General features: G+C 44.8%; 7 protein-coding genes across 11 annotated transcripts; 3 read left to right on the top strand and 4 right to left on the bottom strand.

The window, feature by feature from the left end:
• Window positions 1-4,421: 4,421 nt before the first annotated feature.
• Window positions 4,422-21,841, bottom strand: CCDC47 (coiled-coil domain containing 47). The gene is made up of 13 exons (XM_045814599.2): window positions 21,651-21,841; window positions 15,576-15,844; window positions 15,024-15,131; window positions 14,363-14,537; window positions 12,707-12,828; window positions 12,411-12,476; window positions 10,106-10,207; window positions 9,788-9,898; window positions 8,963-9,048; window positions 7,577-7,635; window positions 7,113-7,222; window positions 6,728-6,895; window positions 4,422-4,968 (listed from the first exon to the last, which is right to left on the bottom strand). Exons 2-13 carry the CDS (start codon window positions 15,837-15,839, stop codon window positions 4,888-4,890), a joined length of 1,452 nt encoding a protein of 483 aa, XP_045670555.1. The 5' UTR covers window positions 15,840-15,844; window positions 21,651-21,841; the 3' UTR covers window positions 4,422-4,887.
• A 292-nt stretch (window positions 21,842-22,133) lies between these two features.
• Window positions 22,134-58,804, top strand: DDX42 (DEAD-box helicase 42). Of its 3 annotated transcripts, none has more exons than XM_045814595.2 (18): window positions 22,134-22,592; window positions 34,068-34,304; window positions 35,870-36,020; window positions 40,348-40,409; window positions 41,746-41,782; window positions 42,610-42,759; window positions 46,118-46,222; window positions 47,887-48,006; window positions 48,874-49,050; window positions 49,654-49,782; window positions 50,390-50,489; window positions 51,090-51,137; window positions 51,648-51,745; window positions 52,562-52,838; window positions 53,557-53,783; window positions 55,251-55,361; window positions 56,445-56,546; window positions 57,201-58,804. In XM_045814595.2, the coding sequence occupies exons 2-18, from the start codon at window positions 34,084-34,086 to the stop codon at window positions 57,891-57,893; spliced, it is 2,808 nt and encodes a 935-aa protein (XP_045670551.1). In that variant the 5' UTR covers window positions 22,134-22,592; window positions 34,068-34,083; the 3' UTR covers window positions 57,894-58,804. The 3 variants fall into 3 exon arrangements, with proteins under 3 accessions (XP_045670551.1, XP_045670550.1, XP_087710348.1); XM_045814594.2 differs by having other exon boundaries at window positions 22,134-22,603; XM_087854222.1 differs by lacking the exons at window positions 22,134-22,592; window positions 34,068-34,304; window positions 35,870-36,020; window positions 41,746-41,782.
• A 117-nt stretch (window positions 58,805-58,921) lies between these two features.
• On the bottom strand, window positions 58,922-66,139 carry FTSJ3 (FtsJ RNA 2'-O-methyltransferase 3). The gene is made up of 20 exons (XM_045814596.2): window positions 65,925-66,139; window positions 65,664-65,769; window positions 65,335-65,381; window positions 65,129-65,208; window positions 64,595-64,694; window positions 64,306-64,500; window positions 64,109-64,224; window positions 63,887-63,991; window positions 63,699-63,799; window positions 63,393-63,473; window positions 63,166-63,306; window positions 62,892-63,027; window positions 61,117-61,295; window positions 60,855-60,978; window positions 60,522-60,781; window positions 60,209-60,294; window positions 60,025-60,124; window positions 59,762-59,945; window positions 59,591-59,685; window positions 58,922-59,505 (listed from the first exon to the last, which is right to left on the bottom strand). Exons 1-20 carry the CDS (start codon window positions 65,989-65,991, stop codon window positions 59,313-59,315), a joined length of 2,496 nt encoding a protein of 831 aa, XP_045670552.1. The 5' UTR covers window positions 65,992-66,139; the 3' UTR covers window positions 58,922-59,312.
• Window positions 66,140-66,437: 298 nt separating this feature from the next.
• PSMC5 (proteasome 26S subunit, ATPase 5) lies at window positions 66,438-70,774 on the top strand. Of its 3 annotated transcripts, none has more exons than XM_045814150.2 (12): window positions 66,438-66,552; window positions 67,116-67,187; window positions 68,247-68,316; window positions 68,633-68,730; window positions 68,902-68,958; window positions 69,035-69,265; window positions 69,585-69,711; window positions 69,813-70,003; window positions 70,094-70,192; window positions 70,278-70,388; window positions 70,473-70,559; window positions 70,665-70,774. In XM_045814150.2, exons 1-12 carry the CDS (start codon window positions 66,529-66,531, stop codon window positions 70,716-70,718), a joined length of 1,221 nt encoding a protein of 406 aa, XP_045670106.1. In that variant the 5' UTR covers window positions 66,438-66,528; the 3' UTR covers window positions 70,719-70,774. The 3 variants fall into 3 exon arrangements, with proteins under 3 accessions (XP_045670106.1, XP_045670108.1, XP_045670107.1); XM_045814152.2 differs by lacking the exon at window positions 66,438-66,552 and adding an exon at window positions 66,681-66,827; XM_045814151.2 differs by lacking the exon at window positions 66,438-66,552 and adding an exon at window positions 66,850-66,950.
• A 50-nt stretch (window positions 70,775-70,824) lies between these two features.
• On the bottom strand, window positions 70,825-80,542 carry SMARCD2 (SWI/SNF related BAF chromatin remodeling complex subunit D2). Its single transcript, XM_045814149.2, has 13 exons — window positions 80,024-80,542; window positions 75,491-75,675; window positions 75,251-75,293; window positions 74,986-75,108; window positions 74,050-74,205; window positions 73,513-73,608; window positions 73,269-73,370; window positions 72,959-73,120; window positions 72,696-72,793; window positions 72,377-72,512; window positions 72,075-72,197; window positions 71,834-71,935; window positions 70,825-71,755 (listed from the first exon to the last, which is right to left on the bottom strand). The coding sequence occupies exons 1-13, from the start codon at window positions 80,237-80,239 to the stop codon at window positions 71,702-71,704; spliced, it is 1,596 nt and encodes a 531-aa protein (XP_045670105.1). The 5' UTR covers window positions 80,240-80,542; the 3' UTR covers window positions 70,825-71,701.
• A 13,494-nt stretch (window positions 80,543-94,036) lies between these two features.
• LOC123803030 (intercellular adhesion molecule 1) lies at window positions 94,037-100,210 on the top strand. Its single transcript, XM_045814174.2, has 7 exons — window positions 94,037-94,106; window positions 95,856-96,122; window positions 96,975-97,295; window positions 97,552-97,830; window positions 98,357-98,626; window positions 99,266-99,508; window positions 99,706-100,210. The coding sequence occupies exons 1-7, from the start codon at window positions 94,052-94,054 to the stop codon at window positions 99,912-99,914; spliced, it is 1,644 nt and encodes a 547-aa protein (XP_045670130.2). The 5' UTR covers window positions 94,037-94,051; the 3' UTR covers window positions 99,915-100,210.
• Window positions 100,211-111,989: 11,779 nt separating this feature from the next.
• LOC123803168 (somatotropin) lies at window positions 111,990-113,563 on the bottom strand. Its single transcript, XM_045814431.2, has 5 exons — window positions 113,554-113,563; window positions 113,159-113,319; window positions 112,839-112,955; window positions 112,476-112,637; window positions 111,990-112,190 (listed from the first exon to the last, which is right to left on the bottom strand). The coding sequence occupies exons 1-5, from the start codon at window positions 113,561-113,563 to the stop codon at window positions 111,990-111,992; spliced, it is 651 nt and encodes a 216-aa protein (XP_045670387.1).
• Window positions 113,564-116,443: the final 2,880 nt, after the last annotated feature.

Genomic DNA, 116,443 nt, shown 5'->3' with positions numbered 1-116,443 from the left:
CAAGGGCTCCCCGGAGCCTCCCCGCCCCTGCAGCAGGAAGGAAGTAGGATGATTTCAATAATGAAGAGTCAGGGGGCACTAGAGGAAGGCAAACAAACACTGGCTGATGACTTGGCTACTTCAAAAAAAATTTTTTTTTTCATTTCGTGTGGTAGGAAGCTGTCTCGCAGTTCCCAAACTACCCTCTAGCACCAGACTGACAAGCTGCGAAGGGAAAACCCACTCTCTCTGTGCCTCAGGTTCCTTATTTGTGAAAGGAGGAAAACAGCTAGTTAACGGGAACTTTTTTCCCCACTTCTGGATCTTTCCTTCCTCGTGCACAAGTCGGAGAGGCATGTTCTGCAGACACCCGTCAGGTGTGCCTTGAGCGGGAAGCAAGCCTAAGCTGAGCCGTGCTGGGCTCTCCCGAGAGGAGGACGCAATCAAAAGAGGCTCCCTTCTGGGGGGCTGCGTCTTCCAGCGACTTCTTACTCTCGAGGTGGGGCTTGTGTCCAAAGTTGGATAGATCCCATCAAGTATCAGACACTGGCTCTGACCCATGACACAGTTTTATACTGGCCCAACTTCCAAGATGGGAGAGAAGTTCAGCTACGTCCGAACTGACGGACGTATGTGATGTGAACGTAAACTTTGCCAGTGACTCAGGACCTCCTTCAGTTTCACGTACATCACTTTGGTCTTACCTAGTGCTTTAACTTTCCAAAGCAGGACCCACACTTTTCTCTCATTTTCAAAATAAGAGGTCTCTCTCCGCAGCAAACGGTAAACTGACAAAGCAAGATGGTAAAAATTGAAGTAAAATTCTTGGCGATGTTCTTTAGAAAAGACCTTCACATGTGGTCTTTGGAATTAAGGGTGCCAAAAAGGTCAGTGCCTGAAAAAATGCCAAATGATGGAGCCACCGCTATGGGGAATTTTTTTTTTTTTTTTAAGATTTTATTTATTTGACAGAGAGAGACAGCCAGCGAGAGAGGGAACACAAGCAGGGGGTGCGGGAGAGGAAGAAGCAGGCTCCCAGCGGAAGAACCTGACGTGGGGCTCGATCCCAGAACGCCGGGATCACGCCCTGAGCCGAAGGCAGACGCTCAACGACTGAGCCACCCAGGCGCCCCGCTATGCGGAATTTAAACATGGAGGTTCTTCCCAGCCCATCTGGCCCAGCAGCCATGTCATTCTTTAACTGGATGTTAATCTGCCAAGGTGGCTAAAAGGCCTCACCATCTTCATGACTGCCCACAAAAGCGAATTAGAGAAATTTTGGGCTTCTGTTATGACTGTTTCAAGGAGCAAATTTCTATTCACTTTAGTTTTCCTTGCAAATGGACCTCCTAAATCTAGGTAACTTAGAAAACCAGTGTAATGAAAGGTCAACTTTCAGAGTTTACAAAGACTTCCGTTTTGCTTTTGACTTGTGATGAGCAAGTTCTGCTTTGAACTCTAAGCATCCAGTTTAAACTAAATGCACTGGCCTCTTCAAGATACCATATAAATTGTCAGAAAGGTAAGGTAAAACTAATCACCTAGAATACTCAAGTGAAGGAAATGCTTATGCTGTTTGGTTTAATAAACTGAGCAGGATTATTTAATTTGTGGAACGTTTTATATGTCAAAGCACGTTACACATGTTCTGAACAGTCATTTCAGAAGGGAGAGGAGTAGAGACTGCCCACTCATAGAGGAGGAAACAGACTTGTTCAAGCACTAGGACAGCACCAGGGTCCCTGCTACAAACTTTCTAAGTGATAGATACCAAAAAAAAAAAAAAAAAAAAACAACCAAAAAACAAACAAACAAAAAAAACAGAAGACAGCGATTTAAGCATTTACGTTCAAAATGTGATAGGAACTAATTACTTAAAAAGGCCTGGGTGTCTTCAATAAATAAAAGTCACACTATTTTGATAAAACCGAAGAGGTGAAATTTTAAAAGGCAGTTAATTTTATTTATTTATTTGGCAGTTAATTTTAAAAGATGAAAATAAAAACAAAATATCCATTAAAAGTGGTACAGCAGGTGCACATTTCTGCCTTTCAGGGGGAAAAATGTCTGTTTTCTTCTGAAATTGGTATTACTTCTCAGTTAATGGAGCTGAGAAGATGGCATTCAACTTGTCTAAGGATTAAAACATTACACTTTCTTCTAAATACAAATCTTTTGCTGATCACCAAACTCCAGAAACTGAGAAAAGTAATACTTTTCACTATTGTTTTAGCAGTGTGTCGTAGAAGCTGCTCCTATTGGGTATAACTGCCTCCTCCCTTTTACAGCCTTTCAAATTATTTCATCTTTTCAAATCATTCAAAATGAGTAGAAACAGGAACAGTAAGGAAAGAAAATCTGGGATGATAAAGTTCAGTATTTCACCCACTCCACCAAAACTAACAGATCCTTTGTATAACACTGCTCTAAATAATTTTCATGTGCCTATTCCTATTGGACGGGGGAATGAGAATACCAATCAATGTTCTTCTTTGGTCTAAGTCTCATCTAAGAAAAGAGTTTCAAATTCTAGCACGTGACAGGAAACAGAAAGGTATTACTACCCCGCAGCCCCCATTCCAAAATGTCCTGTCCGATTTTGCAGATAGAGTTAGAGAACTCTGAAAGGATCTGCTTGGTTTCCATTGGGAGAAAGGAAAGAGAAAGGGAATAAAGCAAAAACGTACCACTTGGAGAACAGTCCTAAATGATACCTCACATTTTTAAAGTACCGTAGTTTATAAGAGAACTTCACACATATTATCTCTTGGTGTTTACCTACCTGTGAGGTAGGGAAGAATATAGTTACTATCCTTACTTTGTAGGAAGAACAGAACAGACACTCAAAGAGGTTAGTGACTTGCCCAAAGTCAAGGGCTTAGTATTGACTTTGCTGGCACTACAGCCAGGTCTTCTTCTTCCAGTCTGGTGCCTGTTTTGTCCTTGCTAAGTGCTAATGCAATGCAGAAAAAGGAGGGCTCAGTGGTTTTCCAGTGTGTGACAGTCAACAATATTCTCTCATTCATACGAGAGAGAATGGTGTGTCTTAACTAAAAAGGCAGACTTTGGGGAGAAGCCCATTAATAATATATACACCTCTAAAAATATAAAACATTCTAAAAATTACTAGTAACAAACTAAGGGATTATTATCAAGGCCAACTCCTTTGAAGGAAAAGCACTGCAGCACTGACTTCTGTTAACAGAGAGAACATTCCTATGGGCTTATACTCTTGTAGGGCAACCCCAGAAAAGTAAAGGCAGCACTCTGAGATTTTTGTCAATTAGTTTAATATATGTCCATAGGTACTTCATATGAATGCTTAAATTACAAAATTAGCTGCCGTGGTCCAAATGTGTGGGACTTTAAGAAAGCTTTTATTAATCAAAAGATAGCTAAGCATATCAACTTTGATTTCTAAAATGTATTTTAAACTTTGTAAAACAAGGCTAATTCTAGAATTATACAGCATTAAGATAATTAAATCTTATGTAATTTTTGTTATTTTAATAACTTAATTTCATGAACTGTTAAAAAAAATATTACATTTGCATCTCCCAGTTTACACATTTGTGCATTAACTTAAGAGAAAAAAAAATCCATGTGAAGAGTTTCCATGCAGTTACAAAGGCAGCAGCACATACTGCTTTCACAGCAACTTGTTATTGCCTCAGAACACACCTGCACATAAAGCATCAACAAAAAAATATCCACCCACCCCTCTCCCACCAAAAACCCAACCTTTTCCCATCCCCAGCAAAAATTACCTGGTACAAGCAGTGACTTAAAAAATGCTTTCTTAGTAGGAAGCATTTATAAAATGCAGAGATCTGAACAAGCTAAATGCTCGTGCAGATAGATGGGCCTCTCCCCCAAGAGTCTCTTCCTCAAGAGGCAGAAAGAACTCTCAATAGTTTAGGAAAGCTCATTTTTAAAAGTGTATTTATGCATATTCATGGCTATTTCTTTGAAAGAATATACCCAGCCTCAACTGTGGAAGAAATAAAAGCAGAAGGAAAAGCAAAGGGACAAAGCCATAACACAGAGGATAGAGCTTCTCTACGAACATCCAATAGTTTGCAACAACCAAGAAGGAAAACCATGTAACCTCACATAGACCACTGATGTGATCTAGGTGAAGCAGTTAATTTTTCATGCACTTGTTACTCAAGGAAAACATACAAACACTTAAATACAGCATTCACATTGTCATTAGCTCGTGGTATCAGCTCAGGAAAAAACTGTGCTCCTGTACTACCTATCCTTAGAATTTTCCATGTACATGTAAGTATCCTAAACCCTACAGATCGAACACTGTCATCAGCACCTCCCACCTACAAAACATACACTGAACTACATTATGCTTTGAGTCCCTGAAATTTCAATACCACATATAGTGTTCTAAATTTTACTTTTTTACAAGGTTAATGTACACACAGAAGAAAACACCAAGCAATGTTTATTGTGCAATTCCAATAGTTATTTGTGGAATCTTGGTTTAGAATCAGTCTTTAGAGCCTTTGCAACTACCCAGTTTAAACAAAAAGCAACATTATGTATCTATAAATTTCATGATATTTCTTTAAACATCAAAGCACTAAAAGCACTGATGATTCATGTTATAATTTTAAAAATATTTTAAAACTACACAGATCTCATATATTCCTTTTATAAAGTAATCAAAATAATTTGGTTATCTGGAAGAGAATTACTGAAACAGAGTCCTTCCATTGCATCTATAACCTCTGTAAAACTCCGAACCAAAAACAGAACAGATGATGAAATAAGGACTTCTTAGTCACTTGGAAGTGTTTGAACTTTAAGATGAGAAATAGACCAATATTTTTTATGTTTCTCGTGAATTCAGAGCTTACAGGTGGCATCAGGACTCCGGTCTCTGGGATGATTTTACATGGCTTTCACTTTGATTTGTTTCATTTTCATTTGCTTCTTCTCTAATTTCTTTTGCTCACGCCTCAAGGCAGCTTCCTAGAGAAAGGGAATCCAAACTAAGCTCTAAGCACAGACAAAAAGTCAAAACTAGAATACTGTCTATATTATTATAATTCAAAAACCTAGTCTGGTACCATAAATAACTTTCTAAAAGACAGTTATAAAAATTGCTAATATCTACATTGGTTAATGAAAATTAGCTTAAAATGAAGTAAAGGTAACAAACCTCAACTTAGAAACTCAATACTACATTTAAGCAACTTTATTATTCTGATTTTTCCTATACGCAGGAAACACTAACCCAACTTTCATCATAACATTTACATATATCTGCCAAGGATTTGTACTTCAGTTCAGAAAAGCTTAAGATCTTGTTTGTTTAGGCTATTAATTGTGCATCTCTTCTTATAAGCATAGATGTTAAACCTGAGCACAATACTTCAATGCATAATGTTAAAATTGGGAATTTTTATCATATTTTTATTTAGGAATTAGGAGGTTATGTTGAAAGAGAAAAAGAAGCTCCAAACACATTATTTTAGTGGCAAAAGTCACCGCTTATTATTACCTGTACCGAGGGAAGCCTTAGAGGCCAAGTCAAAGTATGACTTCGCTGTTGGTTATTAGTGGTCACATCTGATTAAAGATTATTTCAGCTGCAATCTCAAACTTAGTTTTTTTAGAGGTTTAGGGCAGAAACGTCCTGAGAAATATACTCCTCCACCAGAGGATGAAGAAGATACGGAATAGGAAAAACAGAAGCATGTAGTATATACAGTTATTGATAGCATAACAAATTATGTTTCAAAGGGTGATTTGTATATAGGTGGTTTGGGAACTATTGACTGTGTTAGGTTTCAACACTAGATAAGAAAAAAGTACGTATACAGCATGGAAGCCTGAATGTTTATCCATCCATAGCTGTGCTCTGTATAAGTACTCTGAAGAACTGAACCTTCATTAACACTGCTTTTATGGGAAAACAAACAAAGTCAGATGACAAATGGTGAGAAAGGATAAACAGGAGGAGGCCTGCAGTGTCCTGGGCACTTCCCTCAAGGGCATTAGTGACACTCCTGCACCTGTGGTGCCATGCAGCAGGCTCACTGCTTCTTGGCAGCAGGTCTCCTCCACTTCTAAGGATTTTCTTCAGTTCTCGAGATTATTCTCGTTAGAATTCACATCTCCCAGAACTTTGTTCTCTTCTATTTTTGACCAGCATTTACAAGGTTTAAAACTGTAGAGCTGGACTGTGGCATCTTACTTCACAAAAATGTGAGAACATGCTGGTGTTTCAAACATAACATACTATCGCCTAAAAAGCTCTTGAGTTTGAGATTCTGGTTATGTACAAAATAGAAAAATACAAACAAAAAATATTAGGATTCTCTAATTCTATAATCAAATTAAACATTTTATGAAACAAGATGCATTGGACCATGGGGCACATGTGCTGGCTTCTATTAAAATTCCTAATTTCTTTCTACTTCAGTTAAGTGTTTGGCTTGAAAGATGATAGTGGAACTTTCAAAATGGGATTGTGCTAGGGAAAGGATAATTTGTATCATTCTCCAGGATCACAGACTCAATCTAACCTGGTTTGAAAAGGATGGATTATTTATTCTTCTTAATGGTGCTATCAACTAAGTAATAATGTCCCAAGTGCAGAGAAAATGCTAAACTTTTAAGGCTGTACATTCCTACACCAAATTACCTTTACAGTCAATATGACATAATAGGCACCCTTCTAAATCCTAGTTTTACCATTAAGCAGGGTAAGAAAAGTCTGTCTTACCTCCAGCCTGCGCTGTTTCTCAGGATCTTCCTCGTTCATGATTCGCTCCTTCTCTGCTCTTTTCTTCTCCTCACGCCGAGACTGTGCAGCTTCCTGTCTTTGCACATGTGTCAGCTTCAAGAAGTTTTCTTCTACCCGAGCTCGGTTTTTATCTGCTTTCTGTTTGCCCTTTTCCCCAAGAAACAAGGCGTTTCAAAAGAAATCCATTTCAATCCAATAGAACCAAGTCCCTAGTATTCTCTTATAAAACTATTCCCATTTAGCACTTTCAGGTCAACTAGCAAACTAGCAAAGATAAAATCGCTGAAATCATTGCTCTCTGACTCCCCCGAGGGAAAAACAACAATAAAAAGTGCCAACTTATAATAAAGGCTGTGGGTCTTACTTCTCTGTTGAGTCGGAACTTTTTGGCTTTATCAATAGAATAAATCACCATGTTCATCAGGGGTAGCAAAGCCTCCATATCCTTTGGGTAAGTGTTACCTGAGCCAGGCACTGGAAAACAAAGCCATTTTCCTATTGAGTTAATGGCAGCATTAATACTTCTGGGTCACCCAATTCTTTTTATTTATTTGTTTATTTACTTATTTCTTCCTTTTTTTTTTTTTTTTTGTATTAATAGACTCCCTTCTCCAAGTGTCCTAGGCAGCTAAAATGCAGCAGAAAATGTAAATTAAAATAAATAAAAGGATCTCCAATTGAAAAAACCCCCAAAGCAATAAGCAGGCAGGCATGGGGTTGGTTTTAATGTAGTTTTTTTATGGCTATCATTTAGGAAGGAATAATATACTCTCCTTAAGATCCTCTCACAGAAAATGAAAAACCCAGGCAAGACCACAGAACACTTACCATTAAATGTAAACAGTAGTGTCCTCTTAGTGTCAGGTAGCTTTAAAGGCTGACCTTCCCTGTCATAAAAGAAAGGCTATTTAGAAAGAACACAAGAAAGATACTTTCCATTCACGTATGTCACCCAATTCACTTAGATGAACAGATTCCTGCAGATAATCAGCACAACATCAGTTTGGCATCCCCAAGTTAAATATAATCTCAGAGCCTAAAGGAGTTTTACAGGTCCCCTGGTCCACTTGTCTTATCTGACAGATGCATTCCCAAGTGATCTTTATCCTATACTTGAACACCTCTGGTATGTTCCCTAGGCAGGATATATTCCTCCCACTTGGGGAGCCAGAAATGAGCCTATATTTAAGTATGAGTCCCATATTTTAAGTAATATTTTGATGGATTTTTATGTTTTATTTTCAACTCCTTACTCTATCTTCCTATAATGAAGCATCTTTATTTTTGAGTCAGGCTCAGAATAAATTTAGAATGATCTACTATAGCATATATAATTTAGTTCTGACTCACCAAAGACTCCTTTGTAATCTTTAACTATCAACCCTCCCCTCCTCCCCTCACACATAAAAGGCTCCATGAATGTTATAACGTGATACTTTGCCTATAATGTTGTTATTGAGTTGAGCAAGGCAAGGATGATGCAACACTATCCACAGGTAGAGGGACCTGAATCCTGAATAATTTTGACATAAAACTAAAATCCAGATTGGTTTTTAACTGTTCTTAACTCCACAGATTATGAGAGAGAAGCCCTTAACCAAAAATTTAGGTCAGAACCAATTCTACACCAAGGGTAAACTTAAGTATGCGCTCCTGAGATAGGATGTGATTTCAAACAACAAATTTAAGCTCTGAATATGAACATTCAAATAATATTACTCTAAAGCCAGAAACTCTGCACACTGAGAGCATCTGATAATATACTAGATAAGAATATAATCACCCAACTATTCAAAGAAGGAAGCCAGAAAAGGCCACGAAATAAAATGCAGAGATCTGCAATCAAACATAAATCAAAATCAATTAGTATCATAAATTAAAAAGGGGGGAAAAAGCTTTGACTACAAAGGACAAAGAGATTAGCAACTGCATTTTCTTAGTATCTGCCATTCTGTAGAAGTCTCATCTACCTCACTGAGTGGCTGGTGCATACATGCGGCGATCCACTGCAAACTGGGGGGCTTATTTGTTTGTTTCCTGTAGGTTTTCAATATCTTCATGACACATGCAGTCAAAGCAAAGGAAAACTTAGAATGCCTGTCATCAACTTCCCTCACTCATTTGGTAAGAAAAATTGCAGAAGCACCTTGCAGGTGCTTCAACACAGAAAGCTAGTGGGGACAGTTAATTTCAATATTTTTATCTCATACGTACTCTTGCATAATTTTTGGACCAGAGAACTGGTCTGAAAAATGAACGGATTCAATCTTGTCAGCATAGTGTGTAAGAAAGTGAACCATCTGAAATAAAGAAAAAAAAATTTTTTTAAAGTAGGGTTTGATGCATTTCCCTTTTTTCCATAAAGATATTCACTCCTTAATCCTCCTTGATTTTTCACAACAGCATTAAAATTAAAGCTTTTAAAAAAAATGAAATTTAAATAAGACAAGGGATCTCTCTATGATGAAACTAGCACCTTTCTTTAGTCACACCAACAATCAAATTTCTTCTTATTGAGCAGATGAAAATATATCTCAAAATAATGTTCTGAACAAGAATGAATGAAAATCTAAAATTATTTCAGGGGATTCTTCATAAACACATCACCTTTAACTTACATTAGAACTGTCTTTGAGCTACTCTATATTTTTATGATGCTAAGATGTGCTTGCTGTTACCACTCCATAACCAACAGAAAAAAATGGTTCTCTCTACGTTTCTCTTCTTCTACACTAACTGAAGCTGGGAAAAAATGGACTAAATGACATGGTGATAAGGATTAATGCTGTGGTCCTTTCACAAAAACTTGAAAGCCATAAGCAATCCTAGGAATAATTTGCTCTTGATTCAGAGAGAATTACTTGACTAATCAAACTGTCTCTTTTGACAAGTTAATCTGCTTAAAGAAGATATTTTAATGTTTATGTGGGAAAGGAATAGAGCAGTGTCATAAAATGAAGAACTTGTGCAGTGTGACTTTTAGGGGAAGTGCCCTGTAAGCTCTACAGTCTGCAAATGTATGTCTTCTATTGCATTTACCTTTGTATCCATCATTCCCTCTGTGACTTCTCCCATCTCTGACAGGATGGCCAAGGAGTCTGGCAGTCCATACTTTGCTCCAGACTTAGGTTTGTCACTACAAAACTCACTCTAGAGGAAGAAGTAATTGAAGGTAAGACATGATATTTTATTAGCACGAACTTATTTTTTCCTCAAGAGAGTATGTTCTGACCTATTTCAAAGTGGTGCTTAACAATTCAAGTGATACAGTTAATTATCCTATGCTATAAAGTTGAATGCCTATGTAATAAAGAGGAACAGTTCTACATGTATTTGAGTTGGAACAGTGAGACATACCAGGTCCTGCATCTCTTTCTGGAGTCGCACCAAGGCTTTCCGAGTGCCAACAGCAAATACATAGGTATCCATGTCTTCATCATTCATGGTTACTTTTATTTGCTTCAAAAACAACAACAACAAAACTCACCTGTTAGGTTCTGTGATAGGCAGAGTTCTATGATCACCCCCAAGAGTCCCACCCTCTGGTGTCTACATCCTCCCCTTGAATGTGAGAGGAATCTTTGAGTATGATGACTATCACTCCATGATTATTTTGTGTCATGTGGCAGAAGGCTGCTGATCAGATGACACTGAGTTAGTCAAAAGGGACTTTATCATTGTATGACCTAATCAAGTGAGCCCTCAAAAGGGACTGGGCCCTAGCTGAAGGAAAGAGTTGAACGGGGAATGGACTTATTCCAGAACGGGGCGGGGGGGGGGGGAGGGAGGGACTATGTGGCTAAGACTTCAGAATGGCTCTTAGGAGCTGAATGGTTTCCAGTTGGCAACAATAAGAAAATGCGGACTTAAAACCATGGGGACCTGACTTCTGTCAATAACCTGAATGACCTTGAAAAGAGGAGCTCTCAAAATTCAAGTTGCTGAACACTTGGACTTGCTGGGAGGACAATGTACCCAGAGAGGGACTGGAAGCCCTCTGCATACCACCCCCACTCCCATACCTTGCCTCTCTTCCATTTGGCTATTTCTGAATTGTATCCTTTATAATAAGCCAGGAAATGTAAGTAAAATGTTTTCCTGAGTTCTAGAAGCCATTCTAGCAAATTACTGAACCCGAAAGAAGGGCCATGGGAACTCTTGATTTACAGCCAAGTAGTCTCAGAAGCACAAGACTTGCCTGGGACTTGCAAGTGGCATCTGAAGTGTGAGCAGTCTTATGGAACTGAGACCTTTAACTTGTGGAATCTGGCACTAACTACAAGTCAGATGTGAACTGAACTGAACTGTTGGGACACACAGCTGGTATCTCAACAACCAGAGAACTGGCTGTTCATGTTGGAAAACACCACAGATAAACAGTTTTTAATACACTGCATTGGACCAGGGAGATAAAGCTATAAAACTCAAGACTCTGGTAAGATAAAACATAGCACTATTTGTCATATTAACTATATCTTTAGATGTCTGGGTCAAAAATTATCGGTACGTAGAGGGAAGTGTTAAAGTAGGGAAATATAGCAAAGACCCAGCAAGATGGCAGCTCGAAAAGGAAGGTTTTCTGCTCTTCCATCATTGAGCAGAAATTATATAAAACACCCTAAATAAAACCAAGAAGGGCTAAAAAATACAGAGAATCGTGTTTGTTGAGGCTGTTTGTCTTTGTAGAAAAAATAAGAGATAAAACAATGGCTGACTCCAGAAAAGATACCAAATCTACCTCAAAAAGAATTGAAAATGATTAAAACAACACTCTAAAGAGTAATTTCCACCAAAGGATAGCTGAAGATGCATCAAAATTTCCTCCTTCCTACCTAATAAAATAGTATCTAGTAGGAGAAAGAATGACTTAACTGATGAGGCTTTAAAAATTAGTGGATTAAACCATCAGGGGCCATATTAAAAAAATTAAAATGAATAAAAGATATAGATTTACAACTAAAAATGAGACCTTTAAAATAATAACAATGAGTTTCAATCCAATGACATTTCAATGTATCTAATCATATTTAATACAGTACTTTTTAACCAAATACTACTTTGTATTTTGACATATATGCAAACATCTCTTGTTCTTCTAGTTTATATAGAAGAGACTGTATATTTTTGTATATTTTGGTTTCTTGTAGCAGTGGGAGCCAGCACAATTATTTGTTGATTTGGCATTTCTAACAAAGGATACAATCTGCAGATTAACATGTTGATTTAAATAAAGGGAAGAAGGTATACCAGACAATAAGGTCCCCAGATCATGATCTGAACTCATTCAGCCCAAGACGTATTATTTGAAGCAAAAAATATTGAAGAAACCACACTATTGTCAAAGATAAAAGCATTCACAAGGCAGAGAGTAAGATGTGAGAGCAAACTGTGAGGACTGTTTTTCCCTCCATCATCCAGGCTGATTGAGCGAATTTACCTAGTGATAGAGTATTATCTCCTTCCCTACAAAAAGCACATGTTCCCTACTCTCTATGGTTGGTACACTAAGTAGAAGATAATCCATCAAAATAGAAAAGGGTCCATTTTTGACAAGGGACACAGTTGCTTGAAATTCAAACAGAATCCAGGCAAGGAACAGAATAAGCTCTAAGAAGATAAAAATTTAATATGTACAGAGAAAACCAGCAGGAAGAATACATACCACTTGATCACTCACTGGTCTCATCATCCGGGCCAGGACATTCAGTAAGTCTTGTCTCTTGAGGAACTGAAAAAACAAGAGAATAGTTGCAACTTTTATTACTATAAAGAAAAGACCCTGAAGGGGGAATCGAATGTTTCAAGAAATACACTCTACATTTGCCAATTAGTAGAAAGATGATTTTTACATCTTATTTTTAGCCAAAAAAGAAAGGATGAGACAGTGAATTTGGATTTGGAATCATACTGGAAAACAATTAAGGAAGATATACATTGTACCGGAAATCCTGTACTTGCCCTCAGCTGGATAAGCATCCCTTCACAGCACACTCGACCAGAACACCACAGGTTGTAGATGTGCTCATTCTCCTGGTTCAACTTTCCTGTGCTTGTGGCTTCTTTGTTAGTTCCATCATCCCCTAGGGGTAAAACCACTTAATGTGATTTGCTGAAAATGTTGGCGCCTAATCACCACACTTCCTCCACTCTGACCCCCAAATGATCATAGCTTTAAGGAAGCAATACTTTACTATCTTACAGACCTCTCCTTTGGACATACATTACAATAGATGGTCATCATTCCTTTTAATACTCTTTATTGTTTCCATCAAAAAATTATGGACTCTAGGGGCGCCTGGCTAGTTTAGTTGGTAGAGCATGTAACTTGTGATCTCCGGGTTGTGAGTTCAAGCCCCACGTTGGGTGTAGTGATTACTTAAAAATGTAATCTTAAAAAAAAAAAAAAAAATCACAGACTCTTATATTGATGATTAGCTTGGAATACAAGTTTCTCAAGTAGATACAAAATGGAGCAAAGTCAGTTTAAATGTCTCTGTCAAAGGTTAAAAAAAAAAATCCTATGCAGTGAATTAAAAATACCATTAATACAAAGTGTTCACCACTCCCTCCTATGTCTCCTATGGATTAACTTTAACCAAGTTTGGTTTTCCAACAGCAACATGGTAATAGTGCTATTAAGAGTTGTATTTTAGATCTAGAAAGAGCTCAAATTCCAATAATTTCCTACCTTCATTTAATTCATTAAGTGTACAAAAGAAATTGTTCAACGTCACAAGGTAAAGGAGACCAATACACCAAATGAAAATACATAAGGAGAAGCAAAGGGCATTAAAGGCTGTTTATTTTTTTTCCTAATTTCCAAGTCAAAAAGTACTCTGAAATACTATGGTGCAGTGGAAAAAGCGAGCATGGACACTGAAAGCACGCCGACTAGGTTCTAATATCATGGTTGCAATTTAATAGCTTAGACAAATTTTAACATTTCTGGACTTTAGTTCCTCCTTAAGAAAACAGACACTATATCCAACTGACAGTGTTGTTACAAACATTAAATAACAATGTATGCAAAGTACCTAACATAACATATAAACAGTCTGCTAAAGAGCTGAGCAGATGGACACTTGCTTACTAAAAGGAAACAGTGTGAAAGGCCAAACTGAAGTGAAGGTGAGGTGAATTCACCTTACTCCCTACAATGCACAAGTACAGGGCTTCCTCTAAGGTACTTTAGTGTATACCTTTTCAACGGATCTGAAACTAAAGTTCCCAGAACGTGAGGAAATTCTAAGCGATTTCTAATTTCTTAAGATGAAATGAAAACATTTATCAAGCTACCTAAAATATTAAAATTCATTGTTTTCAGCCAGACTTCTATCAACTTGTTTTAACAGCACTGATTATCTCATTCCAATCAGAAGAGATTAATCAATAACTGCTAACTAGCAATTATTGACTAATGAAAAATTAGAAAATTATTTCATAAATGCAATTAATTCGGTACTTAAGATCTAATAAAAATGGGATCCTTGAAAGAAAAAAAGCATCCTCTTCAGCAATCCATGAAAGCAGTTAGATGCTTATACTCAGGGGAATAAACAGCTCTTACCAGGTGGTGTTCAAGCATGCAGCTGGACTTGTATTAGCTTAACTTACCTACTAAGGTAAAGTTGCTCTCCAGAAGCTCTCTATGAGTGTTAAACCAGGCTTGAGCAAGGCGGCTGTTTTTATTCTTCCCAATGATATAATTCATGATGTAGGCGAGCAGACCAGTCACCATCAAAATTTCTAGATAATAACTCTCCCAACTGTTCTGGAGGTGTGCAGGAACCTAAAGATGAACAATCATTCCCTTTAATGTTGGCTGAGGTTGAAAGATAGAGACTAACTCATAGGATAAAGGAGAGTAAGAGAAGTGGATAATTTAGATAACTGTCACTGAATATGGTTATACTTTGAAAAATATGCCCATTTTGGTTTTCTAGGTCAGCTTTTGAAAAGATTCTTTAAGGAAATGTGAGGACAATCAATGGAATGGAAAGTTGGAAAGCCCTTTGTATTAAACTTGATTCTGAGTCCTACCCTCAAATAAACCCAGTTTCTAGTCTCTGCATCATTCCTTGATAAATAAAACTAGGAGAGCTAGAATAAAAACATAGGGGTTGCTTCTCTAGGTGTGGAGTTTTATCAGAAGAATCGATGTCAAATTCTTGCTATTACTTCAACACCAGCTATATGTCATTAATTATATTTCTGGGATTAATAACAGCGAGATATTTTGTTGGTTAGTTTGGAATTCAGAATCCTGTATACCTACATCAACAATTGTTATTGGGTCTTTATTTTTGCTAGAAGAAGTATCTGGTTTGTCTTCATAACCTTCAAATTCTTCATCATCATATGGCTCACTCTCCGTATCTCCCTCCTACAAAAACAAGGAACAATCTGTTTTCCCCTACAAATGTGCCCAGCAATTTCATCTCATTTTTGTAGGCAATATTTGTAGAGGGAAACAGAACATATAAGCAGCAGCACAGAACACAGAAATATTCCACGTTTGTAACAAATGATAACTTTCCATGCATTTGAACTCTGATACAATTCCCACCCACACACAGTACCTATTCTCCAACCCTTCCAGCCAGGCTCTCCACAGAGAAGAAAAATACAATTCATTCTTCCATCAACATAAAAGATGGAACATACCACAAAACATCTAGTAGAGCTCCACCTACTGAACAAAAATGAAGACAGCAGAGAGTAAATATCTCCTTAGATCAGGGTGTTACTTTTAATGTCCAGGGAAAGTGCCAGTTACAGATCTTCCCATCCTTCCACTTTCCCAAGAAATCAAGAAAGAGAACCTCACCTGGGTATCTGCATCTTCAAAATCTCCTTCTTGGTTTTCATCCTGCCCTTCTAACTCCACAGTGGTCTCATCTTCATCATCTTCAGTTGTTATCACCCGTTGAGGAGATTCAGTAACAGAATCTTCTGTGACATCCTCAAATTCAGCAAAGTCATTATCATCATATTCTACTATGTCTTCCTCATCCTCAAAATCATCAAACTTGGCTTCAGAGACACTCCCAAACACCAAAAGGACAACACAGAAAGCAAGGAAAGCTTTCATTGCACCTAAAAATGAGTTAAAAAAAATAAACCAAAACCCTAAATGGACAGCCATTCTTCTATACATACCAATCAAATTTTATAGATAGTTAAAAAATAAATCTGTAACTCTCTCCTGCTTTTTAAAAATTTAATACAATTCATTTCAGATAGCGTTTATATATAAAGAGCAATAGGTGTGAGGGTGAAGAGGTCTGGGATCTAGTCTGGACTCTGTCATTAGTTATCTGTGAAATCCTGGACAAGTCATTTAATTTCTTTAGCTTGGTTTCTTTTTTTATTATTGTTATTATTTTTTGTGGATCCTTTTTTTTTTTTTTTTTAAGATTTTATTTATTTGTCAGAGAGTGCGTGCACAAGCAGGGGGAGCAGCAGGCAGAGGGAGAAGTAAGTTCCCCACTGAACACAGAGCCCCACGTGGGACTCAGTCCCAGGACCCTGGGATCATGACCCAAGCCGAAGGCAGACACTTAACCAACTGAGCCACCCAGGTGTCCCTTTAGGTTGGTTTCCATTAACACTGTTTATTCAATAAACATTTAGGAACTGGGAAGCAGTACAATGAAATAAGAACGAAATGCCAACTATTTATCTGTCAGCAGTGATACGTGAATAGAAAAGCTATTCGTCCTTAGATCATCTTTGTGTGTGGATAAGTGAACATCATCATCATCAAAGCAATGTTTAAGATACAAAAGTTCTAGGCCCTGTCCTAAAGGCTTTACAAAAAGCCACTAACTTAATCCTCATAACAACCCTTTGAGAAAAGTAGCATTCACATCTCTGTTTCGCAGATAAGTAAAACGAAGCACAGAGATGCCAAGTAATACAAATACCAAGTGGCACAGAGCTATGATTTGATCCCAGTTATGCCTCCAGAATTCCTACTGCGAACCACTTCTCAAGCTGCTTCTCAAATGTAGGCCAGGGGCTGTGATTTCACATCACTTACTTAAAGCGATATTAGATATCAAAAGAACAGAATTGTTCCTAGTGTACCTGATGGAATTAAACACATCAGCATTTCACAGCTTTCTGAAAAGAACACTAGGTATTCCACCATCTCAACAAGTTTCTGAACCAACAAATACAACGAAATCAGATCTGTGACAAAAATGTGCCAACTGATATGAAAACATAGAAGACAAGGAAATCATCTTACCAAACAGGAAAGGCTTTACCAAAAAAAGGAGACTATGTGATCTAGAGTTTGAAGAGTAGTTAGATTTAAACCATCAAATCTATTTAGGCTGTATTTCTAGTCTTCCCCTCTCATTTAAACGCCAGCCCTATAGAACCAATTGTGTAACAGACATGTCCATTTTCATGCCCTACACACTTTTTCTGTGTAAGGTCAAATAATAAATATTTTAGGCTTTGTGTACAACATATTGTTCTCCATTACACGTTCTTTTTTTTTTTTTTTAAAGATTTTATTTATTTATTTGACAGAAATAGAGACAGCCAGCGAGAGAGGGAACACAAGCAGGGGGAGTGGGAGAGGAAGAAGCAGGCTCATAGCAGAGGAGCCTGATGTGGGGCTCGATCCCATAACGCCAGGATCACGCCCTGAGCCGAAGGCAGACGCCCAACCGCTGTGCCACCCAGGCGCCCCACACGTTCTTCTTTTTTAAAACAACCCTTTAAAAATGTAAAAACCATTCTTAGTTCATAAGCTATACAAAGACAGTCTGTCTCTCAGGCTACAGTCCACTGACGACTGCCCTACAATCATCTCAAAATCAATAGGTACCTGAATTTCTCTATCTCTATGTTAATATCAATCCCATTTTACCAGTCTTACTTCTTGAGAAGAGCAAGATATCTAATTTCTCATTTTCTTTTACCTTTGATATCTAATCAGACATCAAATCCTGTTTCCTTCTTTGGTTCCCAAAGCCACCATGATAATCCAAGTTATCATGACCTGCTGAAGAATCACAGTGTTATCCTAAATGGTCTCCCCATCTCACCTCACTCCCTACTTCTCTTCCCAATAAACTATGTCGTCTTCCTAAAACATACCTTTTGTTACATAATTCAATAACCACGGAAGGCTAACCAATTCCTACAGAATATTACCAATTCTTCTGGCTTTTACTACTTTCCATAAGATGATCCTACCATCTCTAATCAAAGGTACCCTCACTGAACATATCACATCAAATACTATGCCAAGAGAAGGAAAATATATCATAAATTTGCATGATTCTTTAGCTTTAAGGATATGTGTTACTAATAGTATTACTTGTGATAGTAAAAATTTTGAAACAGTTGGGTTAAACTACGGGTACATAGAAAAAACAAATTTATTTTCTGTCCATTAAAAATTGTTACAAATGAAGTAAGAACCCCTGTTGTTTTAGAAGCAAATACACAAAAACGAAAAGGTTTAGAAGGATGTATATCTATATATAAGTAGTTATTTTGTATGGTAAGATAATGGCCATTTTGCCTTTACTTTTTAATTTTCCTATGATGTACTTTTGTAATAAGTTCTTTAAAAAAATAAAATAAGGGATGCTGGGGTGACTCAGTCGGTTAAGTATCTGCCTTCGGCTCAGGTCATGATCCCAGGGTCCTTGGATTGAGTCCCACATGGGGCTCCCTGCTCAGCGGGGAGCTTGCTTCCCCCTCTGCCTGGTGCTCCCCCTGCTTGTGCACGCGCATGCTCTCTGACAAATAAAATCTTTAAAAAATAATTTAAAAATTAAATAAAAGCATGGTTTCTGTCCTCAAGAAGAGGTGCTGCTGACTATGGGATAGCACAGAGCCCTGAAATAACATATTTTAGAAGTTTGGTATAATGGAGCATTGGGTTTATAGACCCAGGAAATTAGGCTAGGAAGGCCAGCAGGAGCCAGATCATGATGATCCTTATTTAAATACCACACTAAGAGGCTGGATCAACTAAAGGGTTTAGGTAGGAGAATGGCACTATCAGATTTGCAATTTAACCCTGATAGCTCATACATAAGGGTGAATTGGGCTTCAGGTGAAATAGGGCATCTGAGGCAGGAAAAATGAAAGTGGCTGAGATAGAAGAGATAAAACAAGATTGAACTGGCGTGCTATTGGGGATGAACTGGAAAACAACCTGACAGATATTAAGTATTATACTTGTCAGCATAAACTGACTAGATATAGGAATGTGGGAAAGGAAGATCTGGGTGATTCCAAGTTTTGGCTTGACTCATAGCTGAACAAAGTCATCCTTGAGATAAAGAATAAAGGAGGAAAAATGGGCGGGGAGAGGCAATAAATTAAATTTAGTACCTGTTGAAAAGTTTGGAGTGTTTTTAAGTAGTATGTTAGATGATTAACATTTATCTCTTGATTTTCAAAAAATCCCTATAAAAAGGAATTATCACCTATTTTACAGAGGGGGAAAAGGAAGTAGTTTGAAATATAAGTCTGGAGTTCAGGACAGAAGCCGAAGATGGAAACAGAGATGGTGCTGGAACAGATGAGATCCCCAGGGAGTATTAAGAAGTAGGTTAAAAAAAACAAACACCAAAACTCTTGAAACAAATCATAACAGCTAAGAGGTGGGCATAATAGAAAGAACTGGAATCAGAAACTAAGAAGGAATGATTAGAAAAAAAGAAGAGGGGTGCTTGGGTGGCTCAGTCAGTTAAGCGTCAGGTTCTCTGCTCAACGGGGAGCCTGCTTCTCCCTCTCCCTCTGCCTGCTTGTGCTGTCAAATAAATAAATAAAATCTTTTAAAAAATTTTTAAAAAGAGTAGATGTTAAAAAGTTCTCATCACAAGAAAAAAAATTAAAAAAAAAAGAAGAGACTCTGGTCGAAGTGGTATCATAGAAGTCAAAGGAGAAGCATATTTCTAAGAGGGGAACAGAACTCAGTTTCAATTGCTGCAGAAAGTTCAAGCAAGATATGGGCCAGAAATTTCCAAATGCTTGTAATCATTATTGGCAACTGCAAGGAAGTGGTCAGGACGGAAGCGAGAATGCAGGAAGTTGAGAATTAACAGAGGTGAGTGGGTGGCAGAGGGAGTATGCACTATTCTTTCAAGGTGCTCTGGGATAGTGAATATTCCGTATCTCGTATTTACAACACTGTAAATTCTTAAAGGAATCAGTTCAGTATCAAAGTTTATTGCCCAATACCGTGCAATCCATGGCTGCTCAAGAAATATACTTAAAATTAGGGGCACCTGGGTGGCTCAGTCAGTTAAGGGTCTGCCTTCTGCTCAGGTCATGGTCTCAGGGTCCTGGGCTCCCTGCTCAGCGGGGAGTCTGCTTCTCCCTCTGCCCCACCCCCTGCTTGTGCTCTCTCTCTAATAAATAAATAAATCTTAAAAAAAAAAAGAAATATACTTACAATTGAACAAAATTCATAAAATTTGAAAGGCACAAATCACTTGAGAAATGCCATAAAGGACAGGCCAATCGCATATCCTTTCCAATATCTGATATTTGAGGTTAGCACTAGGGGACATTTTATGGAAGAACAAAGCTGCCTTCTCAACACTAACCTTAAAGAGGTTTGTGATATGTCTTGAAACATCTCTAGTTCCTTTAATAATCTTTTATTATAGTTAAAAGTGGAAGAAATATGAAAAAGAGTAAGTACTTTGGTAGAGTTACATTTGGTTTAAAACATTAGCTCTACTATTTATGAGCTATATGATCTTGGACTAATTACTTAAAATTCCCTGTTCCCCACATGCAAAAAAGGGATACCTATTCCTATTTGCCTCATTAGGCTGTACTTGGTATTACAGGAGATATGTGCCTGGCATATAGAATTCAAGCCCTGTGCCTACGAACACCCTTTAAGATTTAAAAAAAAATAATAACTTTTAGTGCTTCCCTTTCCAGATCTCAGTTTTACACTTTTTCAAATAGAAGCAAATAAGAATTAACATTGGCACAGGCAACTTGATCAACTGCCAAAAAGTCTGATCATTTCAAATTGAACTTCCACTTAGAATGTTCACACCACAGAAACATTTCTAAGATAACTCAGCACTGTAACAGGGCTTCTTCAAGGTTATTTAGGTTAGAATTATCCAAGCCACTTATATCTTGGCCTTCCTTCTAAGAAGTTTCTCTGCTGCACCTGTTATCTCATTTTTCTAAGGCACAACTCCCTGCCAGGCCACCCAGTCCTGAGAGTCCTGGGGCAGGAAATACAAACACTACCAAGTCTGGCTTGATTATCTCCTGCTAGCTCACTCGGTAGTCTCTGAGTAACTGGGTCTGGACTTAAAAACCTGAAGAGGAGTAAGTGGGGAAATCATTCCTTGTTGTCATTTTAGATTAGGCCTTTCTGACAACTTCCAGACTACCAGACTTCTGGAAAACATGTAGACATTCCCCTGTCTCCTTACACCCGTTGGATAAAAAACCGTCTTATGTCAGAAAACTTCAGAGAAGACTGACCACAGAGGTTGCTGTTTCTGTTAAGCCACTGGAGGCTAGTCTTTCCCACCATGGAGAATCAATTCATCCTAACGGTTATACTCCATTCTTCCTGTTGCACACTGTAAGCTTCCTGTAACTTTGCCCTTCTAGTTGGCATTTGCCCATAGTTCTGCGGGCAAGTTCTCAAAAAGCGTTCAAATCACCCCAACCCCGAAGACCAAGAGAAAATGGGCCTTGGGGTGGACGAAGTTTGTTTTCTGTTTTTAAGAAGGTCAGGAGAGGTGAGAAGGCGCTATCCATGTCACCCCGGGCGTGATTTAGGGGGGCTGGGTGTTAAACAGGACCCGTCTAGGCCACGCAACTTAAAGTCACCGCTCGGCCTGGCCCGGCCCCACCGACTAACGCGTCATGGCCCGTTTCGTACCTGTACTGCGGCTAGAACCCAGCCCAGCGCTCCTGCAGCCGCCGCTTCTCGGCCTGGCTGCCACCTAAGCGGTCACCGCGATTTTACTGCTTCCGATCCCTCTAGAACACAGCCGGACCAGGTAGCTCAGTCACGCTGAGCTACTCTTCACGTAGTCTCCGCCATCCGTTACGTAGAATGCGTGCGGACTGTCCGCGCCTGCGCGCGGGGGGGGGGGGGGAGGGGGGGAGGAGGGGGCGGGATGCGGCCTCGGGAACCGCGCGAGACCTCCTCCTCCCCCGCCCAGCCGAGGCGAGGTGGGGCTGCTGGGAAAATTACATAATCCCGGCCCCTCGGCCGGAACTGTCCACGCCGATCCCAGCCCTCTCCACTAGGGTTCAGTCAAGTTGTCATCATTCTAAGCTGGTGCTCCGGAAGCTAAAGGTGGCCATGCTCTATGAGACCACGTGGCCAGAGGCATGCGGAGAAATGTTGCTTAGGTCTTATTTGCAAAGGACCAGAGTTTAGGGAGTATACAATTTTATGTATATGTGGTTTCCGCCCAATAACTTTTCTTGGAATTTCTAGGCGGCTGTCATTGCTACACTTTCTTCACCCCTAGGACCACCTCCTGGGCTTACGAGCACAATCCCCCAAGCAGCAGTGTCCGGTGAGCGAGAAGTCTGTGAGGCGTTCTGGAGCTTTAAGGTCCGGAGCCCGCGGCGCCTTCCGGGAGCCGTAGCCCCAGGCCCCGCCCTTCGGCCCGCGCTCTCTGCACTGCGCATGTCAGCTTTGCGTTCCCCTCCCCCCGGTCAGCAACCGGCCGAGAAGCGGCGGCGGCAGCGGCGAAGGGGGCGGAGAGGAAGGAGCGCGGCGGCCGCGGCCTGAACCGCGCGTACTCTGGCGGTGGGATTCTCTCCGCGTCGGCGGTAGTATCAGCTGCCGCTGCAGCCACAGCAGCAGGTCTGTGCGAGGTGGGTTTGGACTCGGGGTCGCTACCTCTTGGGGCCACTGGAAGCAACTGCGGGGCCTAGCGAGGGACCAGGGAACCGCGGCCTCGCTTAACAAAAGAGTCTGCGGAGCCTCGGGGCACCGGAGGCCCAGGGGGCCGGGAGGGGTGGGAGTGCGAGGCAGAGGCCTCCAGGGGTCCTTCCCAACCTCGTCGCTTTCCCACGACTCCCGCTTCTCCCATAACTCTCATTGTGGCCCAGTTGGCGGCTTTCCGGAGGCGGCGCCCGCCCGCCCTACTAAGAAAGGGATTTGCAGGGTGCCGGGCTCCGGGTAGGGATAGCCACAAGGAGCGTTCTGACCTAAGTCGAGAGCAGTTGGCAGATGCAGGCCTCCAATCGGGGGACCCGGTAGGTAAAAGTTGCCAAATCGGAAGACAGTAAAAACGTAGTCGGTGATCTTTGTGCATCCTTGAGTACATCACTATTGTCACACAAACTTTCTTGTGGCCTGTTTAAGAGCCCATCTCATGCGGGTAAATAATTTATATGTAGTTGTGAGCATACGCACCAATAATATAAGAAGGAACGATCTTGCTAGTTGAGAGCTTTGGGGAGTCACAGCTTTCCTCATCACCTTAATGAAGCATTCCCCCTTTGCTGCTCACTCTTTTAAGTGGTCATTCAATTTCCTTCGGTTGTATATTGTGTTTTATAAATGACGTTTCCATGTCGATTCTCCATTTGCCCACCCTACAGCTCCTAAAGGGCAGAGATGATGTCTTAATCCACTTTAACTTTCCAGAGTCAAGCGCAGTTCTGGCACATAGGAGGTGAACAATATGTATTTTATACAAAAATTAACTTTTAGATTTTCAACGGTGGAAAAAAAAATGTATGTTGTATTTTCTTTTACCTAGAAGGGGCATTATATGGGTGATCTGCAATTCATTCAAGGAATATTTTTTATTGACATCTGCTGTGCGCCTGTTCCCTAGCACTGTTCTTTGTCTGTGACGCCTGCCCTCCGGAAACTTACTTTCTAGTTGGGGAAAGAGAGAGAATAAATTATACTGTATGTTAAAAAATGATTACTGACTTGGATTAAAAAAAAAAACCTAGAAAGAGGGATGGGGAGGTATGGCATTTTGAAATAGGGCAGGCAGGGAGATATTTACAGACCAGCTGATATTTAAGCAGCCTAGAGAGAGGTTGAGGGAGTGAGCCCAGCCACTATCAGGGGAAAGGAACATTCCAGGCAGAGGGAACAGCAAGTGTAAAGACCTTGAAGAGGACAATGCTGGCCTGTTAGGAGGAATAGTTAGAAGACCAGTGTGCTTTAGAACATTGTGAGCAAAGGAGGAGTAGTAGGAGATAAGGTAGGGGAAGACCTGGGGGAGGGACCACCGGAACAACCAAGAACTTTTAGGCTATTGGGAGGATTTTACTTTATCTCTGCCTGAGATGGGAATCGTCTGAGGCTTTTGAGCAGAGAAATGGTAAGATCCGACTAGGTTGTAATGATTTAGTGTAATTCATGGAGGAGTGTATTTCTTTTTATTTTAGTATTATGAAATTCATATAATCATCTTAGTTTCTTTAAGCTAACAGAGAGGAGAGATGCTTCCAAAATAAGTGTAACCAGAATTTACTTGGTTTTAGGAGAAAATGAAGTAATTCTCAGGTTTTGTACGGATTCTCATTAAAGAACTGCCCAGTTTATAGTGTGTGAGATGTTCTCAAGGCAGATTATTAGATAGAGTAGATGCTAATCAACTGTCACCAGAACTTTCTCCTATTCCAGAAACACAAGTGATAAAGTAACATGATTTTATAATCAGTTGTTTTATAGTCCACTATTTTTAAAGGCATTTAGATTATATCTTACTTTCCACCATTGCCCAAAACATAAAGTCTAGACAAATTATCTTCCTTATGTTCCACGCTTATTCTGCCTTTGCTTATTCTTCCTAGACTTTGCTATTTCTGGCTTCTTCCTTAAAATATTTTCTTCCTTCATACTTCTCTAAACACCTTGCATCTTCTGTGCCTGGCCGGGGGGTCTAGCTCTCTTACAAAGCCATCCCCACTTGTCATTTCTTTGCGATCTCTGACATCTTCAGGGTCATGTGGCACGTATGTGTGGGACCCTGAGTTGAAAGAGATAAGTCTAGCTTGATATTCTCCATTTACCAGTGGAGAAATTGATTTCTAGAGAACTAATAATGCTAAATACGACAGCTAATATATATTGTGCATTTCTTTGTGCACAATATATATTGTGCATTTGTTCTAAGTGTAATTTTGTGTATGAACTCAGTTCTTCACACTGACCCTGTCAGGTAGGTGATATTCTCACCCTCTTACAGGCCCAGAGAAGCCAAATAACTTCCTTGAGGTTCGCATCAAGTTGGTGGCAAAGCTAGAGTTTGAACATAGCCTGGCTCCATAGTCTGTGATACTTTACTATGCTGTTATGATTTTCTACTAAATCACAGCATTTTAGTACCTAGAACCATACCAAGTGGGACTTTATGCTATCCCCTTGGCCAAGTTACAAATCTCCTTGGGACTCTTACATATTGAATAAACAATGAGTACATACTGTGGAAAAGAAAAGACATAAAAAATGAGTAAGTCTGCTTCTTCACCTGCAAAACCTATAACTTAGAGTTGGAGAGAGAAAATTAGAGCACAAATAGTTATGATTAAATGTTGGGTGTTTTAAGACTAGAAAGGGAGTTTGAGGAATGAGCTAACACTTCTCTGGAGGAGTCATTCACGTCATAGCTCTAGGAGTTGGGCTTTGAAGGATAGGACTTTGGTAGATAGGTATAGTGAGAGATTTGGTGGGGAAGAAATTCAGGTTAAGGGAAGAGCATTACCAGAGTGCTTGGTTTCCTTGGAACACCAATGCATGTGGGGAAACCCTGGGAGATATGAATGGTGAAGTGTGTAGTTTGTTGCCACAGTGGAGAGTCTCATTCCAGCTTGCCTGACTAACTGGAGAGCTATTGAATTGAAGGGAATGACAGAATGAGAAATGTGCTGCAGGAAGGTTTGGGGCCAGAATCTGAAAGAACCTGGAAGAAGGTTGTTGCTGAGAATATGAATGTTCACCGCCCTTGGGTGTGACTTTCCCTAGTTCCCCAGTAGTAACAAACCAAAGGAGGTGGAAATGCATTTTCTCTTTTGCTATTTATGTCTGGCTCACTATTACTTCATTTTTTATACTTTACCACATAGAGTCACTTCTCGTAGGTGATGGAATATTTGCTGGGTGTAGATGCAGCCTCTAGATGTACATCACCATGACTTTTCCGATAAAACAAACATTCTTGGGGGCAACTGGGTGGCTCAGTCAGTTAAGCACCTGCCTTCGGCTCAGATCATGATCTCAGGGTCCAGTGGGGAGTCTGCTTCTCCCTCTGCCCCTCTCCCCTGCTTGTGCACATGCACGCTCTCTCTCTCTCAAATAAATAAATAAAATCTTTAAAAAAAGAGAGACGCAGACTCCCCACTGAGCAGGGAGCCTGAAGCGGGGCTCAATCCGGGGCTCCAGGATCATGAGCTGAGCCGAAGGCAGACACTTAACCAACTGAGCCATCCAGGTGCCCTGATAAATAAATCTTTGAAAAAAACAAAAAAACGGGCATTCTTAAAACAGTAGAGTTGAGGGGGTGGAGAGTTACTTGTCAAATGTCAAATATCAAATATTAGTCACCTCAGAGAGCCCTTACCTGATTTCTTTCACTCTGTAATAGCTTACCTCTTCTTGCTTGCCTTTTTCCTTTTTTGTTTTTGTTTCTGTTTCTGTTCTGGTAGCACTTTAGTACCTGAAATTATGATTTGGTTTTTCCTTCTCCTGGACCAGACTGAACTCCCTGAGGGTTGGGGCTGTGTCTGATTGTGTTACTATATCCAAAGCACCTAGAACAGTGCCTGGCAGAATAGGCACTCAGTATATTTTTAATTATTGGTCACTCTGGTAATGGTATAGCAGCTGGATAACGGACTTGCTAGGAAATTATTGCTGTAGCGGAGGTGGAAGTGGGAAGGAGAGGTGTTGCTCATAGTAGTGACACATAACAAAGTAGTTCGTGGTCAGTATAAAACAATGTTAGTCATTACTGAGACCAAACTTGGTTGTTCTCTTTAAACTAGAGGCTCATAAAATTTTGTTTATGCTTCTGTTACACAGCTAATTCTTTTCAAATGAAAAATTTTTAAGTGCAATCTTTTAAAGAAAAAAGGTAGTTGAATTTTCACAAATATGTTTGCATCTCAGAGTAGAGACTGAGGTCTAGATAGCATCATTCCTCACTCATAAACTGGATAAAATAGCAATGTAAAAACACGTGCTAATGGAATTCTAATCATTTTAATTTTCATAATTTTTTGTTTTTAAAATACACATAAAAAGGGGCGCCTGGGTGGCACAGCAGTTAAGCGTCTGCCTTCGGCTCAGGGCTTGATCCCGGCGTTCTGGGATCGAGCCCCACATCAGGCTCCTCCACTATGAGCCTGCTTCTTCCTCTCCCACTCCCCCTGCTTGTGTTCCCTCTCTCGCTGGCTGTCTCTGTCTCTGTCAAATAAATAAATAAAATCTTTAAAAAATAAATAAAATAAAATACACATAAAAAATCTTAGCCATTTTAAGTGTATTTTAAGTTCAGTGACATTGATTTTTGTCCACATAGTTGTGCTGCCATAACCACCATAGTGTTCACAGAACTCTTTTTATCTTGTAAAACTGAAACTGTGTATGCATTAAACAATAACTCCCCATTCCTCTGTACGCCCAGGCCTTGGAACCCATTCTACTTTCTATCTCTGAGTTTGACTGTTACACCTCATGTAAGTGGAATCATAGGCTATTTGTCCTTTTTAACTGGCTTATTTCCTTCACATGACGCCCTCAAGTTTCATTCATGTTGTAGCATGTGTCAGAATTTCCTTTTTAAGGCTGAATAACATGTGTTTGTGTGTGTGTGTGTGTATCTCATAGTTTACTCATCCATCAAAGGACACTTAGGTTGCTTCCATCTTTTAGCTATTGTAAATAGTACTGCTGAGATCATGGGTCAGATATCCCTGCTTTCAGTTCTTGTGGGTATATACCCACATGTGGAATTGCTGGATCGTATGGTAGTTCTAAGATTAATTTTTTTTAAGATCTTTTTATTTATTTGACAGAGACAACCAGCAGCGGGGAATGGCAGGGAGAGGGAGAAGCAGGCTCCTGCTGAGCAAGGAGCCCGACGTGGGGCTCAGTCCCAGCACCCTAGGATCATGACCTAGGCTGAAGGCAGCCGATTAACTGAGCCACCCAGGCGTCCTATGATTAATTTTTTGAAGAACCACCGTACTATATTGTTTTCCATAGTGGCTGAACCATCTTACATTCCCACCAGCGTTATGCAGGGTTCCAGGTTCTACACATCCTTGACAACACTTGTTTTTTTCTGGTGTGTGTGTGTTTCAAGATTTTTATTTATTTGTCAGAGAGACACTGAGAGTGTACAAGCAGGGAGAGCGGCAGAGAAAGCAGGCCGAGGGAGAGCAAGGAGCCCGATGAGGGACTCAGTCCTAGGATCCCAGGATCACGACCCGAGCCGAAGGCAGATGCCTAACAGACCGAGCCACCCAGGTGTCCCTGTTTTTGTTTTTGTTATTAGTCATTCTAATGAGTGAGGAGGTATGGTTTTCATTCACATTTCCCTAATGATTAGTGATGTTTAGCATCTGTTATGTGCTTATTAGCCATTTATATATCTTTGGAGAAATGTCTGTTTGGGTACTTTGCCTGTTTTTAAATTGGATCATTTGGGATTTTTTGGTTGGTGGTGGTTTTTCCGGAAGTCTTGTGAACTTCACCTGGGTGTGGAAGCCATGCGGTGATTTTACATGGGCTGAAGCTAGTGGGTGTTTTCACCTTTTCTTGTCAATGTGAGAAGTGTTTATGGAGGCAGAGGTGAAGTTTCAGAGCTGTTTGATAGGAGTTTGCCAGCTTGGTAGGAAGGGTGTAGCAGGCATATTATTATTATCATCTGAGAGAAGGCTTAGAAGCACACACGTGTGTTAAGACCAAATAAAGAGAGCTTTGAGAAGACCCACAAATAGCAGGAATATAGTTAATTTTTTAATATTCTCACTATATTTATTTCTTGATAAACTGCTTACTAGACGTCTCTTCAAACAATGTTTGCTTAGGCAAATTAATTTTAATAGCCTAAACAGGAGGCAGGGTGGCATCTTTTTTTTTTTTTTTTTTTTAAACATACAACCATAGAGATTAGGTTGGTTCTCTTTTGCTTGTTATATCAGTTACAATCCCTCAAACCTCTGGTGGTCAAGGGTCTGTAGTCACACAACTATACTGTATAGCCTACATAGTCTAATAGGAAGGATCATTGTCAAGAGTAAGGAATTAGTGGTGCATTGAGGATGATTGGCTTAGATTCCATCAGGAAGGCTGGATGGCAAGGTTTGTAATAATGAAAGATGATGGTTTTCACAAATACTGGGGCAAATTTTGAAGAGCCTGAATGCATGATATTTATTCATCCAACAAAAAAGTTGAGTACTACCACACATTAGGCTCTAAGGACACAGTGCTGGACAGAACACACAACGTTCTTGCCCTCGTAGAGCTAACCTTCTAGTCAGCGCGGTATTATAGGAAGTGCAATTGTTTGGCCTTGCTAGAAGCAGTAAATTAGGGAAAATGGGCAGTGTATTCTAGAGCAACCAGTGAAAGGCTTGAGGGTTCTGAAGTGTTCAATCTTTTGGTTGACCCATTTCTCAGAAGAGCAAAGGAAAAGATACTGTGTATTTTGCATCTTGTTCCATCCGAAAGCCATTGACTCTTACCTGCCTGAAGGCACACTACCTGCCTATTTATAGCAGAAGTTGAATTTTTTTTTTAAAGATTTTATTTATTTATGTGACAGAGAGACAGCCAGGGAACACAGCAGGGGAGTGGGAGAGGAAGAAGCAGGCTCCCAGTGGAGGAGCCCGACGTGGGACTCGATCCTGGAGCGCCAGGATCACGCCCTGAGCCAAAGGCAGACGCTTAACGACTGCACTACCCAGGCGCCCCCAGAAGTTGAATTTTTAACACCAAGGATATGATTTGCTGCTTTTGTAATTTGAGCCCTTTAATAGGACTAATTTACGTCTGTACCCGTCCTTTTCTCCTATCCAGTATCTTGTTTCTTCAGTCTCTTTCTGAGGACCTCATTCTTAGGATTTTCCTTTCATCCTACATCTTCAGTTTTTAGATCTCTGTTGGTTTTTCCTCTTTAGCATATAAACATGCTTATGTTTCCTTCTTTTTTTTTTTTTTTAAGATTTTATTTACTTATTTGACAGAGGGAGAGAGAAAGAGTACAAGTAGGGGGAGCGGCAGAGGGAGAGGGAGAAGCAGACTTCCTGCTGAGCAGGGAGCCTGATATGGGGCTCGATCCCAGGACCCTGAGATCATGACCTGAACCGAAGGCAGACCCTTAACTGACTGAGCCGCCCAGGCGCCCGACTTATGTTTCTTTCTTAAACAGAATCCCTCTAGTTAGCACCTCACTCTTCCTATCGTTGGTATAAACTTAGGACGTAATCTTTACTCCGCTTGACCTAGTCTTACTGTCTACTACTTCCCAGTCACTCCTCAACCCTGCCCCTACTGTTCCGTTGAAACTCTTGACCTGATGACTCCTGCTTGCACATCCAACAGAGGCCTTTTAAGTTCTGTTCTTCTGGCTTCTCTTTAGTTTTTAACATTGGACATTTCTTTCTGCCTGTAAAACTTCTCTCACCATCTGTGCCACTATTCTCCACTGTCCTTCCTCCCTCCTCTCCTCAGGTCATCATGTGAACTTCTCTTCCCCTGCCCATTCCTAACTATTGATCTGCCCTAACATTTGTCTTGCTCCTTTTCTCACTCTCTGTGCCCTGTCTCTGCTAGCTTATCTACCCCAGTAACCTCAAATGCAGGTGTGTTCTGTCAGATCTGTAGCACCATCACAGACCCTCCTCTGCACTTACAGACCCGACGTGGCGTCTTTCCTTAGCTCTTCTATCTCTTGTTCTAACCTGCTCATCTGGGCCCTGCCTGCCTTTCTGAACGTGTGTTCTGCAACTTTCCTAGATGTCCTACTGAACTCTCGCTGCATGGCACTATTTCCAGTTGTCTCTGGTGGTGCTTAGAGTTTCTTCAATTGAAAATGCCCTCCTTTCACACTTCTGCCCTGGTCCAGTGCCTCTTCAGATTTTAGAACTGAACACTGTGTTGTCTCGGAAAAACTGCGTCTTCTCCCCTGCTCATCCTGCGCTGGGTACCCCTTTCCTCAGCCACCAGTGAGCATGCTTTGTGCAGTAGCTCTGCTGCAGCATATCATGGTGGCTTTTTAGCTGGTTAAAACCACACCGGGAACCCCTTGAGGATGGAGCTGTATTTTTCACATACAAATGCCCAGCTCTCACACACTCTCACATTCTTCAGCAAGCTTTCAGCAAACCATTGAAAGTTTTCCTGCTAGGAGATTGTTCATGTGATTCTTAAAATCTACCCAAACTTAAAGGGTGTTTTTCCATCGTTCCTCTGTCTACCTTCTGATTTCTATGGCTTATTTATTAGCCCCTTGTTATATTTTATATACACTAGGAAAAATTAGGTTAAAATCCACATTCATCATTTTTATTGTTTAGGGGTAGTTCTTGTAAAGCCAGGTTCATATATTGGTTAAGCAATATTATCATATGCTAAAATTTTCTTGCTTGTAAATATTCTTACTAAATCTTACCTCATTAGAGTCATGTTGATTCTTCTTAAGGTTGAAGAAAGCAGAAGATGGTCTTAGTTAAATTCAAGCAAACTAGTACTCATTAAGTACTTATTTTAGCCACGTGTAACTTTTATGGAAGGTCCAAAATGATTAAAGACGTCCCCGTCCGGCCCCCTAAAGACATTCCCTACCTGGAACTAAGGGTGGAGATTAACACAACATAAATCAGATTTAATACTAAGTAGACTAAACTAAATGCTGTATAATAACAGTTCAAACAAAAACCTGTAAGGTATGTATGGGGGGGGGCATAGAACCAGAAAAGTAGAACATGTTGCTCATGGTCTTTTCGACATTGTCGTAATATAAAAAGCAGCTTTGGGAACTCTTTTCCCCTTTGGCTTCAGAGTCCATTATAACATTTTAACTTTTCTTTTTAATGGTAAACCTTAATACAAAGAAGAAAGTAAAAATGAAATAACTGCTATTAACGTTTTGATAAACAGCCCTCCAGCTCTCTCTGTGTATGTAACTATGCTTTTATATTGAATTACATTGAATCATGCCACCCACCTTGTTTTATGCCCTTCTTTTATTCGATGTGTATCGGGCACTTTTCCATAAATATAAATAGTAGTTAAAATTTTAAAAACTTAGAATACATATTCCTTTGGTTAAGCAATCACATTTTGAAAATTGATCCTATCTAGCCCCACATCCAGCTCTCTGCAGGGAGCCTGCTTCTCCCTGTCTCTCTGCTTCTCCACCCTGCTCCTGTGCTGGCGCACGCGCTCGCTCTCTCTCTCTCTCTCTCAAATAAATAAAACCTTTAAAAGAAAGGAAAAGAAAATTGATCCTAAAGAAATAACTATAGGTATGCACAAAGATTCAGCTATGTGATATGTTTCACAACATTATAAAACAGTAGTGGAGAGGGGTGCCTGGGCAGCTCGGTCGGTTGAGCATCTGACTTTGGATTTCGGCTCAGTCGTGATCTCAGGGCCCTGAGATCAAGCCCCGTGTAGCGCTCCGCACTCAGCATGGAGTCTGCTTGAGACTCTCTCCCTCTCCCTTTGCCCCTTCTCCACGCTCGTGCTCTCTCTGGCTCTCTCAAATCTTTTTTTTTTTTTTTTTAACCCTTTAAAAAATAAAAATAAAACGGTAGTGGAGAAATGTATTTATTGACATTTAAAGATGTTCATAGTATATCATTAGGTGAAGAAGTTGGTAACTAAAACAATACATATAGTATAGTTTCAGTTTTGTTTTTAAATTTGTGTGTGCATATACACATAGTGTAGAAAAAATAGCAAAAGATATCACAATTATATACCTAGAAGAGGAAATTTCAGGTAGTTTTAAATTTTGTTCTTTTTGCTTTCTGGTCTTTTTGCTTTTCTATGAAACTTAGGTAGCTTGTGTCATTAAAAAAGGTTTTTTGGAGCCAAGACTAGTAAATTAGTACAGTTTTGTTTTTAAACTGATTTGATCAATGCTCAGGAAATTTCTTTGCGATTCTTAACCATAGTCTGACTGACTACTTCAGGCAACATATCAGTGAATCATTTTTTCTTACTGGCTAGTGTTCTAGTGGGCATTGCCCAATAAACACATGGTTCATGAGTACCCTTCAGAGACAATTACATAGATACTTTCTACAAATAACTGATCTTATCTTTCAAGTTTTGATTCTTTCATTCTTCCAGATATTACCAAAAGATTATCTTTCATTTTGGGACAGTTTTGCTGATAGCACCTCAGTCTCTGTGACAGCAAGCACTACATTATATTGTAATTGTAGGTTGTTTTTGTTTTTTGGGTGGTTTTTTTGGTCATCTATTTTCCTGGCAGACTATAATATAAACTCCTTGGTAATAAATATTAAGAGATTAAGTCTTTTCATCTTGGTATCTTTAGTTGCCTAACAAGCCTAGCACGTATCAGATCCTCAAAATATTTGTTGTATTTTTGGCAGCTTAAAGATGTTAAATTAGCAGTCAGATCCTTTTGAAGGGGATAATGTTAAATACCACACTCCTGTTTAGATTGTGATCTCCAAAAATGAATAACATTTTCTTTAATGTTTTTAGAAAATGTAACTGTTCTGTTGGGGTTGACATACCACATAGCTGAAGTACAAAGTTAAGTAGTTTTTTGTTCTTGGTTTTTGTGGGTTTTTTTAAGATTTATTATTTCAGAGAGAGCTGCATGCAAGCATGGGGAGGGCAGAGGAAGAGGGAGAGAGAATCATCAAGCACACCCTGCACTGAGCGCAGAGCCTGATGTGGGGCTCAGTCCCAGGACCCTGAGATCATCAAACTAAGAGATGGATGTTCAACCACGGGAGCCACCCAGGCGCCCCCAAACTTAAATAGTTTTAATTGAGAGGCAGAAATTTGAGATGAAGTGTAGGTAGAAGTTGGAAAAGACAGGGGCGCCTGGGTGGCTCAGTCGTTAAGCGTCTGCCTTCGGCTCAGGGCGTGATCCCAGCGTTCTGGGATCGAGCCCCACATCAGGCTCCTCTGCTAGGAGCCTGCTTCTTCCTCTCCCACTCCCCCTGCTTGTGTTCCCTCTCTCGCTGGCTGTCTCTATCTCTGTCAAATAAATAAATAAAATCTTAAAAAAAAAAAAAAAGTTGGAAGAGACGTAAAAATCGGTGGGCTATTTATAAAGTTAAATTTATTATCAGTGTATTTTTTTCCTTACAGATCAGTCATTGACACCATGAACTGGAATAAAGGTGGCCCTGGCACCAAGAGGGGATTTGGCTTTGGAGGTTTTGCTATTAGTGCTGGAAAGAAGGAGGAACCCAAACTCCCACAACAGTCCCACAGTGCCTTTGGGGCAACCAGCTCTTCTTCCGGATTTGGAAAATCAGCTCCACCACAGCTCCCTTCTTTCTACAAAATTGGATCCAAACGGGCCAACTTTGATGAAGAAAATGCGTAAGTGGTAATCCTCGTAGTTTAGCAAAGGTAATCCTGGTAGTTTAGCTTTTGAGATATTCATTCTATCAACAGAAATTGAGGTAGGGAAACCATTTGTTTCCTGAATAATAATATGACTTCTTTAATTGCCTATCTCACTAAATTGCATTGTTCCTAATAAGTTAAATTGTTGAGTTTACTCATTTGTAAGGAACATGCTTGTGTGCTCACTTCTATCTTTCCCTGTTCCAAAAAAGATTTGAGACTCTTAAAACCTAAATATGGCTGAAGAGTTTTAAATAATTCATGTGGTTTTGATGGCCTTTGCCGAAGTCTTTTATTGACCCCATGTAAGTTGTTTTGTGAAAAGACAGTAGTCGCAACTGGTAGAGACTCAGGTTTTTGCCCAAGTTCTCAGGAAACATACTTACCAATTACCTTTTTTAACTTAATTATCTGATAGGGTAGGGTGGTGGTTATAAAAAGCTAGGGTTTGAGGGTTTGAGCTCTTAATTCCTATCGATGATAATTTCTTTCTTAGCTGAATGTGTAGAAATCTCTTACTGCTGCTATTTCCAACCCAGTTGTAGGAAGTTGAGTTGTTTTGCTTGTTTGTTTCAATTAACTCAAGATGGAACACACAGCGGCATTTTTAAAGGCTTGTATACTGCAAGGATGAAATACAGAAGTAGATGTTTAAGGTTTAGCAAAGTCGAGGATCATTATTCTAGAGAGCAATTTACCAATACAGGGATACTTTTTTATTAGTTAAATGAAACCTATATAAATGAGTGTGTATGTGTGTGTAGCACATAACAGTTACTAGAGCTTTTAAAATAATTCCGGTGAAGACCTGAAGTACTTCAAAATTTTAAGCTGCAGTTGTTATTTATTTAGTATTTGGTTGTATTACTATTTTATTTAATTTTGAGATAAGGTCTAAACAGTGTTTTTGTTTTCAGTTTTTAAAGAGCTATGAAGTTGTCTTTTCTGAATATTTAAGAAGTATGGGGAATGATTTTGGATTGAGCATTTATTTTTAATCCTTGAAGTTTTCTGTCAGTCCTCAGAAATTAGTCCAGAAGTTCTGAGGAAAGTCCCTAGCCTTATGAATATATTTCCAAAATTCTTTTTAAGGATCATAAAGAAAAAACTAGGTTTTTAATATTTATACATATATACACAAGTAATTTTTTCCATAGCATACATTCTTTAATATTTCCTATATCTGTTCAACAGTGCTATACTAAATTTTTACTGAAAACTCATCCCTTCTAACAGAACTGGAAATGTGATTTGAATAGACACTTATTGAAATGAGAGAATCTGCTGTGACTGGGTTTTTTTTGCAATATTAGAATTTTGCATGTATTAAACAATAATAGGTCATTTGCCAAAGCCTGGAGGTCTCCAACATGTATAGTTCAGATCTTTTAATAGTAATATATATATATATATATATATATATATATATCCCATAATAAATATTGTGTTAAATGAAGGATTCATAAACCCCAAATTAAACATTCACTTTACCAATCATGCATCTTAATTTTCAGATATATATATTTTTAAATTTCCAGGTATTTTGAAGATGAAGAAGAAGACTCAAGCAATGTTGATTTACCTTACATTCCTGCTGAAAATTCACCTACCCGCCAGCAGTTCCATTCCAAGCTGGCAGATTCTGACAGCGATGATGATCCCTTGGAGGCATTCATGGCCGAAGTGGAGGCAAGTATCAAGGCTGTTTTGTTATGTTGCAGCAATTAGAAATAGACCAAATTAACCTAGTTCTTCAGTCTTCAGAATTTGTTTTCTGGCCCTTTCTTGGGAGAATTTTGCTCTTATACTGTATAGTTTCTTAAACATTCGTCCACATGCCCTGTAGCATTTTCAGAGATGATGGGTGCCTAGAAATTTGAACTGTGACCTTTGAACAACGGTAGCTCAAGATTCGTATGTATGTGTTTTAATATTTCTTTGTCTGTTCTTAAGTGGAATGAATATTACCTCCTTCAGTCTAGCATTAAAGGCAATTAAACTTTTAAGGAACTTGCTAAAATTATGAATTCTGTATTCTCTACTTTTAATGTTTGTTTCTTATTATCAGCATTATCAGTATCCTAACCTTCCTGTAGAAATTGAGACTTGTTCTTAAAACTCTTCTCACCAGGCTTTTGTGATTTTTGCATTTTGTCCTTTTTCTCCCATCTCTCTGATGTTCGTATCTATTTACCTTTTATTATGAAAAATTTCAGATACATAAAAAATTAGAATAATAAAATGGGCTCCCATGTAGCCTTCATCCTGCTTTATCAGTTAACAATTTTTGGCCAAACTTGTGTTCTCTAACCCCTCTTCTTTCTTTTAAATTATTTTAAAGTAAATCCCAGGCATATAATTTCATCCATTAGTATTTCTGTATTTCTATAAGATAACATTTAAAAGACATAACTACCATATCATTGTACCAAAAAAAAAAATTTCATTACATATTCGTCTTACTGTTGCTGTTACTTTTATGATCCCCTTCCAATTTCTCAGTATGTTGATTCCTACAGTTCACTATATTGATTTGCTGTTTTCACTCTTTACACATTTCTAATGACCTCATCCACTTCTAAAATGTAACTTCTATATTAATAATTCATGTCTTTAGTTTCACAGTCTCTCTTTGGTTTCAGCTCTGCTTTTCTAAATCACACTGGCCATTTTTACATGGATGGTGTTCCCCTGGCATCTTTTCTTCCTCGGCCAGGTCTTTCTTTTGTCTTACATATTCTTCTTAATAACAGGAGATCACACATGTTCATGACTTACTTCATTTAATCCTCAGAACAACAATGGGGGATTGGCAGAAAAAAATACGTAGAAATACAATTTTTTAACTAATAAGAAAACTGAACCCTATGGTAATTCATGTCTCTTGCCCCAATCCCATTGGTACCCTGTGGCAGAGCTGGGATCCTGATTTTTCTGGCTTAGTAGTCCTTGGAACCTAGCTCTTTCTAGTACGTCATGCTACCTTTCCTCTTATTTGGCAAGTTCTGTCGATCTTTATAGTATCTTTTGCATCTGTTCCATCCTTTCTGTTTCCACTATAGTCAGCCTGCTTTCCACTTTAACTCTTGCCTGGTGTAAATTTTCTCTCTGCCTTCGGTACTCTGCTCTCCCATTTATGTGGTATACAGAAACAGAGTAATTGGACTAAAGCATGTTGTTTATCATGTTATTCCTCTTGCTCAAAAACTGTCACTCCTTTACTTAACGAAATAAAGTGCTTCCAGATTCCTCAGGTACTTGTAACCTAAGGTCTTCAGCCACATCTCATCTCTAAGAAAGGAGGGAGGGGCGCCTGGGTGGCTCAGTCGTTAAGTGTCTACAGGAAGCCTGCTTATCCTTCTGCCACTCCCCCTGCTTGTGTTCCCTCTTTCGCTCTCTCTCTATCAAATAAATAAATAAAATCTTTAAAAAAAGGAGGGAAAGAAAGAATCCCGTATAGATGTTTTTGTTTGGCATAGATACTGCTTTTTAAACATGTGGGTCAAAATTTTTAAGATTAGAAGATTTTATCTAGAAGTTCAGACTCTCCAAAAGTGGACACTCCGGCAAGACTAAGCCTGTGTTCTTATTCTTGCAAAGACAAAACCAGTTTTGTGCTGAGCAAAAGGCTGTGTGCTTTAGATAGCTAGGGCTTTCTTTCTCTGGTTCACCTTAGTTCTGTCAGTCCCTTTTATCTTGTTGACATTGAGGCTACCATTTACAGCCATTTATCATGACACTTGTGTTTAGTTTTCTTACAGTGGAGAAATATTTTTCTGTGCTTAGGTGTCTTATCAAATACCAGAAAATAAAAGACTCAGGACCATGTGATACAGGAAAAATTGTAGCATGCTTTAGAATATTCCTACTAAATAAAGTGCAAGCAAAGCACATCTGTATCAAAAGAAAACAACTTTTTGTATCCTGGTTTACTTCTTTCATTGCCAGATTGGTACCCATTACTCTGTTTAACCCCATCTTGATATAGAATAACTCAGATTACCTGCCTCTTAGAGAGTATGCAGTTTATAGGTAGCAAAGCGAGAATTCAACTCCAAATCCCATATTCTTTCTGCTGTGTCATTCCATATCTTAAGTTCTTATAGCACTGTATTTTGGGGATAACACCAGAACTGTTCAGAACTTTCATGTGCTTTGCCACGTGGTAGTGATTTAGTTAAGTATGTTACATGATTCTCTCTGCAAGTAAAGGCAATAAATGTTTTGTCATGTTTGAGGTGTCTGACATATATCTTTTTTCCCCTCTTGAGATACATTTCCCAAAGGGCTGTTTTTCATATCTTGCAATCTCTAGTGATGAGTAAGAAAAATCATTTCTTGATTTTTCTCAGTTTAAATTCAGATTTAATTTTTGGTAATGCAACTTGGTGTAACCCTTTTTGAGTGGGAGTATCCAAGAATGGCCCAGATTCTCCTGCCTGGCATTTCAAGTAGTTGAAACTGTAGGAGGGTAAATCTTTTTGATACAGTGTCATTCTTCGGGGTGTTTTTTGGTATAATATCCAAAGGGGTTTTGCTGATTTTAGGACAGAGAAATTGGATATTGTCTGATCGTGGAGAGAGTGTTGTTGTTGCCACAGTATCGCATTAATCCTTGATCTCAAGTATATTCTTCACTAGAAAATGTAAACTTCTCTAGTGTTTGAACTCAAGATAAAGACTTATTTTTAGCCAGCGTTTCAAAAGATTTATGTAGTTTTAAAGAAAAGACGTTCTGTAAGTGTTTGTGACCCATTCCTTATGTTACATTGTTTATGTCCTCTTCATTTTAGTGTAGTCTTGAGTATATCATCTGTTTGGCTCCATTTCTTAAAAAGTAAATTGGTTTATATGCAGTGTTTCGTTTTAAAGTAACTCCACTTTATCAGGAACATTTAATTAGATAGAACACCTGACCATGCCAGGTTATAGGTGGTGACATTTTTTTAAATCAGAGAAATCAGAAAATCTCATTGCAGGATGTATTTTACCTTGGAAAAATTACTTAATTCTTCTGACCTTGATTTTCACATGTATAAAACAAAGAGATCAGTGATTATTAATTTGCTGTGTATAACAGTTACCTTTGGAAAATGGATGATACATGCATTTAACTCCACCCCCAAGAATTCTTTTTTTTTTTTTTTTTAAAGATTTTTTATTTATTTATGTGAAAGAGAGACAGCCAGCGAGAGAGGGAACAGAGCAGGCGAGTGAGAGAGGAAGAAGCAGGCTCCCAGCAGAGGAGCCCGATGTGGGACTCGATCCCGGAACGCCGGGATCACGCCCTGAGCCGAAGGCAGACGCTTTAACGACTGCGCTACCCAGGCGCCCCTACCCCCAAGAATTCTGATTTGGTAGACTTAGAGCAGTGTTTTTCAGCCTCAGGACTTTTGACATTTGGGGTTTGATAATTTGTTGTGGGGGCTGTCCTGTGCATATTGGGATGTTTAGCACCATCTATGGCTTTTACACACTAATTGGTAACAACTCCCCTCCCCCCCCCCCCCAGTCTCCTCAGAGGCAACCAGAAACATCTCCAGACATTGCCAAATGTCCACTGGGGACAAAATCACCCCAGGTTGAGCACAAACAGTCTTTCCAAAGTCAGATCCAGAAATCTGCCATTTTTTACTAGCCCCATTGGTAGTTTGATGTTAATGGTCTTAAGCTATGCTTTGAGAAAGGCTAGTTAGCCAGAATTTAAGGCCTTTTACAGCCATAATTTTTTTTTAAAGTGACTAGCTAAGCATTTTTTTCCAATTTTTCCATGTATGGTAAATATTGTAGCTAAAAATCATGGAGTCCACGTAGAGCCAAGTTTTTAGAACATTTAGGTATTTCTCTTTGAAAAAATAAGTGTCAAAATACAATTTGATTGCATCAAGATGTAAATGTCAAAATGCATAGCTAAAAGTGCTAAGGCACTTGTTTGAATCTAAAAATTCTTCACAAAGAAATTCCCCTTTTAATGTGTTTAGTGGATATGATTCCATATGGCCTTTTGTTTCATTAGGATCAGGCGGCTAGAGACATGAAGAGGCTTGAAGAAAAGGACAAGGAAAGAAAAAACGTAAAGTAAGTTGTTTTCTTCTCCCTCACAAAGGTTACATGAAAAATGCTAAAGTATTGCAAAGTTTATTCCCCCAAAGTTTATAGAGAAAAATTAAAATACACAAGTGTCTTGACTTGAAGTTACCCCGTATCTTAAAATAGAGATGACAAAAGTCTTTGCATTTGCAATAAAGAACATTTTTATTAGTAGAGTAGTATTTAGTGTTTCATTATAAATAGTTTTTTAGTAGACACAAAAGTGAGTTACAGTGGGAGTTAAAAGAGCATAATCACTGAAGTTTGGGCTCATTGTTCTGAGTTTTGTCCCATAATTAATACAAAATAAGTTAATGCCTATGTCATTGATTATGAGGAATAAGGGTATCATAAAGTACGTTGTTAATAAATAACGTAACCTGGTTTATTTAAGGAGCGATATGCTTTAGCAGCAAGTCAGAACCTGAAATACCTTATTTTCTGGGAAAGCAAATCTTCTCTTTCCCTTGCTGAATACACCCGTCTTCAGGCTTTTGCTTACCAGGCACAGGCGGGCATGGGTGGACTTCCCCTGTGCTTGTCAGTCGGTGCCTCAGGCTCTCCCCAAGGTTCCTGCGCCATTTGGAGGTTCAGCCCTCTCTTCGGTGCTTACTGTGTATTGTATCCTCTTCCAGCTGCCCCGCACCGATGCTTGCCTGGAGAACAGCAGGTGCTCTAGGTTAGGCAGCAAGTCTGTTTAGAAACAGGTGGTTGTGGGAACTACACAGCCATACTTCCTGTAGCTCCTGAGAGGTGCTGCACGTGGCGACGGCCCCCTTCTCCACGAGAACGGCTTAGGAGTTTTAGTACCAAACTTAAAAAAGAGTTGAGGTAGTTTTTCTCTGTTCCCAAGGATTTTGGCTGAATCCAGTTACTCCAGAACTAGAAACTCTGGGGGACATTAAGAAAATTGTGACATTCTTCTTAGTATATACCAAATAGAGGTGTTTTTTTTTTAATATAAAATGCAGTTTCTTTTTAAAATGCCTTTCACAACTGCATTGTGTTTGTCTTATGGGGTTGACAAGGCTAGGATCCTTGGGTATCTATCTTGAAAGGTTTTTACTCCTTATATCCTCATTAGTAATTGATGTTTCTAGGGGTACTATATCATCCCATTCAAAAGAATGCAAAGCGCAGCTTACAGAGTGAAGCCACACATGTATGATGGATGGATAGTGTACAGTGTGCTTATTGCTGCTTTGTTATTGTTAGTGTTGAGAGTTCCTGTGCTGTATGGAATTCAACACTAATCTGCTATAAGTATGGAGCTGGGTATGTGGAACATTTGCAGGGAAGTTTGTTTCTCCGCTTGTTTTTCCAGGGGTATTCGAGATGACATTGAAGAGGAAGATGACCAAGTGAGTTCCTATGCAGTATTTCTATCTTTTATTTTTACCCCACAAAGTCTGTACTGGGGACAAGCTAGAGCTTGCCTTCACTGAAATGGCCATTCCTGACAGTGAGCAGGGAATGTCATGTGACTTGCTCCTTTTCTACATGTATGACCAATTGGTAATACAGAAATTCACATAGCTTTCCCCCATGTTGAAGATGGAATTTTTGATCAACTATGACATCAAAAACAAATATGAGCTTTACTCAGCTTGATTTTTTTTTTCCAAAATTAATGTTTATGCTTCTAAGTCAAGAAGTAGTATGGGATCTACTGATGGCCTCTAGCAGCATCTAACCTCTACCTCTTTCTAAGGGTTCTATTTCAAGATGGAACATTAATTTGATGACTGTCCTTCAGTATTTTTTTTCCCATTGTTCAGTTGTGGGATGTTGAGAAGGGAACCAGAGTGAGCAGTAGCCCTTTCCATGTTTGTGACCCTTCTAATCAGTGTCAACTTCCAAACTTGGATTGGTCAATCCACAGCATGTGTTCCACAGCTCTGGGCAGGGTAGACACCCCACCCCAGGAAGGCCGTGTGATAGACAGCTTTGTAAGTCTTCTTGTTAAACAAGTTAAGTCATTGTGTAGTACTAACTGTCTCATTCATTTCTTTTGATTGTCCCTCTGAATACTGCTATTGCTAAAGGAGTCATTGCTAGTATAAGCCTTGCCTTACTTGGTAGGTATTTAAACTGTGCAGTCATCTGGTACACTGTGTGCACTAATTACAGGAGCAGAGATGTTCTTAGTTGTATTTGGGTATGATTATGTTCTTGTGCTTTCCTGCAGGAAGCTTATTTTCGGTACATGGCAGAGAACCCAACTGCTGGTGTGGTTCAAGAGGAAGAAGAAGATAATTTGGAATATGATAGTGATGGAAATCCAATTGCACCTTCCAAAAAAATCATTGATCCTCTTCCTCCCATTGATCATTCAGAGGTATGGTGTTTCTTGCTGAATTTGATTCTGATTTCAAAAGCTGATAGTTCTCTTCAGCTTTAATATTTAGGTTTTCTCAATATGTGAGTAATCCTGATTCATACTCCTTATGTCATGAAAATATTTGTTCTCTGGGATCTTCCCATCTCTGCTAAGTGGTTGAGTCAGTAAGTGAAGCTCTATAGCTTACGTGTTAAAGGCGCAGCTGAACCGCTCACTCCCGTTCGATCGTAGGCTAAGAATATTTTTTTAAGCAGTTGTACTTGTTTTCCAGACCATCATTTATCTTTCAAAGTGGGCCCTTGGGCCTGCATTTGTTTTTTAATCACCGTAAATCTTTATTGTTTCTCTCAGATGTGGGGCAGATGAGAGGCTGTTCCTTCAAAGTGGAGCCAGGAATTATAGTTCCCTTATTAAGTCAGGAAAAAGAGAATGAGGATATCAGTATACTCACTTGGAAAAAAAAAAAGTGTTTCATTCAGGTTAAGTATCAGACTAGATCTTGCATGTATAGATCTAGAATAGTGGTTCTCAAGGTGTGGTCCAAGGACTCCTACAGGGAAGGATCTTTTCAGGAAGTCTGCAAAGTCAAAAAAATTTTCATAATAATGCCAGCATAATTTGCCTTTTCTAACACATCGATAGCTGAAAGCACGGGTAGGTAGCACTCCTGAAACCTTAGCACTGATGAGTCAAGGCAGTGTTACCAGCTCTTCTGGTGGCGGTTGTAGTCTTCCCTGCCACGCCCTCACAGTTAAAAAAAAAAAAGCTAGCTTCACATAAGAATATCCTCGATGAAACAGTAAAAATTATGATTTGTTAAATCTTGACCCTTGTGTGAGTTTCTTTTTCTTCCGTGTGACAAAGTGAGAAGTATGAATAAAGCATTTCTGTTGCATGTCAGAATAGGATAGTTGTCTCTAGGAAAAGCACTCAGGTGTTTGAGTTGTAAGCCGAACTAGCTGCTTTTTTTCACGGAACAGCATTTTCATTTGGGAAAATGAATGACTTTTCAAGGGAAACAATTGAAAATGTTTATTGCCAATGATAGGAATTCAAGCTTTCAAGTGAAAATTAGAATTTGGGAAACTTCAATTCACCAGATGGAGCTGAACAGCTTTCCAGTACTTAAAGTCTGTTGTAATGAAATTGATGGTGATAAACAAGTATGTTTTTTAATTGTATCCTGAAATGTTTCACTGTGTGGATGATATGCATCCTACCTCAGCGAACCAGTGTTTTCAAGTAGCCAATGCATGATTTTACAAAATTGTGCGTGAATAAAGTCTTCATTCAAAGTGCGCAGTAGACTTATGGATTGTAATATAACAATGTGAGAAGATCATTTATATGGTGTCAGATTATACAGTAAAAATACCTTTTAAGAAGTGACCACTTGTCAATGCTCAGTGTACTATCAAAGGAGTAAAAATTCACAAGAATTAGAAGACTAAAGGAAGACTTCTTCCTTTTCTAATTACATACCTTTGTGAGACCAGATTTTCTTCATAGGCTTCAGTCAAAGCAAAATATCACAACAATTTGAATACAGTAGGGACCAATTTCTTTTAAGTCAGACATTATATAAGGGATTTGTAAAAATATAAAACAAGGTTATAACTTTTTTTAAATTAAAGCTTTTTTGGTAAAATATAATGGTTATTTTTAAATGAATAAATCTTAAAGAATTTTCTCAATTTTAATTTTAATATGGTACATATCAGTGGATAAAACCCACACAAGCAAAAGCTCATTGTGTTTTTGTTAAGTATAAAGGGCACCTGAGCCTAAAATGTTTGAGAACTATTGGTCTAGACTAGAGTATGGGTTATATTCAATGTTTTAAATGTTTCCTTTTGTACAGATGCTACCAAATAATGCCTTGGTATTTTACATGTGGCAAATGAAACTAAATATGTGAAACTGATGTGGGAGGAAGCATCCATGACAAAGGATGAAAATCTAATAAGGAAAAACATACAAGTACTTGAAATAATCATCTAATAAGATGTTTGAGATACTTGACGAAGCTCTCAAACCTCATCATCATGCTGGGGTAGCCCACAGTTGTCCTCATGTAGTGTGGGCAGTCTGCCAGGAAAGACCGGAAGTAAGGAAAGGATAGCCGTTCTGCCTCCAAGTAGCTTTCTTCACGTTCATTTCATGTATTTATTCATATACTTATTTTATTCATTTCATACCTATATATAACAAAATTACATATTTGTACATACAGTTTGTGGACAGAGACAGTTCTGCCCTCATGGACCTTCCATTCTGAAAACGAGAAGAGAACTGAGGAAGATCCTGTTACAGCTTAGTGCAGCATGGTGGGGAACATAACAAAAGGTTCTGCCTATTCGTAGTGCTAAAGAAGAACTTTTAAAACTTTATTTCTTACTTTTTTGTTGATAATACCATAGATATATAATTTTAGGCTATACCCAGAATTAATGTAATTTTACTGTAGACCACTTACATGGTTAAAGAGAATCATTTAGCCAAATTCATAAGTTGGTGATTTGCTTATTTTTATAGTCTCAGTACAGTAAGTTATGAAAAGAGTAGCAGGAATGACTTTTTCCCTCTTTGGAATTGGAAATGCTTAGCCATACATTTTTTTAAAGTTCTGTAAAGAGTTTCATGGTTTTAAAAGAATAGAACTCCCTCTAAAGGCAGAGCTCCCCTCAAAGGAAATATTAGAAATGTTTTTAAATGCTAGAGCTAGGTGAACAGCTTATTCCAAAGCATATTTAAATAAGGTGGAGGAATGTCTTTAAAACACTTGTCCTCTAAAATGAAACAAGACAAAATCAGAGAGGGAGGCAAATCATAAGAGACTCTCAATCATTGGAAACAAACTGAGGGTTGCTGGAGGGGAGGGGGGCGGGGATGGGGTAATTGGGTGATGGACGTTAAGGAGGGCACGTGATGTAATGAGCGATGGGTGTTATATAAGACTGATGACTCGCTGAATTCTACCTCTGAAACTAATAATACACTGTATGTTAATTAATTGAATTTGAATTTAAAAATGAATAAAACAAAAAAATACTTGTCTTCTGAGGCCTTTGGCTTTGTAGAGATTCCTTAGCCTGCATCAAGATGGTTCGAATCTGAGGTGTGCTTTAAGAGTCTCTTTAGGAAGTAGGTTGGTGTTTATAATGAAAATGGAAATAGGAAAAGATACTGGCTGTACATTTGGGATGTGTGACATGAATAAGTGAGTTCCTTTGTTCTCTCTTGCCCGTTAAGACTTTACTTATGTAATATGTGTAAAAGATTATTTTGTATTAAAATCAAACTTACAGGATTGACTCTTGAATTCTAGACTAACTTTGAATAATTGGACCTGCAGATTGACTATCCACCATTTGAAAAAAATTTTTACAACGAACATGAAGAGATAACCAACCTCACCCCTCAGCAGCTAATAGATCTCCGTCATAAGCTCAATCTTCGGGTAAGTCATCATTAAGCCAAATACTCTTTTTTTTTTTTTTTAAGATTTTTATTTATTTGAGAGAGAGAGAGAGCGCGCGCGCGCGCGAGCGCGTGCACAAGCAGGGGGCGCTGCAGAGGAAGAGGGAGATGCAAATTCCCCTGCTGAGCAGGGAGCCCGGTGCAGGCCTTGATCCCGGGACCCTAGGGTCATGACCTGAGCCAAAGGCAGACACTTAACCAACTGAGCCACGGAGGCGCCCCTAAGCCATATATTCTTATATTAATGTTATAATATTGTTAGTCCAGGGTTAGTATTATTGCTTATCCACACTAAAATAACCTTTCTAATGGTCCTTGGACTGTCTTCGATAGAGTAATAACTATATGCTTTTAGGTTCCTATGTCTTGATTTTACTGTTTTAGTCTTCCAGCTATTTTAGGATGGGATTGTTTTTTCTTTAATGCAACACATGTGAATGCTGTATGTGTTCAGTCAGTTTTGTGTCTTGTGTTGGAATAAGAAGTCATTGTGACCTTAAAATTTAACCAGTAGGTGTTTCTGCAGTGAGTACTGTGTGCTAGGAACCGTGTTGGGTGGGCTGGAAATGAAGGGTAGGAGTCCCCATCATCAGAAAGAGGAGATAGGATTGATAGATTTAAACAATGTGTGAAGTCTTAGAATGTTTTAAAATTAAGACATCTCAAATTATGTGTAGCACACTTTTTAAAAAAAAAATAGAAGAAGAAATTAACACCTTAAAATATGCGCTAATTTCAGAATAATAGTTTTTAATTATCTGCCAAAAAGTTTTGGACTATACATCAGCCACATTGTTTAGGGTACTGCTAGATGTTAGTTAAGTGAAACACAGATAATATAGTAATATCTACTCTAGTGTGGACAGCTTTCTGGCCTATGTCTGCCTTGGCAATTTCTGTGATGTTTGAACCTGTGTTCTGAGAGAGGATGTGTACATATGCATGCATTGTCTATTTTCCAAGGGTAACACCCCCCCCAAAAAAAAAACCTTTTAAGTGAAATCCTGATTGGACATAATCAGTATTTAGAAGCATTATAGGGTTAGTACTGTTGCAATCAACATGAAGGGTTATAAGCCCCATTCTTCACCTGGTTACAGTCTGAACAATGTTAGACGGTGGCTGGACCATCATTAAGTGGGATACTAACTCTTTAGGCCGAATTGAAAATGTAGACAGTAGATTATAACCAGTGGGTATAGACATGTCTGGTTTGGTGTTCATTTGCACTTTCCATTTTGTTTCAAAAGCTTTTTTTTTTTTTTTCCCTACCATCTGGTAAATAGTTATGCAAAATGGTAAAAAAAAAAAAATAGTATTCATGACTTTCCAATTCGTTGAGCAATATTTTAATTTCTTATAAGAAAATTCTGATTTAAGAGATTCCTAGGCATTTAATCATTTTAAATCATATGACAATTATCTCAGGAATATTTATCATGGAGTTTTTATGTAAGGCTTTAGATCCATCATTACTTGAGTTCTACCTTTTCAAACAGCGTGTGCTTTTGATCACAGACTTCTGTTTTCCCTTCTGTATACTCAAGCGAAGTACAAGATACAGGTAAACACTGTTGAACAACTTCGGATGCTGCTCATTTTGCTGAAGTACAAATCACTCCTGGGAGTTGTCTTTATTTCTAGGTCTCTGGTGCTGCACCTCCTAGACCGGGAAGTAGTTTTGCTCATTTTGGGTTTGATGAACAACTTATGCACCAGATTCGGAAGTCTGAGTACACACAGCCCACTCCAATACAGTGCCAGGTCAGTAAAACGTAATGAAAGAAAAACAAAGTAGGAGGATATTCAGTGACCATACTTATTTTACAAACAAGTAGAAGCAGTAAAACAGCATGTAGTCCAAAATTATGTCGGCATAGAGGGTATATAAGTGTTTCCTCTGTGGCTAAGCCTCCAACTTTTGCTTTAATGAAGGGGGAAAAGAACATAAATGAAATCCAAGAGTATTTTTGAAACCTTTAAAAATGAAAGAGCAAAAAAAAAGTTAAAGAACAAAAGTGAATTATTGACCATTTTAAGATTTTGCTAAAGGGGCTGGGAAATACTCTTTTGTATCTGCTAAATATCTTGAAAATATGACCTGAAGGAAGCAGTTTTTTAGGCCTACACTAACGAAAAAGATTTGCGTGTAGACCAAGCACTATCAGTGACTAGGATTCCTTTGTGACCTGAAAATTCTATTAACTGGAACTAATAACTTTTGTTTTCCATTTATATATGGGATTTATTCATTCCTACACAGAATATGAGAATTTTCTGTATGTGCATGGATGAGCTAGTCTGTACCTTCTCAAGGGGAAAATTTTTTTGATTTTAGCAACCCACTTACATTATAAATGGCAATTTTTCATTTCTGCATCTCAAAATGGAGTCATTCATATTTTATAAACAGTGGCTGACCCACATGTACAGAATGATAATATTATTTCCTATAAATCAAGAAGGTTATGGAAATGCCAGGTATTCCTTGTTATCTTATAGCCAGTATGCATAACCCATCAGGATATTTTTGTTTCATTGGAAATGAATGTCATTAATTTCCCCAGGATTTCCTTCAGTATATCTTTAAAATCAAAAGTTTAGAGTGGATGTACTTTATTTTTTCTCTAGGGTGTGCCTGTGGCATTAAGTGGTAGAGACATGATTGGTATTGCCAAAACAGGCAGTGGAAAAACTGCAGCCTTTATCTGGCCCATGTTGATTCATATAATGGACCAGAAGGAATTGGAACCAGGTGATGGACCAATTGCAGTGATCGTGTGTCCTACCAGGGAGCTTTGCCAGCAGGTATGTACTTTGTGTAGAATGTTCCCTTTTGTATGTGAACTAGCAAGGGACTAGCCAGTCAAGATGGTAGAATTAACTGGGAAACTTTTTAAAAATGTGGTGAAATGCACATAAAATTTACTATTTTAATCATTTTTTATTAAATGATTAATACGTTCCACAGCATGAAGAGCATTCACGTTGTTGTGCTACCAGGAAACTTTTGGAAAATATTATGTTACATGTTTTCTATGCAACCAAACATATATCTTTCCCTAAACATGTTTTAAGAGAAAAAATGTATGAGAATTACTTATATTTTAAGTTCCCAATGTTTTCTTCCTGGGTTAATTCATTTTGCTTGGGGTAGAAAGGCAATGACAAGGTCAGGAAGAAAAGTTAAAAACAACAACAACAAAAAAGAATAATCAAGACAAGGTTGCCTGTTGGGGTGTGACAGTGCTGCTCTGTTCATTTACTTTATGAATAAAAATGTGATTTTAAAGCATTTTCTAGCTTTTTGACTTTCTGTGACTTCACATTCTCTGGGTTTTTTTAGAACTCCCTTTTGGGTATCGGTCAGTGTCCTGGTTTGCTCATGTGGTTATGTCAACAACTTTGCAGATCCATGCAGAATGTAAGCGGTTTGGGAAAGCATATAATCTTCGATCAGTCGCCGTGTATGGAGGAGGAAGCATGTGGGAGCAGGCCAAGGCCCTTCAGGAGGGGGCAGAGATTGTTGTGTGTACCCCAGTAAGTATGTCTTGGGTTCAAATGGCTTCTTAGCCACTCGTGGTATGGAAAAAGGGTTAGTTGTTGAATGGAATGCCCCCTAAAATGTGGTAAAGCAGGGTCGAGCGTACTCTGGTAAATCACAGCCAGTGGCTTTGGTTTCATTTTGATTGGTTGACCAGAATAGCAGTCCATTAAGATTCTCTGACATGTATGTTAGTAGCTACAGATTTCCCTCTGTTTCAGATTTTTTTAATGCTTTTCTAGAAAATGGATCTATGGTTACTTGAGAGCATCAAGAATCAGAAGATGGTCTTTGGACTGTACAGTATGGAGTTTGGTCATAGTTCCTAAAAGAGTATAGTCTAAACATTGAAACCTATCAATAAGGTTTTAAATTAGGTCGTTTTAGAATGCCCCACAAAATCGTTCTGGTCATGTTCCCACGACTAAGTTTTCAAATTTTCTGTTCTTTCATGCTCTGTAGTGCATAAAGTCCAAGTCTGTCAGACCCAGCATCTGTTACAGTCTGCTGCTGGAGTATTAGGACTTCTGCCGGGAGTACAATTCTAGAAGTTCTTGTAAATGCCTTTAATTATACTTACTATTCACTTTTTGGATCTCATAGGGTCGACTAATTGATCATGTGAAGAAGAAAGCTACCAATCTTCAAAGAGTCTCTTACCTCGTATTTGATGAAGCAGATCGCATGTTTGACATGGGATTTGGTATGCCTTTAATACCAGTCTCTTCTGTCCCCATCCTCAGGATACTCGGTTTTTTCTTGTCTTTCTAGACTTAGCATTTTTTTTCTGTATGAGAGACGCTAAAAATACTCCTGTATAGGATTAGACCAGAGAGATATAGCTGAGCCATTAACTATTTTTAGGCATTCTCTCAGGGGGTATGTTAGGCTTGACTGGGTAGACATTTTGAAAGCGCCTTTGTATGTAGGGGGAATATTTTCTCTATGCTTTATTTTTATTCATATGCCTTTGATTGTGGAGGTCAAGGTCTGTGTTCTTAGGTAGTAGTTGTCATATCATTCATTCAAGGCCTTCCGCTTTCCTATCCTCCCAACTTAGCCAGCTGTGTAGAAATTCTGAATAACCCATCTTTATTGATTGAAACACCACTGGGCCCAGCTTAGCTGGGTGGAGGCGAAAGGATTTCTGGGTTTCATACTGAATGATAGGCCTAGGAGGTTCACATTTTCCTTAATAGTTATAACTTCTCATATGACGATTTTTAGTAAAATGACTTTTTCCCAGGCATCCCAAACCATACTGCGGAGTTATATGTTAATTTTACTGTTTTACTTCTTTCAGAGTACCAGGTGCGGTCCATAGCAAGTCATGTCCGTCCTGACAGACAGAGTATGTATGAAGCAGTTTTCTTACATCACATTTGTGTTCAGAATAAACACCCATGTATTTTATAAGCACTCACAGTATGGCAGCAAAAACGACCATGTGCGCTGCTGCGAATCACAGAGGAGGAGATAAAAAGTTGGAGGTGCATAGAACCTTAGAGATCATCAGACACAACTCACTCGTGTTTGTAGATGATAATCCAAGCCTGAGAATTAAACGACGTGTCCCAAGTTACACGGTTTTATCAGTATGTGGAGTTAAAGCACAGTGCAGGGCTTCTGATTGGAAGTTAGGAGCCTTTTTGAACTGTACTGACAGTCCCTGTCTTAACTGAAAATGTATAAAAATAGAAAAAGGAAAATGCTTTTCTCCTTAGTGAATCAAGTTTGAAACTAAAGTTCAAGTGGGTTTATTTTATAAAACTGAATAATTCTGAGTGTCAGTAGGAGGCTTAGTGGGTATTCGAAAACGAAGTCACACTGTTTCTTTAACAGAATATACTTTACCTTTTAGCTCTTTTATTCAGTGCAACTTTTCGGAAAAAGATTGAAAAACTGGCCAGAGACATCCTGATCGACCCGATCCGTGTGGTGCAGGGAGACATTGGAGAGGTAACCCTAATAGCAGGGCTAGGTGGGACTCCAGTGGGCTGTTTCTCATACTTTGGAGACATGGAATTAGTTTCTCATTATTGAGAGGAAAAACACGTTACTGTTACTATGTATTTACAGATAAGGCAGTGTAACTCAGATTTGTTTTTAAAAATACAAGGTTAGGATAGATGAGACAATCGGATTGTCAAAATACGGATAATTGTTGAAGCTGGGTGATGGGTACATAGGAGGTGATTACGTTCGTTTTTGTGGAATGTTTAAAATTTTACATAAAAAAAACTTTTGGCGGGGGGAAAGCAGGCTTTGCCTGGAAGACAAGATGGAACAGACATTTTAAATGATTGCAGGAAGAGTGGGATGACTTGAAAGGCCTGGTGAAATTATTTACTTTTGCATATGTCCTATGTGGAAAATTTGGCTACCTCGGGAATTCCTGAAGTTGCTCACCATGTTTATTGTTAAAGAAAGTTCTGTGCAGTTAGTTGGTGTCCTGACATTGCCTGCTTTTCAGTTTCGAGTGCCTTTTATGTGTGTATGAATTGTACTAGGAGCAGTGAGTGGGAAGGACAGAAAAGGAGTTTAATTTATTAGGAATAAACTGCAGAGTATTGGGGCTTATGAATAGTTAGGTAGAGCACGGTGATTTGAGAAAGGATGTAGGTTTCAAGCTGTGCTTGACTTGCTGAAAGAAGGCCCGAGGAGAAGAGGGACTGTTTAAGGTTCTTCTCTATGCGAGTAGAGAGTGTAATGTCTGGTCCTTGTTCAGGTGCCTTTTGGCACAGATGTCACAGTCATCTGTTTCTTCCTTTTCAGGCAAATGAGGATGTGACACAGATTGTGGAAATTCTCCATTCTGGGCCTAGTAAATGGAACTGGCTTACCCGGCGTCTGGTGGAATTTACCTCTTCAGGAAGTGTCCTCCTGTTCGTTACTAAAAAAGCCAATGCTGAAGAGCTAGCCAATAACCTTAAGCAGGAGGGTCATAATCTTGGGCTGCTTCATGGGGATATGGATCAGAGTGAAAGAAACAAGGTCATTTCAGACTTTAAGAAAAAGGACATCCCAGTCCTGGTGGCCACAGATGTTGCAGGTAGAGTATGATTTTCCCTGGTGACCTCACGGCCCTGCGCTGTAAGGGTGCTCTGGATTGCCCTGTAAGAGTAGAGCACTGAGCAGGCTGACCAGAGGTGCTCTGCTGGCCTGGCCGGCCACCCCGAATGGAGCAAGCAGCTCAGACCGTAGTGAACACAACCTGGAGCTCTGGGTACCACTTTCACTTAATGTTTCTCTTTGAAAAAAAGAATCCCTGCAGTTAGAAGGTGCTCAGGGGACAAAATTGAGCCAGTTCCATTATAGGCCATGTCGCGTGTGTCTTATATTGATTGGTCATACTTCACTCAAGATCGAAAAGTTTTTTGAAGTATGATTTTTGGCTTTATTCTCAGTTTTAATAGTGACCCTTAAAAACTGGTATTTTCTCCCCAAAAAGGAGATAATTTCTAAGCTTCAAGCCAATTTGATGCTGGCTTTCGTTATTTTACATATTCCTGGTACAAGAGAGAGGCTGTGGCGGGTTATTGATGGCAGAAGGCCTGTGTCCCTGACGCTAGACATCCTAGCAATCAGAATGACAATAGTGGCATTTGCTCTAGAGGGGTAACTTCAGTGCTTGTATCTCATTAGCTCACCAAACCATGCACTTTGCCTAGGTAAGAGGAATGCGGGTTCTTAGAGGGCTAGCATTTTGGGTTACTTTGGTTTTTTGACTCCTGCTGAAGGATAAAAGAATTTGGTTGTTTTTATTTCAGCTCGTGGTCTGGACATTCCTTCAATTAAGACCGTCATTAACTATGATGTGGCACGAGACATTGATACTCATACTCACAGGATTGGCCGCACAGGACGAGCGGGTGAGAAAGGCGTGGCCTATACCTTACTGACCCCCAAGGACAGCAATTTTGCTGGTGACCTTGTCCGGAACTTGGAAGGAGCCAATCAGCATGTTTCCAAGGAACTCCTAGATCTGGCGATGCAGGTGAGGGGCTGAGTACGCTTCAGATGGCTCCAGGTTCTAAAACTAAGTAATAAAAACCAGCATTCTGAGGAGCTGACATAGACACATGACAGAAAAGTTGCGGCCATGGGTGGGGGCAGTGCTGAGGAGGTACAGACCCGTACTGCAGGACGTTAAAATTGATCTGGTCTGTCTTCTTACCCTCTCCTTTCATCGACATCGCTTTGAAAACCTTATTCCTTTCTTTGTGCTAAAATCTGTCTCTCTGAAATTTCCGCGTGCTTGCCCCGTGGGACACATGCAAGTTTAATCTCAAAGATGGCTATTTTCCCCTTACGGCGCTTTCGCCCAGTCGTCTCCTTGAGGGGCTAAAACTGTGTGGTGTCTTAAGAAAACATGATGTGTTTAACTGTTTCTCATAGACCTAGGTCTCAGACCACTAACCACGTTGATTACCTATCTAAAACTGAGCTAGACGTTCTACTGAGGTAAATCCTGAGTCATCTTAATATACGTAGTCCCCAGGTGACACACGGGCTCGGTATACACATTCCGACAGTAGAGAGTTACGTCTGGTTTAGATTCGGAAGGCAGCGCACAGCATAGTCACCCCGTACCGTGCTTAGTGTCGTATTACTGCCCGTGCTCTGGGTTCTAGGAGTAGAAGACCTGTCTTGCAGGAAGGAGTAGAATGTTTCCTTCCGTTTCCTGGGTAAGAGAGCCCATCGTAAACTACATTTCGAACAGGATATGTCTTGTCTTTGGCTTTTTCCTACGTCTCTTTTTGTGACTTAGGCTTCCTGTGCTCTCAGACTGTGTGATCAGCTCCCCTGTTCAGTACCTTTCTGAAACCAGCCCTAGCTCTCAAGTACTCCACTTAGATTGTAACGTGTGATTGTTAAAGGGCTACCTCTCCCATTGATGTTTGCATTCTGAAAAGAACGTAAATAAATCTGATTCATAGTGGCAGTGATCAGGTTCAAGGAACACTTCAGGCTATGAGTAAATAAAACGTTCAGTTATGTGGCTCGTGGTCCTGGACCTCTGTCCCTAGAGCCAGTTCTGGTGAACCTCACTTCCCATGGTCTTTTTCCTTCACTTCTGAGCCCTCTTACAAGCTCCAAACTGTATGTCCAGTAGTAGGTCGAGATTAAGAAATGGAAAGTCAGTTCCTTTTCCTCTAGGAAGTTAGAAGTGGCCTGAGTAAGTGCTCTGCACCCGAGGCTTACCTGCTCCCCTTCCTGGAGCCCCTGAGAAACAGCAGTAACAGAAGCCTCGGGTAAGGAGCCGGGCCTTTGGACAAATTCGGTAGACCGAGCAGTAGACTCCACCGCAGCAGCTCATCTGTGGTTCCTGTGAGTAGTTGCCAGAAATACTTCGGCTAAGGATGAAGCACTACATTCTTCCTCCCACTTCGTTTGTGATGATGTCCTCCTTCTTGGGCTCCTCTTCCTTCCGTGGCCTAACTTTGAATTGTGTTCAATGCAGAATGCCTGGTTTCGGAAATCCCGCTTTAAAGGAGGAAAAGGCAAAAAGCTGAACATTGGCGGAGGCGGCCTAGGCTACAGGGAGCGGCCCGGCCTCGGCTCGGAGAACACGGTGGGTCCAGACTGCAGTAGGGCCCTCAGGGCTGCTCCCGAGTCCCGGAGGATGTTACAACTGTCCTCCTCTACCTGAGAAAGCCTCAGTGAGCTCAGAACCCCGTCTAGAAGGGAATGTTGTGACTTTCTCTTGAAAAAGCACCTGTGTACTTGGTGACTGGATATGCTCAGGAAGTCAGTCTAGATTAGCATTCGTTCACAAATTGTGGTCCCTGGACCAGCCGTAAATGCAAATTTGTGCCCCACCCCTGTCTGGTGACGCAGAAAGCAAAACCCTCCAGCACTGGCCTAGTGTCTGCTGCCAGGACAGCACTGGCGTAGGGTCCCTGCGTAAACGGAAGGAGGTACAAATCCCTTGTACCTAAACTCTGGACTGCTTCCTGCGCTCTGGGGGAAGTTGCATCAGAGAGGGGAGCTAGCTTTTCTCACAGAACAGGTAACACAAGCGCCCCCTTACTGGCTCGCTTAGCTGCCTGTCTCCTGTCACTTGGATTCCTAAACCGAAGCAGCAAGCTGCCAGGCTGTGTGTCTGCAGCGTTACCATTAACTTGGCGTCTTTGATCGAGAATCTGCGTCCGCGTGTCTCTCACGGTGGCGCACGGGACACAGATGGCAGCAGCGCTCGTGCTGAGCGCTTACTCTGTGCCGGGCGAGTCAGGCAGGCACTCGCGCGAGTGGCCGCCGTCTTCAGCTGCACCACCCCAGCGTGCGCTCCGGAGCCGGAGCCGGAGCTGGGCAGCGGCTACACACATGGGCTATGTAGATCCTGCCCCGTGGCCTCTTCACAGTGAGCAGAGCCTTCCAGAATTATGTAAACATTACGTCTGTGTGTGTAAATAAAACCCTGTGATCGGCTTTGGGCATCATCTGACTTTGGGGTTAGGGTTCATTCGTAAAAACAGAATTACTGGGTTAAAGTCATATTCATTTTTAAATAATTATTACTGTACCTTCTCCTACAAAATATAAATACCCTGCTCCCACTGCAGTGCCCACCTCTGTTTGCAGTATATGAGGCCAGTTCTGGCAGTGAGCTTTCCCGCTCATTCTGTCCTCATGGGTGTGTTTTTGTTTTTTAAAGGACCGAGGAAACAACAACAACGTGATGAGCAATTATGAGGCCTACAAGCCCTCCACGGGAGCCATGGGAGATCGGCTGACGGCAATGAAAGCAGCTTTCCAGGTCTGAAATTTAGCAGTTAGCTAAGAGAGCTTCGGGCAGTGATGAGGGGCCTAGTCTTTCAGGGAGGGTAGCTGAACCTGTAGGCTTGATGCTAGATTTAGGGCCTTCTCACTGCTTTCAGTTTTGGATGTCGGCTTCATGATGGCTTACCTAGAGTTGCAGGTGTAGAAGCTAGGGATCTGCTGGTCAGGGATGTCCCTCATCCCAGAGTCTGGGACTGTCCTACAGCAGCAGGCCTGGTGTGTGTGTCCTCCCCACCCTCCCTCCCCCCGCCTCAACACCCAACAGTGTTGCCCACCTCTAAGGCTCTTGTAATCTGATTGAGAGTAATTGCCACTTTTTTTAAGCTAAGACAAGTTTGATTCTGGAGCTCGTGTGAACTCTGAACCCATCTTTACTTACTCCTCCAGTTAGCTAGCAAACCAGCTAAGCCTTAATTTATGCATTTTATCTGCCTTCAGCTAGGTGTTTCAGCTAGGTCCCTAGATCTATTTTCTCATTAATAGAGGAGCATAGAAACCACAGGGTTGTGGGGCCGTCGGGATGCTCATAGTGCCAGGATAGCATCGAATTCCTACACATCTTCTCATTACCACGCTTCACATATCCAAATTTCTTGAACCTGTCTTAGGTCTTGTTGTCTCTCTCTCTTAGTCACAGTACAAGAGTCACTTTGTTGCTGCCAGCCTAAGCAACCAGAAGGCGGGAAGCTCTGCTGCTGGGGCAAGTGGATGGACTAGTGCAGGGAGCCTGAATTCCGTTCCAACCAGTTCAGCCCAACAGGGCCACAGCAGTCCAGACAGCCCCATTGCCAGTGCCACCAAGGGCATCCCAAGCTTTGGCAATACTGGGAACCTCAGCAGTGCTCCAGTGACCTACCCTTCTGCTGGAGCGCAGGGAGTCAACAATACAGCTTCAGGGAGTAACAGCCGAGAAGGGCCTGGGGGAGGCAATGGGAAGAGAGAGAGATACACAGAGAACCGGGGCGGCAGCCGTCATGGTCACGGAGAGAGTAGCAGTCGGCATGGTGACAGTCCACGTCATGGAGATGGTGGTCGCCATGGAGATGGATACCGCTACCCAGAAAGCAGCGGCAGCCGTCATGCTGATAGTCACCGTCATGGGGAGAATAGGCACGGAGGAAGTGGCAGCCGACATGGAGAGAGCCGAGGTGCAAATGATGGTCGGAATGGTGAAAGCAGGAAAGAAGGTTGTAATCGTGAGAGCAAAGTGGACCCCAAAGTGGACAGCAAGATGGACAAGGTGGACAGCAAGACAGATAAGACAGCTGATGGTTTCGCTGTCCCCGAGCCACCCAAGCGCAAGAAGAGTCGATGGGACAGTTAAGAGGGTATGTGCTACAGCGTGAAATCAGTTGTCTTTAATTTTATTTTTAGAAAGATTTTTGGTAACTAGGTGTCTCAGGGCTGGGTTGGGGCCCCAGGTGTAAGGACCCCCTGTCCGTAGTGGATAGCTGGAGCTTGGGAGACATTACCCCTTCATCTGGATCAATTTTCGGATGTCTTCTCGGGAAGCTGCTTTGGTCTTTGGAAGCAGTGAGAGAGCTGGGAACCTTCTGTTGGGCTCTGGGTGAGTTGTGAAGGTCAGCTGAGGATACCTTGAAAGTAAGGGGCCGTCTAGGGCACAAAACTCACTCTAAGTTTATATTCTATGTAGTGTTACGTTTTTTACTAAAATGTCACCTTATAAACACGTACAAGTAAAATTTCTTTTCATAGCTGTGTGGCCAGGCAATCCCCTTTTTAGGAGTTGGCTTTTTGCAGACCCACCCCACTGAAGCGTTTGTTAAGAGATTTGGGGAAGCGTTTTAAAGGTGCTTCTAGACTGCAGGGAAGGGGGATGTCTAATTCTAGGGGGGAGTCCATGCTCAGGTTCCCCAGCCAGGCTTGTACCCAGTCCTGAGACAGGAAGCAGCAGCCTGCCAGACCCAGCGAGCCTCTACCCTCGCAGAGGAAGATGGTCCTGGAAGAGAGACTGCTCCAGGTCTGAAGTGTTGCTAAATTGAAAAACATCAAAAACTCGACAGCTTTTAAAGTGTCTTCTATTTCATTGTATTTTTTTTTAACTTGCCACAATGGTAGAAAAATCTTTTGCTGAAATGATTTTGATGATTTTTGTTCTATCTTGTTTATAAAAGGAAAAGAAATACACATACTTCGAATTTTGTGACTTTGTGAAGGTTTCTTTAAGATGTGCATTCCTTTCTGCTTGCTCTAGTAAATGTTTTACTACTGGGACCTGTGGATTGTCTGTCATTTCTACTTCACAGTGAGTACACACTGTGGTTTTTAACATGCAGCACGTGGTGCGAACGAACACCCAGATGTTCGAGTTAGCGCTTAGTGGGAACTGAATGTCAGAAAAGCGATTACCCTGGTTTTATTCAGATAATAGAAGAGGGATGGGGAAAACTGAGAGGTGGGCTTGCCCAGAAATAGAGTGAACGCCATCTAACACTGACCTTCCCCTTAGGAGACTGTTCCTCTAGGGCTCCACCTTCCTAACGGAGGAGCTGGGGGTCCGCTACCGCATCACCAGGACAGGTCCAAGACCTTCGTTCAGGCAGGAGGATGTCTGTCTGCCCTCACACTCAGGACCACCGGAGAGTTCTAGGCATCCCACCTGTCTTTCCAGCAGACTACGATGCGAGCAGGCCTGTAGCTGGCACCGGGGGGGGGGGGGTGGTGGCTGGAATCACACCTCCGTGTCCTCACGCGGTCTTCTCGGAGGCCCTAGTGGCTCTGCTCACTTCCGTCTATGTTTTTTCTTCTGCTCTTTCCTTTGCTGTGCTCGTTGGTCCTTCTTCATCCTTGAGTCCACCACCTTGAAATGGCCTCTGACTCCAGCTGGCCGGCGCACTTTGCGGCCCACGCCTTTTTTGGCTACCACGTAGGTGACTTGGCGTTTCTCCTTGCCAAGTCCAGCCTTCTTGTAGAGACTGTAAAGGGAAGGCACAGATTAGAGGCTTCCAGCCAGTCTCTTCAACCCCGTGTACCTTTGTGGGTGACCCCTCTCGCCTTTACCTCCGAAGCTGAGCCACTTTCTCTCGTTCTGAGATGTCCACGGTGTTCACCACGGCCTCTGCCTTCTTCTTGGTTTGCTCCAGCTTCTTCAGCATCTGGGGGGGGGGGGGCTCAGTCAGGCGGACCTCGTCCCCACTCCCACCCCTGCACTCAGGCAGCCCCTCTCTTTACCCTCCGTTTCTTTCTGGCCTTCGCCTCAGCTACTTTCTTGATGGGCCGCGCATTGATCTCCCGCCAGCGTCTGCGGTAGTATTCCACCTCCTTTTTGTCAACAGGCAGCTGGCGCGCCCTGTGCTGCTTCTCCTCTTGCACAAACCACTCCGGAAGCTCCCCCTCCTCCTCATTAAATGTATACCTAGAGCGAGGACAGCAGCCGTCACGCCCTGACGCCCCCAGCTCCAGGGCCACTTCTCACGATCCCCTGGCCCCCTTACCGGCTGAAGGAGTCGTCTATGAGATCTCTCTTAGCCTTTTTGGAAGAGGCAATGATAGCACCCAGGGCAAGGCCTTCAGGGTCTAGTATCCGATGTTTCACTAGAGAGAAGAGGGAAAAGTCAAAGCTCCATTCCAGCCCAAACCTTCACTGCCGCCTCCCGTTTCACAAGGTGCTGAGCTCACCTGGGTCCTCGATAGGCACGACCTCAAACCCGTCATCCTCGGACTTAAGCCCACGACTTCGCTTCTTCCCACGCTTTGGTTCCCAACTGCAGAAGAGGGTGACCGTGTCACTGTTCCACCATTCCTGAGACCCACTCCTGCCTCACCTCAACCCCGCTTCCTATTGAAAACTGGAGAGACTTCCCGAAAGGCCCCCCAGGCTGTACTACGGACCACTTAATTCAGAATCACTTTCTTTTTAAACTCACACTTTACAGCCAAGGGTGGAAACCTCCGACCGCGGAGAAATGGGCACAACAGCCCAGCCACTCACCTCTCTTCGTCGCTGCTGCTGCTGTCGCTGTCCGAGCTGCCATCTCCTTTCTCGCCAGGCCCAGGGCCAGTCTCGGCTTCTGCTGGAGCCTCTGGACCCTTAGGGTCCTCCTGGCGCTGGGGAGGTTTCTTCTCACCCTTCAAGCTGGAAGGTGGTGGTGGCAGCTGCTGTCGCCCCTTCCGGCGGCTGGCATACAGCAGCTGGGCCTGACTGATCTCCAGGGCCGCATCGGCATCGTCCTCAATCCCGCGGAAGCCATCCTGTGCGAGGGGCGAGTCAGCCACCCGTCTCCCAGGGGCTCATTCCCTGTCTGGGCCCCCAACCTCTTCTTACCTTAGAGAACCACAGACTGGCCTGTTCTTCCTGAAGTACTGTCTTTTCCTCCAATGGTACCAGCAGTGGATTCTCTTCTTCTTCCTCTTTTTTTTTATCATCCTCTACTTCAGCAAATTGTACACTGTGGGCCCAAGGAAAATGGGTGGGGGCTCGGGGGACTTGCTCTCCGACTCCCTCTGGCGACCCCTGTGCCCAGCTCTGCTTCAGTTCACACTGAGGGTGTCAACACCCCCGCCTGCACGAGCCCCCTCCCACTTACCGCTTTTGGTCCTTTAGACGCTGAGATCCTCCAACTCCTGCCAGCTCCTCTGGGTCACTCTCCAGAGACACATCGTCGTCATCTTCCTCAGCATCGGACACGTAGATGTCATCTCTTGGCAGGTCAGACAGAAATGTGTCCGCAGCGCTCATATCCCCTTGTGTTACCTCCTCTAACAACTGGAGTTTGACACAGGAACAAAGAGGTCAGGGGTTCTTAAGAGGCACATAACACGGGGAAAAAGTATTTTAGCAACGTTTGAAAATACACTGTGGTAAATACAGACAGGGAAGTGATGGGGCTAAGCGTTTAAAAACATCCATTCAGGACACCTGGGTGGCTTAGTCGGTTTAAGTGTCTGCCTTCGGCTCAGGTCACGGATCCCAGGGCCCCGGGATTGAATCCCTCTACCTGCTGCTCCCCCTACTTGTTCTCTGACAATATCTTTAAAAAATAATAATAAAACACCCCATTCTAGGAGCACCTGGGTGGCTCAGTCGGCTGGGCATCTGACTCTTGTCTTTGGCTCAGGTCATGATCTCAGGGATCATGAGACCAGGCCCCACACTGGGCTCCATTGTCAGAGGGGAGTCTGCCTGAGATTCTCTCTCTGCCCTCCCCCCGGTCATGGGGTACACATGCACTCAAAAAAATTTTTGTTTTAATCTTATTTTTCTAAAGATTTCATTTATTTGAAAGTGAGCACACATGGGCACAAGCAGGGGGAGCGGCAGGCAGAGGGAGAAACGGGCTCCCCACAGAGCAGGGAGCCCAATACAGGGCTCAATCCCAGGAACCTGGGAGCATGATCTAAGCTGAAGGCAGACGCTTAACTGACTGAGCCATGCAGGTGCCCCTGAAATAAAAAATCCCATTCTAAGCCAGGTCACTGATCTATCCCACTTGGCTGTCTCTTCTTCAGTGGTAGTAGGATGCGTTTATAGAAAAACACCCCGAACACCCAATGTTAAGATACTCCAAAACCCTGGTTTTTCTTTAAAAATCGCTCTCAGAAAACATCACAAAAAAAAAAAAAAAAAATCAGCTGAGACTAGTACAACCTACAAGCTGTTTCCACTGAATATCAGCGGAGACCAGGCAACACACCTTTTATGTCACTTAAAAACTGTCCACCTCAAAATTTACTTTCCTCCTAACAAAGCTGTTAGTTCTTGAGAGTTCACCACAGCACCAGGGATTACACCTAAACCCTTAAAACTTCCTCCCCAAAACCCTAGCCGGTAGGTTCTGTCACTCTCTGACGCATGAGAAAACTAAAGCAAAGAACAACTAAGCGGCAGTCGCCGCAGACCCGCTATGCTCTCCTGTTCTCCTAACAGGACCCGGTTTTCCGTTCCCACAGCAGCCGCCAAAGCTCATTTTGCTTGGTGATGCTGCTGTCATCGGGAAAAGCGGACTACGGCAGCAAGGCGCCACCTGCGTCTCGGCGAACTGAAGAACGCTGCCCGGCAGCCCAGGGCCCCCGGGGCCCGCATGTAAGAGCGCCCCTCGTTCTCGCGGTCTAGCCCAGGCGGTAAACCCGCAGCGCGCCACAAATGTCCCTGAGCTCATCGTTTCACGCGTATGTTTCTTCCTGGCCTTTCAGGCACAAAACTCTGGGTTCCCCCCAGTCTCCTCTCACGGAGCGTCACCTCGCACAGGTGACCACAGCAACCGTGAAGCGCACTTAGCCACCTCCAGTGCGACACCCCCGTGTCCAGATACCCAAGCAGCAGGTGGACCTGTCTCTTCCACCCGCCCGAACCCCACCTCACCTGGTGGCCCCGGATGGTGCGCAGGGAGAACATGCCCGTCTCCCCCTCGTCGGCAATAGAAACCCCAGGAAGATCCATCTTCAGCTCCACACGCTCCCGCTGTTTTCTCTGCTCACGCAGCAGCTTCTTTTTCTTCCTGGGCGGACAATTTGAGTTCAACCTGCCCCAGCTCTGAAGACTCCCCAACCGTGCCCTCATCCTCTTCCCCCATCTTCGCACGCCGAGGGCCTCTGCGCGGGGTTCCGTTCCCCAAGCTCCTCCCCACTCCGCTCACCTCTTCAATTCTGCCACCTCCTGGGCCTTCATCTCCGCCAGGGTCTGGTTTAATCGTTCCTCCTCTTCCTCCTCCTCAGAGGGCTGCTGCCCGGTCCCAGCTTGAGACTCCTCCTCACCCTCCTCCTCTCCTGAACTGAGGCTGACGACAGTGCGAGCAGCGTGGTTATTTCCTCACACACCCCGCGACCCCCGCCAACGCCTGCCCTGGTTTGAGTCCCGCCTCACCTGATGTCCAGGGCCTTTGCCTGCTCTTTCAGCTTCTTGGCCACGTATCGCCGGAGCTTTGTTCTCCAGTTCAGGAGGGACCTGCCCAGAGAGGCCATGACTGACCCCGACGTTTCCCTCTTTGTCCCTGTCCCCTTTGTAGGCACCCCTCCCAAATCTCTAGCACAGCAGTATCCTGTTCCCCAAGATCCAATGCTGGGTGAATTCCTCAAATTGTCCCCTCAGGAAGGAAAGTGCTGCTGCGTCTTCAAAGGCCACTCCCCGCGTTGGGGGCTCCTGGCGCCTGAGCCCACCCCCGCTGCGTACCTCAGCTCCTTGCGCCCCAGCACTTTGATATCCTGACAGCACGCCCGGATGTCCTCAGTGGTCGCTGGATGCTGTGCCAACTCGTCGTCGTCCAGTGAGATCTGTTTGGAAGAAAGGAAAGGAGTCAGGGGAGATTTCGGGGACGTGTTTCTGGAGCTTCCTTGCACCCCTCAAATTGGACGACTCACTTCGCTGGCTTTGGAGAGGAAGTCAACAGGGTTGGCAGCTCGGAGGAAGTCAGTGACTGAAGTACGGTGATAGAGGGTGAGGTCGCCCTCAGCATAGCCTTCGGCCTTAGGGAGGGAAAGAAGGAAGGTTGAGAAGTCCTTTCTAAGGTGTGTGTAGGACCCACCAGGCCCAGGTTCCCCCAAGCTCTAGGACCTGAGAGTGGCCCCATTCCCCAAACACACCTTTGGCTTCTTCTTAGTCACCAATTCAGTAACAGTCTTGGCCTGAACTTCAATCTCCTTGAAGGCAAATTTGGGGTCAAAGAATTTACTGTCAACCTTGTCAGGAGCCAGGAATCCTAAGATGACAGGACATATGAGAAAGCATGCTTTAGTAGCTAAAAAACCAACGCATGAGGAAAAAAAAAAGTGATGCCCACCCTGGCAAACGACAAAGATCTCTGCGGATTCATGGCGAGAGGCTTGGGGCTTAGTGGCCTGGACACGGCGGAAGAGCTGCTGGAAGATCCACAGCAGGGGCTGATAGTCACGGGAACGAAAAACCTTCGTGATGAAGCAGCCTCCACGGGCCAGAAAATCACAAGCCAGACGCAGAGCCATCAGTGTCAAATGGGCTGTGGGAGAGAGACAGTTAGCTGAGGGTCCCTGCAGCCTGAGCGGGCAAGCCCACCCCCACCCTCATATCTCCATGCCCCCCACTCCCAGCACCTTGTGAGTAAGCATCATGGACCCAGCTAGCCCCAACGTTGGGGGCCCCATCATTGAGCACAACATCAACTTTCCAGGTCTTCAGTTCCTTTCTCAGGGCCTACATAGAAGAAAAGAAATCATAACACCAGAAACACAAAAAGGCTATGAATGCAGTCATTCGTTCAGTCATTTGTCCACCCGCTCATTTGCTGAACGCCCACAATGGGCCAAATCCCGTGCCAGGCACAGGAGATACGACGACTGAAAAACAACGAAAACACATCTATCTTCACGCAGCTCACAGTCTACTAGTGAGCCCATTGGAAAAGATTTCAGCAATCTCTCTGCACTTCTTCCAATTCCAAACACCTCGCTCCTGATTAAATAAAGCCTGGAGTGGAGACGAAGGCTGTCACGGGCCTTGTCATACAGACTACGCAGGCACTGTGCAAGGCGCGTTAAACTGAAAAAGCTTGCCTCGGGAGGATTCGGGTGGTGAGAGGGAGAGACACGGGTGTCTGCATATAAAACAGAAAAAAAAGTTCCTATTACCTGCCTACAGCGTTCTGTTGTGATGTCCTCCTGGAGGGTCACCACATTGGGAAGAGGCTTGATTGGAACCAGGTCCACTCCTGGAAGAAATCAGGTCAGAGAGCTCCAAAAGGTTGCCTCAAGCAAGGAGAAAAGAAATGTAGAACGCAGTTAGTACCTCACTCTCCCGTCCCTTTAACAGTCACGGAGGCCCACCTGTTACTCACCTACAATAAGGCTGGATACAGGCATAAACTTGGCAGCCACCTGCAGCCTATAGGAGAGTAACGCCGATTAAAATAACCCAGGACCGTTCCTTTCCCTCCGTTGGCAAGATACTCTCTCACCACGCGTGTTAAGAGCGGCTACCAAGCGCACTGGCCAGAGCATATAACGTACACGTCTCACACCTGTTTTCTGCGACCTTGGTCTAGGGAGAAGTTTGAGACTGGTTTTACGGTATCTCTCTCTCCCTCCCCCAGTGCAACTCTCAGTCATCCAAGGCCAGAACCCAGAAAGCAGCCCTGAAGAGCCACAGGTGCCGCGTGTTACCCACCATCCCCCTGGCGCAGCACACAGGTCCAGCAAGGCTCGCGCTTTCTGCAGGAACTGAAACCGGCGATTCAACTGAATCAGCTTGAAAGCAGAGCGGGAGCGGTAACCTGGGGGCACCGACAAAATGTTATACTCGGCGGGGCGCTTTCCCAGGGGGATTTCCGCGGCTTCACAACCCACCACCCCTTCTGGGGAACAGGAACTCATTCGAATATTCGAAAAGTCACTCGTTCGCTCGCAGACTGCGCGGACCCTGACTCACCAGTCTCCTTCGCCAGGTGATAGAACTTGTCCCGCCGGCTCTTCCCGACTTTGCCCTTCTTGCCCATGGTGAAACGGGGACAGTGTCAATCTGGGGACAGAGTAAAAGTTTGAACGTCTCTTCCCGGACCACTAAAATTCTCTTTCCGTGCCCCACCTGCCTCTGCAAACACCGGGATTCAGCGCCTTTTTCACCACTCTGGGAGAGGCACGTGTGGGCAGCGTACGTACTTCCGCTTCCGCTTGCGACGCTTGCGTCCTCGGCTCCAAATGTCCGCCATTTTGAGTGTGGCCGCAAAGGTTCTTCATGTTTTCAAGTATTATAAGCTGGAAGTTGGGACCAGGTGAGCAGATTACCTGAACTAAAATCGAGTTCCTAGAGAGCAACATTTAGGAGTTCTGTGGCCTCTTCATCCCTTTCCAAGCTCCGGACCTCGCGTAGCCACCTTCCCATCATGGCCTCTGTTTTTGTAATTGTCTCGACGCACACCCCGCCCACTGACCCGGAATTCTTTTCTGCTAGGGTCGCTGGACCCCAAGCCCCTGGTTTTGCGCCTGCGCGCCAAGGCGGCTCAGATGCCGGCGGTCTCTGAGAGAGAGGAAAAATGGCGCTTGACGGACCGGAGCAGGTATGGCGGCTGCAGCGGCCGGGCGGGGACGGGGGCTCGATGCGAAGCAGGCGTGATCGGAGGTGGGCCGCCGGCCGGGGCAAGAGGATCGGGTGGGTTGGGTGGGTCGAGGGTGGATGGACCAATCCGGACTGGGCCCTGCCTGGGACTGCATCTGCTGTGTCAGCGCCGCGCCCGGCGGGTCAGAGCAGGGCCGGGAGAGGAAGACACCGTGAAGTGGAGTGAATGAGAGGAACGACGGGAACGGGAAGCGCCCCGTCCGCGAGTCGCAGGAGGTAGGGCCCGGTCCTCCTGGTGGCTCCGCCTGTAGTAATGATACCTCGGGTTTTTATAACGCTTGACTCGCTGCATAGCGTTCTGTGTGTGTTGCCTGTTGATCCTCCTGGAGGTCTTATGAGGTAGGCAGCATTCTCATTCTGCTTTTCGTCTCGGGGAAGTAGAGGGTTCTAAAGAGATGGACTGAGGCATTCGAACCCAAATCTTATTCCTCCAAAGTCCAAGCTGGAAGTGGGTTTTTCCCTTGCATTTTTTTGGCCTGTTTAATAATTACAGTGTGTTTTCAGATGGAGCTGGAAGAGGGGAAGACTGGCAGTGGACTCCGCCAGTATTACCTGTCCAAGATTGAAGAACTCCAGGTGAGGACGGGCTCCAGAGGTCCAAAGGCAGCTAGAAGGGGGATGAAGGATTGATGGAATAAGCTTCTATAAACCCATATAATCCACTGGGGGCGCAGAAGTAGTAACTGGTCAACTTAGAAAGTATATGAACTTAAGTCTCTTGTTTCTCTCAACTCCCACCCTTTTGAAGGTAATCGGTATTCAGAGTTTATTGCACATCGTGAAGAGTCAAATTTTAATCTAAAAGGTACTCTTAGCCAAATGCCATTCTGTCTAGAAGTCGTCTGAATGTGAGGCTTTGTTTCATAAGGGCACACGAAGGTTCAGATGAGATTAGCACACAGGCTGGGGCAGGGTGAGAGTGGAAGGGCATACAGAATTCCCTGGTCTGTATAATGCCAATTTCATGGGACTGAATGAAAAGGAATTGGTCAACCCAAAAGGAATTGGGCAACCCAGTGCTCTAGCCCAAAGAGGGAGCAGGGACCCTAGCATTAAGGAAGATACAAATTTGGATGAAGGAAAGTCACAAGGGCGATCTCTATACTCCCACTATATTTGCAGCTGTCATATTAGATTTATCATTTTCGAAGTGCTCTTATATGTGATGTCATTTGTTCTTCCTAATAGTCCAGAAAAGAGGCAGGGTAGGTGATGCTGTATCTACTTACGATTTGGTAACAGATCTTGACCTTTTAAATTGTTTTCCTTAGTTTTACCTACCTGTTAATTGGCAGCAGTGGGGTTAGAACTTAGGCTTCTGACTCCGTGATCTTCCCACTCTACCATGTCGTTGTCTCGCAAGAAATTGACTACGTGGGGCAGCTGTAACTTTTCTCCATTAGGGCTTGTTATTCCTGGACCAGTGTGTTAGGACAATTAGCCTTTTTTGGTGGCTGCCCTAGGCCCCAGAGGGACTCTTGGAAGAAAGGACAGGGTCTTTAGGATCCTGTTGGACAATCTGGAACGTGCAGGTGCCCTGTGCTCTTCTGTCACTCAGCTCATACCAGCCTATGAGGATCTTGGCCAAGAGCTTAACCTCCTAGTGTTTTCTGCTCTGTTTCTTGTCCTCCATAGCTGATTGTAAATGATAAGAGCCAAAATCTCCGGAGGCTGCAGGCACAGAGGAATGAGCTTAATGCAAAAGGTGAGGAGGGAAGATGGGAAGGCTGCACTTGGACAGTCTGTGCGAGGTCTGACTGTTTGAATCTCCCTAAATTGAGACTTCACGTTTGGTGCTTATTTCTCATGGAGTCTGAGGTTACGCTTTGCACTGTTACATTGTTCTTCACATGCATGCCTCGCCTGAGCTGCATTGTAATCCCGTTAGAGGCCTAAATTTTGACTTTCTTTTTGTGGTCTTCTAAAACCAGAATGGTGCTTCATTCATGCCTATTGAATTGGGTCCTAGGAAGGGGGACATCAAAGAAGCCGGGTGACCATTATGTCTGTTTCCCATCCAGTTCGCCTGCTGCGGGAAGAACTACAGCTGCTGCAGGAACAGGGCTCCTACGTGGGGGAAGTAGTCCGGGCCATGGATAAGAAAAAAGTGTTGGTTAAGGTAAAGGCACCATGACCCCCAGGGAGCAGCCCAATGCCCAGTGCATTCCCATCCCTCTGTGTGTAGTCTTGCCAGGACACTGTTCCGTTATTTTGGGGCACATGGGTCTTCCTGGGAGAGGTGGGTGGTTCGGTGGTTGTCAGGAAAGGTCATGAACCCTCGTTTCTTTAGGTGCATCCTGAAGGCAAGTTTGTCGTAGATGTGGACAAGAACATCGATATCAACGACGTGAGTGCAGCAGGTGAGGTGGGAGGTTGGGCTCAGCTCTTACCATACCACTTCCTGAAACTCTCCCCTTGCCCAGGTGACACCCAATTGCCGGGTGGCTCTAAGAAACGACAGCTACACACTGCACAAGATCTTGCCCAACAAGGTAGACCCACTGGTGTCACTGATGATGGTGGAGAAGGTGCCAGATTCAACCTATGAGATGATCGGTGGACTGGACAAGCAGATTAAGGAGATCAAAGAAGTGATCGAGCTTCCTGTCAAGCATCCTGAGCTCTTTGAAGCGCTGGGCATTGCGCAGCCCAAGGTGAGAACCAAGGTTTCTGAGGAAGGGTCATGCTGTTATTGGCACATCCTGTTCCAGCCAAAGTGAGTACAGGGCTCAGGAGGTGTAAGGACATACTACACCCCACTTACACTGGCCTTCCCCACGGGAAAGGGGCCAGGGGGGGTGGTGCCAGGGTACTGAGGTGGCTCAGAGAAGAGCACTAGGAAGGACCCCGATGTTCATTATTTAAACCCCTAGCATCTAGGACGGGGCCTACTCCAGAGTGAGCACTTGGTAAATGTTCCGTAGTGTAATGTTGGGACTGGCTTCTGCCCTGAGTCCTGCTATTTCTCTCTAGGGGGTGCTGCTGTATGGACCCCCAGGCACTGGGAAGACATTGTTGGCTCGGGCTGTGGCTCATCATACAGACTGCACCTTTATTCGTGTCTCCGGCTCTGAATTGGTACAGAAATTCATTGGGGAAGGTAACTATGGCTAGAAACACGAAAACCAAGCAGAAGTGAGGGAGTGGAGGTGAGGGTAGGGAGCTCATTGCCTCCTTAATGCCAGCTTGGCCTCTGCACAGGGGCAAGAATGGTGAGGGAGCTGTTTGTCATGGCACGAGAACACGCTCCATCTATCATCTTCATGGACGAAATTGACTCCATTGGCTCCTCGCGGTTGGAGGGGGGTTCTGGAGGGGACAGTGAGGTGCAGCGGACAATGCTAGAGCTGCTCAACCAGCTGGATGGCTTTGAGGCCACCAAGAACATAAAGGTGAGGTGGTGTCCAAGGGAAGGCCCTGGGTGAGCTGCAGCCCGAGGAAGGGCTTGGCTGATGCTGCCGCCACTGCCTTTCTCCACTCAGGTTATCATGGCTACTAATAGGATTGACATCCTGGACTCCGCACTGCTTCGCCCCGGGCGCATCGACAGAAAAATTGAATTCCCACCCCCCAATGAGGAGGTTTGTGAGTGGCAGAGCTGGGAGTGGCTCTGGCTGTGGGGGGAGGCCACAGGGCTTAGACTTTCCCTCTCTCTCCCCTCTCTAGGCCCGCCTGGACATCTTAAAGATTCATTCTCGGAAAATGAACCTGACCCGGGGGATCAACCTGCGGAAAATTGCTGAGCTCATGCCTGGAGCATCAGGGGCTGAAGTGAAGGTAATTAGAGAGCCCAAGGAAAAGGAGGCAGAAAGCTGTGGGTTCCAGGGCACAGCAACAGTGCCTGGCTTCCTTTCTCTTCAGGGCGTGTGCACCGAAGCCGGCATGTACGCCCTGCGGGAGCGGCGAGTCCACGTCACCCAGGAGGACTTCGAGATGGCTGTAGCCAAGGTAGAGGCCTCTGTCTTTCTGACCTTGCTGATGGGGTCTCGAGCGGGGGTGGGGTAGAGCATGTGTTCGCTGTCCCGTTTATGACGTAATGCTTTCTCTCTCCAGGTCATGCAGAAGGATAGTGAGAAAAATATGTCTATCAAGAAGCTCTGGAAGTGAGGTGCTTGTCTTTCGTGTGGGTCCCTCAAATAAAGCTCTGCGGGACAAGCCCTTAAGGACTTCAGTCTGTTACTGAGTGGCCACCTGTGCAATGACCAGGTCCGGGTACCGCCAATAAACAAGGATTTATTTGGAAATTTCCAAACCTGCCAGAAGTGGCACTTGCCAAGCCCTGGGGTCCACCCTCCTACCAAGCTCCAAAGGGCAACAATGGTCCTCCCCACCACCCCCCTCACGTTCCCCTGCCCTCCACCAAGCACGCACACCCGTACCTCAGGCCATGCCAGAGAACTGGAGTCCCCTCTGAGGAGGCTCTACCACCCTGAGCTCAAGAGCTGGGGTGGCAGCCCTCTGGCATCTGAGGAGATGATGGCGGCCAAAGCCGCTTGCATAGATTGAGGAAAGAAAAAATGGAAGGAGGCACCAAACAGGGCTCCCTGAAAACCCCAACTTACCCCTGTACAAAAAAAGTGGCTCCCGCATAGAAAAACCTGCTTCCCACATAGTGCAAATACCCAAAGAAAAGGAAAAACCAGCAGCAAGGCTGGGCTGGTAGGAATGGCAAAGAACTTTGGTTTCAAAAGGCTAGGAAGAGCATGAGCTGTGCTCCTCTTCCTCACCCAGCTCCCCAGAGGGAGCTCAGACACTGGCCCCAAGGGGGTCTGTAAACAAGCAAAGCCAGCGGGCCTGGTTCTGAACTGTCTCCGTGACAATGTCAAAGCACAGCCTCCAGCGGACCTACTTGGGCCTGCCTGCCTGCAGGGAGCAAGGAGGCATCTCCTGTGAACCCATTTAAAGCCAAAGTAGAAAGTAAGTATAAGGCTTTGGGGACCAAGCAACAAGGAATCCTATCACTACATTTATGAAACTACAGCTGGGGAGCAGAGGGTGACAGGAGACACCCCTCACCCTGTCCTTAGCCTATGTGTCTGTGGCCCCAGAGGGTGGTCCCCTTCCAGGCAGAGGAGGGGGTCCCTGAGCAGTTAGGTCAAGCGGATTCCCAGCACCTGTTCCAGTTCTTGCCTTCGCTGCTGCACCTGGAGAGAGAGGAGAGAGGAGTGGCTCGGGCCTCTGCCGCTCACAAGCTCAACAGGGCACACAGCGCAGGGCCTCACCTTGGCAAAAATGTGCCTCCCCACTGCTTCCTGGGCCCAGGGCTGGTGGTAGAAAGCAGCTCGTCTCTCCTCCTCAGGATTCCCAATCACATCGGTGATGATCTGCAGAGAGCCAGGAGGAGAGCTGTATGCAGCGCAATTCCCACCCCTGTGCAAGTCTGCCCCAGGAAGTAGAAGTAGTGATGGCGGCAAAAATCCCCTAGGGCCTAGCATGGGATCAACCTCAGGATGAGGACCACACCTTGAGGTCTCGGCGCTGGGAACGGAGCCATTCCTGGATGAAGTCCTGAGGGTCGGTGCTAAAGCTGAGCATGAAATCCCTCTGAGTCTTCAGCTGATTGATGGACTCAATGGTCTCGTGGATCTGGAGAAGGGAGTCCATGTGTCAGACTGGACCCCACTCTTAGGGACTCCTGTTTCCAAGCCCAACCCCAAAGGACTCTCAGATCCCATCCCAAGGCACTATCCGTATAGAAGTGCCCAAGAGAGCCTGCCCACCCCCATCCTGGGTCTCAGAGAAGGCTGGAGAGGCAGAGGGCCCACCTTGACATCAAGGGAGGCAATCTCCTGCTGATTGGTCGTAGAGGCCAGAAAATTGCTCATCTGGGCCTTGAGTGGGTCGTCTACCTCCACATCAATGTCATAACATGCTGTCTTCTTCTGGTCGTTTGGGTCTACACTGTAGGCAGGTCACAGGAGGGGAAGGGTAAGCACACAGCTATGTTCACCCCATCCACCTGGGCCAAACCTGCACCTGCTCAGGGAGCAAGAAACCGAACTTGCTACCGCTCTTCGGCTTTTAGATCAAACCAATGGTAAATGGCTCTGAAGTGGAAAGAGGGGGATGGGAAGGCTCTTTTACCTAATGACATGGTTGATGACAATGGGGTCTGGATGCTGCAGCAACCCAGCCAGCTTCATGGGAATCTCGGAGAAACGAAGTCGGCCACAACTGAAGATCTAGAGAGTACCAAAGGCTCAGTGATGCCTTTGAGAGCACAGAGGGAAGTGGACCATCCCAGGGTCAGTGTGGAGAATGAGGCCAAGAACTAGCCCCACAGGGCTGTGGAGCAGTGGGCAGGGCAGGGGCAGCGAGACTAGTGCGGAGGACAGAGGCCAGCTCACCTGGCGGAAGTACCGGTTGCAGTTGATATACTCGCGCTCGTGCCCGTCCTGCAGTTGGTTGTGTTTGATATAAAGCCACAGGGCCTGCATGATGGCCGCCCTGGTCTGTGTGTGCACCCCCAGCAGCCTTGCCAGTCGGGGGTCCAATTTGTACTGGGGAGGCTGGAGATGAACAAGGGGGAGTCAGGGGGTGGGGTTGTGTTCTTGTGAGAAACCAAAGTGGAAGGACAGGGCAGGACAGGAAGGGTTTACAACAGGAAGCTGCCCACCTCCCCCCAGAGGACTCCCTATGGCTCCAGACACGTGTCACCTGATGATCCAGCATGAGCAGGAGGGTGCACTTGACGTTGAGGTCTCCAGGCCGTTTCACCTGGAAGCCATCAGTCTCCTGGGTGGTGGGCATCCGGTGCCACTGGCAGGGAGGGAAGCAGACCTCGTCACCAAGGGAGTAGGCATGAGCATACACGCCTGGCCCTCCAAGGCCGCTTCTCTGCCCCCCCGCCCCGCCTCCGCAGCATGTCAGCCTGCGCTCCCCGTGCCCCAGGGCCTCTCACCTCCACCAGGTGGTTGTCAGGCCCGTACAGTTCCTTGTCCAGCTCAATGACAAGGCTCTTGAAGAATGAAGAAAACTTCCTCTTCTGTTTGCTAGGCTGGGGAACGGTAATGGTTGTGAGCTAAATGTGCTGCTGGGCCCTCAAACCTAACCCAGGCTAAGCCCCCGACAAGAGGATTATTTCAACTCCGAAGCTCGGGGTACTGAAGACTCGGGGGCCCTGAGGGAAGCAATGAGACTGGGCAAAGAGAGACTGGAGGCCAGGAAAGGGCTCTGTGTGCAGCCCCGCTGGTAGCCAATAGGGACTGAATTAGAAAGGGGTACCCCCTCCTCAAGACGCTTCACTGCCACCTGCAGGATAACTACTGTAACAACCAAACAAATCTTCAACCTCCCACCTCTACCTGGCTTGGAGCTGTGACCCCAAGCAGAGCCCTCTCTCTCAGGCAGGACTTCTCTGGAAGCGCTCCAGTGTTTGGCCCCAGTCTCAACCCCACACAGGCCTCCTCCCCTCCAGACACCACCTTTCCCAACTCACATCATCCAGCAGTTTTCCCTCCACTCGGAGTTCCCAGGAAGCCACCTTGTCCCCTGCAGGGGCTCCCCCGGGAGGCCCTGCAGTCCCCGCAGTATCGCCTTCTGCCTTGCTGGGACTGAACGTATTGGAAATATAGATTCGCAGCTTTCGTTTTTGCTAAAGAGAGACAGACAGCCAGCTAGAGGTGGGCCAACATGTTGGAAAACAATGCTACCCAATCTTCCAGTCTGAACTCATTTCAACATCAATACTGAGTGTAGACAAGGGGCCAGGCACCTCGTTAGGCACCGGAAATCAGGAGTCAGACATCCTGGTCCCAGACTTCAAGGAACTCACAGGGGAGACAGATGGACTACTGACAATTCCAACACAGCGGGATTGGTGATGTGACAGGACAGACAGGGTGCTGTATGTGAAGCTGTGAAGCCTCTAGCTAACACTTAAATGCAACTTGGACACCCATCATGGCCCCAAAGTATCCTTGTCTCTGGAAGCTTTCATCGCTCAGGGGACTGTTCTAGATTATTATTTTTAAAAAGGAGTGGGGTGTGGGGGGAGACAGGAACTACCCGATCTACTCTCTAGTCTTGTCCTTACAAACCTCTGACCATGATCTAGAACGATCTATAATGTTTACATTTTAAATCACGACCCACAATCCACATATATATATAAACATCTGAAACAAAATGTCATTAAATGATACTTTTACTACTATGGTAAATACTACACTACTGTGAAGTATTATAACTTCTATTTTATATTTTGTTAAAAACATGCTGGCCCCACCACATTAAATTGAGTTCATGCTCCACTAATGGGCTACATCCTGCAGTGTGAGAAATCGCAGCCCCGTGCTTGGCCCCCGGAAAACAAGGCCAAGAAGAGGCAGAGAAGTTTGGGAAGGCCCAGGGCTGGCCAGGGCTGCACACACACCGTCAGAGGCTTTTTGATGGCCTCTTGGATCTCCATCCGCTTTCGGGCAATGGTCTGGTCCAGCTTCCGCTCAAAAGCCAAGAGATCCATGTACGCCTGAGACTCTGGGACAAGCTCCCGAATCTGGAGGAAGGGAGGAATTCGGATTGTTTCTGCTGCAGCTCTGGCTCCTTGCTCCCCCATCCCAGGACTGGGGGAGCCTGATTGCACCCACAGTCCACCAGCCACTGGGCAGGCCTCCTTCACCCCCACCCAACATACTCACTCGCTGAGGTAGAACCTTATCTGCCATCTTCCTCCTCTTTAACCTAGGGAGGACGAAAACTCATTCAAGACGTCAGTGGTCCAAACACACCTTCCCCCACCCACCCCTCCAGCCCCTAGAACCCTCTCCCAGAAGAACCAGGAGTCTCCCTCAGTCATCAGAGTTCTTAGGACAGAAGGAACTATTCTGTTACCATCAGAGCTTAGCTGGGTGGAGGGAGGAGAAACAGGATGGTCTTACCCCCGGCGCTGGGCAGGCATTGGGGGCTGGGCCTGGGGCACAAGCAGGCGTTTGCGGAATGGGTCCATCATGGTGGGTGGCATGCCAGGTCGAAGAGGAGCAGCTGCGCCAAATGGGGAGCCGGCAGGGGGTCCCACCTGCAAGCCAGCCATGGGCATCCGGCTCCCTGGTGACATACCAGGCCGCTGGGGGAAGCAAGCAAATGGGGGTACATAGGTCAGTGGCAGGGCCCCATGGGGCCCACAGCCCATTCTCTCCATCCTTCTCCTGGGCTGGGTTGGGCCCGAAGTAGCACACCGCCCAGCCCAGGTTGGAGGGCCAGGAACAAAGGGGAGCAGGTGCTGGAGAGGAGAAATGTAAACCACGCCTGCCCTGCCCCCTTCACCCGCCCTGGCATCGGTGCCAGCAAATGAGGCCTGCCAGAACCTGGGGGTGGGAGGAGGGCCTGTGGGAGTGTTCCAGGGCCTGTCACCACCTTCCAGCCCCCGCACGCGATGCCCAGCTCCCTGGGACCAGCCGGCTATGAGGCACTCCTGACAGTCTCACATGGCCCCACCAAGCCCTCCTACCCAACCTGAGAGAAAAGCATGGCATGGGGGCAGTGTCACAGCTGGGTGGAGGGGTGCAGTGTGATAGGAGTAGGCAAAACCCCAACATCCATCTCCTGGCACCCGCCCAGCGGTGTGACCAAGGGGAGGAAGTCAGTCCGAGAGGCTGGCATGCCCATCAGGCAGCAGCCCCCTAGGTGAGCAAGTTCCAACAGGATGGCTTGGAGCATGTCCCAACTGGTGGGGATGGCCTCAGGCAGAGTCCAGAGACCATCTGGTCACCATATGGCTCCTACTTACAACCCAGACCTGGACCCTTCTCTCCTCCTCCCTGCAGCCCTGTTCCCTACCCCGATGCCAGAAGACCCCAAGAGGAAAGCCGTGGCTCCCGGGTGGCCTCTGGGAGAGCAGCCGGCACCTGGCCTCTGTCTGTGGTCCATGCACCACCTGGCCTCTGGAGCCGACGGAGCCTTAACTCAGCCCGCACAGTCTCAAATTGGAGAAAAGAAATAAGATTATCCTGGGATACAAGATCAGTCATAGGATCACCAGGAATCTGGGTGACAGAAACGGCTTCTGTAGAAGCCTGCAGAAGGATTTCCCACAGAGGTCCAGCTCCCCAACATTTCTGGGAGTCACCCTGGTCCCATGCCCCCCTCCCCACAGCTGCTCCCTGCAAGGCCTGTTTGGCAGCTCTGCCTCGCACACACTGTCCCTGGCAGCTTCACAGGGCTGGCCCCAGGGCCCAGATTATGCAACCTGCACAACTACCCAACCAAGCCAGGCTGGGTGGGGACTTGCACCAAATCAGAGAACCCCAACCCCTGGCCCAGTATCATGGAGATGAATTGCTTCTCCTACTTTTTCATCTAGCACTGAACTCATGTTCTCAGCACAGAGGGTCAGACTCCTGACCAAAGGCAGAGATGGAGAAAAATGACCCAGAGATGTAGGGAAAGGCAAAGGAGGAGGTGGCGGGAGCATTTGGGAGAATGGTGTAGTTAACATAGGCGGCTCTGGGGCCTCAGGAGTCCTGCCACAATTTTTCCTCATCAGGAAAAGATTCAGCTGAGCTGTTGAAAGGTGAAAAACAGCCTGTTTCTTAGCATTAGTGAGCCATGGCCAGAGATTACAGGAAAAAACTCAAGTGTGGCCACAGCTGTAAGCCCAGGCTCCAGACATCCTAGATGTATTTTCCCCACCCTGAGCCTGAGCTGGAGGGAAGGAACAACCGAAGCAGCGGGGTCTGCAGAGAACGAGCCAGGGCCCTGTGGTCCCAGGGAAGCTACTCACTCAAGCGTTCACAAAACCTCCTGGGCACCACCCATCCCTCCTAGGCAGGTGCTCCTGTAGCAGGAAGTCCCAAGTCAAGGCAGCACAGGCAGGGCCTAGAATAGGCTCCTCCCAGACATCTGCTCCTCACTTCCCAGGCACAGAGCCCCCGGCTCGCCTAGGGCTCCAGGCTTCTCCCAAGAGAGAGAAGGGGCCCAGGGGAAGGTTGCTTACAGCTCAAGAAGTCCCAGCTTGGTCCTGCCAAGCTCCACATCTGCTCTTTGAAGCACCAGAAACTCCTCTTCAAAATAAAAAACCCAAGAGGAAAACACACACACACAAACCCCCAGGTCAGGTCTCTCGCCGCCTGCAGTAGAGGTAGGTAGGCCTGGCTCATTGCCCTGAATGAACCTCGGAAGTGTGTGACTACATCCTCTCCCCAGCCCACGTCCTAAATGGGCCTCTACCTCCACCACACAGGACAGCAGGGGCACGTGGCCAGGCCTGATGCTGCTGCCTCCAGAGAGCACGCAACACCCTGCCTCAGAGCCGTTGGCCGGGCCTGAGAGAAGAAAACATACCCCTCCGTAAGTAGAACGTATTTTGAACTCTGGAGTGAACCCAACAATCTGTGTTTCTTTGGGTTTTGTTTTTTTTCATTTCTCATTTTCCTTAAGCTCCTCTGTTAAGTATGATCCACAGCTAGAACCACGGTGTGGAGGGAGGTGGGTCATCACTTCCCTTCTTTCCATGGGCTCCTCTACTTGCCCAGCTTGGGCCCTGAAACCCTCGCTCTTCTAGCTCACCTCATGTGCCCTAACAGACAGGAACCCCTTTGCTCCTCAGATCTCAAGTCCCATCTCCTGGAAGTCCCACAACTGGACTTGCAAAGAGGCCAAGCAGGATCTTCCTCGAACTCGGCCAGAGTGAACTGGGTCCTCCCTCTCCCCTTCGACCTCCACTGCCCCCCCTCCCTGGAAGAGGGGGAGGAGGTGATGAAGAGCTGGTGGGATAGGAAGCCTGCGGAAGCAGAGGCTCAGTGCCTTCCCCTTGGTCCCCAACCCTAGCAGCCTGGGGCTACCAGCCAGTCAGCTGGACCTTGCCACTGGCCTAAGAGCACTCCCTACACACGTTCTCTCAGAGAGAACCCGTTCTCTCTGGGGGTTCTCCCCAGGCCACACAGCACACAGGTTTCAAGCAGAGGACACTGGACAGGCTCCTATCTCTTCCTTAGGGCCTTCTCAGTCCAAAGGCCCACAGGGAGACTCCAAGGCCAGTCCTCAGCTAGCCAGCCTAGGGGCTAGAACGACTCATGCACCCCTCAGCATCACCTTGGGCCCGTGAATCCCCAAGTGGGAAAGCAAGATGGGAGAGATGGAGTCGTTGGGGCCAGGTCTATCTCTGTCAATACCCAGATGCTTTGTTTTTGTTTTTTATAGGGAGGGAGAATGAGGAGTAAGAGGGAAAAATCACTGTCCCCAGTTAAGCATCTCTTTAGAAAGTGAGGGACCAGGGCTGGGGGCAGGGGGGCAGATACGCATACCCTATTCTATGAGGATCCATTTGTGGAGTCTCTATCTGGAGACAGGAGGAGGGAACAGAGTAAGCCCCAGCTTCCCTGGGAGATGAGCAAGGAAGCCAGTGACGAATGCTGGGGCACAGGGGTTGGGTGGAATATGGCACTGTTAGAACCTAAAGGCTACATAAAAGTGGAGAGGGAGTGGGAAAAAGGATGGGGACCATTCCCAAGCATTCTGGGGCAACCAGAAACAATGGACTGGGGAGGGGGGCAAATGATGAGCCCCACCAGCAGGGTCAGGCCCTAAGAATGGAGTCTCTGCCTCTCCATGGCCTTTGAAGCTGCAACCTGAGAAGCTCTCTCCTTGAAGCCAAACTCCAAAGGGGTCAGGACAGAACTCTTTGAAGCAACTCTTGCAGGCTCCTCCAGCCCCAGACCAGCAGGGCTCAGCGGAGCGTCTCTGCTCCTGCAGACTAATCAACTCCTGGACACTAGGACACCAGGCGGAAAGCCAAAAAGAAAGTCTGCCCAGAGTGGGCTGGGCTTTCCGCCTCCCTCAGGCCTGGCCACCACCACCACCTCTGGTCGAACCCAGAGCCATCCCATGCGAGGGCTCCGGGGCCTGACCTGAAGTAGACCCTGCCTGGCACAGGCTGAGATCCCCTTGCTCTGTGCTCGACCTCCCATGCTGTGGGAAGCCAGGCCCTTCTTCCTCCTCATCGGCAGCTGGGAGCCATCTCAGACACGCTAGAGCTCTGCCAGTTCCCAACGAGAAAAAAAAACAGCGCAGACTTGGAGTGGGACCAAGGCCAATGCAGGGTAATCCTGGTTCCTCAGTGAGGGCCTTTTGCAAAACTTTCTCAGCACTTCCCTGAACCCCCTACCCTCAGATATACACTAGACTTCTCAACCCACTCGCTCCGACTCCTCCATCTCTCACTCAGAATCCCTGTTCCAAAAAAGCCTCCAAACCCTCCCAACCGCTTCAAACCCTCCACCCCACAGTCGCTCTTACCCTCTCCCCCCAACTGCCCCACCACCCGGCCTTGCCCTCCACCGTGTCCCGCGCACTCCGCATGCAGGGCCCCTTGTGCCCAGTGTCCAGGCGGCTGCCCCGGGGCCCTCACTCGAGGCCCCCATCGCCCCCAGCCCCGGGCGTGCTCGCGGGGCCACCCGCCCATCCGCGCTGCTCACCTGGTACTGCGCCGCGGGGCCCGCGGGGCCCATGGGGCGGAAGGCGGCGGCCCCGGGGCCCCCCACGCCTCCAGCCGGCCCTGGCCCCCTGAGCGCCGGTCCGGGCAGCATGCCGGGTCCCGCTGGCGGAGGCGGCGCTCCCAGGGCCGCGGCAACGGCGCCGCCACCAGGACTCAGCGGAGGCAGCGGGAACCCGCCCGCGCCACGGCCCGACATCGCTCCGTCCCGTCCGGCGCTGTCGCGATCCGGGCTCCGGACTCCGTGTCGAGTCCGCTCCGCGATCCGTGCTCCGGGACTTTCCGATCTAAATTCCGGGTTCTGGGGTTTGTTGATCCGGGTTCCGGGATTTCCCAATCCAAGTTCTCGAGTTCCTCGCAGACCCGGTTGGGGGCAGGGCCGATCCTGATTCCGGTCCTGCCCGGGGAATTCCGGATCCGGGATCTGCTGCAGGCCCGCCTGTCGCCCGCGGCCTCGGGAGGTTTGGCCGCCGGAGTCCAGTTACCCGGAGGCGGCAACTAACTCCCTGCTCCGCCCAAACAAGCCCAGCGCTAGGCCCCGCCCAGAACCAGCAGCCCAATGCCAGGATGCCTCCTCAAATCCCGCCCCACGCGAGACCCGCCCCTAACAGGCACTGCCCCTAACCGCCAGCCCCAGAGCCACGCCCACACCCCTTGGGCCAGCCCTTGGCCGGAGGGGCGGGGACGAAAAGCTCCGCAGGAAGCGCTGTGCAAGGCGCGGGGTCAGAGGTTGAAGGTTACTTAGGGCTTCAACAGTGAATGGGTAGTTGCTGATCTCGCCCGGTTGTAGCCAACTCCTGGAGGGTCCCAGCTACGCTCCCTGAAAATAGTTTAAGTCTCCTTTCTACATTTTTCAGCACTGAAGACAACATAGAGCTGTCCCCTGAGGCAGAAGAGCCGCCAACTTCACTTTGTTTAAAAGCGCATCCTGGTGGCTCAGCGCTGCCAAGGGACATCGGCTGCCCCAGACCCGATCCAGCTGTGTGAAGGGCTGACTTGGCCAAGCGCCGAGTTCTTATCGCATATTTTCAAAGTGTCTCTGCCTCACTTTAAGGAAGCCTAGTACTTGACTCCACAGGAAATGATTCTAGGGGGAGGAATTTTGCATTATAAGAAAACTCCCTGCAGTAGGGAGTAAATAAGGTCTTTCTCCAGGATTTATAGTACTTAATTGAAAAAAATTTTTCAATACCTTTTCAGAAACCACTGCCCTGCATCATAAGGTATTCAAAATAAAGTGCTTCAGCTGTGTCACAGAGCCTACGTTGTGGTCATCCGGGGTTTTCTCCCCATCATATAGACCAGTGCTTAAACTTTAATAAGCATAAGAAACATCTGGGGCTCTTATTTAAAACGCAAATTATGATTCAGTAGGTCTGGGGTCTGGGGCAGGGCTCAAGTTTCTGCATTTCTTTTATTTATTTATTTATTTATTTATTTATTTATTTATTTATTTATTTAAATAATTTGTTAACATATACTGTATTATTAGGTTCAGGGTAGAGTTTTGTGATTCATCAGTTGCATATAACACCCAGTGCTCATTATATCAAGTGCCTTCCCTAATGCCCATCACCCAGTTACCCCATCCCCCCACACCTCCCCTCCAGCAGCCCTCAGTTTGTTCCCTAGAGTTAGGAGTCTCTTATGGTTTGCCTCTCTCTGTTTCCATCTTATTTTTCATCTGTTTTGTTTCTTAAATTTCACATGAGTGAAATCATGTGGTATGTCTTTCTCTGACTTATTTCGCTTAGCATAATACACTCTAGTGCCATCCACATCGTTGGAAATGGCAAGATTTCATTCTTTTGATGGCTGAGTAATATTCCATTTGAGATCTATATATCTATTGATCTATATATAATTTCTTCTTTATCCATTCATCCCTCGATGGACATCTGGGCTCTTTCCATATTTTGGCAGTTGTGGACATAAACATTGGTGCATGTGCTCCTTCCAATCACTATTTTTGTATCCCTTTGGAAAAATACCTAGTAGTGCAATTGCTTCTAGAGCTCCAAAGCAATGCTGTTGCTACTCAGACAACAATTTTGAGTATCTAAGATTGATTTGCACTATATAATTTCTCTGCTTTGTTTTCATCTCTAACCAAGTCTTGCATCATAGCACCCCAAATGCTGTTTATAGTACAGTCCTCCAGCCCTTTTTAGAAATCAGTTCTGCTCACCTGTACTTCCTGGTATCCTTCCTCCAGTGATGAACCCTGCTCTGCTGCTGCTTTCTTGCCTCTTGGTCTTCACAGAGCTCACTCTCCTCTTTCTGCCTAAAAGTGGGTTACCTGCCAGTCTTGAGAGCCGGCCATTGGAATTGTTGCAGTCATTGAACCAGGGCCCCTTCCCACCCTGTAAAGTGGGTAAAAAATTCATGATAATGCATTAATGTCCATTTTAAGACTTTCAAGCTCCTAGAGCAACTTTAGAGTTCTAGAGGAAGTAGTAAGGGCAAATCCCCTGGGGAGCTATTTCAAAATATCCCTGCCAGCCACCCCCCTACACAACACACACACACACACACACACACATACACACACACACACACACACACACACACACACAAATACAATGGCTTCCAGTGTTATATTTTAAGAATAAGCCTCCCAGTATTGTACACCTGAAACTAATATAACACTGTATATTAATTATACTAGAATTAAAATTTAAAAACATAACAGAAAAAGCCCCCCAGGTAATTCTGATACAACCTGCCTTGTAGAGAAACTTTCCTCTAGAAAACAGACAAGCTAATAAGTGTATTTTAAAAAAAGACAAAACAGTTAAATGTAATTCAGGTCCTCTTTATCCCTTGTTTAAATCCCTCCCCAGCTTCCCATTGCTCTTAGATTGAATGTCATACTTCCTCTCATGACATGTAAGTTTCTGCAGGACCTGACTCCTGCTTATCTCCTTGGGCTCATTTTAAAATTGCTGCCTTTGGTTCTCTAAGAGTCAGTCCAGAGGTTCTCCTGGCAATTTCTCAAACTGCTAAGCCCCTTCCAACCTCAGAGCCTCTCTACTTCCAGCTTTCTTAGCTTTTCCACCCTCTCCCTTGACTTTATTTCCCACCAAGTGATTATCACAATATATAATTGCTTGTTTATATGAACTGGTTTACTCTCTGATCTGGCTCCTTCACTAAAATACAAATTCTATTAAGGCAGGAACTCTTTCTCTTTTTATTTTTTTTAATTGGGGTGAGATTCACATAGTGTAAAATTAACCATTTTATTTATTTTTTTAAAAAGATTTTATTTATTTGACAGAGAGAGAGAGACAGCCAGTGAGAGAGGGAACACAAGCAGGGGGAGTGGGAGAGGAAGAAGCAGGCTCCCAGCGGAAGAGCCTGATGTGGGGCTCGATCCCAGAACGCCGGGATCACGCCCTGAGCCGAAGGCAGATGCTCAGCGACTGTGCCACCCAGGCGCCCCTAAAATTAACCATTTTAAAGCAAACAATTCATTGGCATTTAGTACATTCACAGTGTTGTACGACGACCACCTCTACCTAGTTCTAAAACATTTTCACCACTCCAAAAGAAAATTCCAGACCTGTTAAGCAGTTGCTTCTCATTCACCCCTTTTCCTACCCCCTGGTACCCACCAATCTTCATTCTGTCTCTCTGGGTTTACCTATTCTGGTTATTTTGTATAAATGGAATCATATAACATGTAACTTCTGTGTCTGGCTTTTTTCAATTACCATGATGTTTTCAAGGTTTATGTGTATTGTTTCATGCACCACTACTTCGTTTCTTTTTATGACTGAATAATATTTCATTGTGTGTATATGCCATAATTTGCTTACCCATTTATCTGTTGATGGACATTTAGGTTGTTTTCATCTCTTAGTTATTATAAGGAGTGCTGCTGTGAATGTGCGTGTATGTGTGTTTGTTTGAGTACCTGTTTTCAATTATTTAGGGTATATATTGTGTCACTCAATCATTGTCATAACCTACTCAATAAATGTGCTTAAATAAGTGAATGATCTTTAAGTGTAGTGAGAGAGAATTATAAATAAAATATCAATAATGAGTTAATTGCTATGATAAAATATCCTCAAGGTGTTAGGGGGGAAATAGAGCTATCTAAGGGATAGATTTTCTATACAGTAGGCAGAGAATAGCTAACACTTACTAAGTATTTACACACGTATTATCTCTTTCATCCCTCACAATGCAAATGAGGTAAATACTAATTTTACTTCTATTTTAGAAATCAAGACAAAGAGATTCAGTTACTTCCCCTGCTCTCACTGTGATAGTGCTAGGATTCAAACCTGGTTCTGAGCTGGTTCTGGAATCCACAATCCAGGCACTTAACTACAATATATGACTTCTTGTTCATTGCTGTTATTTCTCTGTTATTACCTCTGGTCTGTTATTACTTGCAAAGAACGCTTTCAAACTGAAAAGCAAGTTCTGTGGGGACTCAGAGAAAAGGAAGTTAATTGGCAGAACCTGATTAATTAGGAAGGTTTCCTAGAGGGGCACCTGGGTGGCTCAGTTGGTTGAGCCTCTGACTCTTGGTTTCTGCTCAGGTCACAATCTCAGAGTCATGGGATTGAGCTCTGCCGCACTGGGCTCCACACTCAGCAGGGAGTCTGCTTGAGATTCTCTCTGTCCCTCTGCCTCTGCCCCTCCCCGCCAAATAAAATAAATAAAATCTTAAAAAAAAATAAAGGTTTTCTGGAGCATTATGATTTGAAGGAGATACCACTGGTGGTCACCCAATAGGCAAATGGGATTTGATATATCACTAGGGGTGATTCAAGACCTTGTGAAAGAGAACACTGAGTTAATGCTCAAGAATCACAAGAGATGGGGGGAGGGGAGGCCATTCCCACTGCCACCCTCATAGGACCTAATGCTGTGGTCAATTACAGGACTTGCGGTCATGGAGGCAGCATTCCCATACCTTTACTCCCTTGACTTGGAATGTCTTTTTCTCTTCCTCTCTTCTTCCCTTGATATTTACTCTACTCACTGACCACTTTTCAGAATTTCATTCTGAAACATTCTATGGTCTCAGAAGAGGGACTTCCCTATAATCTCTGATGCTTTTGCATGTACAGACACTCAGAGACTTAATGAAACTAAAGTATTTAATTTATCAAAGTATTTAATAAACCTGAGCCAAAGGAACAATCCCAGTGTGGGCGCTATGCTTCCTCACCCAGCTGTTTGGTGGGCAAGATAGCTCCCAAGAGTTCCTAGGAGAAAGGCCCAGGAGCAAGATGGCAGGCCAGCAAAGGATCACTCCTCAGTATGATGGCCCTCATGAGGTTGGAATTTAAGAAGCAATGTGGATAATCAGGTCATGGTGGGAAACATTTACCACAATGGCAGCACTGCTGGGGCAGTACCAGGAGCCTGTCCTAGGTAGAATCCCAAGCAGCTGACGCATCCACCTTCCACACAGATGTGGTGGTGAGGCAGGCCTGGGGCACTGTCCAGTCAGAGCAGAAGGGCTGGTCGGCCAACCAGCCGCTGCTATATTCACCATTTGAGAAGCACTTATTGAGCAGTTTCTATGTGCCAGTCCCTGACGTCTAGGAAAGATAAATGCAGAAACAGATAATTTCTCCATGTGACAAGGTACCGTGGGGAAACAGAGGAGGGGCCTTTAACGAAGGAAAGGGATTAGTGAAGACTTCCTGGAGGATGTTATGCAAAAAAAAGCTATGCATGAGTTAGGCAAGAAAACAGAATAAGGCTCAAAGGCATGAAACAGTACAGGGTGAAGAGATCAGAATCAATTCTGGAGGTTAAACTTAGCAGGTTAAACTTAAGAACAGTGTCTTCCAGTGGTGGGAGTAGAGGAATCAAGAGGTGAGTTTCAGGTCTACAGCCCAGGGGACATACCTGAAATCTCTGGAGCCAAGGTCTAGGGCATGATGCTACCAGTTGTTCTCTACCCATGCAAGTAGAGGGTTATAGCACATTCAGAGACCTGGATGGTACCGTGATCTGAGTCTTTGTCCTGGTCACTTCTCAGACCCTCTCAGAGGTGACCTCCTGGCTCCTGAATTTGGACTCAGATCCACCAGTATAACTGAAAAACAGACCACTAAGACAGAGGACAGATAACACAAGGGTCTCCACCCAGTCCCTAAATATGCTTGCCCTCTGGGGTTCTATCTTTAGCTCTTTTCTGTATACATGACCTACCCAGACATACTCATCTATTCCCATCCCATCAATTACTGTCTACTTTCTGATGAGCCTAAATCTCTAACTCCAATTACCACCTCTCTCCTAAGGTTCAGATCCATATTTCCAATTCACTGCTGAATGGCTCCCATAGGTCATTGAAACCCATCTGTCCAAAATCAAGGTCTCATTGTCCTCCCTCCCAGTATCCTCTCCTGTATCTATCCTGATTTAGGGCATGAGGACATGGTGAAGGGCCAACCCTACCTTGCTGAAACATTTCAAACTGGTCTTGTAAGCAGATGAAAGCCAAAGATGGAGTGACCCAACCAGATGCCAGGACACCTGCAATCAAAGAGGTGAATAGAACAGAGAAAGCCTTGAGGACCTCCAGTGTGTGGTCTTGAAATCATCTTTCACTCCTCCAACTCTTGTTCCCCTTCAGTCTGTCTTCAAGTTCTGTTGGTTTTACCTCCTAAATCTTTTTTTGGATCTATCCTACCCACCATAGGTCAGGTCGTCAGCATCTCTTCCATAATCCACCCAACTAGTTTCTCTGCTAATAAGCCATCCTACCCCATCCTCCCTGGCAATTTTATCCCAAGGCAGCGAATCTGATCACATCTCTCCATTTTCATATATTTGTGTGCCCTCCATTCATTCAGCAGTGGGCTTTAAACCCACTGTGGTCCTTTGGGTTTCTCAGAGCTGTTGTGACGACTTCACAGTGAGAAGGGAGGGCAGCACTGAAAGATCCTCTCCCACCCTCCCCCATCTCTCATCCCTGCTTCAATAAGGAATTCTGCTTTTATTGTTTTATACATTAAGTGGCCTTGCAAGATTCTTTGATGGAAAGGTTTCCACAGCTCTAAAACTTTGAAAAGGCAAGGGCTTGCCCAAGAGTCTCTACCTAAACTTTTTAGCGTGGCATAATTGGCTCTTACTCTGTCTTCCTCCTACCTCTCTAGCTTTATCTTCCACCAACATCCCAACTGACTTCACCCTTCCCTGAAAACACCAAGCTCTTTCATGCTGCGATTCTTCTGCCTATGACATCCACTAGAATGTAAGCTCCTCCAAGGCTGGAGCTTTATTTGCTGCTGTGTCCCCACTACCTAGAACAATAGTTCTGGCACAAAGTTAAGTACTCAACTCATATTGATTAAAAGAGTTGTGTTTCTCCCCACTTCTCTGCTAAGCAAGTGTCTGTTTATTCTTCAAGGCCAACTCAAATGTCACTCCCTCTGGAATCTTCCATGACTTTCTATCCCCACCCTCCAACTGCCATCATCAATTTGTTGTTTTCTGTTTTCCATAATACTCAGTCTAAATTTCTGTAAGAGTAATCATCATATTGTGCTGTAGCTTTTGTTTAGGGCTCTGTCTCTATTCACACATCCCTCCAGTGTGAACTCTAGGAGGACAAGGACAGTGCAGAAACAATGCCTGCTCAGGAAATAGCTCTGATAAAAGTTACCTCTGCTTCCCCACCCCAGAACTCTGTTCCAAGTCAGTCCTGATTAGGACTTAACCCATCAGGGCAGAAGGTTAAAATCAGCTTAGCTGTAACAGTTAACTTTGGCACCTAAATCTTTCTCAAGCTTTATGCTCTTGCTTTCTTAAACTTCATTGTTTTGTGACCTTCCACCTGGATTCGTGGATTTTTCTTTGTTTACTCCTTAGCCCAGATCTTATCCTCACCTTGACTCTGATGGGCTGGTCAAGGCTGATTCACTTAATACTAACTCCTGATTTTAACCCTTAATTTTCTGTTCTTCTAATTCTGGTGAAGACTGTACTGACCCTAACCAACCATGTAGCTTCTATAAACAATGTGTCTATGAGCCAGGCATTGACAGCCCCAGGAATAAAAAACTGGTAAGGGAGAAAAGAGTCTTGAGGGATCAAGGAAGCAGCAGATTTGGGGAGCCCAGAAACAAAGAAAAGTAGTCAAAAGGGAAATGCCACTTCAGAAGAGGACATCTCTCTAGCTGTGGTTTCCCCCACTTTTGTCAGGTTCAAACCTACTGCTTCTATAACCCATTCCCACAACCATGACTACCTGGGCCAAAGCAATTATCCATTTGAAGGAATGTTTTCTGTACTTCCCCAGAAAAGTACCATTCATATAAAGAAATGGGACAACTGAAGCAAGACCACTTGCCAAAATTCAATTCACTATGGACCAACTTATAAAAGTACCATAACTTTTTAAGAACTATCTTTATATGATACACCTATTTTTATTAGATGGGATTATATTAAATGTTAATTTATAAATAAAATGTTAAAATTTAAGATTTTAATTGAAGAAATGAAAGTTAAGGATGATAATGCCACTGTGGAATTGGGGAAAGGACGATAAAAATGTAAGCATACAACAAAATAGAATACAACATTCAAAAGTACCTTATAAAAATAAGCAGCTGAAAAAAAAAATCCTGCTAAGTGTAAGTGCAGTGACTGTGGTTTCTAGAAAGGGATTATTACCCTGGTACAACTAGGGTACAGGAAAGGCAGCTGCCCTTCTTCGACAAGAAGCCGCTCACTCATCATCTCAAAGAAATGAGCCTTCATTCATAAATGGAGTTAATAGTAGTGCCTCCCTCAAAGGACTTACACTAAATAAGACGGAATGCACGTAGTAATTGGTCCCGGGAAAACAAACTCCCAAATCCTCAACGTTCACTGCACCAAGGAACTCATCCTATGGCTCAAGGTCAGACAAGGACTGAGGGAGAGGGAAGGACACCGCAGGGTGCCCCTGAAAATGGCCCAATTTGGACGTGGGAGAGCATTCTTGAGAAATGAGCCTCTTAAGACGTTTGACATAAAAGCGGAGGAAAGGGGTCTCGGGTGGAGAGAAGCAACAGAGGATTTACTCACCCCCATTTTTATGGCTATTGATAGCTCCTGGGCCGGGGAGCAAGAGCGCAGGCATGTTTGGTAGTAAATGAGGAAGGGAATGTTCCTTCACTCAAGAGTATTATTTGTATGTGAAGAAACCGGGGGGGGGGGGGGTGTACAAAAAGGTCTTTTCGGATACCGGCAAAAAGTTCCCTGGAGCCCATTTCCCAGGGAACCCAGGAAGAGCCCGCAGTGTCGCCAGCTAGATTCTTAACCGAGCGAGGCACCGAGCTCCAACTCCAAAGAAGCTGCACGGCCTGAGGCGGGAACGCAGCTGCGCGCGCAGCCCTTTCCCGCGCGCGGCGCTTCACGTGTTCAGGTCATACCACATGACGAAGAGGCACAGGGGCGCACAACCCTTTGTTTTTCTTATAGTGCCGTTATTTGCTACAACAACCCTTTGGTTTTCACTTTGTTTCACTGAGTAGCTATTATCTTGAGTCAAACATGCGCTCTCTACCAAGAAGGTACAGGCTTCTCTATCCCTATCTTCCCCGCAAACTCCTCCTGTGGTTTTAGCTTCCTGGCCCGCCCCACTTGTCTCGGCCAACCCTTGCCAAGCTTCTCCGTAGACGTCACGAGTTTCTAGGCAGATCAGGAAATCCTCCCGCCAGGCACTCCCTCGCGCGCCCCCTTCTGGCTGTGCCTGCCAAACGGTCTGAGCGCGTGGCGGGTTTCCGAGAGCCGCGCGGGCGAGGTAGCGGAAACAGCGAGGCGGTCGAGCCATCCGAGGAGTGACCGGAGCATTGAGAGGCGGACCTCAGTAAGGATTTAGGTCTTGCTTTGTGTGCTTCGGTTCCTGCCGGTGTCTCCTCCGGCTTTTCTGTCAAGTCTGCGGAGATCTGACCTCGTGTGGCGGGCTTCGCCTTCTCACACGGTAGCGGGCCGGAAACCGCCGAGGAGCACTCGCTTAAGTATTTTTTTTCCCCACGTCTTTAATGTTTAAATATCATCTTCCTTTAAAGGCCTTCCGGGCCTGTCGGGCTGAGAGCGTGAGAGCCACACTGTGTGCACGTGAGACAGGAGGCTCCTTCCGAGCAGGAGAGGGCCTCGCGCGCGGGGCTCCGGCCCTCGCTTCAATACTCGTAACCACTGTATCCGCTTGGTCCTTCCGTCCCTTGCAGCTGGCGATGCCGCTGCCCTCCCGGGGCTAACGGCCCGGCGGCGGACGTAGACTAGCAGGCCTGAGAGAGGAGTGAGAGAGGCCCAAGGTGGGGCGGCCTGCGGGACGAAAAAGCCGGAGCGCGGGCTGCGGCCTGGGCACCGAGGGTAGGAAGCAGGGTGATGGTGTTAGGCACCCCTCGCGAAGGCATCCTGAACTGGGGGGGGGGGTGTCCCTAGAGCAGGAAGCGAATTCCAGGGAATTCAAGAGAAAAGACAGCGCAGAGGATGGGGTGGGACTCACGTCTGCATAAGATACTGCAAGAAAGGCTGCAAGAGCCCCAGACTTGGACTGGAAGTCCAGGTTGGCTACAGCGCCAGAGCAATCCCAGCAGATCAGTGTTTGTGGCCCTCCCCTCAGGGGCCTGCGCTCTCCCTGCAACCCTTTTGTGGCTGGATTATAGGTCTAGGATTTCAGACACTTTAAACCTTGAATTTTGGGATATTTTCTACAAAAGCAAGTAAGCCAAAGGAATTTTTAAAAAGTTTAAAAAATCACTTCCCCTTAGGGATGCCGCTTTCTTTCTTAAGAAAACCAACGAATGTAAAACTGCACGTTTCAGTACCTGATCATGACTGCCACATGAAAACAAGGATGAAATGGTAGAGCTGTGGGGATAGTTGGGGGGGGGAGGGGCACCTGGGCCCTTGAAACAACACAGAACACAATACGGTCAGTGTAGGAATATTAAAACAAAAGAATCGGCTCCCCTCCCCCACCCGCCCTATTTTCTTATATCTACGTGGCATATGCTAGTGGCAACCACAAGGGAAAACCAATTAGCTTGGCTTGTATACATCAAAGATGGGAAGTCTTTTTAGCTAAGGCTCTAGGAGCACAATATACTCGGTGAGATTCATTCACAGCAAGATTAGGCTTGCAGAAAAAGGTAACATCAGCAAGCAAAGGAGAGATGACTAGAAGGAGCTCTTAGATTAACCTCTATGCAGAATTATGCATAATTGTTTGTTGCACTGTGATCCCATCAAAGCACAGATAATCCAGATTCACTGAACAGAAAAAAGCAGTGAAATAGTAAGCATTGCCCTGTAGTCGGGATGCCTGGGTTTGAATCCTGGCTTTACCTCTGAATTAGGTGTGTGACTTGGGGTAAGTTAGTTAACCTCTCTTAGCCTCCATCTCTTCATCTATGAAACTGGCAATAATCATAGGATTGCTATGAGATAACTAAAGTAAACCACTCAGCATAGTGCCTAGAACATAGTATATGGTTACTAATGTTAAAAACTATCAGACAAGATGTGATTGAGAAAGAGTCGTCGAAGTGAGATACAGATCAGTAGTGAGTGCCTACCTGGAGTGGGTGTTAGGAAGAGAGCACTTTACCTCAAGAAATTCAGGAGTAAATGGGAATTCTACAGTGTCCAAGTTAACGTGACTGGTATTTTTAAAAAATTATAGCTGAATGAATGTTATATATGCCCTTCAAATAGTGGGAATGCAATTTTTCTCCACCCTTTCCATGCCACTTTCAAAATACTAGATATGAATAATTGGTATTTTTTAAATATGTGAAAAAATACTTAGAACGTTATTTTTATTGATCTGTAAGATACACTTTAAGTAAAACCAGTATGTGTACTATGTAAACACAACCTCTAGCCTCTATTTCCAACCACAGTGAGACCCCCTGAACATCTTCTGTACAGAAATTTTGCAGCCACCACTGCCTTCAGGTCCCCTCATGTCTCCCTTGGATTACTGCAGTAGCCTTCTACCAGATCTCATGGCCATCAGTCTTCTCTTCTTTTTTCCACACACTGCCAGTGTCGTCCTCTTGAAAAACAAAGCGGATCATCTCACCCCCCCCCCCATGCTTTAACAGCTCTGTAAATTCCTACTTGCCTACTCAATTGTATCCCTACTTCTCTAACTTTATCCCACAATTCTTTTCCTGTAAGCTACCCTCTACCCATACTGAATTTCTTGAATTTTCTCAAGTAAGTCTGGCCTGACCTCTTCTCCATATCATTTCATTCCTTAGTAAACTTCCAGTCATAATAGAAAACCCAGTTCAAAGGAGGTGTCTCTGAGAAACCTTCTCAACTCCTTCAGACAGAAGTAATGATTTCCTCCCCAACGCTCCCTGATCAATTTGTTTATCATTATTGGCAGCATCACCAGCTTATTGAAATCTTAGCAGAAATTGGGCTAACCACTTGGCTTGAATTAAGTCATTTAATTCTCACTTTATCCCCCCCCCACATTTTTATAGTAACACTTGACATAATATTGTTGTTATTATTTATATTTGTCTTTCCTAGTAACTTCCAGGAATTCCTATTGTCAGTGGATAAATCTTGGTAACTTCACCTCACTAAAAGCCTGGAATGCAATAGATGCTCAATAATTGTTTGCTGAAATAATGTATGAATATAACCAATTCCACTGAGGGATTTTATACTTTTTCAAACAGAGCTGTCATTACTTAAAACTCTTAAAACTTCAGAGTCTGGGGTAACTTTAGAATATCTTCAATGATAGGAGATCCTCCTTGGAAAGAGACTCAGAGCTAAGTCTGGTGAATAAGGTGTCTGAGTCATATAATTTTTGCTCAAAGAATAATAAAATAGCTTAAGAAGGAGACTGATATTTCTTGTGTAGCTTAAAAGCCAGTTCTAAATCACTTCCAAAAAAAGTTTTGAATAATGGTGTCATTACTGGAATAAATGTATGGCTTTCCCAAAGTATTTGAAGAGTAACATTCACTTGGGATTATAAATTTTGATATGCCTATTATCTTATGCATGTATAAAAAAGACACCCCCCCCCAAGAAAACAACCTCTTTCAGACCAGGATATAAGTAAAGGTACACCTGTGTAAAACCCAATGCATGAAAATTCAAATACATAAGTAGAGGGTAACCGTTCATTTAATGGAATACCCATAACATGCTAAGCACTGTGCTAGGTGCTGGAGATGCAAGATAAATAAATTATAGTCTCTTGTCCTCAGGGCATTCCTAGCATAGTAATAATTTCATCATTAAAAATAATTCACTAAAGCGAATTGATCTTGATATACATAGCTTCAGAAATCATATTTGGCATAAAGTGAGGTACAATATGTAGTAAGTAAGGATTGTGAAGTGGGACAGGATTAGTCAAGGAACTTTCTTAGAAGAAATTAGCTTGAATTGGGTTTTGAAAGAAAACAACCTGGTATGGATTGGTGGAGAAAAGAGAAGTAAACACTTTACATTTAGCCAAAGTAATAATCCAAAGGTTGCTTGGTGGACATGGAGGCAAATGAGAAAGAGACAGGTTATCTTGAGGGTTATTTCATAGAGGTCATGAGGAGAGAGCCGTGATGAAACATTTCTCCCTTACATCAGAGAACGGGACTCCAGTGACCATGTTTTCTAGATTCAGGGTCACTTTCCATTGGATAGTGCTAGATATATATTGGCTGATCTCATTTCTCTAAACTTCATTCTTTATGTTTTCATGCTAACAGCCTTCTATTGACTCAAATAGATGGAGGCAAATACATAAACAGATAAATGCATATAAGCTTATACAGGAGTCTTACTTAATCTAATATCCTCTATTTTCCTATGTCCTTTTAGTACACCTGCACCACACCATTGTTACTCTTGCTGTAATTTCTCCACACTATGCAAGGTTTTAGGAAAGGGGCTGACCTTTAACAATATCCAAGAAATAATTTTCTATATCCTTTTTCTTTTCTTTGGTCATTTTCTCCAGCATTGTTTTCTTCTTTCTCTCCAGCTTTTGGCCCTTCTCACAAGGATGGAAATGCTACTCTTTCACGTCTGGGCCCTCCTAGCCTTGATCCCTTTCCCAGGTGAGGCTATTTGGGTCAGTTTCTTTAGTCAGTATAGACGGCTGGCCAATGAGAAAGAGGATAAGAAGTACTGAGTGGGGGGGGGGGGCGCCTGGGTGGCTCAGTCATTAAGCGTCTGCCTTCAGCTCAGGGCGTGATCCTGGAGTCCTGTGATCGAGCCCCACATCGGACTCCTCCGCTGGGAGCCTGCTTCTTCCTCTCCCACTCCCCCTGCCTGTGTTCCCTCTCTCGCTGGCTGTCTCTCTGTCAAATAAATAAATAAAATGTTAAAAAAAAAAAAAAAAGAAGAAGAAAGTACTGAGTGTGGCAAAAATCAAGTATTCACTTGTCTGGACCATAGGAGAGATTCCTATTTTGGGATCCTTAGGACACAGAATCTGTAGGTGTCTCTGGCTTATAATTGGGGAACCTGAATTGAGGGACAGGATAATAGAGAGAACTCTCCTTAAGAAATATGCCTTCTCTCCTTGGCTTCCTGCTGCCTCCTGTCCTATTTTTCCACTCTTGAAAATATTTTTACTTCATTGTTGCCACCTTTTGTGTCATGAAAAGCTACAATAGGGTCTTGATAGGAGAGGGCCCATAGCTCAGTTATGAGGAGCAAGTTCTCTGGATGGGAAGAAAGGAACTGGAGCCTTAGTGGGTAACACTGCTACGTGAGCTGTGTATTCCTAGAAGGGACTGGTATTTGGGAGACGAAGCAGATGGTGGACACAGAGTAGCTAAAGGGGACCTGCAGTGAAGCTTTCAGGAGACTGCCTCTCACCTATGTCAGGCTTCGAAAATCTACCTGATGTCTCTCTCATTGCGCCTGAGATTTCCCTAACACACTAAATTCTTAAGCATCCAAAATGTCTGTTGCCTTAGTACCACAGCAAAAAGGAATAGTCTCATTTTGAGAAGAGATGGAAAGTTCCATGGGAAATGAATGACCCTAGGGGTCACCTTTAGGCTAGTGGTTCTCCTGATTCAGTGTGCATATGGGTTATCGGGAATGCTTGTTCTGTTTACTTGCGTTACTTCCAGGTCCCACTTTCACAAGTTCTTAATCATTCAGTCTGAGGTGGAGCTAGAATCTGCAGTTTTACAAGCATCCCGGGTGATTCTGGTGAAGGCAGTCCTTAGACCATAAGTTCAAAGAAACACTGCTTTGAGATATAAGTAACAAAGCTCTTTTCTCCAGGGCCTGATAACCCCATGAGAGCTCTTCAGCAGCCAATCCTGGGAGCTTCCAAGACATATGGAAGCTCAGGAAGAGAATGATTTCCTGGGCGTGAGTTTTAAGAACTCCATAGTTTCCAAGGGGACACTAATGGAGAAAACAAGATCCCTAGGAGGATGATGAGTGGAGGGAATGGTGGTGGAGTCAGGGTTCCAACTTGTTCATTAAGGGTCTTTTTCTTGTCCGGTTCCTTATAAATTTTTCTTCAGGGTAGGTTTCCTATTTATTTATCTTTTTAAAAGATTTTATTTATTTGTTTGACAGAGAAAGAGAGTGAGAGAGGGAACACAAGCTGGGGGAGTGGGAGCAGGAGAAGCAGGCTTCCTGCTGAGCGGGAAGCCTGATGTGGGGCTCGATCCCAGGACCCTGGGATCATGACCTGAGCCGAAGGCAGATGCTTAACAACTGAGCCACCCAGGCACCCCAGGGTTTCCTATTTCTAACCAACAAATAGAATTGGCTTTGTATTTTATTTGGGTCATGTAGTCCTCACCAAAGTCTTTGGCCTATGTGGTTGATCATTTCAGGGGCGACTGAAGAGATATTTGAGGTTTCTGTTTGGCCAGATCAGGCCCTGGTAAAGCTTGGACAGTCCCTAACGGTCAACTGCAGCACTACCTGTCCAGACCCCGGACCCAGTGGAATTGAGACTTTCTTAAAGAAAACCCAGGTGGACAGAGGACCTCAGTGGAAGGAGTTTCTCCTGGAGGATGTCACAGAGAATTCTATTCTGCAGTGCTTCTTCTCTTGTGCAGGGATCCAGAAGGACACAAGCCTTGACATCACTGTGTATCGTGAGTAGGGCTGAGGAGGAAGAGAAGAGTGGGGGAACAGGACTAGGTCTTATTTAGGGAAAAATTAGGGATTTCTTTTAGGGGAGAGAATTAGGGACCTTCATAGAGATTTCTGTTATACTGTAGGAATTCTAGGGCCAACTACTTCTGTTTCCCTCTGGTGTAGGATTTTAAATTAGGAGCAGACCATAGAGGGCATCCAGACATTGTGCTCGAGTGTATGTTCAGGTTCAGGAGGATATACCAATAATGCTACCTTATAAATGATCGAAAAAGTATACAATTAGTACTAAATTATTTGACACACATTCTTAGAATAAATAGGGACTGGAGAAGGGAGGGGCTTTGTGGGCTGGGGTAGTTGGAGAAGTCTCCGCGGAAAAGGAGGCTCCTGAGCTTCACTCCTGCATAACGGTAAGGAGTCGAAGTGATGGGGATGGGTGAGGAGGGCCTCCACGTGGGCAAACAGCACTGGCAAAGACACGGCCGTAAGAATAAGTGCGATCTCTGGGGTAAAAGCTTGGCGGACTAGGGTGTAGTTTTTGTGTGACACTAAGGAGCTCCTCAGAGGCTGCTCAGGCCCCTGCAGCACCTCTGCTTAAGAGGCAGAAGCTCTCCAGAATGGCAGCAACAGTCAACACGAGGGACTTCCCCTCCACAGTCCAATTTCTTGGCTATGACTTCAGCCACCTTTGATGGGCAGAAGAGTCAGAAGACGGCCTCGTTCCCTGTAGGGCGGGGTTGGCAAAAAGCGGACACTGTTGGGGTAACAGGCTGCCTGTCCTGTATCATTTCATTTCTGTCTGGAGACGTGAGTAGCTCTCTTATCAAGCCCACCTTTTTGTCTTAAAGAGCCACCAGAGCAGGTGATCCTGGAGCTGCAGCCTGCATGGGTAGCCATGGATGAAGCCTTTACAGTGAAGTGCCATGTGCCCAGTGTGGCACCCCTGGAGAACCTCACCCTTACCCTTCTCCAGGGTAACCAGGAACTACACAGAAAGAACTTTATGAGCTTGGCTGTGGCCTCCCAAAGAGCTGAGGTCACCATCCATGTCAAAGCCCAAAGGGAAGATGACAGGTGTAATTTCTCATGCCGTGCAGAACTGGACTTGAGTTCATATGGTGGAGGGCTCTTTCACAGTAGTTCAGCCACCAAGGTACTCCGGATCTTTGGTGAGTCAGAGCCCAGCTGTGGAAGGATCCTGAGGCTCATTTTCCTTGTCTTACCTGGGCCTTTGGGATTAAGTTCCCACAAAGTTTAAAATGAGGGTGTGAGGGTAATTGAGCTTTACCTCTACTTGGGCCTTAAACTTACCCCGGGGGACAGAGCACTTTTAGCTGCACTCCCTTCCTACACTGTGGAGTCCTACATAGCAAATGATTTATCATGGCTTTTCTCCTTTCTTTCCTTTTCTTCATTTCTTGGCAGAATTCTCTCAGAGCCCCCAAATCTGGGTCTCCCCACTTTTGGAGATTGGGATGGCAGAGGCTGTGAGCTGTGAGTTGTCTAGGGTGTTCCCAGCCAGAGAGGTCATGTTCCACATGTTCCTGGGAGACCAGGAGCTGAGCCCCTTTGTCTCCTGGAAAGGAGACACAGCATGGGCCAACGCCACCGTTCGGGCCATGGAGACTGGTGATCAGGAGCTGTCTTGCCTTGTATCTCTGGGTCCAATGGAACAGAAAAGAAGAGAGCCAGTGCACGTCTATAGTAAGTAACCTGCCTCTTCCCTTCTTCACGGGGGTTCTCTGCCACTGAATCTTCCACAATAAAGTCTTGATGATTTGACAGTAAATATCCCTCCTAACCTTTCCTAGGTATACTTGAGTGAGTTTTCTCTGATGAGTGCAGAGAGGCTGCAGACACACACTGAGATAGTAGTTCTACTCAGCCTTCACCCTGTTTCCCTAGGCCATTCTGCTTACAGAGTGATTGTGGGTACTTCAGCTAGTTTCTAGAGCAACTTTTTGAGGTAAAGAGGCAAAATCTGTAAGATGAAAAGCCATCTTGCTGTCCTTGCCACAGAGGCATAGCCAAATGTATGCACATTGCATTTGTTGTAAGAGCTCTCAAATTCCCAAATCTCACTGCTCCTGCCATTCAGCACAGAGGCAGGAGGCCACCTAGAGTCTTTCCCATCTTGTCTGTCTAGACACCACACCTTCAGCAGCAAGAGTACAGAAGTGGCTGTGAGTTTTGAGGAATATGTTTGGTTCTGTTTTTCCTTTTCTTATAGGCTTCCCTCCACCAATTCTGGAGATAGAAGAATTATACCCATTGGCAGGGACAGACATTAATGTGACCTGTTCAGGGCACGTATTAACATCACCCAGCCCTACTCTTCGGCTGAAGGGAGCCCCAGACCTCCCTGCCCCTGGGGAGGCTGCCTGGCTTTTACTTACCACCAGGGAGGAAGATAATGGCCGAAATTTCTCCTGTGAGGCCTCTCTGGAGGTTCAAGGTCAACGGCTGATCAAAACCACTGCAATGCAGCTCCATGTCTTATGTGAGTAGAAGCCTGGTCTTTCTGGTCAAAAGGAGGATTATTATTCGTCTCTCATTTCCAGAGGTCTTGGCCAGCAACTTCATTATTAGAGTTACTACATTTTTCTCATTAAAATAAAAAAAGAATCAAAGGAGGAAATAAAATTAAAGCTCCCCAAGCTTACCTTAGCCCCAGGAAAGTGAGCTGGGAGAAACGTGAAAGGGAACTGGGAATGGAAAACAGAATACAAGGTGATCAGGTGGTATTAACTGAGGGTTGATGGCTGAGGACACAGGAAGTGATAGTTGGGAGTTTATGCTGAGGAGGGAAATTTCCACATAAAAATCTGTATTTTATCTCTGGGGTCACCCCTACCCATCTCCTCACTCACTGAGAAGCAAAGATGGGAAGCAGGGATGCCACTATTGATAGGACAGCCCGGATCATTTAGTCTGAATCCATTAGAATGCCTTTGCTGCATCTCAGACTCCATGCCCCTAGGGAAGGGAAGACAAGAGTGGCCCAAAGCAGGGAATAGTGTCCTTCCTCGGGTCGAAGGGACACAGTAGTTGGATTAGGGGAAGAGGGGAAGCTGAGCATCTCGGTGAGGAAGGAATGTGGCACACTGAGCTCAGTTCCCTGGGGGACTGTCTTTTCCAGACAAGCCTCGGTTAGAGGAATCTGATTGCCCTGGCAACCAGACGTGGGTGAAAGGGACAGAGCAGATGCTTGCGTGTGTCCCAAAGGGAAACCCAACTCCAACCTTGGTGTGTACCTGGAATGGAATGATCTTCAACCTTGACCTGCCACAGAAGGCAACCCAGAACCACACGGGAACCTACTGCTGCACAGCCACTAACCAACTGGGCTCTGTCAGCAAAGACATTGCTGTCATTGTTCAAGGTGACCATGGCTCCCCTGCTGCCAGGCCCAGCATGGAAATCCCCCAGGGGTTTGAGATTCTTATCCAAACCTGGAAAGAAGAAAAATTCCAGTGGGCGGAGGGAGGGTGAGGCAGAGGTGGGTGTGGTCGGCTGGGGGAGGCGGGGATTCTCTTTGCCCTATAACCCTCCTCAACTCTGTCTTCTGTGCTTGGGCAGGACTGGATGAAGGAATCAGCTCCATCATCTTCATCATCATTATTGTCGCCCTTGGAGTGGGTGTAATCACCATAGCACTGTATCTGAACTACCGGCCTTGCAGAATACAGAGGCGGAAATTGCCCTATAGGCAGAAAGAGAAGAACAAAGAGGAGGAAAGCCAGTTTGCTGTTCAGCGAGCAGAAAAGTGCAATGCACGTAATTGTTAAGTGGAAACAGCTATTTGGTTGAAGGCAACCTCTACTACTGGGGTTTCCTAAGGGAGGAAAGGGGGGGAGGAGAAAGGAGGAGACATTACCCTTTGTGTTCTGTAGTCCCACAAAACAGGTGTTTCAGACCCCCATGTTCTTGTACCTCATCCATCCGCAAGCTCAGTTCCTCTGAGGTCATTCTGGTCACTAGGAATGTCACTCTCAGTGTCCAGCTAATGAGAGGGCCTCTTGCTCCTTACTGTGTGCTTAATCAGTCCACTCGCTCTTAGACTCAAAAAAGAAGATCCTTACCTTTGCTCCCAAACATCGAACCAAAGAGATAGGCAGAAATATCTCAGAAATGCAACTCATTTCTCTTGGTTTCCTCATGACTAGGTGGGAACCAGTTTCTTAGTCTGCAGACAGGACTTCAAAAGGAGTGAATACCAAAGAGATAGGAATCAGAAGCTTATTCCTGCCTACACATTCCCCTGCTCCCCTAACCTGGGGTTCTGGAGTGCTGGCTCCCAGAGCTGAATTTGGGTAACACCATTAAGGGTCAGTGGGTGGTTAGGCTTCAACTCACTAACCATCCACTGTGTGCCTTGGAGGAGCGTAAAAGTCATAAATTCCACATTGGGTCAGACCAGCAGCTTACCTACCCCCATGTTCTGTCCCTGAAGTAGAAATTAGAGTTCTTGCATTAAATTGGCCTCATAGGCTATGGGCTTCAAACATCTCTGAATCCTTTTCATAATCCACTATAAAGTAATCATCTGTGAGTTCACATTTGACATATTAATTTTTTAATCTATACAGGCTCTTAGGATAGAGTTCCAGTGTTTATTCTCCCTTTCCATAAAGAAGTATATATTTTCATATGTCTGCAAACTATTTCCTTTAAGCTTCAGAACAACTCCTCCTGTGACAATGTTTACCATATGATCTTATGATTCAGCTTCCTTCTGTGTTCTTTGGAAAATATATATTCACCCGTACAGAAGACATGAGGAATCATAAAACCAGATCTTTTCTCCCAAATCAGTCATGTATGGGTCACTGAAATGTTGTATATGATAAAAAATAAAAGTGATTTCATGATATCTGAAAGTATTTCTCTTCTGTGTCATTTTGGAAAACTTAAGCCACATGGTTGCATTCTGAGTACAGTTTCTAAGAAAAGAATGTTAAGTCGGTAGCACGAACAACTAGCCCAGGGCAGGTGGTGCATTAGCTCAGGGCAGCAGCCTGTGTGACCTGCCCTTAAGACTAAAGTTGAGACCTCCAGACCGAGGTCTGCAGCCCTCCAAATTGTAGACTCTATGAGAAAGAATACAGCATGAGGCATCAAAGGGAAAAAAGTTCATTCTTCCCAGACCTTACCTGCAGCCCTCCAAATTGTAGACTCTATGAGAAAGAATACAGCATGAGGCATCAAAGGGAAAAAAGTTCATTCTTCCCAGACCTTACCTGAGTCTGGGTTATGGATTAGGTATAAAAATAACCCTCTGATTTCAACACATACAAGGCTGTGGGGATACAATGGTGAACCAAACAGTGTCCCTGCCTTCTACAAGCTTCTAGTCAATGAGGGAACGAGAGCAAGTCAAGAGGAAATCAATTGCACCTTAACTCCCATAAGGGAAAGCACAGGTCCTTATGAAAACTCCTAACTCAGGATCATGGGAAGGCTCCTGGGAGGAGATTGGAAATACCTTGTTTGATTTTTAAACAGCATCACCCCTGCCTCCCATCAAATGACTTCAGCCTCAATTTTCCCACAGTAGCCATTGCTCTCTCATCATGTGAGAAATTTACTCGCTTTTCTGAATTGAGCACTTAGGGAAAAAAGTGGGTTTAAAAGAAAAGAGTATAAAGCAGCCTAATCCAGGAATCTCCAGCCATTTCAGTGTCTTGGGATCAGTGCATCACATCTGTAGTTACCCCATAGAGCAAACCCCACGTCAAGGCGCCCATACCCTGAGGCACAGTGGAGGCAGCAGGGACAGCCTAGAGGTTCCTGCCTCTGCTGCTCACTGCCACTTGGTGTCACTGTTGACAGTCCTACACAGGCCATAAACCCTCAAGCTTCCCCAGATCCAGGTTCTTGGGTCCACTGCCACGGATCTTTCAGGGAGGACGACTCGCTTCCTTGGGCTTGGTCTAGCTAGGGGTGATTCCTTGCATGAATTTCCAGGGTTACAGACCTCACTACTTTAGATCATCTGTCTAGTAAGGCTCTTCAGATTTCGGTAGGCCCTTCCCTATGTAGACTTGGAACATGGGTTCCCTCCCTTTCCTTCCCCAGGGATCCACACAACCAGGGGGCAGGCAGTCCCTCCTAGTCAACTCTTAAAATACAACGTATCTCATTACATCTCTTTTCCAGAATAATAAAGCTGGTCTCTGCCCATTCTTCTAAGGGTGGCTGCTTTGTCTTCAGGGGACCCCACCCCTAAAAGTTTTGCATATACTCTTTTTCTGAACAATCAGCTCACACTTAACTGCAGCTCCCCTGATTATCTTCAGGGGAAGAGAGCTACCTTTAATACTCCAAAAATTTATCCTCTTAAGAAAGTCAAGGTGAACTTCTGGTATATTTCTTTACAGACCTGAGGGAAAACATGTTCACTCTTCAGGGGGCCTTCTTACCATAGGGATAATAATACTAGTTACTTATAGGATTATAGTTGGAAAGAAATGACATTGTACTTATAAAAAACACTAGCATGGTGCTGTACATGTGTACACAATATCGGTTCTCATTACACTAATGATGCTGGTGGTAATCATACCCATAATCACCATAAATCAAAGCAAGAGTCAGAAAAGCACGGCAGCCATGGAGGACCATCAAAAGTCACATACACCACAGACACCTCCTTTCTCTTTTCCATTGTGTTCTCTCTTCTCTTTCTATTCCTTCCCCTCTTCCTTTCTCTACTTACCCCTTTTTTGTGCCCTACCATGTAGGACTACTAGGAGGACGTCCAGTTGTAGCAGTTCGCATTGAGCTGAGGTGTTCTGAGATGATAAAATTAGTGGTCTCTTGCAGATCGGGAGGAGCTGATGACCCCAATACTGATATCAGTATCAGTTTGCGGGGGCCTCCTGAATTAAAGCTGCAAGGCAAAGTGTCATATATTTGTTGGACCCAGAAGATCAGGTCCTATCATTCTGAGGACTTGTGAAGAAAGGGGAAAGTGTAGGTTCTGTTCTCAAATGTGTATAAAGGATCAAACAGTGTATGTGTTTCAGCAATGCTGATGTAAGTGCTAACCTTAAAAATAAACTGCCAGTTATATTACCAGCAAAAATAGGTTTATTGGAGAATAGCAGAGAATTGCAATCCAGGACAAGTAAGCTGTAGCAAAACCGGAGGCAAGTCTGCAGAACAGAGGAGAGGACCAGTTCCTTTATAGAGGAAAGGGGAAGTTGGGAAGGCTGCTCTCCACAAAAGGTCCACTGGAGTCAAGTGGGAGTTGGAAGTACAGGGGCTTCTCGTTGGCTGAGTTGTGAGTGTCTCTCATTGCCTGGGCTGTTGCTGGGGGAGGCGGAAAGCCTTTTTTCCTCCTACGCCGTTGGTAAAGCAATATCCAGGTACATGGTCTGTGGCGCATTGGGTCTGCAATTGCCAAGTGGTAGCGTATGACAGCTCCCCCTGCCGATCTCCCAATTCCTTTCTAAACAAGATTTCCTTAGTTTTCACATTTCCCCTTTTTGATCAAGATCTTTCTTTGAAAGCATCACTGATCAAGAGTCAGGGTCTCCACATTTTGTGGTTTTGTCCCTCGGTACCAGGAAGGCCCTTTCCCAGCTGTCAGTCCTAAATTGGTGGGAAAGTGCCTAGCAGCTGGAAACCACTCAAGCCACACTTGAGTAACAAGGAAGGTTAGGAGGGAGGGAGAGCTCTCAGGTACTTCCCATCTGCAGCTCATATTTACCAAGACTGTAAGCGCTGGAGATCATCTCCAAGGGTTGACAAGCCAGCATCGCCAATAGTATTGGGTACATCATTTTTAAAAGTCTGACAGGTAACAAAATACAAAACTCAAAACAATGATACAAAACAGAAAAAGTAACATAACAACTCCATATCATATGATGGTTCTAAGCCAGGGCTCCAGGTCTGAAAGTAGCTGAGAAATGTATTTGCACTTACTCAGACCTGGGGGAGAAAGGTCCTCCCTGTGAAGGCAACGTCTCCGCTTACAGCAAGCATGAAAGGGGAAGAGTGGATTCTGCAAGAGCACACTGTGAGAATTACCTCAGGGCACTTGGGAAGATACAGTGCGGGTATAAACACGAAGCAATAGCTGATGCACTTTTTGCAAAACAGCAAACTCTTAAAGCTCTTTAAAAACAGTATTTTTATCTCAAAAGAACTGTTTGAATGTGTTATTGATAATACAGCCTCTAAGGTCACACAGACTATGAAGTTCAGAGGCCAGGAATTTGGGTAAGAGTCTGAATTCAGCGAACAGTTCAGATGAAAGGCTTTTGTGAATTCTGAACCTTCTAATCCTTCAGAAGAAGCAAGTGTAAGACTAATTTGTCCTGGGATCATCATGAGGCCGTTTCCAGAAGCCCATAATCAAAAGAGGTTTCCCCCTCTCACACGGACTTAGAAAATGCAGACAAAGGCATTATCTTTCCACGGAAAAGAAGCAACGGTGAGAAAAATGTGTTACAGGTCTGCCCTGACATCTTGGGAAAGTGGTGTCATCAGATGTCGTCTGCTTCAATTCTGGACAACCCTACTTTCAGGTCACCAGAGGGCATGCAGGTCCGTCCTGTCAGGGTTGGGTGCTTCCTTTAGGTGTGTCACATGAATTCAAGAGTCTATTCTCTGGAGTTCGGTGGCATCAGGGTTGGTTAGAAGTTCCTGATGAAAGTCCTTTCCAGCGAGGTTGAAGAGAGCCTTTCTGGAGATGTCTTTTCCAACAGATGAAATCTCTGGGTTGCGAGGTGTGAGGCTTACGGTGATCATCTCCAGGAGCGTACCACGAGAAGACGCTGTACCAAAGTATCGTTATTTTAATGAAGCAGTTAGGCCTTTGCAATATTGATGTGTATCTCCTTTTGTCAACTGGGGGTCAGAGGAGGCAGGGGCCAAGTGCATGGGACGTCCTGTGACTACCTCAAAGGGTGAGAGTCTACGAGTTCCAGAGAGGGTAGAGCTGAGATTTAGGACTAATGGCAGTGCTTCTGGCCGGCGTAGTTGAAAGATTTCTTCAGATTTTGCCAATTGAGTCTTAATAGTGCCATTAGTCTGTTCAACGGACGCTGAGGATTGAGGATGGTATGCACAAGGGAAACGGTTGGGAAACCAGCCAACAGCACGGACTTGCTGAAGCACCTGACTGGCAAAACGGGTTCTCTGATCACTGTGCAGTTTGAGAGGGGTTCCCCAGGTAGGGATAATTTTTTCTAATGGAATTTTAGCCACGGAAGCAGCACTGGCCTGTCTACAAGTGAAAGCTTTGCACCAGTGAGAAACAAACAAACCATGACTAAAACATTTATATCCACGAGAAAGGGAAGCTGTATGAAATCCACTTGTACAAACAGGTTTCCCTGGATTATACTTTAGACAGGTGGGACAAGAGAGGTAGGTACTTTCTGTGACCTTGTTAGTATTTCCCCATCAATATTGATGCATGAATGCTATTATTTCTCAGTAGACCAATGTTTAATGCATGTACAGTGCTAAGTAGTGGGAAATTTCAAACTTCTGGTAAGGCTGGATTATTAGTTGGTCCAAACCAGAGGTCCCTCCTTTTATTGAGCCAACAATTACTAGATTTCCAATATTGTTTTCCCCTCTCTGGGCCAACTGTGGGTATCTCTGGTCAATTTTTCCAAGTTATCATTTGAAAGAACATCACTTTGGAACATGACAGAGGTTTCGCTTTTGGTTTCCTTGGGAGCACTGTTTTGGGCAGAAATGTAAGTGAAGTGGTTTACTTTGCCCTCCAGGGAGTTGAGTCTTGAATGCCCAGGACCCTTAGTAACAGCCACAGCAGCCAGCAAAGTATGGCATCTAAAAATTTTTGGACGTAGAAGCCATTTTTAATTTTATTCCCATTGGAGGTAAAGACATCTTGCTGTTTCCATAATATTCCAAAGTCATGAGCTACCCCCAAAGCATACCAACTATCAGTATAAATGCTAACAGTTTTATCCTTAGCTAAGTTACAAGCTGGAGTAAGGCTGAATTATAAAGGTAAAGCTCCTGTCTCAACGACTTCAAAAGGAGTTGCTATAGCATACCTAGCAAGTATTGACCATCCTTTAAATAAGAACCATCAGTAAGGGGCACCTGAGTGGTGCGGTTGGTTAAGCGTCTGACTCATGAGGTCAGCTCGGGTCATGATCTTGGCATGGTGAGATCGAGCCCCGCATCGGGCTCCACACTCAGTGTGGAGTCTGCTTGGGACTTTCTCTCCCTCTGTCCCTGCACCCCCCACACAGTTGCACTGGTGTGTACTCTCTCTCTAAAATAAATAAATCTTAAAAAGAAAAGAAACGAAACATCAGTAAAGCATGAAAAACCTGCATTGGTTATAGAGATGTTTCCTGTATATTTCCTTGGGGGAGGGTCAAAAGGTAATCTGTCAGTGTTAAGGAGTTGGAGGGGTTTTGTCTGGGTCTAAATGCAGTCCTTGTTTCGAGATTAGATGCCCTAAGTATCGAACCTGAGTTTGAGCAAATGGCCTTTTTGTTTTGTTTTGTTTTGTTACCTTATGTCCCTTTAAGGCCAAAAGTTTTAACAGGTGGATGCTGTCTCCTGTGAAGAGGTTTGAGAAAGGGAGCAGAGAAGTAAATCATATACAAATTGTAACAAAATAGAGCCTGCAGAAAACTTTCTATTGGGGCGCCTGGGTAGCGCAGTGGTTAAAGCATCTGCCTTCGGCTCAGGGCGTGATCCCAGTGTTCTGGGTTCAAGCCCCACATCAGGCTCCTCCACTATGAGCCTGCTTCTTCCTCTCCCGCTCCCCCTGCTTGTGTTCCCTCTCTCACTGGCTGTCTCTCTCTGTCAAGTAAATAAATAAAATCTTAAAAAAAAAAAAAAAAGAAAGAAAACTTTCTATCACCCAAATCAGCTTTTAAGGTTGGTGAAAAGTAAAAAGGACTCCGTGTGTAACCGTGGGGCTTACTGTCCGGGTGCATTTCCATTCTTGCCAAGTGAAAGCAAAAAGGCACTGGCTATCCTTATCAACGGAACGGTAAAAATGCACTGCATAGATCAATTACACTGCAAAATTTGCTTTCAGGGGGAATGGATGTCAGTAGCCTATGGGGCTCAGGAACACCAGGTGCCAAGCTATAACAATGTTATTTATTGCTCGGAGGTCCGGGACAAATCCCCAACCTCAGCGACGGGGCCTTCTCACAGGTAAAATAGTGGTATTATAGGGAGTAGCGCAGGGGATAATGAGGTTCCGATTCTTCTAATCTTCTCTTATAGCCTTGATGCCTTGAAGGCTTCTTTATACAGTACTGATTCATTCTGAGAAGAGATTTTGAGGGATCTATTTGAATCCTGAGGGGCGGTGCACTGTGGATTCTGCCAGGATCACCTGAAGATGTTGTCCGTAAAGAGGACAGTAGCTGAGCCAAGAGGAACAAATGATACGGTACCCACAGCCTGGCGTAGTGAGTCTGTTTTCTGTCACACCAAAGGCCAACACACTTCCACCAGGTGCAGTCTGGTTCCAAATAGGAGTCAGACCAAAAGGCAGCACAATCCAAAAGAAACAGACTCTGAAGAAGAGTCTGATGGAAGGCCAAGTGGACACCCTCAGAAAAAACGAGATCTTAAAACTGATCCTGAATAAAGCCTGGAGAGCTCAAACACAAAGAGCAGGGCTCAAAATCCAGGAGAAAACTTACCCTCAAACTCCAAGGTCCTGGAGGAGGCAGTGAGCCTGACCGGCTCTGCGCGTACCAGCCCGTTTGCTCCCCGGCCTCAGAATTGTCGGGGAGCTTCTCTGGATCTCACTCATGATCACCAATGTTAACCTTAAAAATAAAATGCCAGTTATTTTACCAGCAAAGATGGGTTTATAAGGGAATAACAAAGAATCACAATTTAGGGGAAGTACGCTACGGCAAAACCATAGGGAAGTCTGCAGGACAAAACAGAGAACTGCTTTCCTATAGAGGAAACAGGGACGTTAGGAAGACTGTTGTAAACAAAAAGTCCATTGGACTAAAGTGGGAGTTGGAAGTATGGTGGCTTCTCATTGGCTGAGTTGTGAGTGTCTCTCATTGGCTGGGCTGTTGCTGGGGCAGGAGGAAAGTTTTTCTTCTGGTTGCCTCATAGTAAAGTGGTGTCAGCAAGGTCTTTCTCTTCCTGTTGGGTCTGCAATTGCCAAGTGGTAGAGCTCCCCCTGCTGGCCTCCCAGCTCCATTCTAAACCAGGTTTCCTTTTATTAATTTTCACAGAAGAAATTCAGGGTAGAGTAAATTTAGGTCATTTTAGGTTAGAGTAAATTTAAAAGATTACATGGAGTCAGAAAAACATTATTCCAGGGAGGGGTTCAAGATTACTTGAGCTCTGGCTATTGAACTCTTTCTTCAGCAAATCTCACAGATCTCACCTTTGGGAAGATTTTTCATTAGAAATTTTTTAAAAATGTAAAGTTGTGGTAAAATATACATAACATAATTTACCATCTTAATCATTTTTTAAAAAGCGTTTTTTTTTTTAAGATTTTATTTTTATTTATTCGACAGAGATAGAGACAGCCAGCGAGAGAGGGAACACAAGCAGGGGGAGTGGGAGAGGAAGAAGCAGGCTCATAGCAGAAGAGCCTGATGTGGGGCTCGATCCCACAACGCCGGGACCATGCCCTGAGCCGAAGGCAGACGCTTAACCGCTGTGCCACCCAGGCACCCCTAAAAAGCGTTTTATTTTTAAGTTATTTTTACACCCAACATGGGGCTCAAATTCTCAACCCCGATATCAAGAGTCACATGCTCTACCAACTGAGCCAGACAGGCACCCCCCATCTTAACCATTTTAAGTGTACAGTTCAGTAGTGTCAAGGGCATTCACACTGTGCAACCAGTCTCCAGAACTCTTCATTTTGCAAAACTGCAACCCATTAAACAACAACTCCTCATTCCCTCTTCCTCCAGCCCTGGTAACCAACCATTCTACTTTCTTGTCTTTATAAATTTAACTATGCTAAGTACCTCATAGAGAGAAATCATACAGTACTTGTCTTTTGTTACTGGCTTAGTAGAAAATCTTTAGGGGACTGTTTAGAATTAGAAACAGAGCCACAACTGACCCAGGTCTTCATCACAGGTGGACCCGGATAGCTCATCTTTGTGCTCCCTAACTCAGTGGTTCTCAACTTTGTTTGCACATTAGACTCACCTGGGAAGTTTTTAAAACCACTCATTCCTGGATTGCTTCCAGAGCAGTTAAATCAGAATTGGAGGGAGTGGAGGCTACTTCGAGAGTTGTTTAGAGAAAACATTTCAGGTGTTTCTAAATTGCAATGGAGGGTGGCATCCACTGCTTAATTGAAAAGCTGGAAGGCAGAATAACATTTGTCAAATCAAAAGGTTTGGGGGGAGATGTTCTTTAAGGTCTTTCTAAATTCTCAAATTTTGCAAAATCAACTAGTGTCTTTGAATTTCTCAACCAGCGTTGGTCGGGTGGATTCTGCGAAACCCAGGAGGAGCTGAGCGGATGCTCCCTGGACTGTGGCTCCCCCTGCAGTGTACTGCTGTCATGACAACCCCACTTAGAACAGTCTCTCGCTGGAAGCTGTTACAGGGCTTCGTAGGCACCCTTCTCCTGCCACATTCATTCAACAAACATGGTACTTTTAAAAGATGCTTCACATTTTCTTCTAAAACACTTATCCAACCTAAGAGATCATTATATTTATGCTCATTACATCGACTTCTGAAGTATATGAGATTTCCAAATAATTCTAAGATCAAATGAGGGATTAATACAGGAATATTGGTTTTCAGCTTAATGTAAGAAATACTTCTCTGAAACCAGAGCAGTTTAATAGAGAGAGTTGCCTTGTGAAATAGTGACTCCCTTCACACTAGTGCTACACAGTGAGTACTATCCCCAAGCGATGCTATGGAGTAAGATTCCTGAATTAGAATGAATTACGATGACCTATGAGCCCCTTTTAACCCCCAAAGTCCACTTAAGCCAGACAATACAAGAATGATCTATGGCAGACGAATGTTTTCTGAGCTAAGAAATGGAGCTCTGGTTCTGATTATTCCAGCTTTCCCTGAGAACTTACTAAATGTAAAATATCCAAAGTGAATACAGGTGGGTCTTGTTTTTAAAGAAAATCCATCATGGCATATACAAATTTGAACTTTTCAGGAAGATTAATTAGGACACTGACTCTTGTATTATAAAAGAATTATTGATTTTGTAAAATCATGTTTGGGTAATAGAGTTACTCTGAGCATCTAAGTATTGGTTTATAGGTCACTACTTAGCTAAGGTGCTTGGATGACCAAAGACTTCATTCTACAAGTTAACCTTGTAAGTTCATGTGGAAATAAGAAACAGCTGAGAAGCTATTAACAAAACAATTCAATAACAAGTATTTAAACAGTCCCTCAGAAAACCTGGGATCCAAAATTCAGTGCAAAATGCTCCAATTCCTTGAGTGCTGTAATGTGTCAAACACCCCAGCAACCATTTTATCTAATCCTGGCATTAGCCTTGCAAGGCAATTTGTTATCATCTCATTTTATAGGTGAGGGAACTGGGACCCAGAGAGGTTAAGTAATCTACTCAGGAGCCTAAATTCAAGTGCAAGTATTTCTGATTCTTTCCCTCACAAGTTATCCCAATCCACTGCCCTTAGAACAAATTACTCACTGACAGCTTGAAGAGCAAATGCGTTTGGGTTCATTGTTGCCCTTAAAAATGTTTTCAATATGGGCGCACCTGGGTGGCTCATTTGGTTAAACCCGACTCTTGGTTTCGGCTCAGGTCATGATCTCGAGGTCGTGAGATCGAGCCCACCTTCAGGCTTCATGCTCAGCGCTCAGTGGCCAGTCTGCTTGAGATCTTTCTCCCTCCCTGTCTCTCCCTCTGCTCCTCCCCCTACTCGGCATGCTCTTTCTCTCTCTCTAAAATAAATAAGTAAAATCTTTAAAATAAAGTTTTCAATGTGAATTAGTCACCAATGTTTAAAAATTAGATTTCACGTGAGAGTCTGGATGTCCTGTGTGACTAAAAAAATCAGAAGGTTTGGCAGCCCTGCCCCGCGGTTCTACATGGCGCCAAGACCAGATAGGCCCCCACCTTCGCTGGGGCCTGAGTTCTCCAGGTTGCTCTGGTCCCCACACCCTGTTGTACCCCAGATGAGGAAGCAGAGCGTCAGTTAGGACTTACCCCTTCACACCCGGCCCTGCTTACTTTTGTAATTATCTACCTGGCACCTGCTGGCGCTAAGTTTGCAACCCCGATTTAGTGTCTGTCCTGCACTTCCCTTGCCACTATTCAGATCCCAGATATTCTGGGTCTGTTTGTCCCAAAGCCGTTTTGCATCGTTCTCATTTTCCAACAGTAGGTGGGTCTAATATGTTTTCATCTTAAACTTTCTGCACAAAAGTGATTCTGACCTCTCTCATTGTTTTCTCCCGTGTTGGGGTGTTCTGCTTCTGTGCTTAATAGCTTGCTTTGCTTTCCATTTCTTCCCACTCTTGGGGGCTAGATTGGGTGCTGTGGTGCCCCTTGGGGAGGGAGGAACACCTCCAGGGACTTTATGGGGGTGCTCCTGACCTATGACTGCCCAGAGAGCCGGGACCCAGGGCCTAGGCAGGGGACTTGATGTGCGACAGATAGGAGTGAATGCGTAGGTTTCTTTCCAGCGCAGGAAGAATCAGGTCGGTGATGGTCCCAGCAAGCCCCACAGGATGCCCGCGATGTCTTCCCAGCCTGCCCCTCCCCCGCATAATAGCATGACACCGACTCGGATGGTGTGATGCAAGTTAATTTTATTAGGAAAGCACAGTGGACACCGGAGTGGCCCTTTCCAGGGTCAGGGGAGGCTCTGGGGAGGGGGTGAGAGGGAGGCCCGGCAGCTAGAAGGCACAGCTGCTTTCCACGAAGCGACGACACTTCATGACCCGCAGGTAGGTCTCAGCCTTGTGCAGGTCCTTCTTGAAGCAGGAGAGCAGCCCGTAGTTCTTGAGCAGTGCGTCGTCGCTGCGCAGGCTTGTGTCAAACTTGTCATACGTTGGCTTCAGGATCTGCCCAGCCCGGGGGCTGCCGTCTTCTAGCTCCTGCAAAAGGGGAGGGGGGACAGAAAGGCCCAGAGCTCGCCCGCGGCTCCTTCCCTGTCCCTCCACGTGTGGCCCTCCCCTCGAGAGCTTGGAGACCGGAATGGAGGATTCCCAGGGGAGCCGGTGAGCGTTCTCAGGGGTCAAGGCCGGACTGCTTACTAGAAAGGAAGGGGCACCGTCTCCCAGCCCCTGCAAGCCCCCACCCCTCGTCTGAGCCAGCAGGGCCACCAGGCCCAGGAGAAGGCGGGCACGGCCCCGGGAGGGGACCCATGGCGCCATCCCCACCCGCATCAGCGCTTGGATGCCTTCCTCCAGGTCCTTCAGCTTCTCGTAGACTCGGTCTGAGGTGCCGAACACCAGGCTGTTGGTGAAGACCCTGCTGAGGAACTGCACGGGCCCGAGCCACGACTGGATGAGCAGCAGGGAGAAGCGCAGCAGCTCCACGTCCTGCGGGCGGAGGGGGCGGTGGGCGCAACAGCCTCGGCCTGGGGGCCTCCCTCTGCCGCCCGCCCCGCCGCCCTGCGCCCCCTGCGCCCCCTGCGCCCTAGGAGAAGGCTGCCTGGGGCCCCGCTCCTGTGGAGAGGAGGGGCCGCCTTCTTAGAAGGAGGGAGGCCCCTGACCCTGGCCGGCCCGCCCTGGCCTACTCACGGATCTCTGCTGGGCCTCGTCCTTGCCCGTGGGGGCCGGGATGGTCTCCGAGAAGCAGAAGGCGGCCTGCGCATTCTGGATGGAATACCTCTGGCCCTCCGGGATGTACGCACGCTCCTGGAGAAAGGATGCCCGCCCAGGTCCTCACTGCTCGACTCGGAAGCCCCCTCATTTGTGCTCAGCTGACAGCCTCTTCGCTTGGATGAAATCACCCTGAACTCCTCAGTTTCCCCCCATTGTGCCGGGGGGGGGGGTTCATCCCTTCCTGCCCCCCTTCCCCCGCCCCGCCACACACAAGCACCCGTTCCTGGGAAGCTTACAAACTCTTTGTAGGTGTCGGCAGCCAGCTGGTGCAGGTGCTGGGCCCGGAGCACAGCGTTAGCAAACAGGCTGGACAAGGGCATGGCCGGGAAGGCGCCCACCTCCTGAGGCCAAGGCAGGCAGAGCAGGGCGAAGGCCAGGAGCACAGAGCTCTGAGGGTCTACACACGGAGGGACACAGACGGCAAGGCTGGGGCCCAGACGGCAAGAGGCCTGTTTCCTGCCAGCCCTTCCCCTCCCCCCAGGGACTGAGAACATTCAACACTTGGCCAAACGTCTGGGCATAGACGCCTATGCTCCCTTCAGCAGCCCCAGAGCCCAGGGTTAGCGCCCCCATCCATCGGCAGGGCCCCCCACCCTGCCCCTCGGTACAAGCCGAGCCCAAGGGGACTTACCTGCAGCCATTGCAGCCAGGTGAGCTGTCCACAGGACCCTGAGCGCTTGGGGAGCTGGGTGCTGGGAGCCTGGAATTGGTCCCTTGCGGGCCCTTTTTATACCCTGGTCCCTTCTCTCTCCCCCTCCGCCCCCACCTATTTTTCTATACATTTATGCATCGGGCCACTGGTCGGTCTGTGCTGATGGATAATTTAGAGTGTCCTCCCTCTCGTCCTGTTCCTGCTCTCCTTGGGGTCATGTCCCCCAGGCCTTCCCTGCCATCTTCCCTTCTCCGCTGTCCCTGGCCCTGAGGGTTGTGCACACAGGGTCTCAGCTTGAGAGACCACCCAATCTGTCCTCATTTTAAGGGGGGAGTGGCAGGTGCGCTCTGGTAGGGTACCATCATGGGGTTGTCGCCCAGGTGAGGAGGACCCAACCCGGTCCCCAAAGGGGGGGCCGTGTCAGGCCAGGTGTGCTGTGAGGGCTGGGCCATCTTTCCTCACCCTCTGTTCCCGTTCCTCCTCCCTGCACAGCTCCCCTCTGTCCACCAGAGAGGTGTGTCTGGGGAAAGGGAGCCCAGAGCAGCCATGGATCCTGGGGTTTCTGGGCACAATTGAGTCCCAGATTCGACCTCTGCTGCTGTCACTATCCCCCCATCCTTTCCCGCCATCCACCACCTGGTCTGCCCTGAGGCAGCTGGTGCTGAGCACAGACCTCCAGAGGGCCCCAGCCCCATACTGGCTGCCCCCCTGTTTCCCTGATGTGGGGGTGCCCCCAGGTGGCTGGGGCAGAGGACCCAAACTGGAGGCATCCCCCCTGCTCCTCGAACCTGCTACAGAGATGCAAACCAAGAAGAGAGGTCCCAGGAAGAGACCGAGGCCCCAAGTGCTTCCCCCGCCCAGCCCAGGCACTGCCAGAGGCTCTCGAGACTGGAAGAGCCCTTGAGGGCTTGGGTCTCGTCGCCAGCACTGGACGAGATGCTCTCTCCAATCACCCTAGTCTCCTCCCAGTCTCTCTTCTCCTTTTAATATTCATGTAGAGCTCTTCACATTGTGGCGTGTTCGACCCTCATGACCATCTTGTGAAGGCGCTATTATTATCTCCCCATTTCACAGAGGAGCTGACCGAGGCTCGGAGAGGCTTGCTCGTGCCGGCTACCTCAGCCGAAGCTGACCTCTAAAACCTTGCTCTTCCCCTGTCCATTGTCCCAAACCCTTTCTCCCGAGCAGACTGGGTGGGCCACTCAGTTATTATATCTTCTAAATCCCTCTCAACACAGGAATCCTGCCCCTCATCACGAGGGTCCCTTTGCCTCATTTTGTCCTCCTTATGAGGCAGATTGTTGTCCCTCATTTCCCAGGTGGGACCGGCCAGGGACACGGGGTGCACGTTGGAGACCAGGTGCCATGCAGGGCGAGGGCTGGGAAGGCTGGGTAGGACAGCCTGGTGCCCAGGCTTGGGGACATTGTAGCACCTGCTGGCCACCAGCAGCGGATCACCCCGGGGCTAAGAGCAGAAAAGAACACATTCCCCTCCATGTAAACCTTCCACCCCTTGAGTCTAAGAACATTTAGCACTTGCCCTGTGGGAAAACAAACAAATGAACCAGCAAACCCTTCTAGAGGTCATTGGTTATGGTGCTGGCAACCAATGTTGAAAAGTCACACCCTCGTGGTACAGGATGCTGGTGCTGGCATCTTGCCACCTCCCACTTTGAGGATACAGCTTCCTTTTCTCCCACCATTCTGGAATCATTGCCCCACCGTGCCCTGATTCACTATCCACTGGGGAAGGCCCTGGGACGCACGGAGCTGTTCCCCAGGCAGCGCTGAGGGAGGACCAAAGTGGGCTGCCATTACAGATGCAGGCCGAGGGAGGGGGGCGTGGGGAAGGCTTTCCTCTCTTCCCTGCAGCTCTGCTACAGAGGAGGGGCTGGGAGCAAAACGGAGGAAGCTCTCTGAGCGCCACACAGCCTTCTGCCTCCTCTCCCCCTCTTTCCACCCCGTGGAGGAGGACTCATGTGGAACCCTGCACGACCAGTTTCCAGCCCGTGGCGGGGGGGGGGGGGGACTCTATGTGAACTGTGGCCCATGGGTGAGTCTCAGGCCTCCCCTAGCAGTGAGGGGACAGGAGCCCAAGTGGGGGACTGCTTGAGAACCACACAAAGTGGGCACAGGGGAGGTGTGTCTGAGTTTCCCCACAGGCAGGGTACTGCCAAGAACAGATTGCCCCTGGGATGTAACTCCACCTCCCCTTTGCTTCCAGCATGAGTCCAAGAACCACGTCAATCATTCAACATTGGGCCAAGGTCTCTAGAGAATATTATGTGGGGATTCCCAAAGGCTTTGTCAGGGGAGGTGAGGAAGGAGATCAACATTTCTGAGTGCCCACCATGTGCCAGGCTCTGTCCCGGCTGATAGGGGTGGGATGCCCGTTTCATACGAGGACACTCAGACTCAAAGAAATAAAGTAGTTTGCCCACAGTCTCTCGGCTCCTAAGTGATAGCTGCCCAAGGCGCCCATCTTCCCATCCCCTGGAACTCTTGAGAACCCTCATCCGGGAAAGACAGTGGCGCTGCTGGGCGTGGACAGAACTTTCCTCACCACAAAACTAGTGGAGGAGGGTCAAGTGCCCTCTCAGAAGATGTTCAGTGAAGCTGGGGAGAATTGAACGGAAGGAGCTTCACCCCAGAATGAGGTCCATGGACACCAAGAAAAGCTGCAGAGAAAACAACCCGATGTAACCCGATTTAATGAACCAAATCACATCACCCTTCACATGTGAATTGCACGTTTCAGTGTGCATCATGTTTTCACTTCCTTTATCTCATTGGACCCTTGGGTTTGCCACAGGGCTCAAGCATGGAGGAAGGGCCTTGGAGGGCTGGGGGGTGGGGTAGGATAGGGGTA

Source organism: Ursus americanus, chromosome 23 (assembly GCF_024610735.1).
Source record: "Ursus americanus isolate L20-20 chromosome 23, mUrsAme1.1.p, whole genome shotgun sequence".
Lineage (NCBI taxonomy): Eukaryota > Metazoa > Chordata > Mammalia > Carnivora > Ursidae > Ursus > Ursus americanus.
This window is presented reverse-complemented; position numbering and strand designations above follow the sequence as displayed.

Coding starts and splice junctions, on each gene's coding strand:
- LOC123803030 (XM_045814174.2), top strand. CDS start 94,052: ATGGAAATGCTACTCTTTCACGTCTGGGCCCTCCTAGCCTTGATCCCT. Junction 98,627..99,265: donor AATGCAGCTCCATGTCTTAT/GTGAGTAGAAGC, acceptor TGTCTTTTCCAG/ACAAGCCTCGGTTAGAGGAA. Junction 99,509..99,705: donor CATTGCTGTCATTGTTCAAG/GTGACCATGGCT, acceptor GTGCTTGGGCAG/GACTGGATGAAGGAATCAGC.
- LOC123803168 (XM_045814431.2), bottom strand. Junction 112,956..113,158: donor CCGACACCTACAAAGAGTTT/GTAAGCTTCCCA, acceptor TCCTTTCTCCAG/GAGCGTGCGTACATCCCGGA. Junction 112,638..112,838: donor ACGAGGCCCAGCAGAGATCC/GTGAGTAGGCCA, acceptor CTCCGCCCGCAG/GACGTGGAGCTGCTGCGCTT.
- SMARCD2 (XM_045814149.2), bottom strand. CDS start 80,239: ATGTCGGGCCGTGGCGCGGGCGGGTTCCCGCTGCCTCCGCTGAGTCCT. Junction 75,676..80,023: donor GCCCCGCGGCGCAGTACCAG/GTGAGCAGCGCG, acceptor TGCTTCCCCCAG/CGGCCTGGTATGTCACCAGG. Junction 72,794..72,958: donor GCAACCGGTACTTCCGCCAG/GTGAGCTGGCCT, acceptor GGTACTCTCTAG/ATCTTCAGTTGTGGCCGACT.
- PSMC5 (XM_045814150.2), top strand. CDS start 66,529: ATGGCGCTTGACGGACCGGAGCAG. Junction 66,553..67,115: donor CGCTTGACGGACCGGAGCAG/GTATGGCGGCTG, acceptor GTGTGTTTTCAG/ATGGAGCTGGAAGAGGGGAA. Junction 67,188..68,246: donor CCAAGATTGAAGAACTCCAG/GTGAGGACGGGC, acceptor TGTCCTCCATAG/CTGATTGTAAATGATAAGAG.
- DDX42 (XM_045814595.2), top strand. CDS start 34,084: ATGAACTGGAATAAAGGTGGCCCTGGCACCAAGAGGGGATTTGGCTTT. Junction 36,021..40,347: donor CATTCATGGCCGAAGTGGAG/GCAAGTATCAAG, acceptor TTGTTTCATTAG/GATCAGGCGGCTAGAGACAT. Junction 52,839..53,556: donor GGTGGCCACAGATGTTGCAG/GTAGAGTATGAT, acceptor TTTTTATTTCAG/CTCGTGGTCTGGACATTCCT.
- CCDC47 (XM_045814599.2), bottom strand. CDS start 15,839: ATGAAAGCTTTCCTTGCTTTCTGTGTTGTCCTTTTGGTGTTTGGGAGT. Junction 10,208..12,410: donor GACCAGTGAGTGATCAAGTG/GTATGTATTCTT, acceptor TTGTTTTTGAAG/CAAATAAAAGTAACCATGAA. Junction 7,223..7,576: donor ACTACTGTTTACATTTAATG/GTAAGTGTTCTG, acceptor TTTGTTTTCCAG/TGCCTGGCTCAGGTAACACT.
- FTSJ3 (XM_045814596.2), bottom strand. CDS start 65,991: ATGGGCAAGAAGGGCAAAGTCGGGAAGAGCCGGCGGGACAAGTTCTAT. Junction 64,695..65,128: donor CAACAGAACGCTGTAGGCAG/GTAATAGGAACT, acceptor TCTTCTATGTAG/GCCCTGAGAAAGGAACTGAA. Junction 63,992..64,108: donor TGACTAAGAAGAAGCCAAAG/GTGTGTTTGGGG, acceptor TCCCTCCCTAAG/GCCGAAGGCTATGCTGAGGG.